Below are 144,179 nucleotides of genomic sequence, written 5' to 3' on the forward strand. Positions count from 1 at the left end.
GATCATTGAAAACTATCACTGCATCTAGTACAACTTTTAATATATTTAGTCGTAAAAAGACATTCTTGCATAATCGTTCCCATATGCAATTGTTGAATCTCTCATTTGTATTCTGAGTGCCCCCATTAAGACATTTACTAAGCAAAACAGGGTCACTCGGGTCTCTATAATCTGGTTTTGTTTCATTAATAATAGGCTCAGGAAGAGAATGCTCATGATGGTATATTTGACCAATTTGTTTTGCTTTTTGGTAACCATACCAAGAATCTGCTCCTTTAGGGCAAAGTCTGTGAATTGGATGGTAATCTGTGGACAACTTATGAAAGTAGGTGGCCCAGACAGCTTTTCTCATTGCTGTAACATCATTCAGAGGTGCAGTTCATCTAATTGTCAGTCCATAATAACTCTGAAGGAGGTCTATTACAGTTTCTGTCAATCTGCATCGGCCACACAGAGATTTTCCGTCAGATAGCAACACTCCTATTATTTCTCTTCATATCTCCCTCAAACTAGCACCCATTGTCTTTTGCACATGTTTTGTTACCAATGTATCACCATAAACATTGAACTCAGTATTTTTATTGAAAGCCTTAGAGTCCCCATCGCCAAGGTATTTAGAATATCTAACATTATAAACAGGCACCGACCTCTGAAATATTTTTAGAGCTCCATCACACTTCATACCTTCACTGTAACCATCATAATTCTTAGAATGCTGATGTTCATTATGTCCTTCAGTGTTACCATGGCAGGTGTGGCAGTACTTAGATAAGCACTCAACATCAACAACTTTTCTATTCTCCAGTGAAGTAGCTCTTACAACACCATCCAAGGAACAATGTCCTCAACATTGCCATGTCCCATCAAGTGCAACAGCAATTTCCCTGGTTCCACTAATATTTATAGTTCCTTCTACTGCATGTTTCATAGATGCTTTACACACAACTGTCAAGGCACCTAAAAGTAATTTTATATACTTGCTGAGCCTACTGGGAGGAGGAGGAAGGTCCATCAAACCACAAAACCTTCGAGCAACCTTATTTCCTTTTCCTATTGCACACAATGCATACACTTTCTTCACATTCACATCATACGAATTATGCACAATGTTCGAAGTAATTTTCGAGGTATATTTATTGGAGGATCTACATAGAATAAATAAATTTGACGCTAAACCGTTCCTGCTACTTTGTTGTTCAGTTTTTTCCAGACAGCCTACACCATCACATTGTTTATGATTAGCCACTCCATTTATCAAAGAAGATAGATGCCCACATCAATAACAAATCCACTACAAACAGCATCATTGTTAAGACAAAAATTTGAGTCACCTAGAGGCATGACATGTGGGAGTTTATTTCCTGAAGAATTGATACATAGGTTACTTTCAACAGTTTGGCTTGCTTTATTTGTGAACTCTATATCACGGGATTTTCTTTTATTGAATTTCTTGATGCATGGGATAGTTCGTGCTTATTGCACACTAAAGGATATGTACTTACACAAATATATGTACCACTTGGGCAACAAACATTCAGTAACACGTGGACAAACTGCTTCAGCGAAACAAAAGTATACACTAGCAAAGATAATCATTTACAGACACTAGAAACCTGCACTGTTAGCAACATATACTATGTATCATATGTATAATCGGTAGAAACTGAAAGTTCACAGTTCTTTTCAAAATAATACTGGTTTCTGTAACAGAAACAAAGGGGGCATGGCGGTGTATGTGGCTGTAACTTTAAAATTTGGTATGTATAGGTCATTTTTATAGTGTGTATATCAATTTAATCAGGAAAGATTATAGAATTTAATAAAGTCATAAAAATGTTTGATTTTTCTACCATTTATAAGTACCCGGTATCCATAACGTATGTTGTTATACTGCAGTTACATTTTTGTATTGCTTATGCTAACGACATAAAAGAGTCGTTCACATATAATTTATAGTATTACTGAACAGAGTAACTATTCTTCTGTAATACAGACATTGATTTACATTGTCTTATTTTTTTATGAAAGCTTATGAAAAATGTGTTTCCATTAAATAGTGCACTGTTTCTAACTATAGCTTTGATTTTCTACTAAGGTGTAAACAATAGTAAAATCGCATCTCACAGAGTCCTGTTGACTCTTTCAGTTTTGCTATTCGTTTGCAGATGTAGTGCAGTAATTCATAGCTCGTATTGCACCAGTCAGCAAAATTGCTTCAATAGTGCAGATGTGAAGCTAGTGCCATCATCTGTTATGACACTCTCTGGTATTCTGAATTTTAACAACTATTGGTTAACCATAGCCTGTGTCACTGTTTCCGCCAGTAATTTGGTGTGGTGATCATGGCTAAGTAATAAATTATGAATTATAGTTAACACACAGTGTTTCCGTGCAGGCAATTTTGTGAAGGTGATGTATATGTCTAGTCCTAGCATTTGGAATGATGTATCCATCTTGGGTAGCTTTTGTAACTCTGATTAGAATTAGTTTGTGAGTGGTGCTTCAGTGAGTTGTGTGGTTGGGGCCAGTCACCATCCAATTGTTAAATCTTTCTTGAACTCTGCGTGCTGACTGTGTTGCCTGTTTTGTTAGATTAGGTTAGATTAGTACTAACTCCATATATCACGAATACAACACTTCATAATGATGTGGAACATGTCAGGTTAATAAAAGGTGTCTATACAAGATATTACATGACACTCAATTTTTTTGTGGGTTTTGGGGAAATTACCCACTTACTAATCCAAAAATTCATCAAATTAGTAGAAGGAGTTGCCATTAAGAAATTCTTTTAATTTCCTTTTAAATGCTATATGGCTATCTGTCAGATTTTTGATGTTATTAGGTAAGTGACCAAAGACTTTTCCGTCAGCTTAATTTTATCCCCTTCTGAGCCAAAGTTAGATTTAACCTTGAGTAGTGAAGATCATTCTTTCTCCTAGTGTTGTAGCCATGTACACTGCTATTACTTCTGAATTCGTTTGGATTGTGAATAACAAATTTCATAAGTGAATATATATATACTGTGAGGCTAACTCTTGACATAAGTGTCTGCAGGATAATCTTGGATGAGCTCCAGCAATTATTCTGAATACACGCTTTTGTGCAATGAATACTGTTTCACTCAATGATAAGTTCCCTCTGAAAATGATGCCATACGAAAGCAGAGAATGAAAGTAGGTGTGGTAAGCTAAATTACTCAGATGTATATCTCCAAAATTTGCAATTACCCTAATAGCGTAAGTAGCTGAACTCAAACGTTTTAGCAGAACCTCAGTGTGGTTTTTTCTAGTTCATCCCCTTATCAATGCATACACCTAGAAATTTTTAATATTCTACCTTAGCTACCGATTTCTGATCGAAGTCTATATTTATTAATGGTTTCATTCCATTTACTGTGTGGAATTGTATATACTTTGTTTTGTCAAAGTTTAATGAGAGCCCATTTGCAGAGAACCACTTAACGATTTTCTGGAAAACATCGTTTACAATTTCACCAGTTAATTCTTGTCTGTTGGGTGTGATAGCTATACCTGTATCATCGGCAAAAAGTACCAGCTTTGCATATTTGTGAATATTGAATGGCAAATCATTGATATATATTAAGAACAGCAGAGGACCCAAGACCAAACCTTGCTGCACCCCATTCTTGATTGTTCCCCAGTTTGAGAAATCACCAGTTTAATGCATATTATGTGAACTGTTTATTTCAACTTTCTGCACTCTTCCAGTTAGGTATGATTTGAACCATTTGAGCACTGTCCCATTCATACCACAGTACTTGAGCTTCCCTAGATGTATTCCATGATTTACACAATCAAAAGCCTTTGATAGATCACAAAAAATCCCAACGGGTGACTTTCGGTTACTCAGAGCATTTAATATTTCATTAGTGAAAGTATATATAGCATTTGCCATTGAAAGACCCTTCTGGAAACCAAACTGATATTTTGTTAAAACTTTTTTATTACAAAAGTGTGAAGCTACTCTAGAATACATTACTTTTTCAAGAATTTTGGATAAGGCAGTCAGAAGAGAGATTGGGCAGTAGTTGTTGACATCAGACGTATTCTCTTTTTATGCAGTGGTTTAACAATGGCACACTTCAGACTATCTGGGAAAATACCCTGCTTCAGAGAGCTATTACATATGTCGCTAAGAATCCCACTTATTTCTTGGGAACAAGCTTTTATTATCCTGCTGGAAATGCTGTCAATTCCATGTGAGCTTTTATTCTTGAGAGAGTTTATTACCTTCCTAATTTCAGAAGGAGAGGTGGGTGGAATTTCAGTTGTATGAAATGGTGTGGGTAAGGCCTCTTCCATTAACTGCCTTGCTTCTTCTAACGAACATTTAGATCCTATTTTCTCTTCAACATTTAAAAAATGATTATTCAAAATGTCTTCGACTTCTGGCTTGTTGTTTATCAAGTTTCCATTCGCTTTGATGGTGATGCCATCATCCTGTACTCTTGGTTGCCCTGTCTCCCTTGTAATAATATTCCAAATTGTTTTGATTTTGTTATCAGAGGTATTAATCTCAGACATGATGCACATGGTTCTGGACTGTTTAATAACCTTTCTTAATGTAGCACAGTAGTTTTTATAATATTTGTAGCTAAATAGTCTACATTGAAATCCGTATGCAACTCATCTTCATCTGACACTTAGATATCAGTGCACCTCTTGATAGCTGGAACTCATGCAAAACAAAATTATTTCCACTGACAAGCACTTAAAAGCTTCCATCAATTTCATTGCACAAAAGACGAACTTAGTCTTGTCAGACATTGTCTGATCTAGTTCATTCCCTGGCAAGGGTTATTCTACACACACTGTATTAATTGGTGGATAAACTCCTGTGTTCATCCAGAGCAGCCTTCCTGTACCTTTTGGCATTGTATTCCTGTGAGTCGACTTTGAGACTACATACAGGTGTTCCTAACGACAGTTCATTTGTTTTAGCAGCAAAACCAAGATGGAGTGATGTCACATCCAGATCCTTTGTGTGATGTCGATAGACTTTTATTCCTATGCTAGGGAGAATTTGACACACACACACACACAGAGAGAGAGAGAGAGAGAGAGATAGAGAGTGAGAGAGAGAGAGAGAGAGAGAGTCATGGTCTCCATTATTATCATTTTCATTATGCACATTCTATGGCTTAGGGTTTAGATAAAAATGTCTGTTCACTTCAGGCAAGAAATTTAGTAGTTTAGTTAAGTTTGTGAGCTTCAAGCTTGATATAGTAGTTTTGTTAAGTCTCTGTGTTTCAAGGTTGACATTTGCCTTCCACCTGCTTACTTGGGCACTAGATTTCACAAGGTATCTACAAACTTTGGTGAAATAATAAATTGTGGTTTCTGTCAAAGCAATTTGAAGAAAATGGTCGCTTCCCATTACTGCAATGAAAAGTGTTACTTTAAATAACATTTCGTGGCAACCATCTGAAAACATCATTCTAAAATTCCTGAAATGTACAATGTTATGACGAACGTAAACTTTTGGTTTGGTAGTGTAAGTAGGCTGTTTAGGTTTTTATATTGGTAACGCCATGTAGCGCTCTGTATGAAAATCACTGACTGTGCTGTGTGAGGGCTGTGGTTGGTTTGCATTGTTGGAGTAATATTCGCCATTGTAGTGTTGGGCAGTTGGCTGTTAACAGCTCAGATGGAAACCCAGTTCTAAGCAAAGAAGGGAAAGCAGAAAGGTGGAAGGAGTATATAGAGGGTCTATACAAGGGCGATGTACTTGAGGACAATATTATGGAAATGGAAGAGGATGTAGATGAAGATGAAATGGGAGATATGATACTGCGTGAAGAGTTTGACAGAGCACTGAAAGACCTGAGTCGAAACAAGGCTCCAGGAGGAGACAACATTCCATTAGAACTACTGACAGCCTTGGGAGAGCCAGTCCTGAAGAAATTCTACCATCTGGTGAGCAAGATGTATGAAACAGGCGAAATACCCTCAGACTTCAAGAAGAATATAATAATTCCAATCCCAAAGAAAGCAGGTGTTGACAAATGTGAAAATTACTAAACTATCATTTTAATAAGTCACGGCTGCAAAATACTAACGCAGATTCTTTATAGACGAATGGAAAAACTAGTAGAAGCCGACCTTAGGGAAGAGCAGTTTGGATTCCGTAGAAATGCAGGGACACGTGAGGCAATACTGACCTTCGACTTATCTTAGAAGCTAGATTAAGGAAAGGCAAACCTACATTTCTAGCATTTGTAGAATTAGAGATAGCTTTTGACAATGGTGACTGGAATACGCTCTTTCAAATTCTGAAGGTGGCAGGGGTAAAATACAGGGAGCGAAAGGCTATTTACAATTTGTACAGAAACCAGATGGCAGTTATAAGAGTGGAGGAGCATGAAAGAGAAGCAGTGGTAGGGAAGGGAGTGAGACAGGGTTGTAGTCTCTCCCCGATGTTATTCAATCTGTATATTGATTAAGCAGTAAAGGAAACAAAAGAAAAATTTGGAGTAGGTATTAAAATCCATTGAGAAGAAGTAAAAACTTTGAGGATCGCTGATGACATTGTAATTCTGTCAGAGACAGCAAAGGACTTGGAAGAGCAGTTGAATGGCATGGATATTGTCTTGAAAGGAGGGTATAAGATGAACATCAACAAAAACAAAACGAGGATAATGGAATGTAGTCGAATTAAGTCGGGTGATGCTGAGGGAATTAGATTAGGAAATGAGACACTTAAAGTAGTAAAGGAATTTTGCTATTTGGGGAGTAAAATAACTGATGATGGTCGAAGTAGAGAGGATATAAAATGTAGACTGGCAATGGCAAGGAAAGCGTTTCTGAAGAAGAGAAATTTGTTAACATCGAGTATAGATTTAAGTGCCAGGAAGTCATTTCTGAAGGTATTTGTATGGAGTGTAGCCATGTATGGAAGTGAAACATGGGCGATAAATAGTTTGGACAAGAAGAGAATAGAAATTTTTGAAATGCGGTGATACAGAAGAATGCTGAAGATTAGATGGGTAGATCACATAACTAATGAGGACTGCTACGATCGCAGGTTCGAATCCTGCCTCGGGCATGGGTGTGTGTGATGTCCTTAGGTTAGTTAGGTTTAAGTAGTTCTAAGTTCTAGGGGACTTACGACCTAAGATGTTGGGTCCCATAGTGCTCAGAGCCATTTGAACCATTTGAACCAGACAGCTGAGCAAAACTGAACGTACTCAGACATTTCGCTCTTTACCTATTCTGGTCAATACTAAACTGACACACAGTATTTTTAGCGCAACGCAATCTGACTTCCAATAATCCCTACAAAAGAATGGCCCTGACTAACATTAACCTATACCTTTCACAAATCACTTACCTCACAAAAATCTTTGAACTACTGCAATACAGCGTGCGCCACTACTGCCAGCTAAATAAAAGATTCTAACTACTGAAGGCACTAACTACTGATAGGCATGGTTAGCAAAAGAAAGATTTTGACAGAGAACAAACAATGTATTTACCTTAATAGTGTTCAAAAGTCATAATATATATATCAGTCCATGATATCCAATATTACAAATTTACTCTTTCTGATGGACACACGTCCAGATTGTCCGCTCTCAAAATTCCGCCATCTCTCTCCCCACATCCACCACTGCTGGCGGCCCACCTCCAACTGCGCAACGCTATGCGCTGTTAACAGCCAACTGCCCAACACTACAAAGGCGAATATTACTCCAACAATGCAAACCAACCACAGCCTTCACACAGCACAGTCAGTGATTTTCATACAGAGCGATACGTGGCGTTCCCAATATAAAAACATAACCAGCCTATTAAAACTACCAAACCAAAAGTTTATGTACGTCATAACATTGTACATTTCAGGAATATTACAATGATGTTTTCAGCAGGTTGCCACGAAATGTTATTTAAAGAAACACTTCTTCATTGCAGTAATGGGAAGCGACCATTTACTTCAAGTTGCTTTGACAGAAACCACAATTTGTTATTTCACCGCAGTTTATAGATACCTTGTGAAATCTAGAGCCCAAATAGTCAGGTGTGTGTCAACCTTGAAACACAGAGACTTAACAAAACTACTATATCTAAACCCTAAGCCCGAGAATGTGCATAATAAAAATGATAATAATGAAGACCATGACTCTCTCTCTCTCTCTCTCTCTCTCTCTCTCTCTCTCTCTATCTCTCTCTCTCTCTCTCTCTCTCTCTCTCTCTCTCTGTGTGTGTGTGTGTGTGTGTGTGTGTGTATGTGTGTGTGTGTGTGAAATTCTCCCTAGCATAGGAATAAAAGTCTATCGACATCACACAAAGGATCTGGATGTGACATCACTCCATCTTGGTTTTGCTGCTGAAACAAATGAACTGTCATTAGGAACACCTGTATGTAGTCTCAGAGTCGACTCACAGGAATACAATACCAAAAGGTACAGGAAGGCTGCTCTGGATGAACACAGGAGTTTATCCACCAATTAATACAGTGTGTGTAGAATAACCCTTGCCAGGGAATGAACTAGATCAGACAATGTCTGACAAGACTAAGTTCGTCTTTTGTGCAATGAAATTGATGGAAGCTTTTAAGTGCTTGTCAGTGGAAATAATTTTGTTTTGCATGAGTTCCAGCTATCAAGAGGTGCACTGATATCTAAGTGTCAGATGAAGATGAGTTGCATACGGATTTCAATGTAGACTATTTAGCTACAAATATTATAAAAACTACTGTGCTACATTAAGAAAGGTTATTAAACAGTCCAGAACCATGTGCATCATGTCTGAGATTAATACCTCTGATAACAAAATCAAAACAATTTGGAATATTATTACAAGGGAGACAGGGCAACCAAGAGTACAGGATGATGGCATCACCATCAAAGCGAATGGAAACTTGATAAACAACAAGCCAGAAGTCGAAGACATTTTGAATAATCATTTTTTAAATGTTGAAGAGAAAATAGGATCTAAATGTTTGTTAGAAGAAGCAAGGCAGTTAATGGAAGAGGCCTTACCCACACCATTTCATACAACTGAAATTCCACCCACCTCTCCTTCTGAAATTAGGAAGGTAATAAACTCTCTCAAGAATAAAAGCTCACATGGAATTGACAGCATTTCCAGCAGGATAATAAAAGCTTGTTCCCAAGAAATAAGTGGGATTCTTAGCGACATATGTAATAGCTCTCTGAAGCAGGGTATTTTCCCAGATAGTCTGAAGTGTGCCATTGTTAAACCACTGCATAAAAAGAGAATACGTCTGATGTCAACAACTACTGCCCAATCTCTCTTCTGACTGCCTTATCCAAAATTCTTGAAAAAGTAATGTATTCTAGAGTAGCTTCACACCTTTGTAATAATAAAGTTTTAACAAAATATCAATTTGGTTTCCAGAATGGCCTTTCAACGGAAAATGCTGTATATACTTTCACTAACGAAATATTAAATGCTCTGAGTAACCGAAAGTCACCCGTTGGGATTTTTTGTGATCTATCAAAGGCTTTTGGATGTGTAAATCATGGAATACTTACAGAGAAGCTCAAGTACTGTGGTATGAATGGGACAGTGCTCAAATGGTTTAAATCATACCTAACTGGAAGTGTGCAGAAAGTTGAAATAAACAGTTCACATAATATGCATTAAACTGGTGATTTCTCAAACTGGGGAACAATCAAGAATAGGGTGCTGCAAGGTTTGGTCTTGGGTCCTCTGCTGTTCTTAATATATATTAATGACTTGCCATTCTATATTCACAAAGATGCAAAGCTGGTACTTTTTGCCGATGATACAGGTATAGCTATCACACCCAACAGACAAGAATTAACTAGTGAAATTGTAAACGATGTTTTCCAGAAAATCATTAAGTGGTTCTCTGCAAATGGGCTCTCATTAAACTTTGACAAAACAAAGTATATACAGTTCCACACAGTAAATGGAATGAAACCTTTAATAAATACAGACTTCGATCAGAAATCGGTAGCTAAGGTAGAATATTAAAAATTTCTAGGTGTATGCATTGATAAGGGGATGAACTGGAAAAAAACACACTGAGGTTCTGCTGAAACGTTTGAGTTCAGCTAATATATATATATATATTCATTTATGAAATTTGTTATTAACAATCCAAACGAATTCAAAAGTATTAGCTGTGTACATGGCTACAACACTAGGAGAGAGAATGATCTTCATTACTCAAGGTTAAATCTAACTTTGGTTCAGAAGGGGGTAAATTATGCTGACAGAAAAGTCTTTCGTCACTTACCTAATAGCATCAAAAGTCTGACAGATAGCCATATAGCATTTAAAAGGAAATTAAAAGAATTTCTTAATGGCAACTCCTTCTACTCATTTGATGAATTTTTGGATATAGTAAGTGGATAATTTCCCCAACACCCACAAAAAAATTGAGTGTCATGTAATATCTTGTATAGACACCTTTTATTAACCTGACATGTTCCACATCATCATGTAGTGCCGTATTCATGATATATGGAACTAGTACTAATCTAACCTAATCTAAAAAAAAAAACAGGCAACACAGTCAGCATGCAGAGTTCAAGAAAGATTTAACGATTGGTTCGTGACTGGTCCCAACCACACAACTCACTGAAGCACCACTCACAAACTAATTCTAATCAGAGTTACAAAAGTTACCCAAGATGGATGCATCATTCCAAATGCCAGGATGAGACATATACATCACCTTCACACAAACGCCTGCACGGAAACACTGTGTGTTAACTATAATTCATAATTTATTACTTAGCCATGATCACCACACCAAATTACTGGCGGAAACAGTGACACAGGCTATGGTTAACCAATAGTTGTTAAAATTCAGAATACCAGAGAGTGTCATAACAGATGATGGCACTAGCTTCACATCTGCACTATTGCAGCAATTTTGCTGACTGGTGCAATACGAGCTATGAATTACTGCACTACATCTGCAAACGAATAGCAAAACTGAAAGAGTCAACAGGACTCTGTGAGATGTGATTTTACTATTGTTTACATCTTAGTAGAAAATCAAAGCTATAGTTAGAAACAGTGCACTATTTAATGGAAACACATTTTTTTATAAGCTTTCATAAAAAATAAGACAAAGTAAATCAATGTCTGTATTACAGAAGAATAGTTCCTCTGTTCAGTAATACTATAAATTATATGTGAACGACTCTTTTATATCGTTAGCATAAGCAATACAAAAATGTAACTGCAGTATAACAACATACATTATGGATACCAGGTACTTATAAATGGTGGAAAAATCAAACATTTTTATGAATTTATCAAATTCTATAGTCTTTCCTGATTAAATTGATGTACACACTATAAAAATGACCTATATATACTAAATTTTAAAGTTACAGTCACGTATGGCGCCATGCCCCCTTTGTTTCTGTTACAGAAACCAGTATTATTTTGAAAAGAACTGTGAACTTTCAGTTTCTACCGATTATACATATGATAGATAGTATATGTTGCTAACAGTGCAGGTTTCTAGTGTCTGTAAATGATTATCTTTGCTAGTATATACTTTTGTTTCGCTGAAGCAGTTTGTCCACGTGTTACTGAATGTTTGTTGCCCAAGTGGTACATATATTTGCGTAAGTACATATCCTTTAGTGTGCAATAAGCACGAACTATCCCATGCATCAAGAAATTCAAGAAAAGAAAATCCCGTGATATAGAGTTCACAAATAAAGCAAGCCAAACTGTTGAAAGTATCCTATGAATCAATTCTTCAGGGAAGAAACTCCCACATGTCATGCCTCTAGGTGACTCAAATTTTTGTGTTAACAATGATGCTGTTTGTAGTGGATTTGTTATTGATGTGGGCATCTATCTTCTTCGATAAATGGAGTGGCTAATCAAAAACAATGTGATGGTGTAGGCTGTCTGGAAATAACTGAACAACAAAGTAGCAGGAACGGTTTAGCGTCAAATTTATTTATTCTATGTAGATCCTTGTGCATAATTCGTATGATGTGAATGTGAAGAAAGTGTATGCATTGTGTGCAATAGGAAAAGGAAAAAAGGTTGCTCAAAGGTTTTGTGGTTTGATGGACCGTCCTCCTCCTCCGAGTAGGCTCAGCAAGTATATAAAAATACTTTTAGGTGCCTTGACAGTTGTGTGTAAAGCATCTATGAAACATGCAGTAGAAGTAACTATAAATATTAGTGGAACCTGGGATATTGCTGTTGCACTTGATGGGACATGGCAATGTCCAAGACATCGTTCCTTGAATGGTGTTGTAAGTGCTACTTCACTAGAGAATGGAAAAGTTGTTGATGTTGAGTGCTTATCTAAGTACTGCCACACCTGCCACGGTAACACTGAATGACATAATGAACATCAGTGTTCTAAGAATTATGATGGTTACAGTGGAGGTATGAAGTGTGATGGAGCTCTAAAAATATTTCAGAGGTCGGTCCCCATTTATAATGTTAGATATACTAAATACCTTGGCGATGGGGACTCTAAAGCTTTCAAAAAATAATGAGTTCAATGTTTATGGTGATACATTGGTAACAAAACATGTGCAAAAGACAATGGGTGCTAGTTTGAGAGAGATATGAAGAGAAATAAAAGGAATGTTGCTATTTGATGGAAATCTCTGTGTGGCCGATGCAGATTGACAGAAACTGTAATAGACCCCCTTCAGAGTTATTATGGACTGACAATTAGATGAACTGCACCTCTGAATGATGTTACAGCAATGAGAAAAGCTGTCTGGGCCACCTACTTTCATAAGTTGTCCACAGATTACCATCAAATTCACAGACTTTGCCCTAAAGAAGCAGATTCTTGGTATGGTTACCAAAAAGCAAAACAGATTGGTCAAATATACCATCATGAGCATTCTCTTCCTGAGCCTATTATTAATGATACAAAACCAGATTATAGCGACCTGAGTGACCCTGTTTTGCTTAGTAAATGTCTTCATGGGGGCACTCAGAATACAAATGAAAGTTTCAACCATTGCGTATGGGAACGATTATGCAAGAATATTTTTGTATGACTAAATATATTAAAAGTTGTTGTACTAGATGCAGTGACAGGTTTCAATTTTCGAGTGATAGGAGAGCTGGAAGTCCTGAGAAATTTAGGCAAAAGGAACAAAATCATATCATAAAACCTGTAATAAATGGACTATCAGATCATGAAATGCAGCTCCTTGTTTTAGATGTAAATTCAAAGCAGATTATCAAGACTGCTAAATGTGAGTATAGGAGAGTAGTCAATCAACCAAAAGATACGAACTGGAAAGATGTTTATAGTGCTCGTGACATGAATGAAACATATAACACATTCATTAACAATGGCAATACCATGTTTGAAAACTGTTTTCCTCTCAAAGTTACTCAAATTAAACAGAATTCTATCACAAAACCATGATTTGCACAAGGAATAAAGATTTCCTGTAAGACCAAAAGGAAAATATATCTGTCGACCAAGAATAGCTCCAGTGCTGATGATTAAATACAAGAAATACTGTGAAATATTAAAAAAATTAATTCAGACATCTAAATAAACACACTACAAGAAGAAGATAGCAATGTCAGGAAACAAAATAACAACAATATGGGATATAGTGAAAAAGGAGACTGGTAGAACCAAAATGGAACAGGAGCAAATAACATTAAGGGTAGATGATACATTAGTAACCGATGGGCATAGTGTGTCAAATCTATTTAACAAGTTCTTTATATCCGTTACTGATAGAATTGGATTGTCAGGATCAGTAACTAATGCGCTTGAATATCAGAAACTAGCCTTTACAAATAGCTTCAGGTACATGAATATGTCACTCACTTCACCAAAAGAAATTACTTCCATAATAAAATCTTTAAAAACAAAGCATTCTAGTGGTTACGATGAAATATCAACAAAGTTAATTAAAGCATGTTCTTCTGAGTTTAGTACAATTCTAAGTTACTTGTGTATCTAGTCAATTATAACTGCGACATTTCCTGACTGGATAAAATATGGAGATGTTAAGCCTCTATTCAAGAAAGGGGATAAAGTGATACCATTAAACTACAGACCGATTTCACTTTTGGCAGCATTCTCGAATATTTTAGAAAGAGCAATATACAGGCAGCTTCCCAACCATCTGACCACAAATAACATATTATCAAGAACACAGTTTGGTTTTTGAAGGTTTCTGATGTCGAGAAGGCTATTTACACCTACAGTGAAAATGTACTTAATTCATTAAATAACACATTACAAGCAGCAGGTATTTTCTATGATTTGTCAAAGGCATTTGATTGTGTGAACCACAACATTCTTTTAATTAAATTAGAATTCCATGGTGTCAGAGACAGTGCTGCAAAATGGTGCAAGTCATACCTCGCTAACAGGAAACAAAGGGTGTCAGTGCAAGGGACTAGTGAATTAAGTCATCAGTCATAATCAGATTGGGAAGAAATAACATTGTGGTGTCCCACAAGGATCCATCTTAGGGACATTGCTTTTTCTCGTGTACATTAATGACCTCTCATCAGTTACACTGCCAGAAACAGAGTTCATTTTATTTGCAGATGACACAAGTATTGCAATAAATAGTACTCGAGAGTAGTTCTAGAAAGATCTGCTAATGATTTCTTCATGGATATTAATACATGGATTAAAGCCAACTCACTGACATTAAATTTCGAAAAGACTCACTACATGCAATTCAGAACCTGTAAGAGGTTTCCACCCAGCATATGCATAAAGTATGAGGAAGAGCAGATAGAAGAGGTTGACAGTCTTAAATTCCTGGGATTACAACTTGATAATATGTTCATTTGGGAGGAGCACACCACAGTACTGCAGAAACGTCCTAACAAATCCGTATTTGCAATTCGAGTGTTAGCTAACATAGGCGACATAAAAATGAAAAAGCTTACATACTTTACCTACTTTCATTCCATAATGTCATATGATATAATATTTTGGGGTAACTCTTCAAGTCAAACAAAAGTTTTCGGAGTCCAAAAGAGTGTAATACGTATTATTTGTGGAGTAAATTCACGGACGTCCTGTAGAAACCTATTCAGAGAACTGGGTATACTAACTACGGCCTCTCAGTATATTTACTCCATAATGAAATTTGTCCTAAATAATATATCTCTTTTTCCAACAAACAGCTCAGTTCATACATACAATACCAGGAACAAAAATGATCTGCACAAGGACTTAAAAGCACTTACTTTAGTTCAAAAAGGTGTCCACTACTCAGGAACACTCGTCTTCAACAATTTCCCAGCAAACATAAAAAAAATTTAGTTACAAATAAAGATCAGTTTAAAAGGAGCCTGAAAGCCTTACTAGTGGCCAACTCCTTCTACTCCGATGACGAATTTTTTAATAGAAACAAATGATGTATTGTATGTATTCATACTATTAGTATTGTTATATCAGCTTAAAAAAATTGACATGTTCCACATCCACGTGGATCTCCTCAGCAACGATCTATGGAATGAAAAACTAATCTAATCTAATCTAATAAAATGTGGCTCTAACATGAAAGATCAACTGCTTGCATGTGACAGACAACAGGTGCATGAAGCTGAAAGATTCGCTCTTCAAGTTAGCAAAGAGGCAAGAAGTGCTGAAAGGAATGCCAAGAGGAAGATTGATGATGAAGAAATGCTGCAGGATGAAGACTATGCTTCAGGAATGTCCTGTGGCACAGTTTAATTAGACTCTTATCTTCATTCGCAATTTCCTGCAAGTTGTATTTTTCAGAATTCAGCTACAAATATTTCCTAAACTTTATAGAGGATCGCTCTAATTGTTTTCTGTAACTTGCAACAGTACATACCTATGTAGTAGACCTAAGCTTTATTGCAAAATCAACTAAATTATAGAAAAAATAACATTTTTATTAGGAAAAAATTTATAAAAATTAAAATGTAAGATGTGCTACTTTTTATCCTTGTAATATACACAATAGGTGGAATTAAGGTAAGACTACCTATAGTCGACAGGTTAAGAAAATTTGTTCCTACTGTTTAATATTACAGCCATGCTATTAAATATTTATAGGTTCTAAAATTATTTTCTGGAACTTCAGAGTCTCAGCTTTCACCTACAATATCATGTCTTGTAAAAATGAAATTCTATGTTTTTCTAAAAAAAAGGAAATGTGAACCCTTGAATTGCACCAAAAATAGATACCCTAAAATGGCCGTGCTCCTAAAGTTAACAATTTTGGCACCTATAGTCGACATAATTTCTACATTGCCAAAGTTAGACAAGGATGGAAAGAAAGCTGCAATGCTAGTCACACCAAACTTTTGTGTTATACCATCTAGAGCTGAACTGAACATGTGTGCAAAGTTTTGTTTATTTAATTGTCCGTTCTCCATGTGCCATTCTTGCATTTTTTGCTTCCAGGACATTTTTAGAGTACAGAACACAGCAACATCTGTAGCTTGCAAAATGTGTGTTTCATTTGGATATAGGGCCACTATTTCAATGCCCTTCTCTGCACAAAACTGACTCAGGGGACTGACATGTGTGATGTATGACCATCCAGAAACAAAAAATTGGGAACTGAAATCCTTTCTTCACCAACCATCGGTAGAAAATGTTGGCAATATACTCATAGAAGTTTTCGTGGTTCATCCAGCCACTTTCATTACACACAATGGCCCATTCCCTTGGTACTGCTGGTATTCTGGTGTACCTGAAAGAAAATGTTCAGAAAGTAAACTAGGCTTGCTAGAGAACACAGATACAAAAATTAATAAACAGGTAAAACTATTTACCTAAATACAATTATTGGTGGAACAAGATCCCCAATTTCATTTCCCATTATGAGTGTTGTCATGTTCTCCTTTTCATCATCTCTAGCTTCTTAATACACTATCTTCGATCCTCGTTCAGCCAGAACCTTCCACGCTTTGGATTGAGGGAGAAGGAAGTTTCGCCACCATTAAAAATTCTACTTGGGTTCTCAAACACTGAAATTAGCCCCCTCGCCTCAAAATAACTATGAACCTCCTTAAAACAAAATTTAATATTAACTTGAGTGACATTTCTTTGGTTTGTAGTTAAATTTTGGCAAATTCTTGAGCTTAAATTGTAATGTATTTGCATAAAGTCATTGTAGCTTTTCTTACTGCGAAAATACCCTTTTACATTAAGCTGTAATTCATCAGCCAACTTTCTGGCAGAATACAATAATGTCTGTTTCGAAACAGGGAACCTTCTTTTCCCCATCATTATTACCCATTCAGCTAGCAAATTTCCCTGATCTGCTGAAAATGCTGTAGAATCTCCCATTTTCATTTGTAATGGGACCTGCCCCTTATGTTTCCCCATCAGATTTACCCTTGAAATCCCTAGTTGTTTTGAAGTAGAAGAATAACTCATACCATGGTTCACTGCATCAATGGCCTCGATCAAAGACCCTTGTGAGTATTGTTGATACTTCTTTGGACCCATGTTTCTGGAAAACACAGTTAAAAATAACAATTATTTAGAATACTGATACTAGGAAATAAACGATTTAAAATTATTAGATAGTATTCCCAAATTTGACACTTGAATACCTAAAGCTGACACCCTATGTCAATTATGGGTTCTAAGTGACATAGCCTAACAAAACTAATATCATTATGAATGGCATTAAAGTTACTTTCAGATACAGTCTAAAACTCAAATTGTAATAGGAAATCTAAAGTTGGCACCCCTGTCATATTTAACATTATGCTAAATTAAAGGAAACAATAGTTGACATACATGTGAATGCTTCAAGTACTAATTTTATCCCACGCTCAACAAAAGAAATGCAATAATAAAGTCTTTTCAGTAACACAAAAGAATTAAAATTAATCTAACACATACAGAAATAAGTTGAAACACACTGAATGAAACTTAAGTGCTTGAGATTTCCTTAAGGTTTGCTTCTTGTTTCTGTCTGCAGTGCAGGTCATAACTGATGAAAAATATTATTTTAAAGGCAAGGAAACTTTTTTAAGTTGATAATTACACCCTGGATACAAAAAAACCACATTTACTAAAAGAAAACACAGAAGCTACACACAAGCAAAGAATAAAGGTATTGACAGCAGAGTCATAGAGCAGCACATAAACATAGACCTCAATGAATTTTTTTCTTTTCTTTTAACACTTCCTCCAAAAGGAAAAAATAATGAAATTATTGCTTTGTCTCTTGCATGCCAATATCTGTACATAGAAAATTAAATCGAACTCGTTCAAGGGGTTTTGTCAAAATATCTACCAACTGGTTGTGTCCATCAATGTGTTCCAAGAAAATCTCACCATTCAGATATCTTTCACAAACATAGAAATGTCAGACCTCTATATGTTTAGAGCGTCGATGATATTCTGAATTTTTTGCTAACTTCAATCCACTAGCATTGTCAATTTAAAGAACTGGAGGCTGCCCCTACATTTATGCTAATTCTGATAGTAGACGATGTAATCAAAGTAACTCTTCCGCTACTTCACTAGCTGCAATTATTTCCGCCTCGGTTGTGGATGTGGCCACTACTTTCTGCAACTGACTTGTCCATGACACTGCACCACCTGACTACTTTGCAAGAATTCCAGTTGTTGAGCGCCTTGTCCGGTTATCACCTGCAAAATCTGCACCGGCGTAAATCTTTAACTCTTCTTTTTTTATTATATACAATTCCGAAATTTAAGGTCCCTTTCAAATACCGGAAAATGTGCTTTACTGTGTTCTAGTCTTCAGTGGCTGGTTTCTCCGTAGCTCCAACAGCTATATTGACTACTAAAGTGATGTCTGGACGAGTTACTGCTGAAAGGTACATGAGACATCCAATTGCTTCATGGTAGGGTACAGATGACGAAACTTCTTCGTTTTGATTATTGTCCATACATCCAATAGGAGTTGAGACTGTATTGCATTCTGCCATTCTAAATCTTTGCAGAAATTCTTCTGTGTATTTCTCTTGACTTATCATTATTGCTCCATCTTCATATTGCTTTATTTTTATGCCAAGAAAATTGTCAAGACTGCCGGTTGTTATTTCGAATTCATGTTGTAAAACATCCGTAAAAACAGCAAATTCTTTCTTGTTACTGCCGACAATCAGGCCATCATCAACGTAGATTGCCACATAAAGGCTATTTCCATTTTGTCTACGATAAAATAGTCATGGATTTGCATCAATGTTTAAAAAACCAGCTTTCTTCCAGAACTCAACAAAACGTTTGTTCCAGCAGCGTGGTGCTTGCTTCTACCCATTTCCGCCTCGGTTGTGGATGTGGCCACTACTTTCTGCAACTGACTTGTCCATGACACTGCACCACCTGACTACTTTGCAAGAATTCCAGTTGTTGAGCGCCTTGTCCGGTTATCACCTGCGAAATCTGCACTGGCGTAAATCTTTAACTCTTCTTTTTTTATTATATACAATTCCAAAATTTAAGGTCCCTTTCAAATACCGGAAAATGCGCTTTACTGTATTCTAGTCTTCAGTGGTTGGCTTCTCCATAGCTCGAACAGCTATATTGACTACTAAAGTGATGTCTGGACGAGTTACTGCTGAAAGGTACATGAGACAATCAATAGCTTCATGGTAGGGTACAGAGTGTGTTTCTTTTTAAGAAACACACTCTTCAAAACCTTCTGGTCGTTCCATATATATTTCATCTTCAAGTATTTCATTCAAAAAAGCTGTCTTTACATCGAATTGTTCTAGCAGCATTTTTTTTGAAGCAGCTACAGCCAACAGAGTTCGTATGGCGTCATAACGTGCCACAGGACTAAAGGCGTCGTTATAATCAATGCCTGCTTTCTGAATACAGCCTTTTGCAACCAATCTGGCTTTAAAGCGAGTACCTCCATTGACTGCGACCTTTCGCTGTAGAACCCAGTGGTTTTGCAATACTTTGGCTTTCTTCAGACGGTCAACCAGCACCCAGGTATTGTTTTTCTTTAGTGATTGAAGTTTTTCACGGATAGCTTGCATCCATTCTTCCTTCTCGTTTGACTGCAATATTTCTGAAAAACGGTTTGGATCTTTGTATTCAAGTGCATCAACTTTTGTTGTCATACAAAATTCACCAGTTTCCATCCAGGTTGGTTTACTTCGTTGTCTTTTATTCTTCTGTTTCTCTTCATTAGAAGATTCAGCAGCTTATGCTTTTAGAAATTCTGTTAATTCCTTATTTTCACCAGATTCACTCGACTCTTGACTTTCTCTAGAATCGAGAGTGTCAATTTTTTCTTGAGTTTGACTTCCACCAGAAGTGTACAGCCTAGGAGATTTACATTGCTCATCTTTAGATTAATTCGGATCATTAAATTCTTCGTGAGGGACTTCAAATTCAGCATGATCACTATGTAAATCACAAACTATTTCTGGCTTAAATAGTGGCTCAACACCACTTTTCTTTTAGATGGAATCCAAACTCTAAACCCATCCTTGTCATTAACATATCCAAGTCGTCCAAAAACTGCCTTATCATCAAACTTGGAACGGAATTGTTTGTTAATGTGAACATAGCAGCCTGTGCAAAAAATTCTGAGATGATCAAGTCGTGCTAGTGGTCGATTAAACCATAGTTCATAAGGGGTTTTATTTTCAACTGAAGATTTTCCAGTATGATTTATTAGGTAGACTGCTGTGTTACATGCCTCTGCCCACAACACTTCAGGCAATTTACTCGGATTTAGCATTGACCGGGCAGCTTCAACAATGGTCCTATTTTCCCATTCAGCCACACCATTTTCTTCAGGAGTGTAAGGAGGAGGAATCAGAAGCTCTATTCCAGTGTCTGCAAGCAGTTCACTGACATTCTTATTGTTAATTTCTTTGCCACCATCACATCTAAATTGTTTGACAACATGTCCATTAGTTCGTGCTTCATTTAACAACTGCTTAAGCACAGTACACACTTCACTTTTGTGTCTTAAAAAGAAAACTCGTCGAAATTTACTAAAATCGTCTTTGAAACATATATGATAATGCTTACCTCCAAAAGATTTCGTGCTCATTGGTCCATTGACATACACGTGGATTAATTCACCAGTACTAGTAGAGCGTATTATTCATGTTTTGAATGGCAGCCTACGAATCTTTCCAATTGCACAGCCGTCACCAAATTCACTCTTGGCATCTTCCACATTAATGTTCATTCTTTTTAAAATATTCTTCTCATGTTGTTTATTTTGATGACCAAACCTTTCATGGTACACTTGATTTGTTTCGGATGAAGTCATCAAGTTCACATGATTCATTTTTGCATTTCTAACAACATGCAAGTTCAACACATAAAGTCGATTTTTCACATAACCTGTCACAACAATATTGCCATTGACTTGTTTTCGAACACAGACATTATTATAACTAAAATTAGTACTGTAGCCTCTGCAGGCAATGACTCTCACAGACAACAGATTAGCACTTGCACCAGGGACGTACAAAACATTGTCCATTCTAGCATTGTACCATTTATTGTTTCGTCGAATTTGGATGTAAACTGTTCCTTGACCGTACGCACACATTTTGACATCTTGTTTTCCCAATGAAATTACTTGAGGAGCATCAAATTCACTGTACGAAACAAAATGCTGTTCGTTGGGAGTGATATGATCTGTTGCGCCACTGTCGCAATACCATTTATTTGGGTCACTGTGATTACTGGTACAGACACCCATAGTGTATGAAGTAAATGCAGCGTGTTCACTTCCTCGCTTCTTCTTTTTTCTTTTATTGCTGTCACGAGTGTTCTGTGGACACTCTGCTGTCCAGTGACCTAATGGTTTCCATATTTTACAGAGAAACTTCTGTTTTAATTGTGACTTCGTCATCTTTACTTGTTGATTACTTGTTTGCCGTTTTCTTGTTTCAGGAACGATGAAAGCTGCACTTCCATTAATGTCTTTTTCACGCAGTTCAGTAGTACAGAGTTTTCAATTAATAAATAAAAGCTTTGCTTTTCTGTCGGTATCGTATCCCAGAGATCCTTAAAATTGTCGTAGTCTTTTCCCAATGTAGACAAAATTCGACCATTTTGGATTCTTTCAGATAGCATATTTTCTTCATGTTTTGCTAATTCATCGTTCAGGTCCACAAATAACGTTTGCACTTTGGCCACATGTGCGCTAATATCTTCCGTTTCATCACGTTTAACACGGAAAAATGTTTCAATCAACATACTCAAACCCTGAGTACTGCTATGTTCAAATCTTCTTTTTGTGCACTTGTCGCATCTTGCGGCAACTCTACACGTTCACGCGTACCGTTAATAATATCTTCTAGTCCATATGAACGCAGCACTGTAGAAATATGCCATTTCCATTTCGTCCAGTCGTCAGGTCCTTCAAGCTTATCAACGCTGACCTTATAATCACCGCTAGCAATCATGTTTCTTTACAGACATAGGCTCATTTCATATATTGTTTCAATTAAACTATATTGTTTGCCTTTACACGTGCACTGGGCCCATAACCTGATGAAAAATATTATTTTAAAGGCAAGAAAACATTTTATTAACTTTATAATTACACCCTGGATACGAAAAAAAAACACATTTGCTGAAAGAAAACACAGATGTTACATACAAGCAAAGAATAAAGATATTGACAGCAGAGTCATGGAGCAGCACATAAACATAGACCTCAATGATTTTTTTCTTTTCTTTTAACAATAACAAATGTGGCTTTTCCCTCGCAAAACCACAATGCTTTTTCTATGACTTTGTAGATACCACAGTTAAACAATGTATAACAACAATGTATGTTAAAAGTACAGCCTTCTATATTGCTTCGTTTCCTTATTTCAAACATTTTAAAATTGTATGTCGACTTTAGGTGACCTGTCAACCATAGGTGCTCTTACCTTAAATAGGTCTAGTACCTTAGTCACCATGTCACGCATATCTGGTAAAAATTTGGTCTCCTTCAAATGTATAACATTGGATTAAATGGTACCTCAATTTGAGGAAGCAATTTGGAAGAAAATGCATTAATTTCTTTGTAATTTTTTTAATAATCCTAAGCAGGTTCAAAAATATTAAAATTACTTCTAATTTGTCTAGAAAGTGTGCTGCATTACCTGATATCAACAAAAAATCTGTAAAACATATACATTACAAACAGTGGCTGCAAGAAATAGGTGTTGATTTTTACATTTATACCCGTATACCCTGTATCCTTAAGACTATTATTTTTGTTTCAACTAGAAACACTTCGAAGACACCCATTATATCAAACATAATTAACTGCATTTATAGCATAGTTAACAGTAAGGATAGGACTTATGTAAAAATCAATTTTAAGAACCAATGTAAACAGTTTTGTAACCACACAATGTAACATTGTACTACATCTTACCAATTATTTACAAATGGATAAATGAAATGAAAAACAAACAGCAATTTCTTTTTTCTCTTGGTACTTGGGGCCGAGTACGCACTCCCGGTGGTTGACAGTTTCTACTATGAACGGGCATCCGAAAAATCTTATCGCTACATTCCCTTTCTTAACGCTAAAGAAGAATCTTTCACAACCTGCAAACGTAGAAACAATGTTTACAACGAAATTGTCGGAAAGTAAGGCAAAACTTGCTTTCTACAATCAGAACACTAGTTTTCGTGACCACTTGGTAGGAGTACCGGCGCGTATCCTTACACTATAAAGTGTTGAGATAACAGACAATTGTATCCATATTTGTTCGCTGAGAGCAACACAGGGCAGTAAAGCAGAATAAATTATCACTCTTATTCACTTACTTCTGGATACATCAGAATGTTTTTGCTTGTGAAAGCTTCTCCTCGCTGAATATGAATACCCAATGCACTTCAGCTGCGCCAAAAGTTCCTCAATTTTTTCTTGGGTACCACAGTAGCCACAAAACTGGCCCTTATTATCGATGCTGAAATTTCTCAGCTTTCTCCTTATTATGATCGCAAATGTTGCAGACATATTATCAGAAAAGATAGCAGAAATAACCCAAATAAGAAGCACGCCAAAGAACGGATGACGCTCTGGCGGCACCTTGGCGAAACGTCTCGAACGACCACAAAAGTCGATATACGACTTCTCTCGACATGATCAAGGCACAGTCTAAACATAATGAAATCGTTGCCTCCAGTTTACCAGTAGTTGTGGTCTGCGTATCTGTCGTGCCTAGATGTATACGTTGTCTCTTCGAGTTTATGATGTTTGACATTGTTTGTAAACTATTCGGGTATCTGGTGTAGTTTATGTTATGGGTTTTTATGAAAGAATGTATGTCAGATTTCTAGGTTAAAAAGAAAAATAGCATTCGTTGCTTGTTCTCTGTGTAAGTTAATTTTAACCTTTTGTGGCTATCGATTTTGTTTTTGTGCTACGCTTTTCTCGCTCAACATTATTTCAGTAAAACTGTACTTCTTTTATTACAGAAAATGGCACAACCCCTTAGCACAGCAATGGAAAGCCTTACGGCTGCGATGAATAGCAGCATTGTTCCTAGTCAAGAGTATCTGTTACAAGGTAGCGTGCTAGATTCAGCTGTAGAAGTGTTGCTACACCGTCTCAGAGGACTTTGTGACAACGTCGACTCTGGCCCCGAACAGTTCCATGATCATGAGATGTGCTTCAGTATTCGTAAGTGAGCGTAAATTACTATTCAGTTTCGTCTCGAGTTTGAAACTCGGGAAGCATTGTGAAATAGTCTTCGATAAGATTTTCATTACAGAAAACTTTACTGCTTCGAGAAACATATTACAAAGTAAATATGCGTACGCGCTTAACCCTTCGCATTTGGGAGAATGGAGAGAACATGTGGTAATAGTTTATTGACTGTTTAGCGAAAGCACACATTTGTTGACGCGTCTGGAAAAAAATAATTATTTTTAGCAACAATCTTGTCACAGAGGTTCTACGTGGCTTCTACAGCAACACGTAACTTCCATGCTCACTACTGTGTATATAAATATTGTTTGCCGAGCTTCTGAAATAATTATTTGTACGCGATGAGATCATTTGAAATTCATTAGTAGCAGGTATATTCATATTACTCCATGCCACAATACATGTTTTATTATACAGGATGGTCAGAAATTCCCGTTACAAACTTCTAGGACATATAGAGGATAATGAGTACAGAACATTTTCAACAGGAACTCGTGTCCGGATTCGTATCATTTCCATTTTACGACAGTTTCAATTCAGATGTGTACCTCGTCAACGTCTGCTTAGGGCAAGAGAAACATCTCAGAGTCCCCTGTACTGGTATGCAACACGGTAGACACAATGATGTGTACTGCATCAAACAATCCCCACATGTTACTTAGTACCCTGTCCTGGTATGCAACAGGGTAGACATGATGACGTGTACTACGTCAAACAATCCCCGGATGTTACTTATTGTCTGCTTTACTGTGAGACCGAGTCAATACCTGTGCATCACCAATAGAAGAAACATGGTGCAGTACACGTTTGCTGAATGCACAGTCGTGCTCCTTGTGTATGGCGATGCTGAGGAAATGGAAGAACTGTCACATTCCATCGCACAAACTGTTTGCCCAAGTTACACAACGACTACGAGAAATGGTTACCTTCACCGTGAGGAGGCAGGACTGTGGTGCTCCACGGCGACGCTGCACTCCCGGAGTTGACACTGGCACATTACCTTGCTCCTGCAAGTCATTATTATGCTTGTAAATCAACCCATGTTGGTAGGGCAAAGGTATTTTCTTACTGTCCAGTGACAAATGATGTGACTGCTTTTGAGAGAGGACAGCCCCATTTCACACCTCTGTGTGTGTGTGTGTGTGTGTGTGTGTGTGTGTGTGTGTGTGTGTGTGTGTGTGTGTGTGTGTCATATTTTTTAATTTTTAGATCTCTGTCTGAGTTTCAGAGTAGACATCACAATGTGTTTAGTAAGTGGATGACTGTGGTAATCACCGAACAATATGATCGATGACATTTTTTATTTACTTTGAATTTACAATATCCACACTAGTCTTCCCTATACAAGCTTCATTATCTGAACATAAGCACTGCAAACTGCATCAGTTTGAGCCTGCTTACTTTAGTCAAGCCTTTGTCTCCCTCATTTTTTTAACAACCACACTTAACTCCATTACCAAATTGACAATTCCTTGCTTCCTCATGATGTGTCAAACCAACTAGTACTTGCTTTTAGTCACGTTATGCCATAAATTACTTTTCTCCTCAATTTTATTCAGTACCACTTTAATAATTCTACCTGTCCAGCTTCAGCATTTTTCAGTTGCACCACATTTTGAGACCTCGTATTCACTTCATATCTGAACTGCTTGTTGCAGTTCACTTCTGTGCAAAGCTACAATGCAACAAATTTTTTTACATCCTCCCTACTTTGGCCATTGTCAGTTAGCTTGCTGCCTAAATAGCAAAACTCACAGACTATTTTTTGTGGCTCATTTACTGCTCTGATTTCATCAGCATCTTCTGTTAATCACATTCATTAACCTGTTTTACTTTTGTTAGTGTTCATCTTATAGCAGCTTTTGAAGAACCCCCCCCCCCCCCCCCCCCCCATTCTTTCCAGTTACTGATCTTCCATATCCTTTACCATTTACACTTGAGTGTCGTCAGACAAACTTAAATTTTTAATTAGTTCTCTTGGAAACTCAATTCCTATTCCAGATTTCTCTTTCATTTGCCTTACTCTTTGCTCAACGTACAAATGGAATAACATGAGTGATAGGCTACAACCATGCCTCACTGTCTTTTCCACTACTGCATTCTTTTCATATCATTTAGCTCCTATAACAGCAGTCTGGTTTCTGTACAAGTTACAGGCTACCTTTCTTTCCCTGTATTTTATCTTTGCACCTTTTCTGTTAAGTGACAATTACAGTAAACTTGGGCTTGCCTTTCTTCTGTCTGTCTTTTCAGGTAAGTCATAGGTTCACTATTGCCTCAACATGTTCCTATATTTCTCTGGAACCCAAATTGATCTTTCTCAAGTTACTTCTACCAGTCTTTCTATTCTTGTGTAAATAATTTGTGTCAGTATTTTGGAACCATTATTAATCTTATTGTTGCTTAGTATTCACATCTGTCAGCATCTTCCTTCTTTGTGTTTGGAATTATTACTTTCTTCTTGGAGCTTTAAGGTACTTTGTGTGTGTCATATATCTTACGTATCAGATGGAATAGTTTTGTCACAGTACGTTCTTCCTAGGATCTCAATAATTTTGTGAGAATATTGTCTATTCCAGGTGCCACATTTTACCTCAGGTCTTTCAGTGGGCTGTCAAATTCATCTTGCAGCATCATATCTCCCGTCTCTTCTTCTACTTTCTCTTCACTTTGCATAATATCATTTTAAAGTTTATTTCAATTATATAGCCCTTCTTGCATTCCTCCCTCACTTCATTTTCCCTTTCATTGCTTAGTACTCATTTACCATCTGAACTCTTGATTTAGTACTAGTCCTCTTTGTCAAAAGTTTTTTTAAATTTTTGCATAGGCAGATGCAAGCTTCTGTTCCCATAGCTTCTACAGCTTTGCATTTCTCCTCTAGCCATTGCTACTTTCCCATTTTGCAAATATCCTCTCAACCTCATTTTTTAGACATCTGTATTCCATTATACCTGCTTCGCCTAAAATTACTTACAACCTTCAGAAAATTCACACATGCATATCTTGAAACACAGTGTGTGTCAACCCATGTGGTTGACAAGGAAGCAGAAACTATTAAAAAGAAAAGAAAGATATTCACAAAGAGTGCGCACATTATTTAGGAGACATTCAGAAGTACAGAAATACTGGGGGGGGGGGGGGGGCTGATATATAGATAGAGGCTTATTCATACAAGATGTAACACCAATATCGAAACAAGATTTTTGGCAAATGATAGTATACGGAGGGGCACATAATTTTTAAGCCTTGTATGAATTGATTTATTGAAGCAATTATGATTTTTTAAATGGAATTATATACAACTTAGTGCCATTCAAAAGCTTTTGACAAGATGAGTACACTGAGACAGTGTTGGAATTGATACTGTCTGTACAAGTGTTCAAAAAAACTACGGTATTTCATTGAAAGGCAAAGCGCTTGAATTGGCCACGGCAGTGTGATCACATGCAAATGAGGCTCTCAGGCCATGCTAAATTGTCGCGTCAAGCTTTTAGACTGTTTGCTTATCTTCACTGCTGAACTGACAGATCATTTCATGTAATTTCTTGCTCACAGACATGAACACCAATGACTAGAAGTTAGACATGCTGAAATATTGAGTGTAAAAAAAAAAAAATGAGTTCAGGAAACTGATATGTGTCCGCATCCTGATCATCGATGTCAAATGTGTGAGGCTCTTGCACAAATTATTAGGACATTAGTGTGAATGGACAGCTGAACATGGAAGAAGACTGCAACTGATGGAACAAACAAAAAAGCTTTTCTGGCTATGATGCTTATCAGTCTAAATGATGCCATCAGATGTATTACCAAGGAACATAGGATTATCCAGATGATTCTCTTTAGCCAGTCACACCTTGTATCATCATACATTCCACACCTTTCATCTCTGATTACATTGAGAAGTCAAAGGATGTGATGCTGAACATTGTCTAGAATTCTGTTTGTTTGCAATGCCTGAGAGATCATGATACATTTTTGAAGCTCTAGTTCTTTGCTGATAAAGCCATGTTGGCTAACTGCAGAAATTTAAATTTGTGAACATGCTCTACTGGGCAGCAGGAAACCCAAGCTAGCTTTGCCAGATACAACAGCAATGAGTGTTGTGGCAGTGTAGAAAATTTGACTGTGGGAACTTATTTCATCTATTTCTAGAAAAAATATCTCTGAACAAGTGCAGTATATGTGGTTCCAACGTGATGGCTGTTTAGCTTACCCTTCCCATTGTAATGCAGTTATTGCATGAAAACTTTCCTGACCATTGGATAGGATGGATTGGTCCAGGAAAAGGGTCTGCAAGGTTCCCCAACTTGACTCCTCATGATTTCTTTCTGTGGCAAGCACTCACTGATGCAGTCTGCAATGGAGTCCCAGTCACGCCTAATGAAATGTTCCAATAAATCACCACAGCATTGGCCGCCATGTGGTCCACTGACATATTATCTGTTCATCTATCTACTGAATGGCAGTTGCAGATGTGCCCTGGAGCTGGTGAGGTACAGTTTGATGAGCACTTGCTTAAGTCAAGTGCAGAGATGTTTTATTGAGAAAAGCAGACTTGTTTGATGTGGCCCAACATAAATTCCTCTCCTGTACCAACCTCTTCATCTCAGAGTAGCATTTGCACCCCACATCCTCAATTATTTGTTGGATACAGACTAATCTCTGCTTTTCTCTATAGTTTTTACCCTGTACGGCTTTATCTTGTGTATTCCATTTAATTACAATTCGATGTAGTATACAGGATGAAAAGTATTTAAACCAACAAACTCTGGGAGGTTGTATGGGACATCAAGACAAATATCTTTCCCTAATGTCATTTTTTCCTATGAGGATTATTTAAACCGGTGGAGGGCGTATTACACTCTACAGTTGTAAGCAACTGCTGTCCACCAGTGTAGTAGTGCATTGTCTCTGTTTACTAATGGAGCAACACACCTGGAGTGAGTACACTGATATGGTTGGTGCGTACTACATTGTGCACCACAAGGGACGAGCTGCACAGCTGGTTTATCACCAACAATGTCCTAATCGCCGTATCCCGCATCATACGACCTTTGCTGCTGTGTACCAACGTCTGCATGAGACCAGGTCATTTAGCAGATTACCTGGACAGGGACGCCGTCGCACGATAAGAATGCTGCAATTTGAGGAAGCTGTCTTGCAGCATGCAGGATCCTTCAATCAGCTCTCGTGCAATTGCATGTAACACGGGGACAAATCAGACGAATGTAAGAACTATCCTTCAAGAGCAATTGTTACGTCCATTTCACTTACAGCATGTCCCCAACCTGGAACCAGTTGATTATCCACTCGGAGCACAGTTTTCGCAGTGGTACCTGGAACAGTGTGAAATGCATCCTACATTTCCATCCTCTGTGTTGTTTACCGATGAAGCAATGTTTGGGCGTGATGGAGTCTTCAACATGCATAATTCACATGTTTGGAGTGAGGATAACCCACATGCCATAGTTACTAGCGCTCATCAAGTGCAGTTCTTCGGTAATGTGTGGCTCGTTGTTGTTGGGGACTGTTTAATTGGGCTGTATCTGCTACCTATGCCATGAAATGGCAGGCGTTATTACAATTTTCTTGCCAGAATTGCTGGAAGACATCCCGCTCCCTACAAGACAACGCATGTGGTTCCAACATGACGGGGCACCGGCACATTTCAGTCGTCATGTGCGTCAATTACTGGAACGACGGTTCCCAGAAACGTGGATTGGCAGAGGTGGTCCTGTACCATGGCCTGCTCGATCCCCAGATATGTCCCCTCTGGACTTTTTCGTGTGGGGAGAAATGTGCAACCTTGTTTACACAACTCCTGTTGCATCAGAAGAGGATCTGGTTGCCCAGATAGTAGCAGCAGCAGGAACAATTCAGGATACTCCTGGGGTTTTTGCTCGTGTCAGACAGAACGTGATCTGATGGTGTAACCTTTTGTTAACATGTCAATGGAGGCATTTTTGAAAATCTACTGTAATTGAAATTGGGTTGTGTTAATGTGTTGTCTCTTGGTCATAAGAAAATGGAAAAGTGTTTGTTGGTTTAATTAATTTGCCGCTAGAGAAATCTTCCTCTACTGGTTTAAATACTCCTCATAGGAAAAAAATGACATTAGGGAAAAATATTTGTTTTGATGTCCCCTACAACCTCCCAGAGTTTGTCAGTTTAAATACTTTTCACCCTGTATTTAGTGACGGTTACCTGAGAATATGTGTTTTTCCTGTAAGAAGCATTCTGGCATCTCCACGCAAAGACAGGTCAGATAATTTTTTAGTGAAGTCAGAATTTAATATAATAGTTTCTTTTTTATTACAATTAATGAATGAGTGACATCACTAATTCAGTGATGACAAATAAGGAGACACAGGATTGACTTAAATGGAAAACTGCTTGATCATAAAGCTGCTGTTTCCACAAAAGCTGCTCACTTAAACATAAGAATAAACAGACATTGGAAGTAATTTTCTTAAGCTGCTTTCGCTAAGCTAGAAGTTAGCTTATATTCCAATTTACAAAAATTATAGCTGACCCTGTAGCCGTCATATATCAAGTAGAGCCAAAAGGAAATACATTTTATCTTACAAGTGTAGTCACATCTTCTTGCTACATACAACAGAGTGCTCTTGAGGGGGGGGGGGGGGGGGGGAAAGGGGGGAGGGGAGGAGGTTGTTTACAGTGTGGTAGACAATTTCGGTCACTTTGCCTTTCACTTTTGTGGAAAGTTTCAGCACCAGCATTGAAGGGAGTGTTTGAATGCTTTCGAAATGTATATTGATATATTTTTAAAAACTATACAAGGGTGAGTCAAATGAAAACCTGAAATTTTTTTTTAAATATTATTTATTGTGCAGAAGTGGTACAAAGCTGTATTACTTTTCAACATAATCTCCCCCACACCCAATGCAAGTCCTCTAGCGCTTACAAAGATCATAAATTCCTTTAGAAAAAAATTCTTTTGGCAGTCCACGCAACTACTCATGCACCGCGTGGTGTAGCTCTTCATCAGAACGGAACTTCTTTCCTCCAATTGCGTCTTTGAGTGGTCCAAACATATGGAAATCACTTGGGGCAAGTACTGGTGAGTATGGTGGATGAGGAAGACACTCAAAATGCAGGTCTGTGATGGTTGCAATTGTTGTACGGGCAGTGAGGGGCCTTGCATTGTCATGTTGCAAAAGGACACATGCTGACAGCAATCCACGTTGCTTTGATTTGATTGCAGGCTGCAGATGATTTTTTTAGGAGAATTGTGTATGATAAACTGGTGACAGTGGTCCCTCTAGGCATGTAATTCTCCAAAATGATGCCTTTTTCATACCAAAAGAGAGTCAACATAAACTCCCCTGCTGATGGTTCTGTTCGAAACTTCTTTGGTTTTGGTGATGAGGAATGGCGCCATTCCTTGCTCGCTCTCTTCATTTCTAGTTGGTGGAAGTGAACCCAGGTTTTGTCCCCAGTAACGATTCTTGCAAGGAAGCCATCACTTTCTCGTTCAAAGCGCCAAAGAAGTTCTTCACAAACATCAACATGTCATTCTCTCATTTCAGGAGTCAGCTGCTGTGGCACCCATCTTGCAGCCACTTTATGAAACTGGAGCACATCATGCACAATGTGGTGTGCTGACCCATGACTAATCTGTAAACATGCTGCAATGTCATCCAGTGTCATCGGCAATTTTCCTTCACTATGGCTTCAACTGCTGCAATACTCTGTGGAGTCGCAACTTGTTGTGCCTGACCTGGACGAGGAGCATCTTCCTCTGAAGTCACACCATTTGCGAACTTCCTACTCTATTCGTAGACTTGTTGCTGTGACAAACATGCGTCACCATACTGAACCCTCATTCGTCGATGAATTTCAATAGGTTTCACACCTTCACTACGCAAAAACCGAGTAACAGAAAGCTGTTCTTCCGTGGTGCAAGTCGCAAGTGGGGCGGCCATCTTTATACTGATACTGCAATGGTATGTGTGCATCTGCACTATGCTGCCACCTACAGGCCATTCTGCACACTGTTTGTTGCACACTTACCAACTTACAGGATAATGGTACAAAATTTCGATTTGTTATTACAAATTTAAGGTTTTCATTTGACTCGCCCTCATACTTACTACAGTGTATCAGTTCATACAAGAGTTGAGAGGGATAATATGCAAGAAAATCGTGTGTCCCATTGCACACAATCATTTTCCAGAAAACTCATTTTGTTAGCAAGAACATTTCACTAGTTAAAACGGGTTGTCCATCTTGACAATCTGTCATGTTTATGGGGAAAAGATTTACTTGCACTCATCACGTACAGTAGGTCATTCTTGAAGTGATGATAAGCACAAGTAGCCTATTCAACTTGGACAAAAAAGGTCAATTAGGGGAAAAATTTGTGTACTTGCAAATTTTTGTAGTGTTAGTAAGGTGTGCCATAAACTACAAAATAAAAATCCTTGCCTGTGGGGCGTGAGCATGAGGGTGGAGGGACATTTATAGGTCACTTCTATATGTTTTCCTTGAATAACTTGGAAACTTCAGCTTCTAGTTAAAATGTTTATCAGTACAAAATTAAACTACATTAAGTATTCTACAGAAAAGGTTCATTTCATTTTTTTTTTTCTCTTGGGCTAATAGTTTCTGTGTTGCAGAGAAAGGGAAAATTGCAGATTATTAAGAGTGTAGTTTTAATGATGCAAAATTAATTATCATTGTTCAATGAGGTGCATGAAGAATAAATATTAAAAGTGTTTACCCGATCTAAGTGCAGTAGAACCTTTTTAAGGGATAATTGGTGTTCTGAGGGTGTGATAGGCTAGAAGGAGTGGTGGAGAATAAGAGAAGTAATAGAAAGCGGGTCGCTGGATGTGGTCATGCGCTCCCCCTTCTCTGTAGGTGTGCAAAATGAAAAGTAAGCAAGTGAATACCTACTCTCTCTACCTCACTATGTCATAAGAACCAACTACAGGGTGTTTCAAAGTGTTATACTGATTCTTCTGCAGCTCACTGGCGGCACAATGCACAGACTTGTGCTGGGTGCGTTTATTTTCCTTAAAGTCTGTTAGTACTACATGGAATGCAGATATGAGTTACTAATAATACTAACACAAGAAATGCATATGGAGAGACTCTACATAAATCTCTTCACACTATTCCATACTGCTTATAGAGAAACATTCCTAGTCATCCTGTATGGCAGTCACAGTGTTCTTCTGTGAAATGTGACTTTCCCCCCCATGAATGCTGCATGCTTTTCAGACTATACGTCCCACAGTTTCCTGTCCCATTCTCATGTGCAAGTAGACAATAGCTTCACTCATCTTGTGTTTATGTAGTGGAGTTATTTTCAGTTCATTAAGTGAGTAATCATATGCAGTTTTTAAGTGGGCTTTTATGAAAAATACATTTCCTGTAAAAATAGTGTAGAAGCATTTAATTAAGTCTTATATTGTTAGTGAGCTATGTAGTGTTGTTGGGAAACGGATTTGATTGGTAAATGTGGCATTTACTTGTGTCTATCATTGACAAATAAACATGTTGCAGCCCCTTGGTGGTGAATTAATGAATGACCGAAAAGGTACACTACACATCTGTCACCAAAGACAACATAAACCTCTTCCATTCAGGAATTGCTGGCACCTGTAGACAGAGGGTGCAATGGGCGGAGCTGCTAACCACAAATTGACAGTATGTCTTTCAAGGTGGTTGTGAATGTATGTGATGGAATGAGGCAGAGCATGAGCATGTTCAAGTCTAGAACAGTCTCTGCCATAATGCATTGCTTGACTTGTGACGAAATATCTGTAGTTCCATATCACCTAGGTGATGTACTTTTGTTATGGAGGGAGCCACTAGGAGCCTGTGGGCCTCTTCAGATGTATGGAAAGCTGAGGCTGGGGTGATGCATTTGATACCTCTTATGCTGTGAAAAGTGTTCCAGACAATTATAGTGGAGACAGTTTGATGATGATGATGTATTGTTTGTGGGGCACTCAACTGTGTGACCTTCAGAGCCCGTACAAAGTTCCAATGTTGACACAGTTCAATTTTTACACAGTCTAATTAGCCACTGTCATGAATGATGATGATGATGGTGATGAAATGATGAGGATAACACAAACACCCAGTCCCCGGGCATAGAATATACCAACTCGGACTGGAATCAAACCCGGGACCTGGTGATCCAGAGGCAGCAATGCTAGCGACTAGACCACAAGCTGCAGACATGGAGATAGTCAAATCAATCTTATCTTATACGTAGGTTGGAACTTAAATAGTGGCAACATTGCTGTGGAGACACTATGCAATGGAACCTACTATTATCGCCGATAGCACATGTTGTTGACATACCTACCTTACCTCTGAGCATATGGACTCACCCGTCCCACGTCACTGGCGTGCGCACAATCAAGGGAAACACAGTCACTAGTGAGTGAGCAGTCTAAATTATGTTTTCAAAACAGGAACAATGGAGTTGGATCAAGATTGAATGTGCCAGAGGTCATACAGCACAACAGTGTCATCAAGGCCTTCAAGAGGTGTGCACAGAATCGGCATTGCTGTACAGAACAGTGGCATGATGGGTAAAAGCCTTCAATGAAGATCGGCAAACTGTGGCAGACATGCATCGGACAGGTCGTCCTAAAGTCTCTGAAGAAGTAGTGCAGGTTGTTACCATGTTAGTTGACAGTGATCGACGCCATACGATTTGTGAGCTCGCCCCTGAAACCGGATTATCATATACAACTGTGTTTCACATCCTGAAGGAATGCCTGGGCATGTAAAAAATTGCGTCACGATGGGTTCCGAATGATTTGACGGAAATGCAGAAATGGGTGCATTACGATGCTGCTCAAACGCATTGGGAGCGCTTTCAGCGCGAAGGAGAGGCTGTCTTACACCATATCGTACCACTGGATGAGACATGGGCCACATTGTATGAGCTAAAAATGAAACACCAATCCAATGAATGGCATCATTATGAGTTGCCGCGAAAGTCGAAAGTGTGTCGGAGCCCAGTATAGTGAACATTATGGTGATTCTCATGTGCGACTGCGATGGTGTTATCCTAACGCATTACGTTCCTCCACGGCAGACCGTCATTACACAGTATTACTGTTCATTTTTGGAGCATCACCCGTGACCAGCTTTACAAAAGAAGCGGTGACACTTTCTGCACAACCCACCCATCATTTTCCACGGCAATGTGCGGGTGCATACAGCGCAAGCTGTGGCTGCTCTGATCAGTCGATGGGACTGGGAAGTACTGTACCATCCACCATACTACCCGGACTTAAGTCCTTGTGACTTTGATATGATTCTGAAGATGAAGGAACCACTTCGTGGCATTCGCTTCAGAACTGTTCCAGAGATTCGACAGGTGCTGGCAACAGGTGCTACACAATGCTGGTGACTACTTTGAAGGACAGCAACAGGTGCAAACATGTAACTCTTTTGTATTGGGTGTGAATAAATAGTTGCCACTATTTAAGTTCCAACCCTCGTACATTTTAACAGCATGTTACACATGGGGCAAGCTCCTCAGGCTTGTAGAGAATTGACAGTGTCCGAGGAATGGTCAATGTTCAGGGATATGACGGGAGCGATCATTTGAAGCTAAATACTTCTATAGGAAGTATGGACATACATCCTATTCTGAATGGCTTCTAAGATAGAACACATTTGATGTACATTATTATTTATTTTCTGTATTATTCAATACATTGTCATATTTGCACATTTACAACAGTTAGTAAACAATACAACATGCATTTTGCAAAGTATCAATTGAAAAATACGTACTTTTATCACATTAACCTCTGACTCATAAATGTGTTCGTGGAACATTGGCACAAGCAGTCAGTCACTGTGGGTTTGTAGTAAGACTACATCGCACCATTTCAACAATGGGATGCTTTTCCTGCACAGGTTGTTAATTACACCTTTCAAAGAAAAATGCGAACTTGGAAGAACACCAGTTCATACAGTGTGTTGAAAACTATGGTAAACACACTACAATCAGGAATTAAATGTGCCAGAAAGTGCTGATGATATTCTTTGGCAGAAGCAGGACCACTAACATCGCGAAGCCATAAGCATACACTATACCTGCATATTATTCATTAGTGTAGATGTGTGGCAGTTTTGCCAGCAAGTGTACAAACACAATTAAACACACCATGGACAGCCACATGCTCAACAGGCTAGATTAATGGCAGAGAGACATCATAAGCAAAGATGAGAAACAATGGTGTAGGCCTGACTTAAGTAAAATGTCAGAGACGTGTGTGCGCCACTAGCCCAAAAACAAATGTACATTAAATTTATTCTATCTTAGAACCATTAGGAATAGAAAATATGCCCATATTAATTTTTTTTTTTTTTTTTTGCTAAAAATGACTGCTCCTACCATAGCCTTGAATATTGACCATTCCTCATGGGACACCCAGTACAAATACGAGATCAGTGAGGTAATTCTGTCTGCTCACAATACTGGTGTAATGTATCATATTATTATTATTACTATTACTATTATTATAACTATTATTATTATTTTCTTTTCTCCCTCGTTCTTTTCTGTACCATAGATAATATTGGCATAGAAACAAAACAAGTAGAGATATGCTCTTCAATTTTTTAATTTCATTATATTCAACTGTTCATCACTATAAGTGGTAGCGGGCTGACATCTGAAGAGTTCCACCGCATTAATATTGTTCAGAAATGTGTATTCTAATCGAACATTAAAGAAGTGTTACAAACATTATTTGGGAGACCAAGTTTATTAAAAAACCATCTGTTCATCATTTTGCCTGTGCCGAGAATCGTGCATCAAGAGGATCGAAGCAAACAAGAGAAATTTGCGTGAGCAGAGGAGGGGCAATCGTCATAACCAACTTTGTGCACAATGGCGATAATGAGAAGTACGTAAATTTAAATGGTGAATGTTGATCTTAAATGTATTGAATATTGAACGTCTGTTGATATTAGTGCCAGTTAATATTCACTCAAGATATGTGTACTTCCCTTATTCTTTCAAAATCTACCTTTTAATCATTTAAGCAGCAATTTTTAATCAGTTACCATTATATATTATGCACGCCCCCTTATTTTATTCCCTCCACCCTCCACCCCCAGTCAGAGCCACTATTCATTGGCGACTGTATGAACAGACCTTTCAATTGTTGAGATAATTTTTTTTTTTTTTTTGAGATAAATGATCCATTTTCTCATTACAAGAAACTAATGAGGCCTATGCTGCATTTGTTACATGTCCGTAAGATTGGAGCTATTAACAACTTGAAGCAGCAAATTAAAATTAAATGCTGCCTACAAACGAGATGCACCGGGAAAGCGGATTTCAGCTGTAAAGATAGGCAGCTGCTACGCTGAATGCATATGGCCACGCATGGCACCGTCTCTCTTGCAGTAAATAATCTCTTTTCCTTTCAATTAATATCCTTTATGGAAAGTGCATTTCTATAGGAAAGATGAAAATTTGTGTAAAGCCAACATTAAAGTGCGAAATAATTCATTCAAATTCTGTAAGACTGTATCAGAGAATATCAGGTTTGTTAATGAATACGCAAATAAATCTGCTTTAATTGAAAGGTGCCAATACAAACAAAATCTTTTTTTTTTCTTTTCAAAATTTTGTTAAACACTGTTCACAATGGAGTCAAAGGAAATGGCCTTTGTTGTAAACTCATTACAAGATGCTATATGCCAAGATATCATAAATCAGAGCTTGGCAACAGTTGAAAGTAACGTGCCAACTCGTGAACTGGCTGATAGCTACCAAAACAACCACGTTGGCGTCACTTTATAAAAAAATGATGACACTGGCAATATAACTAATCATGATGTCTCTTTTATGATGATCGATGGAACACTTTGTCAGTTATCTTCAGGAAACATTTTTTTCAAATAATGGAACTGAAGCTCGCAACAGCAAAAATTCCTTTGATTATTTGCTCAGTTCATAAAAGCAATGTAAATACTGTGGAGCATACAGTTTGATTCAACTCATGCAACTTATAACACAACAGTTTACACAGCAGTTCACAAAACATTAATAAAATATAGGGCAACAGCTTACACAGCAAAATCAGGCATTCAGCGATTTCAAGAATAGTATTAGTCAACAGTTCAGTGCAGTGAGCAAAACTATATGCACTGAGTTATTTGACGTACTATCCGGGAAGTTGTCAGAGCTCGTTAAACAACTAAAACAAGAAGTAATTACCGACAATTTCCGCAGTATAAATATGCAAAAACATACCTACAGAAATACATAAGTTGAGTCTAAGAGTTGAGTCAGAATTTGCCAAAAAATAGAGAGATAAGTTATGTGCAGATGTAAGGGAAATAACTGAAAAAGCTGAAGCTGGAATGCTGGATAAGGGCAGCACCCTTGCTGAAAAGTAGTGTCAGAGTGCAAAATTTTTGTAAATACTGTAGAAGAAGCTCTAAAGGAGAAAGAATATCAATTCCTAGCTAAAATAGACTCGGGTTTAAAGGAAGCAGAGGAAAGGTTATCAGGCAGTGTTGTCAAAACTACCGACATTCCAAAACAACATATGACAGATGGCAAACCTATGCTTTTCGAAAAGTTGGATACCTTCACTGGTTACTCACAATACAGGGTTAGCCTGTTGAAGGAAAATAGTGGAGGTTGCACAATACAACACCACTTGCCGGCAGTTGCACCTGTCGAGCAAGCACAGTTGCCATGCGCTACGTCACAAGCAAACATAAACACGCCTGTCACTGACAGCGCGGCGTGTTTATCAACATTACTTGCAGATGATGGATTACTTAGGCATCGACAATTCCCGATATTTGCTTCTGAAGGGAAAAGAACACACCCTATGGTCTGTATCAGAGCACTTTGAAATGTTTTAACTCTTACCTGGACTGAAGCCCAGAAAATTAGATTTGTTGGTGGATACACACAGGGTGACATTCTGCTATGGGCTACAGACATGGGGGATCGTTGCCACTATTATGAACTGTTAGAGAGAGCATTTCTGGATACGTATTGATCTGAGGCCATACAAGAGATGCTCAGACATGAAGTATTGAACCCAGCTCCATTCAATAGCAAGTATGGAAGCTTAAGGGGCTATTTTGAAAAATATTTGAATAAAAACAGATACTGGATGAACCCGATACCTCAAGTAGATGTGCTGAAAATTTTAAAGAGCCATCTTCCTGCCCACATTAGAGAAAAACTCATTACCATCCCATAACACAACACCGAATACTTTCTATCTGTACTGGACTCAATAGATTTAATATACAAAGAGAGACCAGTACAACCCAAGCCTGTTAATATGCCGATAGCGACACAGGGATTTACGGACCAACAAGTAAATAACAGATTCTTAGTACAAAATGGATGGCAACCCCACACAGACCTATGATGATAATGGTAGCGGTAATCACAAAGGCAATGGAGAAAGCTGTAAATACAAAGATGGATATAAAATAAATGGGCAAAGATTTAGCAAAAACAACTACAACGAGCATATTGGCAGCCTGTACAATATTTACAGACACAAGCTACCGGCAATAATCAGCCGATCACGTTGCAAACACAAAACAATAACAGACAACCGAATAACCCACAGACAGAATTCGGCCAGCAAAGTAACTCGCATATGCCGAACACACAGAGGCAAAGAGAATTTCAGTTGAGAGACTCTCAGGACACTAGCTGGCGTAATCAATCACCAACAGTCCACATAGTGGAAGTTACGCCTAACCCAGAGACTGATGCCACTGTGATGCCAGAAAACTTGAACCAGCCACGGTGGGCCCCCATTCTGTGACCTTGGAGGGGAGTGGTGGCATGAGCTTGATCAACACTTGCTTTATCAGATACGATCAAGGTAGGCATACCCTCTAAGTTGTACATATGCATAATAATATTAGATTTAGGATGCTGTAAAACCCATTCCATAATTTATGTTGTTAGTTGATAAGGAAAATTTTTGTTTATGTTTTTTCTTATATGTTAGATGTGTAAATGATAAGGTAAGTGGATGTAACAAGGAAGAATTTTACTTTTGTGTGTCTAGATACAATGATACTTTGAACACAGCACTTTGCCTTGCGCGTAGCCCAGTTGTAAATGAATAAACAAACTTGTGAAATGCAATGCACTACACAACTAGCTGTGACATTAGTGGTAACAGAGCGACACAGCGCATGTGCATTGGGGAGAAAGCTAGTCAACCAACCGCAAGTGTGTGTGTGCCAGACAGACGCAGCTGTAAGTGTCTGAGCGCACAAAACAAACCAACCCTATGAGCTACAGCCTGCGCCAGCATTTTTAAAGCCTGTTGCATAAATAGGGAAATAGAAAATTAATTGAGAATCTATACTACTGCTATGACTATCTACACTACAAACAGAAATAAGCTAAGGGATTATATACCCGGATAGGGATCCTAAACTACGAAATATTTACTAAAGTTATGCTACTGTGTACATTGTATCTATATAGTTACAAATTTAAGTATTGAAAGTACATGCACTAATCATAATTGAGGGACCAGAAAACTCTTGCTGCAGGTAAGCAAGCGAGTACAATATAAGTGGCAAACTGAACAAGAGGCTGCACCATGCTTATAATACACTTTATCTTTCAGATTTACAAGTAAAGACACACTCATGACATTAAATGAGTTTGTGATAGCACGACTGCACACTGAAGTAAACCCCCCTGCGGGTTCGGGGGTAAGAATAGGCCCGCGGCATTCCTGCCTGTCGTAAGAGGCGACTAAAAGGAGTCTCACATGTTTCGGCCTTATGTGATGGTCCCCTCTCGGGTTTGACCTCCATCTTTCTAAATTTATCCGAAGAGCGAGCCAATTGGGGAAGGGCGCCTTACATGGTGCACTGTATCCGTCGTGCAATTAGACCTTTAGCCGGATTTCTTGTCGTTGCAATGGTGTTCCGCTCGTTTTCGATCTCTTGGGCGAGGATACGTCCCTGGGTGCGATTACCACGCTGCCCTCTGCAGTGTTTCTTTTCACTGCGACGACGACCTTGGACATTTTTGCACCTAAGATCCAGCACGGTAGCCAGCCCGTTGTGGTGGGGCCGCCATGCACCCTCTTGGTTGTAGCCCCCTGACAACACAGGGATCGCTCTACTGATGCCTGCGCCGTTAACTCCCCACGTATGCCAAGGAGTAGATGCCTATCCTCCTGGGGTATCAGGACTCCCGGCAACGGCCATCCTGCCAGGTGGCCTTTGCTGTGGCTGGGTGGCGCCCGTGGGGAGGGCCCTTGGTCGGAGTAGGTGGCATCAGGGCGGATGACCCGCAATGAAGCGTGGTACATCATCTCTCGCTGGCGGCCAGCCGCCAGCAGTCTCTAAGCGTTCTCGGGCTCAATTTAATGCTCAGAAGTACGATCCGAAAACGTTCCCCGCCCTGGCCACGCCGTGGGAAGAGCGTAAGTCTCAGGATGGAGGTAACAGTTATTCGCCCCGATTCTTAGTTTGTACGAGAGCTGATGGGGAGTCTTTTCTCTCCACAAAGCCTCAGTTCTTCGTCGAGCATTTAGAGGACAAGTTTGGGGAGGTGGAGGGCTTGTCTAAAATGCGCTCTGGGTCAGTACTGATACAAACGGCATCCTCCGCCCAGTCACGCAGGTTGCTTGCTTGTGACAAGTTGGGGGATGTTAACGTTACTATTACACCACATAAGAGTTTAAATATGGTCCAGGGTGTTATTTTTCATAGGGACCTCCTCTTGCAGTCTGATGACGAGCTGCGCGCCAACTTAGAACGTAGAGGTGTTCATTTCGTCCGGCGCGTTCATCGGGGTCCGAGGGACAATCAGGTTGCTACCGGTGCCTTCATCTTGGCCTTCGAGGGTGATACGTTACCGGAAAAGGTCAAGGTGATGGTCTACCGATGTGACGTCAAACCCTATATCCCTCCCCTGATGCGGTGCTTCAAGTGCTGGAAGTTCGGCCATATGTCTTCCCGCTGCACTTCCAGCCTCACATGTCGAGATTGCGGACGCCCATCTCATCCCGATACTCCATGTGCCCCGCCTCCCATCTGCGTCAACTGCGGGGAGCACCATTCACCTTGCTCGCCAGACTGCAAAGTCTTTCAGAAAGAGTGCAAAATCATGGAATATAAGACCCTGGACCGGCTGACCTATACTGAGGCCAAGAGGAAATTTGACAGACTCCATCCTGTGAGAATGACATCTTCTTATGCAGCTGCTACAACACCTGTGCTAGCCCCATCAGTTTCGAGACTTCCAGCCAGCTCGATAAGCAGTAAGACTCCTCCTGCCCCCTTGCCAGTGGGGGGCTCTACCCACCGGGTTGCTCCTGCGCCACCTACCTCAGGGGCAACACCATCCCCCCCATCAGGGACGTCCGTCCCTGCTTCTAAGCCGGAGAAGTGTCCAACTTCTTCGGCTTCTCACGCTCGCGAGGGGTCCCTCGGGTCCCTCCCTTCCCAGGTTTCCACCAGTGGGAAGGCTGACGACCGACAGTGGCGTAAGTGCCCGCAATCAGCTGGTCGACGGGCTTCACGATCCTCCTCAGTCCCGGAGACTGAATCGGTGAAGCCCTCCCAGCCAGTTAAACCCAAGGAGCAGCGTGAGAAATCAAAGAAGAAGAGCTCTAAGCCCAAGGAACTCGCGGTGGCGGCCACCCCACCGCCACCTTCCAGATCTGCGTCTGAGGACGAGGTGGAGATCCTGGCGTCCGCTGAGGACCTCGATCTCGCCGGTCCCTCAGACGCCATGGATAGCGCTAGCACGGGTGCTCAATCGGAGGCAGCAGGTGACCCAACGGCGTAATCTGCCTTCCCAGTCCCATCACGCCTTTGTCCGCCAAGGACACCAACATCCTCCAGTGGAACTGCAGCGGTTTCTTCCACCATTTAGCTGAGATCCGCCAACTTCTCAGCCTTCGCCCTTTCTTCTGCATTGCTCTCCAGGAAACTTGGTTTCCAGCGATGCGAACCCCCGCCCTCCGTGGCTATCGGGGTTATTATAAGAACCGAGCAGCTTATGAAAGGGTGTCTGGTGGCGTCTGCATGTATGTTCTTCACACTCTGCACAGCGAGTCTGTCCCTCTCCAGACGCCTTTAGAGGCTGTCGCTGTACGCGTGTGGACGCCACAGGCTGTTACCGTCTGCAGTCTTTACATTCCACTGGATGGTGATGTCTCGCAGCCTGTCCTGGGTGCACTGGTCGCCCAATTGCCGCCACCTTTCTTGCTATTGGGCGACTTCAACGCCCATAACCCTCTGTGGGGTGGGTCAGTGGCCACAGGTCGGGGCGCCATCGTTGAGCATTTATTGTCGCAGCTCGATCTCTCGCTGTTAAATGATGGTGCCTTCACACACTTCAGTGTGGCGCATGGCACCTACTCCGCCATTGACCTTTCCATCTGTAGCCATAGCCTCTTACCATCTGTCCAATGGAGAGTGCATGACGACCTGTGTGGTAGTGACCACTTTCCGCTCTTTTTGTCACTACCACAGCGTCACTCTTCTGGGCGCCCTAGCAGGTGGGCTATTAATAAGGCTGACGGGGATTTGTTCTCCTCCACTGCCGCTTTTGAGCCTCTCTGTACTGATGACATTGATGCGGTGGTTCAGTCGGTCACCACCGGCATCGTTACTGCCGCCGAATCTGCCATTCCCCGTTCTTCTGGGTCTCCTCGGCGGAAGGCTGTGCCTTGGTGGTCGCCTGAGATCGCTGAAGCGATTAAAGATCGCCGGCGGGCGCTCCAGCGTCACAAGCGACATCCCTCCTTAGCGCACCTTATCGCCTGCAAACGGCTGCGTGCGCGGGCCCGCCTCCTTATCCGCCAAGGCAAGAAGGAGTGCTGGGAGCGGTATGTGTCCACCATAGGCCTCCATGTCACTCCCTCGCAGGTCTGGGCCAAGATTCGACGCGTCTACGGCTATCGGACCCCTGCCAGCGTCCCTGCGCTCTCACTGAATGGAGCCGTGTGTACTGACTCCGACGTCATTGCAAATCGCTTAGCAGAGCATTTTGCTATGAGTTCCGCTTCTGTGAATTACCCCCAGGCCTTCCGCTCCATTAAAGAGCGGCTGGAACGTCGGAGCCTTTCGTTTCGCACCAACCACCCGGAATCTTACAATGCTCCATTCAGTGTGGGAACTTCGCAGTGCCCTAGCTGCTTGCCCTGATACCGCTCCTGGGCCAGATGGCATCCACTGTCAGATGCTGAAACACCTTTCAGTGGACTGCCAGCGGCGCCTTCTCGATCTTTACAACCGTCTTTGGGTCGAGGGGGAGTTTCCGTCGCAATGGCGGGAAGGCATTGTCATCCCCGTTTTGAAACCTGGAAAGACCCCTCTGGAGGTGGACAGCTACCGTCCCATTAGCCTCACCAACGTTCTTTGCAAGTTGCTTGAACAGATGGTGAGCCGGCGCTTGCATTGGGTACTGGAGTCTCGGGGCCTTCTGGCTCCGTCTCAGGGTGGGTTCCGTAGAGGCCGCTCCGCCACCGACAATCTGGTGAGCCTGGAGTTGGCCATCCGTACTGCTTTTGCCCACCGTCAGCACCTGGTCGCTGTCTTTTTCGACATGCGGAAGGCGTACGATACGACATGGCGTCATCACATTCTTTCTACGCTTCATGGATGGGGTCTTCGGGGTCCTCTGCCGATTTTTATCCGCAATTTTCTGTCGTGTCGTACCTTCCGCGTGCAAGTCGCGGCCTCGTATAGTTCCTCCCACGTCCAGGAGAACGGTGTGCCACAGGGCTCTGTTTTAAGTGTGTGTCTGTTTTTAATAGCCATTAACGGGCTTGCTGCGGCCGTGGGAAATTCTGTCTCCGCTTCCCTGTATGCTGACGACTTCTGCCTTTACTACAGCTCTACTGGCATTGCAGCTGTTGAACGTCAGCTACAGGGTGCTATCCGTAAGGCGCAGTCTTGGGCTGTAGCGCATGGGTTTCAGTTTTCGGCAGCCAAGACCCGCGTTATGCATTTCTGCCGGCGGCGAACAGTCCATCCTGAGCCGCAGCTTTATCTTGCCGACGAACTCCTTGCTGTGGTGGAGACCCACAGGTTTTTGGGGGTGGTTTTCGATGCCCGGTTGACTTGGCTGCCTCATATCCGGCAGCTTCAACAGACGTGTTGGCGGCATCTAAACGCTCTGAGATGCTTGAGCCACACCCGCTGGGTGAAAGTGAGTAGGGACGGTAATGGGTGTCGAGGTGGGCATGTACTTATGGACAATAATGGGACTATGTGGTTACAGCAAGCACTTTGTTATGAAGGAAAACTTATGTATGTGGGTGTTATGGGAGCTGACATGCCGATATAAATTGGTAACTATAAAGGATAACTCAGATGGCCGAAAAATAAAGAGTATGCCCATACCAGCCAGAGTTATCAACCCATAAAAAGAGAAATAAGCTCGGACACTGTGGACCTCTGTATGATGTCAGTGCATGGTGGGGGGGCAATTGCAATTCTTCTTCTTCTTCTTCTTATTATTATTATTTTCTTTTCTATATTAAATGGTGAATGTTGATCTTAAATGTATTGAATATTGAAGGTCTGTTGATATTAGTGCCAGTTAAGAGTTCACTCAGGATATGTGTGCCTTCCTATTTCTTTCAGTTATTCTTTTACAATTTCCCTTTTAATTATTTAAGCAGCAATTTTTAATCAGTTTCCATTATATATTATATTTTATGCACCACCCCTTATTTTATTCCCTGGACAGGTGTTGCTGGGGAGATATAGTCTGTCTGTGGACTGAAACGTGTGCATCAGTTGAAGGGGGGGCGGGGGGGGGGGTGTCGTCGCCTTTCTCGGAAGAAGATTACAACCGCTGTTCAGGATGATTAAGAATCAATTTCTCCTTCCAGCAGTGTAGAATAATAGTGCGCATATTTTTAGGTAAAATTGTCCATGTGTGTTTCTTATGTTAGTGTTATTAGTGTTCCTTTTTGTGTTCCATGTAGTATTACAGGGTGTACCCGACCCGGGACATCCGGGAATTTTTTCGTCCGGGAGAAAACCGGGAAGAACCCGGGAATTTTTCATTGTTTTAGTTACCAGTTAAATTTTTGTGATTTTGACTGGTAAGAACTCTAACGAAGGATATTACTGTATCCCTATAATACTGCAGCAACAAAACATGAACGAGGGAAAAAATAACGAAAATAAAACATAAATTGCAAAGGAAATGCGCCATATACAACAAAACACAGTGCTCATACAAGCGTCTGCCAACCAAAGTGCGTCAAAGGCTTCAGGAAGAATATGCAGTGCTTCCTAACGACAAATTGCCTCCGATGAGCGTGACGTGACAGCTGTTTACATTACATTCATTTGAGAAGTTGCGGGCGGGCTCGGGCGCATGCGCAGTTGAGTAGTACCTTCTCCCGCTTCTGGCTACAGATGTGGGGTTGGGCGCCACTATCTAAATTGCTCCAGTTCGGCAATGTCGTAGATCCGGGGCTGATGCTCAGAGCAGTCTGAGTTGTGGTGGGGAGGTGGGTAGTCTGCACGTGACCTGTGTTTACGTTTAGTGATTTTGCTGTTTCCTCTTCGTTTTTTGCTCTCACGTTAAATGAAAACAAAACGGATTTCTGTGGTCAGGAGCTACCAAATGAATTAAAATACGTTTCTGAACAGTCAAGCATTAATCGCCTTGCAGAACAATGTAGTTATTTTTCTCGGTTTGCTAAGAGATTTGGCTTTTATTAATCTTTTGCTCTGAGGCAGTCAATTTATTTGAAACGAATTGTTTAATTTCACACTGTTGGCTAGTTTCAACTGTTCGCTGCATTTCAAGTGCACGATTTCCATCTTCTAGCTCGTATGGCATTATCCCACATCAAAGAACCAAACATGAGATAATACAGTACTGGTACTCAGGAAAATTTACATCCGAATCTGGACATACGATTGTACACTTTAAGCCGAATTATGCATTTTAGTATGGTTCACGAAATTCCGATGCTCTTGAAGTATCCTTTGATGTCTTGCTTCTTTTATGACATAATGCAAGATCTTTTAATGTTTTACACGTACGAACATGCGGGCTTCTTGCGTCATCGTTGCTGCGCAGACGCAGTGACGCCTGTTACCTGGCGCTCTCTGGCAACTACTGCAACGAACAAATTTCTAACAGGTCACGGGAAAATATTGAGAATGGTAGTTTGAAAAGTGTTACTTTCAAAGTAACTTTCCTTTTACGCAAGATGAAATATGCGCGAGAATGTACGATGAATTTCTTAAATCGCAGAGCGTTTGACTCTCATTTAAAAGTCAAGTCTTTGAGGACGACCATCTAGAAGAATTTCGAGCCCATAAGATCAGACATTTACGTCGTTATTAAAAATTTTACTGGCACATTTGTGCAATGTCTCCTAAAGTGTAACGCGCGCATTATGTGTGGAAGCTTAGCTTCTCTTACAGCTTATTAATCTTCGAATTATTTGTGAAAGCTTTGTTTTTCTTGTAGCAACACTATGTATATTGATTTAAACCATTAACTTTTCTTTTTTGTGTGTTCGCGCTACTTAAGAGTATTCTGCTATTGGTTGACTACATCACGTGTCCTATGCTGTCATCAGGTGGCGAGATCACGTGACATGAGCTGTGACTGGCTTACAAAAGCGCGTCGAAATCTCGATTTCATTGCTTCGGAACACATGCCGTTTTGGGTGGAATTCGAATTTATACCTCCGTAACACGAAAATATACAGCGTACAAGTTGCTGCACATCAAAGATCTTTACAAAACCTGTTTTTTCCCCCTGGGTTTCGTTTTCTAAAGTGCCGCCAAATTCTACGTCTGTGTAGAAAACCATAAACATTCTAAGGATTGATAAGTTTTACAGTGCCGAGGAAAAAGAAAACTGTCACTCAACACGGAACAATTGTATTTTCACCTGGGAGAAAGTGTATTTTCAACCAGGAAATCCAGGAAAAATCCGGGAATTTTTTTTCCTTGTCCATGTATACACCCTATATTATCAGACTTTGTGTAAAATAAACATGCCCCCGGCATGTCTGTGCATTGCCACCAATGATTCATAAAGTGAGCTGTGGAAAGGTCAGCATAACATGGTGAAAGACCCTGACGTTACATTTGACACTATGTTGAGAGATTGGGGACCTCAGTGGTTGTTCAGTTCGCAGATCTGCAGAGGAGGGAACTGCATGACCGTAATCCGGTGACCTGTCTTTCCTCATGCATGTAGTAGCATCAGTCTTTGAGGAAAAATGAACTATCATGTTTGCTTGTGTTGATAATGGATTTGGACAAAACACATTATTGTTATTTAAGTTGTGGGACATAATCCGTTTATCACAAAGACAAGGACTTCGAAAAATTTAAGAAATAAGTCAAAACCTCCCAACAAACATAGTGTTACTGATTTATTATTTTTCACATCATAATTTTAAGTTTGTGACTTATAATATTTTGTATCATAATGTTAAAGTTAATTTATAATGTATCATTATAATATTTTGTATCATAATGTTAAAGTTAATTTATAATGTATCATCTCTTCTCAGAGAGGAAATGATAAAACAACTTTCACTAATGGGTATTTCGCTTCATGAGCTATGTACAAAGCAGGACTGCACTCCATTGTAAAAGCTACAAGACAGATTCAAAACATATAAAATTGATGTTATCACTGCCATAGCAGGATTTCAAACTCTTTGATTGCTTTCTTAGTGCTTGGATTTAAACATAGTCAGACTTGTCCATTAAATTTCTGGAATGCAGCTGCAGAAACCCTATTTGTTCTAATATTTCAATCGTATATCTGTCGGCCATATACAAAGTGAGCCAACAGACTGAAGCCACAGTACTTTCTCTGTCTTGTTAAACATACAGACTGCACCACTATGCTTGTGGCCACAGATACAAAAGAGCCAGCGGCATTTTTCGATGGCAAAGAACAGTGCATCAATTGAATTATGGCTGTATGTTGATTCAAGCTAGGATATTGATGTATCATGAGCTGCACTGTAGCAATATCTTTGTGAATTTGTTAAAGAAAGCAGCAGATTTAATTAATTGTCCAGGTTGAAATCAATATGTCTGATAATTATATTCTTCTCCAATGAATTTGAACTGCTTTTTTCATTATATAATCCCAAAAAATGAAGCCAATGTGAGAATTTTGAGATTTTTATACTCCATAGAATGGCCGGTGTCAATAAAGTGCTTTGCCACAGCAGATTTATTGGTCTGTAAGAGCTGGGCATACCTACAGTGTTCTGTACATATTTTATGGCATGTACAGGTTGTCTGTCCAATATACAAAGACCGCAAGCACAGGGAATTTGTGGACCCCGACTTTAACAGAACACAAAAATGTTGCTATCTTTGGAGGAATGTGAAAAATCTCTCTAATTTTGTGTTTGATGAGGTTCCAACATAATTTTGTCAAGTCTGCTCACATACCTCAGGAAACCTTTGCATTTAAATCTCTCTGTGTCTTCTTCCTCATTTTTTGTGTCCACCTTAGGCTTCATTCATAGTGCTTTACTTGCCTACTTTGGAGACTGCTCATCCTGCAGACTGCTTTTGTCAGCAATGCTGTGTGCTTTGTGATCCAAAGTTCTCAGAACACTCATTGTCCGGGAAGGGTGGTGGCAGCTATTTATATGTAGATGTTTTAGTCAGCTTCTGGTGAACTGCATGTCTCAAGGTGACATCATTTTTGTGGTAAACTAAAACATCAAAAAATGGAAGCATCCCTCATTTTTGTATAAATTGTAAACTGTATTTCATTGTGGTTTGAATTTGAATGTTTTAAAAGTTCCTGTAATTTATCCTAACTATGAGGCCACATTACAAACATGTCATCAACATATCTCGAAAATGCTGTGGGCTTCAAACAATCAGATTCCAGTCCTTTTTCTCTAAGTCCCCCATAAACGAATTGGCCATCGAGTGGAACAAAGGACTGCTTTTGCTGAAACCATGAACTTGTTCAAAAAATTCATTATTAAATGAAGAGTAAGTTTATGTCATAACAAGTTTGAACAAAGCTGTAACCTATTTATCAAAATGTTGCGAGTAAGAGATAAAGATTTTGTAAGGGAAATCTCACAAAATAAAGGCAACCATATCAAAGCTGACTAATAAGTCAGAACTGTCCTGTCTGTGATTTAATTTTATCAATGAAGTCCGCAGAGCTGCATATGTGATGATCACATCTTCCCACAAAAGGTCTTAATGATCATGCTACCTGAAAGTGCTTGTCTTGGTAGTTGATTGGAGAGCCAGTGTTGCTTACTGTTGATCACATAGGAAATCTATCTTATGATCACACTACTTTGTCTCAGTCTTCACACAGCTCCTGGCAGAAAGGGGGAGGCATTCAGAAATGCAGCAGTCTTCCTTAACTCTTGGTTAATGGGGTCTTTACATATTTTCCAGTGTGTACTATCATTGAGTAAACTAAACATTTTATGATGATAACTATCATGAGACATTAAAACAGAGGCATTACTTTTATCAGCTGTAAACTCCACCATCTGAGTATTCTGGCAAATTTTACATAGTGCAGCTCTCTGGAACACAGATATACAGAGTTTGTCTGTAAAGTAATGAGACTGGGCCTTGTAAGTATAATTTATTGATTTGATCAGTTCATATTGTTAAAATTCTTCAAAATAGTCTCTTTAATTTTGTGTTTGATGACGTTCCAACATAATTTTTTGAGAGTCTTTCCACATACCTCAGGAAACCTTTGCATTTAAATCTCTCTCTTTGGGTATCGATGACTGCTGCCAATGTGATTCCCACAGAGCAAAGGCTCCTTAGAAGTCAGCTATTATAACCCCTTTCAGAGACTCTGACGACCCATTGAATGGCAAGAACTTCATCAAAATGGTAACCTTGCAGGTTCCTCTAGAGATCTGGGAACAGAAAGAAGTCTGGTGGGTTCATATTGGGAGTGCACGGTGGTTTCCGCAAGATTTCAGCACCTATCTGAGCCAGTAGATAAATACAACGAAGGCGGTGTGCTCTGGGATGTTGTCGTAGTAGAACTTCTGATGATCAAATTTGCATATGACAGTTCTGTGCAGGCACACAAGGGCTTCTTTGTAGGAACAGCATTGATAGTTCATTCTGGAGGTACATATTCTTTGTCCCCCCTCCCCCCCCCCCCCCCTCCTCCCCCCACACCACTGTTCAAAAATGAGAGTGAACATTGACTTTAGTTTTGGCATCCTCTCATTTTTAGGGTGCAGGGAGTATGAGGTATGCCCATACTGGAACACCCATCATTCATCATCTGCCATTTTATTGTCCAAAAAAGTCCAGATCACCTTCTAATTGCTCAAATATCTCACAGGATACATCATTCTGTTGCTGTTCTTGTCGATCACTCAACACATTTGGCACCAATTTCACTCAAACCCTCCACATGTTCAAATTTCCGGAAATAATTTTGTGAACCATTGCTTTGCACATGTTGAGGTCTATGGCAATTAATCTTACTCTCAAACAATGGTCGGAGTTCAGGAGATTTTCCACTATGGCCACATTTTCATCCAAATCACTCGTTGGAGGTCATCTAGGTCACTGTGTGCCTTGTTGAAATCGCTCCATGTCTTCGGCGATTCTCCTGTCCATTCTTAAAGTCACTGAACCACCAGAAAACCTGGGTCCTTGACAGGGCATCATCTTTGTAAGCTCCGTTAACCAAGGCAAGCATTTCAGAAGCGGTTTTGCCCGGGTGAAAACAAAATTTAATCGCACAGTGATGCTCCAGCTGACATTCCATTTTTCATGTTTTCTTCCATAACAAAAACTCAGAAACAACTTTTGTGCCACACGTGATCCTCACTGTGTCAGCGCTTGGAAGTGACTGGTGCCTGGTGTATTGCATAGTTTACCCTACAAAAAAAGACAGAAGATCACAAATCGCATGCTGGGGAGCCCACTACTGGAGACTGGAGCACTGTTTGGTGACCAGTCTCATTACTGTACAGAAACCCAGTAGTTCCTGCCATACCAACAACACAGTCCAATGAAATGGATGATAACTCCACAGACATGTTCAGATCCAGGTGATTCAGTTGTTCAGAAACCAAGTCCAGCTTTTGATGGATAAAACAGATCTTCTCCTTGATGGCAACAGAACCAGCCTTTTTAAAAATCTTATTCAAGGAATCTGGTTTTATAAAATGTATAAACCAGGCAAATATTTGTTTTTTTTAAAATCAATCACTGCTTATGACCATCTTCAAAGTGAGCTAACAGACTGAAGCTACAGCCCTCACACTGTCCTTTTAAACCATGGACCACACCACAGCACATGCAGCCACAGATACACAAGCATGAGAGACAATTTTGGCATCAAAAAGCTGTGCATAAATTGAACCTGTGGGTGTGTGATTGATTCATGTTGGGATATTGATGTATCACTTAGAACTGCAGTCTACTGATGTCTTTGTGAGGTTTTAAAGAACATGTCAAATTCAATGATTTGTTGACATTGAAACCAATATCTCTGTTAATTAAAATCTTTGCCAAATTAATTTCAGCTGCTTCTTTCATAACTGAGTCCTAAATAGATGATATAAATGCTAGTATTTAAGCATTCTCATACTGCACAGAGTGACTTTTGTCAATTCAGTGGTCAGTCACAGCTGATTTAGAGGGCTGTAAGAGCTGAGTGAGTGTACCTATGGTGTTCAATGCAGCTTTCATGGACTAAGAATCATTTGCACGATGTACAAAAGGCCACAACTGCTGAGGATCTTATAAATTCCAGCCTTGCACGATGTACAAAAGGCCACATTTGCTGGGGATTTTGCAGAACTTCAAGTGATTATTAATGGAACCCAGAAGTGCAGCTGATGAGGATCTGATCTATTTTTTTTATGACAGGCTTCCCACATATAACAAGAGAGCTGTGCATTTTAATCCCTCCTTACATTCTTCCACATTTCTCGTGTCAACCACAGGTTTTATTCATAGTGCCTTATGCCTCTGTTGTGAGATGGAAATTTGGTTCAAAAACTGCCTTTATGTGTATGAGCTCATCCTGCAGACAGTGTGTTGTGGACTGGCAAGACAGCCAATCCACTATGACAGGAAGCCGAAAGGCATGCGTTTAAGCTCATGCAGACTGGCGTGAGGTCTGGAAAATGACAAGGAATTGAGACTAGCAAAAAAGGTACGTAGCTTCTGGAATACTTAACTTTAATCCATAATTGGTGAACATCGGTCTGACTGTACATGCATCACAAGATAAATAGCAAATGATAATGGCGCCTTGCTAGGTCGTAGCAAATGACGTAGCTGAAGGCTATGCTCACTATCGTCTCGGCAAATGAGAGCGTAATTTGTCAGTGAACCATCGCTAGCAAAGTCGGCTGTACAACTGGGCGAGTGCTAGGAAATATCTCTAGACCTGCCGTGTGGCGGCACTCAGTCTGCAATCACTGATAGTGGCGACACACGGGTCCGACGTACGAGGTGTGGCTAGAAAAAAACCGGACTAGTACTGGTGAAACAATAAAACGAATGCAATAAGGCTGAAAGTCGCGTGGCCTGTCACGTGACTCTCGCTCCGCCTACTGCTCGAGTTTCATCTGCCTCCTGCACTCAGTCTGCCCGTGGCGTCTGTTTTAAGTAGTTGACGTTTTGTCTGTGCGTCGGAAAACGTTGAGTGTACAGAAAGAACAACTTGTTAACATCAAATTTTGTTTTTAAACTAGGAAAATCTGCAAGTGAAACGTTTGTAATGTTACAACAAGTGTACGGCGATGATTGTTTATCGCGAACACAAGTGTTTGAGTGGTTTAAACGATTTAAAGATGGCCGCGAAGACACCAGTGATGACACCCGCACTGGCAGACCATTGTCAGCAAAAACTGATGCAAACATTGAAAAAATCTGTAAACTTGTTCGACAAGATCGCCGTTTAACAATCAGAGCAGTGTCTGAATTAACAGGAGTTGACAAGGAAAGTGTTAGGCAGATTCTTCATGAAAGTTTCAACATGAACAAAGTGTGTTCAAAAATGGTTCCAAAGTGTCTCACAATTGAACAGAAGGAACGCCGAAGAATGATTTGTTCTGACATCCTGGAAAACATTGAAAGTGATCCCACCTTCTTACAAAATGTTATTACTTGCGATGAATCGTGGTTTTTTACTTACGATCCCGAAACTAAATGCCAATCGATGCATTGGAAAACTCCTGGTTCTCCACGACAAAAAAAAGCACGAATGTCAAAATCGAAATTCAAGGCAATGATGATTGTTTTTTTGACATCAAAGGGATTGTGCACATTGATTGGGTACCAGAGGGACAAACAGTGAATCAGCATTACTACATTAGCGTCCTGGCTACCCTACGTGAGCGAGTACGGAGAAAACGGAACGATTTGTGGAGAAAAAAGTCATGGATCCTTCACCAAGACAATGCCGCAGCTCACAGTGCGTTGTCAGTGAAGACGTTTTTGGCAAAACACAACATTCCCATCTTAGATCATCCACCCTACTCACCTGATTTGGCCCCCTGTGACTTTTTTCTTTTCCCTAAAGTCAAGTCAGCTTTGAAAGGAACTAGATTTGAGACTGTTGAAGCAGTAAAAGAAAAAGCGACGGAAGCAATGTATGGAGTTACCGAAAATGATCTGCAGCATTGCTATGAACAGTGGAAAATTCGTATGGAGCGGTGTAGAGACACGAGGAGGAGGGTACATTGAAGGAGATGACATGAAATTGTAAATAATTGTAAATAAATGTTTTTTCCAACATCAGTCCGGTTTTTTTCTAGCCGCACCTCGTATACCAACGGACCGCGACCGATTTAAAGGCTACCACCTACCAAATGTGGTGTCTGGCGGTGACACCACACAGTGCTTATTAGGAATGCTATGCCTGTGAACTTCAGGGTACTGGAATCTGTAACTTTGAATCCCACAATATTTTGGAGATATGTTGATGACACATTTGTTGTGTGGCCCCATGGTGAGGAGTAACCACCGGAATTTCTAAACCATCTAAATTCCATCCACAGTAAAATTCAGTTTACAATTTAAATTGAAAAGCTTCCATTTTTGGATGTTTTATATTATTGTAAAGATGATGGCACCTTGGGACTCACAGTTTATTGGAAGCCAACTTGTACGGATTTGTATTTACATGCAGATAACTGCCACTACCCTTACCAGGTAATGAGTGTTCTCAGAACTTTGGTTCACAAAGCACATATTGATGAGAGCAGTCTGCAGGATGAGTTTCTACTCTTAAAGGGAGTTCCTGAAGCAAATGGTTTTCTCCACAGTAGAGACAAGGCACTATGAAGAAAATCTAAGTTGGAAATAAGGAGTGGAAGAGACAGAGAGACATTTAAATCCAAGGCTTTCATGTCATATGTGGGAAGTCTGTCAGAACCATAGGTGAGATCCCCACCAAGCTCAATGTAAAGTGATTTTTCACTCTTCACTGAAGACAACCATACTTTTGGATTCCATCAAAGATGACTTGAAGTTCTGCAAGGCTAGGGTTTACAAGATCCTCTGCAAGTGTGGCCCCTTTTACATTGGGCAGGTGATTTGTAAAGTCAATGAAATATGCATGGAACACTGTAATACACCCAGCTCTTATGGCCCGATACATCAGTTGTGGGACAGCACGGCATTGACACTGGTCACTATGTGCAGTATGAAAAAACCAACTGAAATTCATTTGGTGAATAATAATAATAGAAGAGATAGCAGTTTCAACCTGGACAAATCATTGAATCTGCTGCTTCCTTTAGTAAACTCACAAAGATATTACTACAGTGCAGCTCACAATGATACACTGATATCCCAGCATGGGTAGACCACCTAGCCACGGGTTCAATGTATGCACTGTTTTTGCTACCTGCAAGCACTGTGGTGTGGTCCATTTTTTAAAAACACAGCACAAATGCTGTAGCTTCAGTATGTCATCTCATTCTGAAGATAGCTGTAACATATATGGCCAAGGAGGTAAAATAGGGTTTCTGCAGTTACATGCCTAAAATTTAATGGGCAAAAACACGTAGCCAAACTCATTTCAGGTATAGTGAAATAACAATTACAAAAAAACATTTTATTTCCATTGTATGATGCAACCAGCATGCAGAAGAAAACATTGGCACAGTATATAAAGTTGAGTGTGCTACACTTTGCAATTGTGTTCCAAAATGTGAAGATGTTATGTTTTAATGGAACATGATATTGATACAATAACAGAACTGTTCATCATTAATATACAGGCCAAAAGTAGGGGCAACAGCAATACAGGCCAAAAGTAGTGGCAAGAGCAATAAGTATTCTTTTTCTTTCCTGAATAAATAGTGTCCAGAATGAGTCTACCACTCAATAGCAGTGAGTGCACCATTATTCAACTTCTTCATAGGTTTATGCTGTGTGTGGGGTTGGGACTTGAATGTGGAACTGTTCCTCTCACAGGCAATGTTGTTATTGACTGATGTATACAGTCAAAACCTGCCTTCACAACTTCAACAGCCTACATTCAATTTGCAGTCCATTACCATTTCAATCTCTTGGGAAGTTTTGAATGCATAGTAGGTTACCATTGTGAAAATTTTATATATAAGTATTGTGGCACTGAACTTGTAGTCATAAATTTTTGCAGGTGGAACAAGTGCTCAGCCATTACTGTTGAGAGTTCGACGGGCGCTGGATTATCCTGATATGCCATTTCAATTACGTTACATTGGTCAACCTGAAATAGGTGAGCATGAGTTACAAATACTCTTGATGTTCTGTTGGAAAGAGTTTTGTTGTTGTATTTAATTTATAATTTACAGATAAATCAAGACCCACAATTGTGAGAAATAGCATAGATATAGGCACAAGCTCGTCTGTGGTTGAATTTCTAACTGAACTGGGCTGTAGAATGGATTTTGAGTACATTGTGAGAGGTTATATGTTCCGGAAAGGTCGCATGAAAATCACTGTATCCAAAATATTTAAGGTTAGTACCGTAAGTTTACTTATTTTATGTAAGCAACTGTTGTATTTGGCAGTGCCACATACTTGTGGAGGGTAATTATCATAGTGTCTGTACCAAACCATTTCGCACAAACATGCGTAAATAGCACACGAACTTACAAGTACACTTTCCCTGATACAGTGCAGCACTAAAACAATTAATGCACACTGATGGAGGGAGGGAGCAAGATAATCTACCTCAGGCAAACCGTAAATAGCAGGTTCTTGACCGTATCGGTCACCATAGAAGTTTCTGAGTATTTGGATTGTGTAATTTAAGTTGTTGCTATCTTGTTTTAATGACTTGGTGTCCTGGTGCATTATTTTTTGTGGTTTTGTTTGGCTGAAATGGACAGAAAATAAAAATAGTGGTTCTAAGAGGATAAATGAAAGAAATCACAGCAACTGAGAAAACTTTAATATCACTGGAATACAAGCTGATCCAAAAGTTAAGAAAAAAGTGACTATTCAAAAGAAAAGAAAGCATTGCTTTAATAATATTTATGGGCAAGGATTGGATTTTTCTTAGTCATCATTTCTATTTTGCTTGTAATGTGTGTTATTTTGACACAAGAGGGTGCAAATCGTGCCCCATTGGTGCATTTTTCTTTCATTGTCAGTTATCCTTGGTGTTCTAATATTGAACTTGGCTCAACTGAATCTCCAAACAGTTACTGTGTGATAGAATGCCACATCAACAGTTAATTTCAACAGCACATGGTCCGTGTCGTATTGCTCTGTAGTATTTTGTATCACCTACGAAAGGCAAAACTTTTAACATATAAAACAGAGCAGCACCAGTGTTATATCTCCCATCACTACAAAACAGGCAAAAGATCCAAATAAATACTGAAATACACTGGAGGAAATACAATAAAGGAAAAAAAAACTGCAACACTCAGAAGGAGTTGTGCGACATAAAATCTCTATCAAGTCTCTTAAGACTTCACACCAGTCACATAAACAACAAAGACACCATTATCAACACCTGACTGAGTTTGAATGTGGTCATATAATAGGGTTACAAGAAGCTGGATGTTCCTTCTATGACCCTGCAGGAAGACTTGGCCGAAATGTAGCCACTGTACATGATTGCTGCCATTGGTGGTTACGAGAATGTCCAATTGCAAGAAGACTGGGCTCCAGATGGGCATGTGGCACTACCTAGAGGGAAGGCAACAATGTTTGACTTACGGGTGTGTCACTGCATCTGCAGCAGTAATTTGAGCAGCAGTTGGCAAAACAGTGACACAATGAACTGTTACAAATCAGTTACTTCAAGGACAGCTCCAAGCCAGACACCCTGTAGTGTGCATTCCACTGACCCCAAAGCACTGCCATTTGTGACTTGTTTTAAGCAAGGACTCATTGGAGGGGAGGGTGAAGGTGTGTTGTGTTTTCTGATGAAAGCTGATTCTGCCTCTGTGCCAGTGATGGCCATGTGTTGGTGAGGAGTAGGCCAGTTGAGGGCCTGCAGCCAACCTGTCTGTGTTGTAGACACACTGGACCTACACCTTTAGTTATGGTCTGGGGTGCGATTTCATATGACAGCAGGATCACACTCGTGGTTATCCCAGATACGTCAGTCTGGTGATTAAATTTGCTGTGCTGCCATTCATAAACAGCATTCCACGGGGTGTTTTCCAATAGGGTAACAGTCACCCACATACCATTGTTGGAACCCAATATGCTCTACAGTGTGTCGGCATGTTGTCTTGGCCTGCTTGATCACCAGATCTGTCTCCAGTCGACAACATATGGGACGTTATTGGACAGTAACTCCAGCATCATCCACAACAAGCATTAACCGTTCCCGTATTGACCAACCACAACAGGCATGGAACTCCATCCCGCAAACTGACATCTGGAACCTGTATAACACAATGTATGTACATTGGTATGCTTACATTCAACATTCCGGCTGTTACACCAGTTATTAATGTACCAGTATTTAACATTTGTAATAGCTTATCTTGTGCTTACATTAACCTGTGATCTTGCACCGTTAATCACCTGTTATGTTACCTAGACAAATGTATTCCCAAAATTTCATTACTCTACATTAAATATTTTTGGGTGTTGCGACTTTTTTTTACATCAGTGTACATGTGCATCTTTGAATGTTTGATAAAGATGAGGAAATAAGAAGTAAAAGGTACTTTTCTTAAAAGAAAAAGAATCATATGGCACTGTTAACTGAGACCTTTAGGATAGGTTCAGCCATCTAATTGGAAAACTTTTCTATCTTTGCGCACATTGGCACCTTTCCCTAGAGTAGATGACTGATAAGTCCCTGTGGAATTTTAGTCTCATGTTGTTGTTGTTGTTGATGATGATGATGATGATGATGATGATGATGATGACGATGATGATGATGATAGAGAGAGGGGGGGGGGGGGGTAATAACTCTATGCCAACACACGTCCAACTCCTCTCAAATAGCATCAAGGGACCTGCCAATCTTGTCATTTTTCATCTGATGAACAGATCACCACGTGCTCTCACTCCAGAAGACATTGCAGAGATGTTTGAAATTTAACATAGAATGCTGGTGCAACTTTGAGCACTGAGCTGCTTGTGAGTGAAACTTGTTTGGTTACAGAGGTGGGTGATGGAAAAGTCATAGGCTAATTAATGCATTACAAATACTTATGATAACATTTTCACACATATAAATTCATATCTGTTTGTACGGTATTTGATGAAGGAGTACAAACTATTCTGTGGGCACTACAGCAGCTGTCAGGTTGCTCTGTTTCAAACCCCACCATCTGAGCTGATTCCTAGTGTGCTTTGCAGTCAATAATGAAAGTGTACCCGTTAAACAAAACTAGTGATGAGGTACAGTGTTTAAGATTCTAGACCTTTATTGGGTAGGAACCAGTAATCCCCAGCCTGATTCTTTAAAGAATCAATTTCCCATGTATAAAACATAATCTCTCACAAAATATGTGCCATACAATATGTAATTTTGCAGGTATGTTCAGTCGTATATATGGATACTGTCTGTAAAATGTGTTTCAAATAGAGTTAATAGTAAAGAAGTAATAAATTGAAATGTCTTGCCTGATGCTGCAGTTTTTCTGCATGAGCAACATAAATATACTAAGTTATAAACTTTTTCCATTTCATTTTTTTGTCAGGCACATCAGGGAGAAAAAGTTTCCTAAAACTCTGAAATTATGTGTAAAGTTTGTTGGAAGTCACAAGTGCTCTCATTCTCAAATACTGGATGAATATAGTCTGGGTAATTTACATGCCTAAAGACATATACACAGTTTTGAACTGTAATACGGAACTTATTGTCCTAAATCTTTAATGTAAGATTATAACTCTTAATGCCTAGATCATGACTGAATTTTAAAAAAATTATAATTCTGTCAGTAACTCCCAGATTAGCGGTTTAGTAATATCAGGGTTGCCACAGGTTCTGGGGATGAGGGAATTCCAAACACATCATGGAGAAAAAAAAAAAAAAAAAAACCACTGGAAAAATCTTGTTTTTGTTTCAGTAAATGAAATGGTTTGTTTACTGAGATGAGATGTCATGCATCGTCATTGGTTGGGTGCAGCTTAGTATGTTTGCCGCTTCGCTACTCCCCTCATTACTATTGCATGTTTGTGTGCACTCGTTTTCTGACTAGAGCTATGGCTGAAAATTTAGTTGTGAGAGTATGATTGTCTTTTTTGAGTGGCTGTCTGCAGCTTGGGAATCATCTTTACAGTGGGTTCCTACCTGTCCTCATTATTATGGATTCTCAGAGTATTTTAACACGTTATCTGTTGCGTGGATTGATCACCATCATCTGATTTCATCAACGTGCTGTCTGTGACATGTGAATAGCTGGCCACACAATTGGATTTCCATGATGGGCCAAAACTGCAGGCCATTTCTGGGGGTATCTGTAATGAATTTGGTCATCCAATCTGAAGCCCTTCATTTTTCCACTCATGTGCAAGCCCTGTCCGTCAGATCTAATCTCTCCGAGCTGCCTGCAGGATGGGTCTGTCTGTGTGTGGCGTAATGCAGTGGATTTTCGTGGTTTATCCATGGACCCAGGACTGTGGTGCTCCTCAGCAGGCCAGAGGCCATGGGCGATGGATTTCAGGAATTGTGACTGTCTCACCACAACTGCATTGTACAGTGTGGTGCTTTATAGACATTTTATTTGTTCAAGTACATTTTGACACTTCAAAAGTAGTTTATATGTTAGAAAGTAAGGGCAATAAGAAGAATAAAATTGTGTCAGTTGCTGGTGGTTTGTATGCTGTGTACTCATATATTTCTCGAAAGAAAGATCACACAATACCTGTACAATAACAGATACAACACAATGGGTAATAACTGACAATAGAACCAACATTTTATTGGTGGTCACCTACACGGTTGGTTTACACAGTTCTTCCGCTTTATACACTTCTTTCGAGAGGCTTACTTTTTTTTTGAGCTTATTTCTGAAATCAGTGAAGGTATTTTAAATCTGTCTTGCTATACCAAGGAAATGCATATTTTTGTCACCAAATGTGTTTTATTTTATTGAAATAAAATAACATCAGTGATCTTAATGAAACACACATGCCATTTGGCTTGCTTTCTCCATCTAAAAACAGTTCATTACTAAAGATGTTGATGTAGTACCTAAGATTTTTGCTCACATCAGTAAATGCCACCTGCTTGCAAGTTTTTTAAATGTATTTCCCAGTTTGCATTATTGTTTCTTATACTGTAGCTGCAAAGACAGATTGTGAGCTTATGTCTTAACTTACCCTTGAGATCTCAAAATTTGCCAGGGAAAAATGCTAAAACTTGTCTGGAAATCAGGGAATTTCACTTGGGTAAACTTGTGGCAACCCTGAATATATGAGGGCGGTTTGAAAAGTAACCTCTGTTTGGCTGGAAATAAAGGACTTGTCTTAAAAGATAAGAAGTGTTACATACATATTGAAACTACGCCTTTTTGCTATTTTTCAGGAAAAGCCACCATTTAAATTTAAGCATCTGTCATAGCATTTCACTAATTTACAAATTCCTTTTTCATAAAATTCTAATGCTTTTGTGTGTAGCCAGTGTTCCAAAAGCACGACACTGAAAATCAACATACTGTGATGTTTGTATTGAATGGCTCGCTTAAGTTTCTTCGAAATTTCACAGTAGACTTCTGAAGTGATAGTTGTTCCATGCTCCATAAATTCAACCAGGAAAGCTCCCTTAGCATCCCAAGAAACTGTAGCCATAATCTTCCTCCATGATAAAGTTTGATGAACTTTGTTCAGCTTGCATGGAGAATTGGCATGGCCCCCAGCTATCGACAGTGGCTTCGTTTCTGTGTTTACTTGTGCTATCCTAGTTTCGTCACCAATCTCAATCGTCTTCAAAAATCCTTCTCCTTCCCTGTTTTGTTTCGGTGTTTACATTTGCCGCCCAAGTTTCATCACCAATTTCAATCCTCTTCAAACATCCTTCCCCTTCCCCATCATAGTGTAATGTAATGCAGAGCCCATTTGTTTGGTTTTGTGGGCCTCTTGAGCAATTTAGGTAATCACTGAACACTGAAACTTCAGTATCCTAAATTATTGGTGATGGCCTCGTACACAACTGTACAAAAATTTCAGGGAATTGTTCATCAATCAGATATGATGAATCTTCAATTTTCATAAACTGTTCATCAATTCTGCAGGCAAGATCATTAATCAGAACAAAAAGCTTACCACTCCTCTCTTCATCTTGTATGTTTATTAACCACTACCCATTGCAGCACAACTTCACTCCTAAGGTTTGAACCATGTACAGTACACAGTTAGTGATGAATGTCTGCTGGTGAAATGTTTGGCCCTGAAAGAAATCTTATTACTACTCTACTCAAACTACACATTTTGAGAGACTTTTTATTACAGTGTTCATGTTTTGAGGTTGTAACAAAAATGTGCCAAAGAATGAGGTTCATACTTTCACAGCTGGATGCTTGCTGAATAAGAGAACTTGCAGATGTGACAATGGTGCCACTCTGTGCCAAATAGTGGTACCAGGCCAGAATGGCAGCTACTTTCCAAACCACCATCGTAGATGGGGTTCAGATCCCTGCTAGGCCCTGCAGATTGAGGCCTCCTGTGGTGTTCCTAACTCACCTAATGTGAATATTGGAATAGTTTTTTTTTTTTTTTAAGAAAAGAGCAAAAACCAATTTCCTTCCCCATCCTTGTGCTACACCAGTAATTATCTCACCAACTATGGTATCTTGAACCTTAACCTTTGTTCCTTTCAAGCATACAGAATTGTACAGAATACAGTACTTACAGATTCAAAGAAAGCTCTGGATAACAAATAACAGCACCAATTGCAAGTATATTTTCTGACATGAGACTGGTTTCAGCCACCAAGCCCATTTTTAAATGGTTATGAGCCTAATGTCATTGAGGTACATAGGCAGACTTATCAGCAACCACTTGAAAATGGTCTTAGTGGATAAGTCTGGTTTTGGTGTGAGAAAATAAACTTGCCGCTAATGCTGTTAGTTGTTTCCAAGTAATTACTACAGTTTTGGGCCCCAAACCATTATGCCCAACATATGGGGGGGGGGGGGGGGGAATCAAAGAAAGCACTTGTCATTCTACTGGGAGTCAGCACATGCTGGAATGAAAGAAAATGATTGGTAGCTTCATCATCAGAGAAGTCAGACATGTGCATGCCATGAAAATTGATGTTTCTCTGTCTCCAGTTGTCTGGCCATTGTTGTGTGATGTGAGATAAGAGGTGTGAGAAAGAATATGAAATTTTTTACAAGCTATGATTTGTTCTATTATTTCAGTTCCTATGAATGTGGCTGATAATGGTGGTCTGTGATATGTTCCATTCACCATCATTATGAAACAGGGAAAAATTGTTTAGTGATTTTAAAACTGGATTAAATGAACGTAGAAGCTTCAAGTATTTTTTTCTCTTTACTGTGGGTTTTGGGATTATTACAGGTGCAGGGAGTTCATTGACTGGTGATGAACTTCCAGTTGCAGTGATCCAGGAAAAATAGTTGTGAAGAAAATTATTTTAATGGTGATATCACTCAAGGACATCAAAGTGATGCTATGTACTGAATACTCAATGTCTGTCTTCAAGCCAGGACAGTTTCATCGTCAATGGTGCCTCACTCTTTGACAGTCAGATAATACAGTATGTCTGGAGAATGGTGTGAATAAATGCTGGGCAGGTTCCGTAAAGATACTGCTGCACATGTTTGTAAGATTGTCACTGGTGATAAAACAAAATCTCTCGATTGAATAGAGAATTTACAGGGCAGTGGACAATGTGGATCTTTCCTGATGAAAAGCTTCACAACTTTGCACCTGTACACACTGCTTTTGTGACTCACTCTGTTGTGGCACCAGTTATTTATTACATGTTCATAAGCACACAACATCGTGAAACAACTGAGTACAGGCCACTTTGCAGCGTTGTAACAGGAGTGTGGCGATATTCTACACAGTGGTGGAAACTAGTTCGTTCACCTGACCGAAGAAGAGTACTAGTCGATAGGCACTGAAAAGTAACTTTGCTCTAGCAATCTCACACACAGGCGAAGTCGACGTGCACAACAATAAGAAAAGTCTGCTTTGCCATCTGACAGAATCTGTAAATATAGCATTGCCATCTAGGGAAGCATTGGTTGGATCAGAACGTGGCTTCAGCCGACTTGCACAGAATGAGAGCGAGCTCACAGCCACTTGTGCTTAAATCTGCTTCCTAGCTGGTCTCACATGACTGGTCAGCCAGAGATGCTGTGTTGCTTTGCTGGCAGCATCCTCACAAGATGTAGACATCTTCCATCAATTCATCCAACAGGATTATAAAAACTGTCAACTCATAGTTCATTTGCTGGATTCCTCAGGAGAGTTATGTGACATCTTGTTTACAGTCTGGATCTTTCATCCATGTGAATACCAGTATTTTCTGTTATCTATACTGGTCCTCATTAAGCTTTTAATGCCAACATAATTCAACCTATACCTTTTGAAGAAAATTACTGGAAAACTATGCTAAAAACTTTAACATGAATTAAAAAAGTGTTTTGAATCTTTTGGCAAGTACTTTTTTATGTTTGCTATTTGCATAGATCTACAATGATCATTTTAATAAATCCAGATACCTGACTATAGAAAATGTCATTTCAGCATCCTGATAGTATTAATTAGGCTTTGCATAGGACATAAATTTTGGCATCTTTTGTTGGTGGAGAACCCATTTGCATGTGATGCTTAAATGACAGTATCAAGTGTACCACGATTTAACAGGATGTGAGTGCAGTAGAGCAGCTGCAGAGTTAGTTAGAGACGTGCCCTCTTTTTTAGTTGCTTATGAAATGATGTGTAAAGGGTTTTAAAGTTCTCTGTGTAATCCACAACACTGTTCAAATTGTCTGCAAGTAGATTGTAATGTGAGTCAGAGTGTCTTTCTCAATTTTTTTTGTTTCATTGACTATGCATGTATGTTATTATGTTACCCATTTGGTTATGTGATGATTATTTCTTTTAATATACACTCCTTTAAAAGCACTGGTTAATATCTTCATTTATCACGCCATTTTTTGGCTTTCATTTTTGTTTATTTTTACTACAGTAGTTCCTAGACTCCAAAGATTCAAATCTTGTGCACCCTTTCCCAAATCATCACCAGCATAATTATTTATTGTATGAAGAATATTTGTGGTTTTTTAATCCATGGATTTTTTGTGCTATTAACTGATGAACATTTACATGTCCATAATAAATATCTTTAAAGAATTCCATTATTAAAACACCTAGTTTCAGCTTAAGCCAATGTTGCTCTTGTTTTAATTCTGCAATCCAGTCGTCACAGTGGCATCACCCGAATTCCCCTTCTGCCAAAAAATTCACCCTTCTGCCAAAACATTCAAAGCCACAATTTTGGGCAAAAAAAGGATCCTCATTGTTTTGGGACTGAAAAGGCATCATTTTGGTTGAATTTATGGCTCAGGGGGAGACCGTTAATGCACAACGATATTGTGAGATCCAAAAAAAATCTCAAAAGAAGTGTTCAAAACAAAAGGAGATTTATGCTGATGAGAAGAGAGAGTGCTTTTTGCATGAAAATGTGTGTCCCCACACAGCCTTAACCACCAAGGTACTCTTAGACTCATTTGATAGGAATGTTGTGAATGACCTATACATTCCCCTGATATGGCACCTTTGTGCAGGCACACATGAGTGGAATTAAATTTTCAACCAATGAGCAGATGCAGAAAGAGAGCCAGAAGTGGGGGAAGGAGCTGGCTGCAGAGTTCTTCAAGGAGGGCCTAAAGAAGCTTGCGTCATGCTGCACCACATGCACTATAGTCAAAAAGTGTATCAACAATATCCTGTAATGTTTTCAGATATGCTTTTTCTAAATTCTGAACATGCCTTGTATTCTTAAGTATTCAAGATTCATTACTTCAGTGAGTGATGGCTATCTCATATTTCAAGGAGGATATTTTTGTGTATGTGAAATGGATGTTTTGATGATATGATCTTTGGATATTACATTATCAGTGTCTGGTGGCATCTTTTTTGTTGAGAGTTATAGAATAAGAAATATATATCACGAATGACAAAATTTCTGATAAATTGTGATACTGAGTGTAACCACCTACCCCTGTGTATCTGAAAGACGTATTACTTATATTTATTACATTTTGTCTCATTTACTTGTCACTTTCAGAAATCTTTGGAACATAAATGTAACAGTATGTTTTTCCTTCTTTACTTTAGGTTGGCCAAGGGAAGACGTTAGAAAGTGTAGAACCTATGTCGCAATCATATCTTGTAGAGCTTAGTGTTTTGGCTCCTGCTGGACAAGAAGCCATTGCAGAAGATATGCGGAGTTTTGCTGAACAGTTACGGCCCCTTGTTCAGCTTGAGAAACTGGATTACAAAAGACTACAGCATTTACCATGAAGTGGTTTACTTTTGGTTACCAGGTTATCACAGTAAGATATGTTGATAAAATGATGTTAATTGACTGTCTAATTTGTCTCCTGAAAAATGGTGTGCCATAATATTTGTGATGATAATGTATCACTATACTTTTTTTTTAACTTAGTAGTCTTCAAGCTTGTGTGGAAGGTTTTTAACGTGTGTGATGTCCTGCAAGTTCTCTTCTATCTTCCAAAATTCACTGAAGTTCTCTTGCGTATCTTGCAGGATTAGCACCACTGGAAGAAAGGATACTCTGAAATGATGACTTAGCATCAGCTTAGGGGATTATTTCCAAAATGACTTTTTTCACTCCCCAGCAAAATGTGTGCGACCTTTATGTCCACATGCTTGCACGGTGCTTAATTTCCAAACACTAAATTCATAGTTTTTTCAGGTCTGTAACCAGCCCTTGTTTTCCATGGTTCATTTTACTGTAATGCTTTGTTGTGTTTATCACAATTGGGTAATTTTTAAACTGATGATTCAGTTGAATTGTACTGCTTTTGAAAGTTTATCTTACTGCGTGTGTAGTGATAGGTTTCATCTGTATGTCCGGCTGGAAATTTCCATACATTTCTTTGGTAAAATGTAACTGCAGGTGATATTGTCATGTAGAAGAAGGAGTGATTGGATGAAAGATGAACACTTAACTTCACCGAATGAAGGTTTATTCAGCATTGCACATACAACAGTGCGGAGCGAACTGCCTCCGATCAGAACACACAGTATATATACAGCTACAGAACATTCCAGTACAATGATTCTTGACATTTGTGAACACTTCTAAAATGCACTCAGACTGAATATAGAAATTAAAATTGTACAGTCTAGGTGAGTTTTGAACTCGCGTCCCTCCATACGACAGTTTAGTATCATAACTACTAAACCACGGTGCTACTCAGCTTCTTCTGCGACATTGCTCCCTCCTTAAGTGAACAGCATCTCGGTGTTAGGTCCTCCTAGTCCGGGAACGAGTCATCGGTCCTGCATACTCCAACTCCTGATGACTGATTCTCGCCCTGGCGGTGATCTTCTTAGAACTTTTTTCACCGCTACACTCTTTGTCACCTTTCCACTTGTTGCCTGTCACTGGAACTTCAAATTTAACCTGGGTTGCAGGATCCTTATAGGGCTTCATTTGAAGGACATGGACCGTATCTCTGATCTTTCGTTATCTTGTGTCGGGCTTGAAATCTTCAACTTCATAAGTAACATCAGTCAACTGTCTTACAACCTTATAAGGTCCAAAGTAGTGCCTGAGGAGCTTCTCAGAGAAACCAACCTTCCGAACAGGAGTTAAGATCCAGACGAGGTCACCACGCTGGTAGATAACAGGATGGTGGCTCACATCATACCTTCAGTGATCATTTTCTTGAGCCTGCAGTGTGCGGAGTCGAGCTAACTGCCGAGCTTCCTCAGCTCTGGTTAACACATGGCCAAAGTAGTTGTCGTCCACGTCATCAGGATGTAACGGAAACACAGTGTCCATCATTGTAGTCACCTCACGCCCATGCACCAGGAAAAATGGCGTAAATCCTGTGGTGTCTTGTTTGGCAGAGTTGTAGGCAAACGTCACGAAAGGTAGCACCTCATCCCAGTTGCTCTGCTCAACATTGACGAACATTGATAGCATGTTGGCCGAGGTCTTATTAAGGCATTCATTAAGCCCATTAGTTTGTGGCTGGTAGGCAGTCATCATGTGATGAGTAATGTTGCAACGACAGTTTCTCTGTCACAAGATTTGATTGAAAAACTTTCCCTCGATCCATAATTAATGACCTTGGGGCACCGTGTTTTAATACAATGTCGTCCATGATGAATTTGGCTACCTCAGATGCTTCGGCTGTTCTCATGGCTTTTTTAATGGCATAGCGTGGCAGATAATCAGTGCAAACAATAATCTATCTATTGCCTTTAGCAGACATTGGAAATCATCTGAGGAGGTCAATTCCAACACACTGGAAAGGCGTTTCGGCTGGTGAAATTGGTATGAGTCGGCCAGGTGGTTTCTGAGGAACTGCCTTTCTCCTCGGGCACTCTCAACATAGTGATGGACACGTCTAAATAAACCTGGCCAAAAAAAAAAAATCACTTGTGGATTCTATCATATGTCTTAATAAATCCTAAATGTCCGGCCTCAGGTGTGTCATGTAATTTCTGTAGAACTTCTAATTGCATGTGTTTAGGAATCACTGATAGCCACCCCTTTCCAAACAGATCAAAGTTTTTTGTACAAAGTAATCCATTAACTACCTGTCCTTTCACATCTTCTGACCAATTTAAGGCATGCATAATTTGAGATATCTTGGTGTCCTACTTCTGCTCAGCAGAGAGATCCTGGAGTGCAGTGAGACAGTTACTATCTTCACCAAAGTCTTGATGGTCTTGCACAGGGTTTCTTGAGAGAGAATCAGCATCTTGTTGTTTTCTTCCACTTTTGTACACTGTGGTAATAAGACATAGTGCCCACCTGGCGAGTCATCCTGGTGGATCCTAAAGACCTGTCAAACAGCAAAGTGAGTGATGGTCTGTAACAACTGTGAATGGCCTTCCATAGACATACTGTCGAAATTTGCACATGGCCCAGATTACAGCAAGACATTCTCTTTCTGAAGTTGAGTAGTGTCTCTTGGCTTTTGTAAGTGTCCTAGAGGCATAGGCTATAACCTTCTCTTTTCCATCTGAAATTTGCACCAAAACAGCACCGACCCTATACCCGATGGCATCTGTGTGTGGTTTAGGTACTCTCTCATCATACAGACCAAGTACATGGTCAGTCATCAGAACTTTTCGCGGCCCATCGAGAGAATCTTGTTGAGCACCACCCCAGATAAATTTAGCATCAGCTTTTAACAACTCGTGGAGTGGCCTGTCTTTTATACAAAAATCTTTGATAAAACGGCGGTAATAAGAACACAATCTGAGGAAGCTTCTCACATCTCTAATACTTTTAGGAATAGGAAATTCTTTTATAGATCTCACCTTTTCTGGGTCTGGACACACACCTTCATTTGACACAAGGTGTCCAAGTATTTTGATTTCTTTTGCTCCAAAGGCACACTTTCTTGTATTAAGTTTCAGTCTGCCTTGTTGGAGACGCTTAAGAACGGCCCTCAGTCTTTTTATATGTTCATCAAATGTCTCCGAGATCACTATAATGTCATCTAAATAACAAAGACACGTCATCCATTTCAGCTGCCTTAGCAGATTATCCATCATCCGTTCAAAAGTTGCTGGTGCATTACACAAACCAAACGGCATCACCTTAAACTCATACAGGCCCTCAGGGGTGATGAATGGAGCTTTCTCACGATGAGCCTCATCTACTTCGATTTGCCAGTATCCCGTGTACATGTCCATGGCTGAGAAAAACTTAGCCTCCTTCAGACAGTCTAGTGTATCGTCAATTCGTGGAAGAGGGTAAACTCCCTTTTTAGTTATCTTATTAAGCTTCCTGTAATCAACACAAAAGTACCAACTGCAATCCTTCCTGATGAGGACCACTGGTGATGACCGTAGGCCCTGCAAAGGCTGAATGATGTCATTGTTCATCTTTTTCTCCACCTTGTCGCAAATTATTCGACGTTCCATTGCTGACACGCGGTATGCTCTCTGGCTTATTGGTTGATGGTCTCCAGTGCTAATATGATGCTTCACCATCAATTTGTCTAATTTGCTCTTCACCTGTGGATTGAAGTATTCAGAGTACTCTTGAAGAATGGTAAGTAGCTTTTCATAGTGAAATCTGGTGATAGTCGAGCTAGACGATCTCGTCTCGTAGTGGTAGCGCTAATTTCGCCCACAGACTCTGCATGGGCGGTTTCTTTGACACTCAGCTGTTCTTCAGTTAATGGCTCAGCATTTGCTACGCACATGTGTCTTGGAAAGATCTGCAGTTCTTGGCGACAGTTATCTATCCACAATTCACCGAATCCATTCTTAAACGAGACGACAGAGGCTGGGATGACCAAGTTATTCTTCAGTGGTATGCTTCTCTTACATTCCACCACAAGATCCATGGGTTGATGCATGACATGACATGTGACAGTTACCTTTCTAGTGCTGACTGCAGAAATAATCACTTCATCCAGCACACAGTCTCCACACACTCGGATGCGTATCTTCCTGTCCACAGTATCTCATCTCGCCTAGCATAATCTTCAAATGACCACAATCTATAATTGCCTGAGAAGCTTTCAAAAAGTCCTATCTGAGAATGACGTCATGACTACACTCTTGTAAGATGATGAATTCTAAGGGCTGTGTATGGCCACTTATACCTACACGAATGGTTATTGTTATTTGTTATTTATCCTGTGGATCACATATTGTACAAAGTACACATGATATAGGACAAGTCATTTTTCTTAACAAATATGTAGTTTGGAGAAAAAAAATAGGCAATGGACTGCCATTTAAAAAAAGTACACAAAATTGTTCGTTGATGAATATAGTAACTTCACATACAGAGAATACAAACAATTTACATGGGGAACTAAGAAACATGTAGGCAATGTAGTGCTACTTTAAATTTACACAAATAATCACTGAGATTACAGAATAGTGAAAATGTGAACTGGAAACACAACAGAAATACAATGTCATTTAAAAACTACATTAAACATGAAATTAACATTGAGATTTCACAGACAATTAAGTTTTAATACTAATAGAATGTGTACTTGTACATTCAATAGCGAGTTGAAAAATTTTGGGAAGTGAAACTGAAACATAGTTGTGTATAGTAGAAATTAGACATCTTCCTGTAGGTTTTACATATTTCCCATTAGCTACATTCAGCAGAGATATTTTGCTGTCGACGAATACGGTTTTCTGCAACTGGTGACGGTACTTCTCTGGAATGACTGAATATGATGCTCCAGAGTCCACAAGAGCTTGGGCTGGTCGGCCACAGCCCATCATGAGGATATCGACTTAAATTTCCTATCATTTTTGTAGTGGTCGAAGGTGGAGGATTTTTATCTTCAGCGGACTCACCTCCAAGGAAGGTCACTCCGTTTAGTTTTCAAGGTTGCAGTGGCAGGTGATTGGCTGGAGCTTCTAAACGGCGATGGAGACCTTGGTCAGCGTGTTGGGGAGCGTCCTCTCCAGCGGCTAGCTTATGGCAATGGCGACCTATGTTGTCCTGCACCCACATCTTCTTGTTCATCTTCGTCGTCCTGGAGTTGGTGTCGGCTAAGATCGGTCTGCTGTCTTCTGGCGTGGGTGTCATCAAATATCTGCCACCTTTCTCAACAATAGTGCAGCACATGTCCCGGTTGTCCACAGTGGAAACATACTGGTTGGTTATCTTACGTCCTCCAGACGTCAGTCTTCGTTGGTGCCCAAACAGGTTCCTCATGTGGCATTGTAGGATTGTAACTCTACCTGGGTCTCAACTTTTTCACCGTTTTAAGGGGAAGTGAAGCACGAGGGATTGGGTTCAATGTCTGTTCCACTTCCTTCCTTATGACCTCTTGAAGCATCTCAGTTTTTTGCTCGCCGTGCAATCCAAGTGCCTTCTGAACTTCGTCTCTCACTGTCTGACGAAGAACACTTGCGAAATAAGTTGCTTCCTCCATCACAGACATCGATGTGATGTTTGGAAGCCATTCAAACTTCTTGCGTGTAATTCTTTTTTGATGTATTGTCTCAATATACTGGCACCATTTTATGAAGTTGTCTGCTGTCGAAACATCCTTCAGGAGTAGGGCTTGATACATGTCCTCAGCAACACCCTTCATGAGATGTGCAGCCTTATATTCCTCCTTCATTCTAGGTTCCACTATTTTACACAGCTCCAAGACATCTTGAATGTAGGATGCTGTAGTTTCTCCTGGACACTGTGCCCTGCACTTTAATTTAGCTCCAGCCTTGCACTTCTGTCATTGTGTGTCACCAAAATACTTGCGCAGTTCTGCCTGTAATGCTTCCCAGCTTGTGCACTTCTCCTCGTTGTTCTCATACCATTGCTTGGCAGTGCCCTCCAAGTAGAAAAATACTTTAGCCAAACACACGGTGTCATCCCATTTGTTAAATCTGGCTATACGCTCATATAACTTCATCCATTTGTTTGGTTCTTGGCCATCATCACCAGAGAACCCGGAAGGATGTCTCATGTGGTGGCATACAGTTGCTGTCATCGTAATGTCCTCTTCTTCTTCTTCTTCTTCTTCTGTCTCCGATAGATTGCGATCTGTGGATAGATTGCGATCTGTGGAATATGGCTCGAACTTGGGTTTCTCACCTCTGGGTTGGCTCAACTTCCAGTCTCACAGGCTAGTGCATTGCACATTACGATTCAAGAGTAGATCCAATAGAAATGAAATATTGTCACAGAAGAAGCTGGGTAGCACTGTGGTGTAGTGGTTATGATACTAAACTGTTGCATGGAGGATCGTGAGTTCAAAACTCACCTAGACTGTACAATTTTAATTCCTATATTTGCCGTTTGGCAGCTCTGTCATGGCCTGATGGGAGCTATTATGTCATCGATAATGTGCGCTGTCACAACTTCCAATACCCAGCATCTCCATCAGAATAATGTCATGTAGAAGAAGGTGTAATTAGATGAATGATGAACACTAACTTCACTTAGTGAAGGTTTATTCAGCACTTGCACATACTAGAGCGCTGAGCGAACTGCCTCCAGCTAGAACACATACAGTATATATACAGCTACAGAACATTCCACCACAATGATTCTTGACATTTGTGGATACTTCTAGAATGTACTTGAACCAAATATAGAAATTGAAATTGTACAGTCTAGGTGAGTTTTGAACTCACGATGCTCCATGCAACAGTTTAGTATCATAACCACTACACCACAGTGCTACTCAGCTTCTTCTGTGACAATATTTCATTTCTATTGGACCTACTCTTGAATCGTAATGTGCAGTGCACTAGCCTGTGAGACTGGAAGTTGAGCCAACCCAGATCAAAACCATGTCATGGACCATTGCTCTGGTACACCAGACAATCTGAGTGTGGTGTTTAGATGGTTTGTCATACTTTTTTTAGGTGAAAGCTGGCCTGATCCCCAATCTCTGCATTGGAAAATACAATACACAAACAGTTGAAATACAATAATGCATAGAGCTATGTTTACACATAACATTAACACATAGAGTAAAGATTACACTGTTGCCAGACAGATCGTACACATGGCTTTCCTGGCATGGTAAAGCATCTCTGTGGCAACAGAAAGGGTATCATACAGCCACAATGTTAAATAAAAATTATTTTAACAAATCATTAAGCAAGCAAACTTAGTTGTTACAAAGCTTCTGTGGATACTAGGAAAGAGAGAGAGAGAGAGAGAGAGAGAGAGAGAGAGATTGATTGATTTTGATTTCTACTTCCTTTTTATTGGATTCAAAAGAATGAAAATGCCCCAAAGTGAGTAGACACGTGGCTCAAAAAATTCAGAACTATTTAGAACCAAACAATTGACACAATTAGAAACACAAATTAGCATCTCTTTTGTTTTTTAGTACTTCTTAAACTCCTGTTTGTCACTTAATTAGTAAAATTTACAATAAATTATATTTTTGTTTCAAAATGTGGTTTAGAACTCAGATTATTCAATTGAATTTCAAAAGTACATGACAATCATATTTCACGAGGCCAGAGAAAATTCCATCAAGAATGGAAATGAAAGGAGTATTTCCATAATTATGACTGATTACCTTTTTTCCCTTTCAGCTAGCTTTATCATTCATGTATTAACTCACAAATCATTGAACCACACAAAAAAAGAGATCACTCAGTTTCACTTTCACACTGAAGAGCCAAAGAAACTGGTACACCTGCCTAATATCATGTAGGGCCCCTGTGAGCACACAAAAGTGCCGCAATGTGACGTGGCATGGACTCGACTAATGTCTGAAGTAGTGCTGGTGGGAACTGACACCATAAATCCTGCACAAATGTCCATAAATCCCTAAGAGTACAATGGGGTGGAACTGTCTTCTGAACAGCAAGTTGCAAGGTACCCCAGATATTCACAATAATTTTTATGTCTGGGAAGTTTGGTGGCCAATGGAAGTATTTAAACTTAGAATAGCGTTCCTGGAGCCACTCTATAGCAAATCTGGATGTGTGGGGTGTCACATTGTCCTCCTAGAATTGCCCCAGTCTGTCAGATTGCACAATGGACATAATGGAAGCAAGTGATCATACAGGATGCTTAAATACGTGTCACTTCTGCCGACATGTGGGGTCCATGGATTCATGATGTTGTCTCCATATTCATACACAACCAGGCATCATGTTTCCAGTTATCAACAGTGCAATATTAGTGTTGATGGGCCCGGGCAAGGAGTAGGGCTTTGAGTTGTGCAGTCATCAAAAGTACAAGAGTGGGCCTTCAGCTCCGAAAGCCAATAATGATGATATTTCATTGAATGGTTCAGACGGTAACACTTGCTGATGGCCCAGCATTGAAATCTGTAGCAAATTGCAGAAGGGTTGCTCTTCTATCACGTTTAACGATTCTCTTCAGTCATCATTGATCCTGTTCTTGCAGGATCTTTTTCCGGCCACAGCGATGTCAGAGATTTGATGTTTTACTGGATTCCTGATATTCACAGTACACTAGTGAAATGGTAATGCAGGAAAATCCCCAGTTCATCGCTACCTCGGAGTTGCTGTGTTCCGTTGCTTGTGCACCAACTATAACACCATGTTCAAACTCACTTAAATCTTGATAACCTGCCGTGTAGCAGCAGTAACCAATCTAGCAACTGCGCCAGACACTAGTCATCTTACACAAGTGTTGCCGACTGTTGCACCGTATTCTGCCTGTTTACATATTTCTATATTTGAATAGGCATGCGTATACTGGTTTCTTTGGTGCTTTAGTGTATATTCTCTTCAGAAATGTCTCACCACTGTGCAAGTCACAATATATTTAATTCATTACAACTTCTGTTTTTTATATTAACTTACTTTTTTCATTTTTAATAGGAGAGGATACCTTGACAAAACAGCTGCCATCTTCTCGTGGTTGCTGGCTGTTGAATTCAAGATTGTGGCATGTGGCACACGGTAGCTCTGCTTAAAATGCAGAAGACAATTTTGCAGTTTCATGACACCCATCAAATCTTGTGTCAAGCAAAGGAAAGTACATTGAAATAAATAAACATTGTAAATATTTTAAAATGTGGCAGTTCATTTGTTGTTGCTCAGGTAGAAAAGATACCAGTGTTAACAGCTCTAATTTGTTACGGTACTTTTTGCAGAAATAAATTCTGTACCTTAACTCATTCCACATCTGTCTCTTCGTTATCATCACAGTGTCGTCATGCAATATTTTCTTCTCTTTCATTTCAACCCCTATATCTTTTAGAAACAGGTTAAACAGCTATGGCCTTATTACCACCCCTGTGACACATTATTTGATGGCTTTTACTTCTGACTGGTATATATTCCCTATTGACACATAGTGTTTCTTATTACTAAAATTTGATTTACCCATTCTCCTGTCTGCCCTTGAAAGTCAAGTACTGGAAGAGTACTGCATGCTAGAATACTTTGGAAAGATGCGTAAACATTCAACACACAAATTGTCTTTTACCTAATGTCTGTGTAACATACTCTGTCAGGCTGATTCTGTAGATTCGCCCTTTCTGGAAATGCATTGTGACAGTAAGAGAATGTTGTGATCTTTTAGGTAGATAATAATGCATTCCAGGATTTTTGAAAAGTGTGATAACAATGAGACTCATCTGTAGTCATTGGGATTATTTTTGTTCCCTTTCTTCTACGGTGGCATGGCCTTGCGCGTCTTCAGTATTGAGAAAATGCTCCATCCCTGAAGGAGCAGTTCGTTATGCCCAACAATCATATGATTATTCGTTCATTGACCACCCACATTGTGTGTTTTAGTATTTCACCACCACTAGGTAATTTCTGGGCGTTTAGTTTCCATAAAGTTTTTCTCAGCTCCTTTTATGTGACTGATTTCAGGAACATTGTGCTGAATGACTTTGCTGCCCAGCCATCTCAGCTTGTGTAGCTTTCTATGATGATTTATCATTTCACAGTAATCCACTGCATGACCTCCATTTTTCAAAGCATCATACAACGTGTTTACATTATGAGCCAGATTTTCCTATTTCAAATCTTTTTAAAGATATTCCAGGTTTCGCAAGCTGCTGATCCTGGCTTCTTTGGTTGTTTGCTTCAGTTCTGCTTACAGAAGTAACTACCTAAGCTATAGTTCTTTGTCATGTTACTTATTGTAGTGGTACAGTCATGGGTAGTGAGGTTATCAGATCTATAGAGTATTGACACATGAATAGAGTGACTTTAACAATTATGGTGACAAATTGGTGATGACTTATGTAAAAATACTTCCCTTTCTACTGCTTTTCATAGAGGGTTGTTAGAGGCAGTTTTTGGGTTTTCTGCAATGGTGAAGCCATGGCAAAGCTGTTCTGTAGGAAATGTTGAACATCTTCCACTGGCACCTCTGTGAAGTACATTGGCAGATAAGGTCCTTGGGGGGGGGGGGGGGGGGTTTAAACGAATCTATCTATGGTGTACTGTCTTCTTTTCTTCATCAATTCTAATGTACCTGTCTCATTGTTTCCTTTTTCTTACTTTTCCCTCAGGAGTATTAAATCTATCCTCCCCCTGTCCATATGCAAAATTCCTGTTACACGGCCCCTTCTCTTTGCAGTCCAGGTTGTAACTGAAGTTACAACCTACAACTATAGGATTGCACTGGAGAGTATTTCACATATGATGATGATAATAGCCTACTGAAAGAATTATATGGAGTGTCAATTAGAGGACATGTTGTAGGGGAGGAGCATCCATGGAGGATGTAGAAGGCTAGAAAAATTGATGGTGTGTTAACATGCAAAACAGAACTCGAGATAGTATGCTAAAGATTTAACAAGCTAATGAGATGGAGATAGTGTGCTAACGTATCTTCAACAACAGGTACGTTATTCAGGATAGGCGCTAGAATGGTAATTTATTTTCACAATGAAGAATTTTATAGAACAGGAAAAGAGATGCCAATTTTCTCCTAGAATATTAAAAAGAAGTACACTGAATATAATCAAATAGTAAAATGTTGTCTAAAGCTAGTAGATGTAAGAGAGTGAAAGATAAGAAAATACGTGTCAATAAGCAGAAGCAGAATACATAGGGGTGAAAACTGTCCCTGTGTGGTGATGTTATATGTGTTATAAACAAGAATAACAAGTAAAAAAAGAAGTTAAAGAAGAGGAGTTAAAATGCAGAGGTAGAGAGTAATCAATAAAGTCAGCATAAAATGATTATGGAGAAAATTTTCATTTAAAGTGAATAAAGACACTAGAAAATGGCTAGTAGCTTTGTTTACTGATGAAGTTAAATCACAAATTAGGTGTAGGAGAAGGAAAGGATGGGTCAGTCCATAGGAGGAATGGTCCTTGCCTTGGTCAGGTGAATCCATGGGAGGAATGATGACCTGTACAGATTTGTGTAGGTGGAAGAGGTGTAAGGATAGGTGAACCTAAGGAAGCGATGGTCTATACCTGGGTCAGGTGAATCCATTGGGGGAATGATATGTACCACATTTTTTGTGTGTGAAAGGAAAAAGTGGGACACCCACATCTAGAAATGTATAGAGTTTGACACAGTCTGCCCTTAAAATGAGTGTAAGTGCAGTTAATACAGAAGTATGAAGTCATATAATGACTGATGGTCGGGATATGGAAGTTTTCTCCAAATTAGTTACAAAACTGAATAGACTTACCTGACAGCCAAGACAAAGGATGGTTTGGAGCAGAGGTGTGCCGCATGAGTTGACAAGAGTGGGTACTGAGAATGGACTCTAGAGATTCTATGGTAGACATTCACCTAACAGGTGACTCCTCAGGTGACAACAATGTAAGACAGTTTTATTGGAAAGTATGCTCAAACTCACATAAGCATATACATACACATACGTATTTCAAATGAAATAAGGGTATCATTCTCAAGTAATAGATAAACAAAAAGAAATCTAAATGCTGTACTAGATTAAAGACAGTACAGTAGCTAATAGCATAAATACAGAAAACACAAGAAAGGGTGTTAACCTTTTTTTTTTTTTTTTTTTTTTTTTTTTTTTTTTTTTTTTTTTTTTTAAAAAAATCTTCTCAAGAAGATCCGTATACATATTAAAATGATTTATCTACCTCTGTAGAAAGACTGGTTATCATGTAACAGTTTACTGTATTAGATAAAGAGAATACATAGGAACTACAACTATGAACAACTTAAATTGGAAAACACAAATAGAAGAATGTTGTGGAGAAGGCAAACCAAATATTGTGTTTCATTGGCCGAACAGTTAGGTGCAACAGGTCTGCTAAAGGGACTGCCTGCACTACACTTGCCTGTCCTTTTTTGGAGTAGTGCTGCACGATGTGGGATCCGTAGCAGATCAGATTAACAGAGTACATCTAGAAAGTCCAAAGAAGAGCAGCATGTTTTGTAGTATCAAGAAATAGGGGAGAGAGAGTATGTCACTGACATGATGCAGGATTTGGGGTGGACATAGTTAAAACCAAGGCATATTTTGCTGCGGCAAAAATCTTCTCACGAAGTTTCAGTCACCAACTTTCTCCTCTGAATGCAAAAGTATTTCATTGATGCCAACCTACATAGGGAGAAACGTTATCGTAATTAAATAAGGGAAATCACAGCTCGCACAGATGGGTATAGATGTTCATTTTTTCCGCATGCTGTTTGAGACCAAAATAATAGAGAATTATTGTGAAAGTGGTTTGATGAAACCTTTGCCAGGCACTTAAGTGTGATTTGCAGAGTATTTGTGTTGACATAGATGTAGATGAATGTGAAGTGTATGAGAAAAATACTCTTAAGGTAACACTGGATTGCACAATCTGCCTGACTTATGCTTTGTTAGTAAAGATGGAGTATTTTCTCCTTAATAAAAAATTATTTAGTGTTAAGTAATTATGTATTTTATATTATGATAATTAACCTGTAACTAGTAGAGTAAAGAATTATCCTGACATTTTTCCTTTAAGTGGGGGAATCTGTAGTGTTAAATGCCATTTAGGCAAACATTTCCCACACTCTATTTATGACAAGGAAGGATGATTGTGACAAAATAGTAAAGTAGTATTAGGTAGGGAATATGTCACGAAACACGTACTGTCGTTTCATGTTTATGCAGAGCTGAAAGGAGGGGTGTGTGATTTGAGTAATCAGCAAGGTGCGCCGGTGAGTGAACGTCTTCACCTGCTGTGGATCGGGTCTTTTAAGCTTTGATGATGTCATGGCCTGGTAGTTTCTTGACTGTCAGGGAGCAGACACCCTCTCTGAGAATACAAACAGCAATAAACAAAGAAAGCTTTAAAATGAAATGTCATTTACTGGCAAGCTGCTTCTCGTCGAGCCTTCAAAGTGGGTATTATATCTGAATTAAATTGTATCTGCTCCAAGTTATGAAGTAATTGTGATCTGTATATCCATTGAGACAAATACATATCAGTCAGTTGATGTTGACATCATTTCATAATTAGAGTAGGTATTGTTTTCCTTCCACCATTGACAGACAATAACGGCTGCAAAGGAGAAGATTTCAAGTGTTTCCAGGGCTAACACAAAGTTCTGCAAACATACCACTTTACAGGACGCTCACATATAAGATAATTAATGGTGACCGAGTTACATTAAATTGTCAAAAACACTTCAATAACACACTTTCAGTTAGGGCTTGTGCTCAATTTACAATAGAAGAAATGTGACCAGAAGGGCATGCAACAGTAAGAAACTGACATTCGTAAAATTGACTCATTTAATATACTTGTTGTACTAACTACATAATTAAATAATTACAAAAACCAATGACAAGTTGCACATGTGTGCTCCTCTAGTTGTATGTGGTGATTTCAGTATTGATTTCATCTCGCACAGTACTTGGCAGCTAGAGTTAGTGACCTCCAAATTTGGTTTCTTCTCCACAATCGTACTGCCAACAAGAATGGAACATAATGCAGAGTGATTGATAATATATTTATAAATCAAAGTGACTTTCATTTAAAAAAAAATAAAATAAAAAAAAATAATAAAAAAAATGAAGTAGGAATGAAATTAAAACAGGAGTGGGGGATAACAAAAATTGATTCATTTGCGAAAATTATTAATACAAAGCTGGGCTGATGTGACTGGATGCAGACACAACCCTGTAATTAGGCAGGTAGGGGGAATTATTTATTTTCACCATGTGTTGATTGATAGAAAACAACTAGGGATCTGACAGTTGTCATTCCTCCCATTAACACAGAATGTTAACATCCCTGGGAGATAAATGTGACTCTGCCTGGATCCCATGGATCTGATATTAACTTCATTTGAGCAAGCGCAAACAAGTACTTCTCGTTAAATTTTGTATGAAAGTCTCCCCACAACAAAACAATCACCACTTTACTCAGTAACACAACATTATTTTCTACTCTATTTTCTACTCTATCCTGGAGAAATTTGAATTGTAACGACAAGTCATCTATAACCTTAGTGGTATTATCAAGTTTGGAAAAAGCAACTGTCAAAATGTTTCAGAAGGTTATACTCTCAGTAACTTCTCGATCTTTTGTTTCCTCTACCTATTCCTCCAAATTACTTATACTTATTAAGTCTGAAGTGACTAGTTTCTCTTTAAAATTCCTTTCCACATTATTATCTCAAGTGTTAACGCCTGCAATTTGCGACTGGACTATAGGAATTAGCTTATCATGTTTCTCAACACTTTCCTTTAAAGTGTGTAGGCTCTGCTTTGAAATGATCCTAATTTTTCGACACATTCCGTTTCTACATTATTACATTTATCTTCAACGTCAAATTCTAATATTTTAGTTAAATCTTGAAGTTGCTCATCCTGTCTCTGGTTAAATTCAGTAAATAGTTGATTAATGTGAGTATTCAAAGAACTACTTAGTTCACTCTTTAAATCTAACTTCAGATTTTCTACCTTATTGTTTAAAGAGTCAAATTCAGTGTTTAATAAAACTATATTTGCTGCTTGACTGTTCAAGGTTTCACTTTGATTACTTAAAATTTTCACTCTGAGCATCTAATTTTTCACTTAGAGTGGCCGAATGAGCCCTCTGGTCATCTAACTTAGCATCTAATCTAGAATGTATTGAGCCTATCTCTTTTCTTAAAGCAACAATTCGAGCGTTTACAGCTGCTGAATCTGCTCACTGGGCTTTAATTAAATTCACTAATTCAAACAAGTCTGGCATTTTCCTAGTAATTTTAATAGCTGTGACTGGGTATGCTAGTTGCTGTTCTTGATCCATATTCTTTTTACTCTTAGCTCTGGTGATCATTAAAAGAAATTCACCTCTGAGTATAATAACTGTAGTAACAGTTTATCATTCAACAGTTCCCTCAACTTTACCAAATAATTATCGTTTCTCGCTCACCCAGCGTAAAGTTCTAGCTGCATTGGTGAGCGAATGTGTAATCAGCACCGGTGGACAGCATTGGCGCCGGCGCCGGCGTGTGTTGGTTTCAGCGTCGTCGTCGCCGAGCAGTCGCGGAGTCAGCAGCGGTGAGCAGCAGCTGGTGCAGTCAGCATCGGTGGCTGGTTACGGTGTCAGTGTGATGTATCTGTGTGAAGACGGCTTATTCTCCACACCCAATCTTCTTAGTTGAAAGGTTGACGTCTTCTCTCCGGTTTTTTGCCACTATTACTTTCTCATGTCTTTGCTCAATTGGTTTATTGGTCTCAATACAGTTACTGGAAGCAGATCTCGTATCTTATTAGGTCTGGTTTCTATGGCAATTAATAATATCTTCTTCCTGTTTTTGTCTTAAAATTCCTGTTTTCGTTGGGTCCTGTCACTTGGGTCAATGTTTTTCGGACAAGAGACAGGGTGGTATAGGGTTGCAAGGCTCACATGTCTCTCAAGTCAGTTAATTTGCACATTGTGTGTAGCCGATTCTCTTTTCTGGATAATTAGCTATGTTGATCTCCCAAAAGCTTCTTCTCCGAAGACTATGCCTGGTTAAAGGTATTTATTATCCTTGAAATAATTTGGGCACACGTAGAATACTTTTCAGTTCAATCGCTTTATATTTTCAACTTCCACAGACAACAACTTCTGCAAGCTAACATAGTCCTTAAACATTAGACTCATTTACACATATTCAAATATCATTGGTTTGAGAATCAAATAATTTATGAACATCATACATGGGTCATGCTTCGTTCACAGCCAAGACATGAAGTAAGCTGAAAGTCTCTAGTGTCAAGTGAGTCCAATACGTGAATGTCCATAGAAATCTATATTCAATTGTTCATTAGTCCTTTTACAATCAACACAAGACACTAAAGAGCACAGAATACTACATAAACTTTTCTTGTTCTTCTCTATCCGTACACAAAAACTCTGTGGACCATACAGCAGGTACTTGTCTGCCGCCGGGTCCATCTTTTTCTTGAATCTGTTTTTTGACCTGCACATACAAATAAATGATGCGTAGTAGGGCGTATTTGTTTCTCCCACTCACCTCTAAAATATCTGGTGTTCAAAACGGTGGCAGGCCAAGTGGTTGTAGAATTTACTCCAAAATTCTCGAAGCTCTACAAACTCTTACAGAATTACATGAACAAGTCATGCAGGCATGGCATAACATATCACAGGACATTATTTGCCATCTGACTGACTAGATGCCAGAGTCAGCTCCTGCACTGCCCCCCCCCCCCAACCTCCATGGAAGCTATACTGCATACTAATATGAGTGTTTGAGAGTGGGTCAATACCTGGTACATCAGAACTGCTTTCGCTATTGATCTGTAAATGTAATCATTTCATGTAGTCTATGTGAATTGGAAACCTAAAAGGATATACTTTTTTTGGCAGTTAATGTCCAATAAAACTGACACTGTACAGATAGTTTTCAGGCAAGTTTAGAAACTCGACAACAAAACAATTGCAGAAACCATACTAATATGACACACAGAATTACAAAATTTATGTTACTTGCTGAACACAACTCATATGAACAGGGAGGGCTTGGTGCAGCAATCAGTATTAACATTCGAAGCAATAAACAAGAATCCTCCTAATTGTCTTTAAGTCTTTGAGGAATGTGGGGTTTTTTTCCCCACACAATCACAATATGTAATCAAAGCAAGCTACTCCTGTCTGTCATACACAGATCACTATCTTGCTGAGACTACGCTTTCTATATCATCATACAATCTCAAACTCTGAGACCATTTGTATTACTTCTTCATATGTATAGGCCTTATCCATTGCGATGATATTTGTGGCTAAGTAAAGTTGTAGTTTAACTCTGCCTCATGTTAGTTTGATGCTGAAATGTTTTATTTTGCCATTGACATCTGGTTAAATATGCTAATATTCTGTGTGAAAGAAGTTAGACTATTTTCTACAAATGTGGTTTCTGAAAGTTGCTGTTTGTTCAGTTCTGTACTCCAAGAAACTTAAATTATGCAATAAATATTTTGTAAAAAGAGAGATTACTAAGCATGTGAAATGAAATATTATTTAGGGGGCAGTCACTAAAAACTTGAAAAGTGGACAAGGCTACTGTGGATCTCCTAAATGATTATGTTAGCATATTTTTGCAGTCTGACTGAGCTGGCCTTGTAACACTAACCAAAACGGCCTAGCTGTGCTGGTACTGCGAATGGCTGAAAGCAAGGGGAAACTACAGCCGTAATTTTTCCCGAGGGCATGCAGCTTTACTGTACGGTTAAATGATGATGGCGTCCTCTTGGGTAAAATATTCCGGAAGTAAAATAGTCCCCGAGTCGGATCTCCGTGTGGGGACTACTCAAAAGGACATCGTTATCAGGAGAAAGAAAACTGGAGTTCTACGGATCGGAGTGTGGAACGTCAGATCCCTTAATCGGGCAGGTAGGTTAGAAAATTTAAAAAGGGAAATGGATAGGTTAAAGTTAGATATAGTGGGAATTAGCGAAGTTCAGTGGCAGGAGAAACAAGACTTTTGGTCAGGCGAATACAGGGTTATAAATACAAAATCAAATAGGGGTAATGCAGGAGTAGGTGTAATAATGAATAAAAAAATAGGAGTGCGGGTAAGCTACTACAAACAGCATAGTGAACGCATTATTGTGGCCAAGATAGACACAAAGCCCACGCCTACTACAGTAGTACAAGTTTATATGCCAACTAGCTCTGCAGATGACGAAGAAATTGAAGAACTGTATGATGAAATAAAAGAAATTATTCAGATAGTGAAGGGAGATGAAAATTTAATAGTCATGGGTGACTGGAATTCGGTAGTAGGAAAAGAACCTTGGAGATACTAAAAGGTTTCAGATAGAAATTGAAGAACTGTATGATGAAATAAAAGAAATTATTCAGATAGTGAAGGGAGATGAAAATTTAATAGTCATGGGTGACTGGAATTCGGTAGTAGGAAAAGAACCTTGGAGATACTAAAAGGTTTCAGATAGATTATATAATGGTAAGACAGAGATTTAGGAACCAGGTTTTAAATTGTAAGACATTTCCAGGGGCAGATGTGGACTCTGACCACAGTCTATTGGTTATGAACTGTAGATTAAAACTGAAGAAACTGAAAAAAGGTGGGAATTTAAGGAGATGGGACATGGGTAAACTGACTAAACCAGCGGTTGTACAGACTTTCAGGGAGAGCATGAGGGAACAACTGACACAAATGGGGGAAAGAAATACAGTAGAAAAAAAGGGGTAGCTTTGAGGGATGAAATAGTGAAGGCAGCAGATAATGAAGTAGGTAAAAAGACGAGGGCTACTAGAAATCCTTGGGTAACAGAAGAAATATTGAACTTAATTGATGAAAGGAGAAAATATAAAAATGCAGTAAATGAAGCAGGCAAAAAGGAATAATGAGATGAAAAATGAAATCGACAGGAAGTGCAAAATGGCTAAGCAGGGATGGGTAGAGGAGAAATGTAAGGATGTAGAGGCTTATCTCACGAGGGGTAAGATAGATACTGCCTACAGGAAAATTAAAGAGACCTTTGGAGAAATGAGAACCACTTGTATGAATATCAAGAGCTCAGATGGAAACCCAGTTCTAAGCAAAGAAGGGAAAGCAGAAAGGTGGAAGGAGTATATAGAGGGTCTATACAAGGGCGATGTTCTTGAGGACAATATTATGGAAATGGAAGAGGATGAAATGGAAGATATGATACTGCGTGAAGAGTTTGATAGAGCACTGAAAGACACGAGTCGAAACAAGGCCCCGGGAGAAGACAACATTCCATTAGAACTACTGACAGCCTTGGGAGAGCCATTCCTGACAAAACTCTACCATCTGGTGAGCAAAATATATGAGACAGGCGAAATACCCTCAGACTTCAAGAAGAATATAATAATTCCAATCCCAAACAAAGCAGGTGTTGACAGATGCGAAAATTACCGAACTATCAGTTTAATAAGTCAGGGCTGCAAAATACTAACGCGAATTCTTTACAGACGAATGGAAAAACTAGTAGAAGCTGATCTCGGGGAAGATCAGTTTGGATTTTGTAGAAATATTGGAACACGTGAGGCAATACTGACCCTACGACTTATCTTAGAAGCTAGATTAAGGAAAGGCAAACCTACACTTCTAGCATTTGTAGACTTAGAGAAAGCGTTTGACAGTGTTGACTGGTATACTCTCTTTCAAATTCTGAAGGTGGCAGGGGTAAAATACAGGGAGCGAAAGGCTATTTACAATTTGTACAGACACCAGACGGCAGTTATAAGAGTCGAGGGATACGAAAGGGAAGCAGTGGTTGGGAAGGGAGTGAGACAGGGTTGTAGCCTCTCCCCGATGTTATTCAATCTGTATATTGAGCAAGCAGTGAAGGAAACAAAAGAAAAATTTGGAGTAGGTTTTATAATCCATGGAGAAGAAATAAAAACGTTGAGGTTCACCGATGACATTGTAACTCTGTCAGAGACAGTAAAGGACTTGGAAGAGCAGTTGAATGGAATGGATAGTGTCTTGAAAGGAGGATATAAGATGAACATCAACAAAAGCAAAACAAGGATAATGGAATGTAGTCGAATTAAGTCGGGTGATGCTGAGGGAATTAGATTAGGAAATGAGACACTTAAAGTAGTAAAGGAGTTTTGCTATTCGGGGAGCAAAATAACTGATGATGGTCGAAGTAGAGAGGATATAAAATGTAGACTGGCAATGGCAAGGAAAGCACTTCTGAAGAAGAGAAATTTGTTAACATCAAGTATAGATTTAAAGGTGAGGAAGTTGTTTCTAAAAGTATTTGTATGGAGTGTAGCCATGTCTTGGAAGTGAAACATGGACGATAAATAGTTTGGACAAGAAGAGAATAGAAGCTTTCGAAATGTAGTGCTACAGAAGAATGCTGAGGATAAGGTGGGTAGATCACGTAACTAATGAGGAGGTATTGAATAGGATTGGGGAGAAGAGAATTTTGTGGCACAACTTGACTAGAAGAAGGGATCGGTTGGTAGGACATGTTCTGAGGCATCAAGGGATCACCAATTTAGTATTGGAGGGCAGCGTGGAGGGCAAAAATCGTAGAGGGACACCAAGAGATGAATACACTAAACAGTTTCAGAAGGATGTAGGTTGCATTAGTTACTGGGAGATGAAGCAGCTTGCACAGGATAGAGTAGCATGGAGAGCTGCATCAAACCAGTTCAGGACTGAAGACCACAACAACAACATTTTTGCAATAAGATTATCTATCAACTTGGAAGATGTAGGAATTGGCATGGAAACATGTCTTAAACACTTTAATTTACTAGTTTTAGGCAAGAATTACACACTGTTCAAAAAAAAAGTTGCAAGACTTACTTCTTACTTACTCATCAAGGAATCATCTGATGATTGGATGTAGAATATGTCTTGCAGTACAGTAAAGAAAAATAGCTCAAATATTTGACAACAGAATAAATACGCATGTTCTTATTCGGATAGGACAGATGGCATAGAGTAAATGGTTCAGAATAACACATCCTGAAGAAATGAAGAATACCAACATCAGTGTCAGATTTATTCTTTATTGTCAATATGCCATTTCAGGTTTGAGAGTAACAGTGACATTCTGAAGTACAGTCTTCATAGGGAAAATTACCATCTCTACTCTATGCATGTCAGTCTCCAGTTCTTACAAGATAAACCATTTTTTGTTTTATCTTGGACAATAGAATGTCCATCAGTTGTTATTAGTATGTTTGAAACAGGTAACAGTTTATTAAATATTTTCATCACATGTTACAATTGTATGTTACTGACAGTCCTTCAATGGCAAAACTTTCAGACACACATGACTCATAAATAACCAGCACACCCATATCTAATTTTTAACCTATTGTGTTTCATTATTGCATAAATAAAACAGTCCATTTTGTAATGAATTGTCTTTGATCTATAGAACAGGAAATTAACTTCGAGGAGGACAACAGTCCCATAAACAAATATGTGGAAAACTATACCTTTCATATGTTGCTCACTTTTTCCTACATATTGGCTTCTGCCACCTATGCGTACCAGTGGAGTGTATAAATAAGTCTTTGATGTCAGAGACGCTGTCTGTGTTGTAAAAATTAGAGATAGGGGAGGTACAATCACATAAAAAGTAACATAGAAATATTATAATTACACGTAGTACAAAATGCTTACGAAAATTTAAAAACTGTCCTTCATACTGAGTTTGGTGTTGATACATATCAACTCTTATCACTCGCAGCTTTTTTTTTTTTTTTTTTGATAGAAGCCTGGAAACTTTTATCACATGGACACTGATTTTTAAAGCTGTTTTTACCATAGCTGAAAAAGAATCTTTTTACACGGTCAGCTGTACGTGGCACAGTTACAATCAGTAGTGGAAAGTCAGGACTTTGGGTAAAGCTGTACCTAAATTTGTACCTGCTAATTAACACTAGCTGATAATGGGTTTCTTCTAGTGAATTTTTCCAAAGGATACAGTATTGTGAACTTTACTTTAGCCAGGCAAAATAGAAGGAACAAATCCAAATTTCTGTCAGCTTTTCTAGTGGTGGGCAGATAAGTCGGCTCCGTATACTTTGTAATTGGAAAAGTTTAGGCGAAGGTAAAAATCACTGGATCAAGATCTTTCAGTGTAGATTTTGTAAAGTGTTCTTTATGTTCATAGTGTGAGTTGCAATTAGACCTAGGCTGCACTTAGAATTGTTTTGCTATTTGAACTGTTGCAAATGACTTACCTTGTAAATAAGACATGAAATTAATAATCTATATCTTAAATGTGGTTTCTTTGTACTTTTTTAAGTGTCAGAACCTTCTGCCCATTTTCGGCAGCCATGACTTTTGTATCTTCTCTTCTCCTTTTGTACCTTAATTCTTTTTGTGACAGATTTCATGTACCCTATTTTTTGAAATTCAGAGCTGAAGAAAATATTAGATCTAACTGCAAAAAATTGATTCAACCTCCTTGACAATATCCAGGTCAAACTGTTATCAGGAACCAATGAGGTGAATGTAGCAACAATAAATAACAAACTATAACTAAAACAAATAGAAAGATTTACTTGTTCATTAGACTAGATAAAAGAGCCATTAGTGTAATTTCTCCCTGAGGAACCTGAATCATTTAGTTTTGCGCAGGAGCATATTGACAGCATGTGGCTGAACTTTAAGAGAATAGTTGTAAAAGCACTGGTTATATACATTGAGCAGCCAGAACATTAAGACCACCTACCTAATTAATAGTTGGTACGTCCACCCCTGACACAGATAACAGCAGTGACGCATCATGGCAAGGAAGCAATGAGGCCTTGGTAGCTCGCAGGAGAGAGTTGGCACCACACCTGCACATACAAGTCACCTAATTCCTGTAAAGTCTGGGGAGGGGGTGATGAGCTCTGATGCCACATTCAGTCACACCTAAAATGTGTTTGATCAGGTTCAGATCTGGCAAGTTGGGGGGGAGGGGGGGTGCCAGCTCATCAATGGGAAATCACCACTGTGTTTCCCAAACCACTCCATCACACTCCTGGCCTTGTGACATGGGGCTTTATGTTGTTCAAAACTGCCACCACCATCGGGAAACATGGTTGCCATGAAGGGGCGTACATGGTCTGCAACCAGTGTATGATACTACTTGACCGTGATGAAGCCTTGCACAAGCTACTGCACCAATGGATACCCATGTGAATGATCCCCAGAGGATAATGGAGCTGCCGCCAGCTTGTCTCCATCCTGTAGTGTAGGTGTCAACAAGCTGTTCCCCTGGAAGATGAAGAATTCGTGCCCTCCCATCACCATGGTGAAGAAGTTATCAGAATTCATCAGATGATACAAAGCTCTGCCATGGTGCCAATGTCCACTGCTGATAGCCACGTGCCCATTTCAGTTATAGTTGACAATGTCATGGTGTTCATACTGAGACATGCGTGGGTCATCAGCTGCGGAGGCCCATCATTAGCAGTGTTTGGTGCACTGTGTTCACACACACACTTGTACTCTGCCCAGGATTAAAGTCTGATGGTACTGCGACCACAAATTGCCACCTGTCCTGTTTTACCATTCTGCCTAGCCTACAACATATGACATCTGTAATGAGGGGTGGCCACCTAACAAGACAACTTCTGGACGGGGTTTCACCTTGGTTTTGCCACGAGTTGAAGACACTCACCACAGCACTCTTCGAACACCCACCAAGTCGTCTAGTTTCCGAAATGCTCATGCTGAGTCTCTGGGCTATCACAATCTGCCCTTGCTCAAACCAGACTGATTGCATGCCTTCTCCATTCTAAACACAGACAGCATGCACACTGATACTAGATGCACCATGTGCATTTCAGACTGGCAGTAATTCCTCGCCAGGTGACGCTGCTATCACCTGGACAGGTTTATATTCAAAAGTAGGTCAGTGGTCATAATGCTCTGGCTGATCAGTGTATTTACATAGAAGAGCAAATTTTGCTCTGTAAGTTATCTCTGTGAAGAAACTTCAAGAAAAATGGAACCACAATATGCATAAAACAAATCATAAAAGTATAGATTGAGAGATGCTAAATGAAATGTGTTTGGCAGTCAAAAGGGCAATAAGTGAAGCCTTTGTTGAAGGCTTTAGTAGATTCTTATCAAATGTCCTGTAACAAAATCCAAAGAAATTCTGATCATACTTAAAAGTTCTCTCAATGGCATCAAAGATAGTGTCGAGACACACAGGGATGATGGGAATTTGAAGTAATGGCAGCCAAAGCAAGGTAAAGGCAGAAATACCGAACTTGGCTTTTCAGTGAGATTACATCATGATATGACAGAGATTCCGAAATCAGATACTGGATTGTAAGGCATATACAGGAGAAGATGTAGATTCAGATCACAATGTAGTAGTGATGAAGAGTAGGCTGAAGTTTAAGACATCAGTCAGGAAGAATCAATACGCAAAGAAGTGGGACATGGAAGTACGAAGGAATGATGAGGTATGCTTGAAGCTCTCCGTGGTTATAGACATAGCAATAAGGAATAGCTCAGTAGGCAGTACAGTTGGAGATAAATGGACATCTCTAAAATGGAAAGAAAAACATAGGTACAAATAAGGTAACTTTGAAGAAACCATGGGTAACAGAAGAAATACTTCAGCTGATCGATGAAAGGAAGTAAGTGCAAAGATGTTCAGGGAACTTCAGGAATACAGAAATACAAGTTGCTGAGGAATGAAACAAGTAGGAAGTGCAGGGAAGCTAAGATGAAATGGCTGCATGAAAAATGTGAAGAAATAAAAAAAGAAATTATTGTCGGAAGCACTGACTCAGCATATAGGAAAGTCAAGCTAGGGTGGTATCATGAAGAGTGCAACAGGAATTCTGCTATTAAATGCAGAGGAGAGAGCAGATAGATGGAAAGAATACATCAAAGACCTCTGTGAGGGGGAAGACTTGTGTGATGTGATAGAAGAAGACACAGGAGTCGATTTAGAAGAGATAGGGGATACAATATTAGAATCAAAATTTAAGAGAGCTTTGGAGGACTTTGGGTCAAATAGGCAGAAGGGGTTCATAACATTCCATCATAATTTCTAAAGTCATTGGAGAAAGTGGCAACAAGCCGACTACTCAAGTTGGTGTGTAGAATGTTTGAGTCTGGCAATATGCCACCTGACTTTCAAAAAAATATTACCTGCACAATTCCGAAGATTGCAAGAGCCGACAAATGCGAGACTTATTGTACCGACAGCTTAACAGCTCAAGCATCCAAATTGCTGACAAAAATAATATACAGAAGAATGGAAAAGAAAATTGAGGAGGTATTGGATGACAGTAAGTTTGACTTTAGGAAAGGTAAAGGCACCAGAGAGGCAATTTGGACATTGCGGTTGATAATGGAAGCAAGACTAAAGAAAAATCAAGACACATTCATGGGTACTGTCGACCTCGGAAAGGCATTTGACAATGTAAAATGGTGCAAGATGTTCGAAATTCTCAGAAAAATAGGGATAAGCTGTAGAGGGAGATGGGTAATATGTGCAAGGGCCAAGAGGCAATAAAATGGATAACCAAGAACAAAGTTCTCAGACTGAAAGGCTGTTAGACAGTTATGTGGTATTTCATCCCTACTGTCCAATCTGGACTTCAAAGAAGCAATTATGGAAATGAAAGAAACATTCAAAAGTGGAATTAAAATTCACGGCAAAAGGATAGCAATGATAAGATTTGCTCATACCATTCTGCCGAAGGGAATGAACAGTCCAATGAGTACAGACTATGGATTGAGATTAAACCAAAGAAAGAAGAAAGTAATGAGAAGTAGCAGAAATGAAAACAATGAGAAACTTAACATCAGGATTCACGGACACGAAGTAGATGAAGTTAAGGAATTCTACTACCTAGGCAGCAGAATAACCAATGTCAGACAGAGCAAGGAGGACATCAAAAGCAGACTAGCACTGGCAAAAAGGGTATCCATGACCAAGATATGTCTACTAGTATCAAACATAGGTCTTAATTTGAGGAAGACATTTCTGAGAATGTACATTTGGAGCACAGCACTGTATGGCAGTGAAACATGGACTGTGAGAAAACCAATTGAAGCATTTGATATGTGGTGTTACAGACGAATGTTGAAAATTAAGTGGACTGATAAGATAAGGAATGCAGTATAGGCTGCCCTGCATGACTGGCATGTTGTATGGGAATAGTATCGACGTGCCTCATCAGACCAGCTTTACAGGGCAGTCTACACATCAGGGCAGAAACGGTCTCCCCCACCCCTGCCAATGTGTAGGTTACCTTGCACAACAGGCACATTAAGTTGCTATGGTATTGGCTTGCTGTATCGACCTGCTTTGCAAGGCAGCGTATATGTTGGGAAAGAACATTTCTCACGCCCCTGACATGAAGTTTGCACTGCACAATAGGCATATTGTGGGAGTAGTATTGGACTGCTTTATTGACCTGTTTTTGCAAGGTCTACACATGTGGATGAGCACAGCTGGGGGAAGACTGAGATGGATAGTGGAGGAGGGGATGGACAGAGAGGAACAAGGAGATTTTTGGAGAGGGGACCAAGGAGGAGATAGGCAGGGGTGGTAAAGGGTATGGACAGAGATAAGGAATGGATGAGATGGACCAAGGAGTGGAGGGAGATTTGTGCAATCAATGTGAGTGTGTAGCGCACACCCAAATTTGGCACACAAACAACAAACTTCATGAGAATCAGAACTGTGGGGTTTATAGTCTGCTAGCTCCAGTAGGAGTGGAGACAGGGGCAAAATGTGTTTTTAAGCCCTGCCATGTAGGGTGCCCTGCACAACAGGTGCGTTGTGTGTGAGTAGTATCAGTTTGCTAACAGAATCTTGTGTCGTTTCTTGGTAAAACAACATTATAATAAATGAAAAGCACCAGTTTGCTTTTGTTCTACAATTTTACTTTTATTGTGTTAGCCGGTTCTCAGCTTACAAGGCCATCTTCAGACATTTACTGAGTATTGTCACCAAAGAAGTTACAATGTTTGCAAACAACATTGGAAGAGAAGTAACATGTCTAGACTGAAGCAGAAACATACAGTAACACCTTTGACAGTGTGGTGATAATGCAATGAAGTAGTAAAAATTGAACAGTAAATAAATAAAAAAGGAGTAGACAGGAAAAACTTTAACACAAAATAGGAACAGCACACCTATGTAACAGTTTCTATTAATAAACAAAACCAATAAAATAAAATAAAATTAGTACTCGACAAGGCTATTTCAGGAAGTATAAAACATGGAGAGTGATACACATGCCAATTAAAGGAAGAAAAAATTGTCAACGTAACTACAGAATATATAATAAACTTAAGCAATATCAATAAGATAAACAGAAATAAATAGATGCAGGAAAACGGAGGCATTTGAGGAACATACAGTAAATGCAATCTTTGAGTGTGTGGTGGTAATGCACTTTAACATTAACATCATATTGAAAACTGTGGCTATGTAACAGTTTGCATTAAATAAATGTGTCAATTAAAACACAAACAATATTTGATGAAACAACTGCAAGAGGTGTTAAACATGGACAGTAATACTAGTTAAAAGGATGCTTAACAAATGAAACTACAGTCTATGTGGAATACATAGACAACTTCAATAAAGCAAAAAAACTTAATTAATACAGGAAAATGGGAATATGTAGGAACAGACAGTGTGGGAAGTAATGAACAACAGAGAATTCCTAGTTAATACTTTCATTACAGGGCGAAATCAGTAATTGTTTTGTAACTTAAATTCAGTTGTTGACCTATAAATAAATATAAATTCTATAATAATTTTGAGGAATAACTAATAATATTCTTAAAGGATCTATTTGGCTCTGTTCAAAAACATGTTAGCTAAGCCAGCCCTTAATTAATTCCAAAGTAATTAACAGTTGTGTAAAAAGCATTGTTTGTGTAACTTGTTAATTTCATGATTTAAACAAATAATTTGGCCTAACTCTTGTAGTAGAAGAAACTGTTAAAAAGAACCAATTTTTCAATGCATGCAGTTTATTGAATGAAATACGTTTTAATTGTAATTTCTGTAAATTGTGCAACTTATTAATGAGGCTTATCGATAGTTAAACAATAGTTAACTGGTCACATTAAATGTGTATATTGAGGGGGGAGAGAGTTGTGAACAGTGAAAGTAAAGAACTGTGGAACGCAAGTTTGCACCTGTTGGCTACATCATTTAAAGTAGTCATTGTTGAACTTCCAAACCCCATTTTTCAGCCAGTGTAGTAACGCAGTACATCGACACTGAGGACAATCAACGAGGAAATAAAGCTGGCAAATGTCACATATGGTTCCCTTGCGGGTGAGGACTATTTTATATGGGCACAATAAACTAGGATTCACAAACTTTGACAGTGAACTCGAGTAGTTTACTGTGATTTAAATGGAGGAGGTGCAACAGCCAATCAGCGCATGGGTTTCAAGGCCACAGCATAACAGTAGCCAATCAGCGAGTGGGTTCTATGGAAGCAGCCACTGATTACAGGAGCAGCCAATCAGCATGCAGGTTGAAACAGCTGACCAAAATAAACAAGACACTTTGCCGAGAGAATTAAAACTTGCAGCAGATGACAAATCAAGATTATAAATGCAGCAGCAGTGAAGAGTGATTAAGAAAAAGGTAATTTCATAGGAAAAACCATTTTAAATTGAGTGATACATAATGAGTTGCCTTAACAAACAAGAGAGTGTGACTCAGAACAAAGCTGTAGAGGCTAAGTTGTTAACCCTCTAACTGCTCTGCATGTGTTAACACACGTGCCTTTGTACCTGTTCCTGTGTGCTCTGAAGCTGTTTGCGCGTGCCACCAGTCCTTCTACCTGATACGCATAGACACGTTCAGAGTACCATATAGAAGGACTGGTGGCACGCATAAACATGTTCTGAGCACACAGGAACAGGTACAAGGCACGCGCGTTAACACATCCAGAGCAATTGAAGGGTTAGATGAGCAGAAAGACTTTCTACCTGGTACGCGTAGACACGTTCAGAGTACCAGATAGAAGGACTGGTGGCGTGCATAAACACGTTCAGAGCACACAGGAACAGGTACAAAGGCGCGCACGTTAACATATCCAGAGCAGTTAAAGGGTTAGATGAACAGAAAGACTTAATGGGGACAGGTTCAGTATATGACAGTGGTTATAAATCAGACATGAATGTAACTGTGTATGATGGTGACGAAAGTCCTATTAGATGAAATGATAAAAGCGTCATCAACATTGTGTGATGATGTGAGTGAAATGGACGAAAACAATACTGACGTGGATGAAATCATTAAGGTTAAGGAAGAGGAACCTAGTAGCAAAAATCAGCAAGGGCAAAAGTTTATGACACACGAAAAAGTGGAAGCGATTTTAATGCAAATTATGAGTCGTTTCAGTAGCATGTGTACGAAAGAAGACAGTAGTAGGGTGGAAAGTGGTATGAAAGAAGACATTAGTAGGGTGGAAAGTAGTATGAAAAAAAGGAATTAGCATGGTGGAAAAGAAAACTGATAGCATTAGATGTGAAATGGTTAACTTAAAGATGAAGTAAAGAAAGAAACTACAGAGTAGGTTAAGGTAGTCAACTCTAATCTCTCGTAATTAAATAAGGGTGGTTGGCTGGTTTAAAAGAGGGGGGAAGGGAACAAACTGCTTGGTCATTGGTCCCTTGTTCCAAATAAAACAATGTCACAAGGGGGAGAATAAAACAAACGAGATGTACAACACAAAATGGAAAGAAAGGAAAAATTACAAGAATGAAGGAAAGGTAACAAACACTAAAAGGAACAAAAGAAGACAAGAAAACAACAGAGAGACTCAAGAAACAGTTAGAAGAGAGTAAAACAAGAAAGCAAAGAAGAAGCCAGCCACTCTGCAACACATTAAAACCTCCACCCTAAAAGCGCTAGGGTGGAGGACACAGAGGGACAAAGGACATGTGCAAAATCTTAGATCAAATGATAAAACCCACCCTCTGAATAAAATGTAAAACTAAAGCTGCTGTTGAGGAATTGTCATACTTCACGAAAGGTAGGGTGCTGGGAAAGATAAAAGTTCACCACAGACCGGCTAAAAGAGGGCAGTCCAGCAAGAGATGGATGACCTTCATTTGTGAGCCACAGCAACACCGAGGTGGGTCCTCACGACTGAGGCAGTAAGCATGCATTAGCCACATATGGCCAATGCAGAGCCGGCAGAGGACAACTGATTCCCTGCAGGGGTCCCGCATGGAAGACTTCTACACATTCATAGTCTCCTTAACGACATGCAGTTTGTTGTGTGTACTGTTATGCCATTCCTTCTCCCAAAGCCAGAAGACGTTGTGGCGTAAGACAGAACACAGGTCTGGTTCAGAGAAGCCGATCTCCATAAGTGGTTTCCTTGTAGCCTGTCGGCAAGTTCATTGCTTGGAATTCCGATGTGACCTGGGGTCCACACAAACACCAGTCAATGAATGGACCATTCCAGGGCATAGATGGGCTCCTGGATGGTCGCTACCAAAGGATGACGAGGGTAGCACTGGTCAATAGCTTGTAGGATACTCAAGGAGTCAGTACACAGAAAAAACGACTTTCCAGGGCATGAACAGATGTGCTGAAGAGCACAAGATACAGCCTCAAGCTCTGCAGTGAAAACACTACAGCCATCGAGCAAGGAATGCTGTTCGATATGTCTTCTATGGACATACGCAAAGCCGATGTGACCATCGGCCATCGGTGTAAACCACTTCATGGCCTCGGTACATGTCGAGAATCGACAGGAAGTGACACCGGACAGCCACAGGGTTAACTGGGTCCTTAGGGCCATGTGAAAGGTCAAGGCAAAGCTGCAGCATGGGTATACACCATGGAGTTGTACGTGAATGAACCTCAAGTATAGGTGGTAAAGGCAAGGACTCCAATTTGGATAGAAGGGGTCAGACACGAGCTGCAATTTTAAGCCCTGACATGGGCTGCTGATGCGGGAGATGAATCGGTGTGGGTGGGAAAAGGAGACGGTAATTTGGATAAGCAGGAAAACTATGAACGTGTGCAACATAACTGGCAAGCAGTTGTGCACACCTAACCTTCAATGGGGGTACCCCAGGCTCTACCAGGATGCTGGTCACTGGACTTGTCCTAAAAGTTCCCATCGCTAGTCAAACGCCCTAGTGGTGTGCTTGGTTGAGTAAACGCAATGCTGAGAGTGCTGCCGAACCGTAAGCCACAGTCCCATAGTCAAGGCGGAATTGAACAAGGGCTCCTTGAAGGTGTAGCAGTGTAGAGCGATTTGCACCTCAGTTGGTGTTGCTCAAGCAGCAGAGGGCATTGAGGTGCTACCAGCACTTCCACTTAAGCTGGTGAAGGTGAGGAAGCCAAGTCAATCGGGTGTTGAAAACCAGTCTTAAGAATCGATATGTCTCCACTATACTGTGTGGATCATAATTAAGGTAAAGTTCTGGTTCCAGATGAACGATATGACACCGACAGAAGTGCATAACGCACGACTTTGTGGCCGAAAAATGGAAACCGTGGGCTGGAGCCCATGACTGCGCCTTGTGGGTGGCTCCCTGCAGGTGCCGCTCAGCAACACCAGTACTGGTGGAGCTATACAAAATACAAATGTCGTCTGCATACAGAGAAGGTGCAACGGACGGCTCTACAGCTGCTGCTAGACCATTGATGGCCATTAAAAATAGAGATACTGTCAATGTAGAGCCCAGCGGGACCCCATTCTCCTGGATATGGGAGGCACCAACTTGGACAGAGAAAGTACGAAGCAACAGGAAGTTTTGGGTAAAAATTGGGATTGGGCCTTAGAGACCCCACTCGTATAATGTCGCAAGGACATGATGTCAGCAGGTGGTTTCATACGCTTTTTCATAAATAAAAAAATGGCAACCAGGTGTTGGCATCTGGAAAAGCCTGTTCGGATGGCAGACTCGAGGGATGGTAGAGTGACCCTGGCGGAAGCCGCCTTGACATGGAACCAGTAGGCCACGTGACTCCAGGACCCAATCCAACCGCTGACACACCATTCATACCAGCAGCATACAAAGGACGTTGGTGAGGCTGATGGGCCGATATCTATCAACATCGAGCAGGTTTTCGTGAGGTTTGAGCACTGGTATGATGGTGCTCTCCCGCCACTGCGATGGAAAGGCACCATCACACCAGACCCGGTTGAAGATGATGACAAGTTTAAGCATCTGAGTATGGATCTGATCTGGCCCAGGAGCTGTGTCGGGGCAATGTGCAAGGGCACTGAGGAGCTCTCATTCTGAAAATGGGGTGTTACAGGGTTCACTGTGTAGTGAACGAGAGGACTTTCCCCTCCATCCACTGTATGAGAATGCGAAAGGCTGGGGGGAGGGGGGGGGGGGTAATTCTCTGATGCAGAGACTCTAGCATAGTGCTCAGCAATTGTATTTACATTGGTAGATAACACGCCATAGATGGTAATGCCAGGACACCTGTTGGGGTCCGGTACCCAAAAACATGTCTGATCTTTGTCCAGACTTCGGAAGGTGATGTATGGCACCTAGTGGTCAAGAAATACCTCCTCCTGCCTTTTGATAAGCTGGTGAACACAGGGGCAGAGCCACATCAAGGCTATTAGGTGCTCTAGGGAAGGGTGTCGCTGTAGAGCTCACCGACGCTCGTGAATTGCCTCAGTGACTTCCGATGACCACCAACAAGGTACCAACTTTTGCCAAGGGCACCCCAAAGAATGAGGGATCACATTTTCTGCTGCAGAAACAATTGTTGTATTTACCTGCTAAACCACATCAATGGCACCATGTGGGGGAGAATCAATGGTGACAGCAAAAGTGAAGGCTTTCCAGTCTGCCTTGCTGAAAGCCTTTCTGGGTAGGCATCCATGGGCATGATGCTGGGGGAGTCACAGGAAGATGGGGAAGTGGTCACTACCACACAGGTCATCATGTGTTCTTCAGTGGATAGATGGGAGACGTCCTGGGCTGAAAAAGTGATAAATCAATGGACCACCATGAGCCACACTGAAATGTGTGGCAGCCCCAGTATTTAAGAGGCAGAGTTCAAACTGAGACAGTAAAGTTCCGACATCTCTGCCTTGGCCAGTGAGCACGGTGCCACCCCATAAGGGGTTATAAGCGTTAAAACCTCCCAAAAGTAGGAAAGGTTTAGGGAGTTGAGCAATCAGTGCAGACAATGCATTCAGGGGTACTGCACCATCTGGAACAAGATATACATTGCAGACAATTCTTTCCTGCGTTGTCTGCATCCTAACAACCACAGCTTCAAGAGGGCTTTGAAGGGGCACAGGCTCACTACATAACAAGTTCAGGACATAGATGCAAACTCCACCTGACACACTATTATATTCCCTACAGTTCTTGTAATACCCCTGTAGCCGCGAAAGGCAGGGGTCCACATTGCTGGGAACCGGGTTTCCTGAAGGGCAATGCAGAAAGCAAGTGTAGAGCTTAACAATTGCCGTAGCTCAGCCAGGTGGTGGAAAAAACTGCCGCAGTTCCACTGGAGGATAATGTCATCGTGAGGCTGGGAAGGCATGGAACATTCAATGAGGCAGTTTACGCCTCAGGGTCACCTGCCACCACCAATTTATTTCCTGCGCAGTCCATATCCTTTGTGTCTGTGGGGCTGGCGAGAACTAGGTCCTCAGCGAACGACAGAATCTCCACCCCATCCTCAGATACAGAGCTTGTAGTTAGGGGTGGTGTGCGTGCAACTGCAATTCCCTTGGTCTCGGGTACCTTCTCTTTCGGGGTTTCTCTCGCTGCTCCTTGGGTTTCTCTGGCTGGAAGGGCTTCACTGATTCAGTCTCAGGGACTGAGAATGATCATGAAGACCTATGACCTTTTGGGCACTTCAGCCACTGGCGGGTGTTGAGCACTTAGCCACTGGCGGGTGTTGGGCACTTCAGCCACTGGCGGATGTCATCTTTCCTACTAGCAGAAAACTGGAAAGAGAGTGACCAGAGGGACCCCTTCCTAGCAAGAGGATCTGAAGAAGACTTACGCTTCTTTGGCTGAGAAGTGGAGAAGTGGGGACTGGTGTCCCCGATGGTTGGGGGGGGGGGGGGGCGGGCGGCAGTGCTCCCGAGGTAGGTGGTGTGGTAGCAACAGGGAAGAAAGTGCTCCCCACCATCAAGGGGGCAGGTGTAGCCTTCTGGCTCTGAGAGCCGACTGGAATTCATGTAGCTGAGGGGGCTGCAACTGTTCCCGTAGCAGTGGTGTAAGAGGAGGTCATAGTCATAGGATGGAGGCGCTCAGATTTCCTCTTAGCCTCAGTGTAGGTCAGTTGGTCCAGGGTCTTACATTCAATGATTTTCCTTTCTTGCTGTAAAATCCTGCAGTCTAGCAAGCAAGGGGAATGATGCTCTCCGCAGTTGACACAGATGGGAGGCAGGGCACAAGGAGTATAGGGATGTGATGGATGTCCACAATCTCGACATGTGATGCTGAAGGTACAGTGGGATGACATATGGCCGAACTTCCAGCACTTGAAGCACCTCATGGGGGGAGGGATATGTGGCTTGACATCACAGTGGTAGACCTTCACCTTGACCTTCTCGGGCAATGTGTCACCCTCAAAGGCCAAGATGAAGGCACCGGTGGCAACCTGATTATCTCTCAGACCCCTACGGACGCGTCAGACAAAATGAACACCAAAGCGCTCTAAGTTGGAGCGCAGCTTGTCATCAGACTGCCAAAGAAGGTCCCTGTAGAATATAATACCCTGGACCATATTTAAGCTATTATGCGGCATGATGGTAACGGAAACATCACCCAGCATGTCACAAGCTGCCCGTGATTGGGCAGAGAATGCTGTTTTTATCATGAAACCAATGAGTCCTCATCAGCTCTCATACATACGAGGTTACGGGGCGAATAAGGTTCGCTGCCATCTTTAGCCTGGCGTTCCTCCCATGGTGTGGCCAAGGACAGGAATGATTTAGGGCTGTACTTCCTTGCGTTGTACTGAGACTCAGAATGCTTAGAGACTGCTGGTGCGTGATCACCAGCAAGTGATGACATGTGATGTCTCATCGCGCGTCGTCTGCCCTGATGCCACCCACTCCACTACCAGGGGCCCTCCCCATGGGTGCTACTCAGCCGCAGCAAAGGCCACCTGGCAGGATGACCATTGCCGGGAGTCCCGATGCCCCAGGGTGACGGGTATCTACTCCTTGGCATACGTGGGGAGTTAACAGTGCAGGCATCAGAAGAGTGATCCCTGTGTGGTCAGGGGGCAACAACTAATGGGGTACTTGGTGGCCCCATCACAACAGACTGGCTACCTTGCTGGATATCAGGTGCAACCAAGCGAACAAGTCCATTATCATCGTCAGTGCAGAAACGATACTGCACAGTAGATGGAGGAAAATGCACCCAGGAGAGTGACCTCGCCCAACAGCTGGAGAATAAGTGGAAGTGCAGATCCACAGCGACAAAGAATGCGAGAGGTCTCAGTGCATGATGGACATGAAGCACCTTGTAAGGCGCCCTTCCCCAATTGGCTTGCTCTTCGGGAAAATTTGGAAAAATGGAGGTAAAACCCGACGGGGGACCATCATATAAAGGCCGAAGTGTGTGAGACTCCTCTTAGTCACCTGTTATGACAGGCAGGAATACCTCAGGCCTATTCTAAGCCCTGGACCTGCAAGGGGAATATTAAATAAGAAGGTCAAAGCAGTAGTTAAAGGCTGTGATGAAAAGATAAAGAAAGTAGAGCAGAATACTAATGAGAAATCAACATTAATACGCAGTAAATGTGTAAAAGAGGGAAAGATGGAATATGATGACTATAGTAGGAGGGTGGAGGTTTCTGAAAAACAGTGTAAAGATGAAGTCAAAGCTGCCAGGAAATTTTGTGCTGAAAACAGTGTTAAGCTTGAGAAACAAATAGATCAGATTAAAAATGATTCTGAAATGGAGGTAGAAACCAAGTGTTCAGTAGTTGTGGAAGAAAAACTGATAAACGTAAATACAAATGTAGGTAGATTCAAAATTGGCTGAGACAGTGAAAAAGATGGAAGATGTACAAAATCTAAAGAATAGAGTATGAGAGTATGTAGTGTCCCAAACAGTCCTTCATTTGTTAGTTGTAAGAAATTTAATAATTTTGAACCATATGGGGAAGTGCATCCATTGGATTTCATTAGAGAATTTAATGATTTGCCTGGAACATAGAATGACCAAGAGAAAATGTCATTTGTGAGAGGTTTTTTGAAAGGGGATGCTTATGGATGGGCAGCTCAGGTAGCTGATAGCTGTAGTTCATGGCAAAGCTTTGAGAAAACATTTGTAGGTGACTATTGGTCCAAAGAGAAGCAGCAGAGAATTTTGAGTGAATTTTGGGGAGGGAGACAGTTGACTCTAGGAAGGTGACTCTGAAAGGTTTCTGTCAGCTTTGGATAAACAAAATGAAATATTTGGACAAAGAGCCAGGTAGTGAATAAATAATTATTGGTTTAGAAACTAATTTGCCTTATAAAGTTAGAAAATTGCTTGTACCTGCCCCAAGGGGTAATATTAGTGATTTCTTGAATTATGTTGATAAAGTGGAGAGAGTGAAGCCATCAGTGGATGATCGTAGGAGGAATTTTGATGACAATAATCAATCAGGGAGAGAATTTCAGATAAATAGGACAAACAGGACCAATTATAGTAGAAATTCAAGGAAGGGTGGGGTGGAAGGTAGCCAGAATGGGCACGGAAATGGAAGGTGAAATTCAAGAGATTATTTTAATTCTGGATCAAACCATTTAAACTAGATAATGCTTCAATTTTGACTTGCACAATGACAGGTAGTGATGAAGAGCCATGTGTATATAAATGTGCTGTAATCACAGGTAAGGGTAATGTAATCACAGGTAAGGGCAATGTAAACGATAGTAGCAAGACGAGTGTAATTTCTAATTCTAGTGAGATATTGGATGGTGGTGTGTGTTGCAGTGTTTATCCTGTAAAAAGAGAGGAGGAAGTTACTATAATAAAATTAAGTGATGAAACAAGAGTGTGTTGCTGTTTCCCAGGATGTCCAAAGTGTCAAAATGGATGGTAATTTTTTAAGAGAACATAAGGAATTCAGATGTTTTGCTTTGTGGTCTAATGCTGGAAACAAAGATCAACTAATGAGCTAAGTATTTGAGGACACTGAAAGTGACAGTGTGTCTGATTCTGACAGTAGTTGTAATGATGATAGCAGTGACAAGTCCACTGGTGATGAGGATGAGGTATTTGAATTTATAATTGATAATGATGGCAATATGTTACGTAAACTAAAGATAAAGGAGAATAATTTAGGCCTAATGAAGAGTTAGAGTGTGATACATCTGACATTTGACTGTGTCTGATAATTATTTTGTTAAGCAGAATGATAGTTTTTTTTTCCAGGGAAAGGATCAATGAGGATTTGTTGTATAAAGATCACATGGTAAGTAAAAAGGAAGTGTGGCACCCTAAAAACAGCAAGTGTACAAGGTATACATGTTAAGTGTTTACTGGACAGTGGTAGTGATTTGAATGGTATTTCACAGGCATTTTTTGAATCTATTAAGAACACTGAGGGCATAGTAGTGATGCATATTTCTGGAATAAAAATTATTGGTGCTACTGGTAAGCTATCAAAGAGTGGAAAACAAGAGGTACTATTAACTGTGGAATGGGTAGGACAGCTGTTGGAGTGCAATTTTTTGGTGATACAAAATCTCATCATTGATGTGACTAATTTCTTGGAAAGTTCAGCATTCTTTGTTGGATTCATTATGTGGTGATAATGGTTACCCCATCTGTCTGTCTCAGTTTTCATGTTTCCCGATGCAGTCAAACCATTCTCCTAGCCTATATGTAGTTTATAAGTGAATCAGAGACATTATACTTTGACTTTCATGTGATTTTGTATGTAGGATACTTTAGTATAGGAATATTTTTAAAAAAGTTCTCTTCAGTGTTGTCTATAAATATACATATTATATTATGTTGTGTTAGTTATAAGTAATGGAGTCATAAGGGGATGGAAGAAAGTAAATTGGTACCTTGGCTAAGGAATTTCTGTCAAATAAAGAGTTAAGGTAAACTGAAAATGAAAGGTGTCAGCATATGCGGAGGAGAAGGTGCAGGTTATTTAAAAACTATAATTAACATCTGAAGTAATCAGCTCATGAGTGCAGCAGCAGAGGCAATATGCAGTAAAAATGATCTTAAATACTAAAGCTTAATATTAATTATGGTATAATAGAAGTTTTTGTGTTCAGTATATGGAAATAACTATCTACCCATAGAAGTGTGTCATGGTACAGCCTTTTCTAACATTAAGGAATTACAACATTAAACATAGTTTCCTGGATTTGTGTGTGGAAAGAGTAAGCAAGATTTGTATGTATATCGCCCTTCAGGCTAGAATCTTAAGCAGTTTGATGGAATTCAGTGGAATAAGAGTTTTTCTGAGTGATAATTATTCAGATACTGAAGGGAGATGAAAATTTAATAGTCATGGGTGACTGGAATTCGAGTGTAGGAAAAGGGAGAGAAGGAAACGTAGTAGGTGAATATGGATTGGGGCTGAGAAATGAAAGAGGAAGCCGCCTGGTAGAATTTTGCACAGAGCACAACTTAATCATAGCTAACACTTGGTTTAAGAAGGTTGTATACATGGAAGAATCCTGGAGATACTAAAAGGTATCAGATAGATTATATAATGGTAAGACAGAGATTTAGAAACCAGGTTTTAAATTGTAAGACATTTCCAGGGGCAGATGTGGACTCTGACCACAATCTATTGGGTATGACCTATAGATTAAAACTGAAGAAACTGCAAAAAGGTGGGAATTTAAGGAGATGGGACCTGGATAAACTGAAAGAACCAGAGGTTGTACAGAGTTTCAGGGAGAGCATAAGGGAACAATTGACAGGAATGGGGGAAAGAAATACAGCAGAAGAAGAATGGGTAGCTTTGAGGGATGAAGTAGTGAAGGCAGCAGAGGATCAAGTAGGTAAAAAGACAAGGGCTAGTAGAAATCCTTGGGTAACAGAAGAAATATTGAATTTAATTGATGAAAGGAGAAAATATAAAAATGCAATAAATGAAGCAGGCAAAAAGGAATACAAACGTCTCAAAAATGAGATCGACAGGAAGTGCAAAATGGCTATGCAGGGATGGCTATAGGACAAATGTAAGGATGTAGAGGCTTATCTCACTAGGGGTAAGATAGATACTGCCTACAGGAGAATTAGAGAGACCTTTGGAGACAAGAGAACCACTTGTATGAACATCAAGAGCTCAGATGGAAACCCAGTTCTAAGCAAAGAAGGGAAAACGAAAAGGTGGAAGGAGTATACAGAGGATCTATACAAGGGCGATGTACTTGAGGACAATATTATGGAAATGGAAGAGGATGTAGATGAAGATGAAATGGGACAGAGCACTGAAAGACCCGAGTCGAAACAAGGCCCCCGGAGTAGACAACATTCCATTGGAACTACTGATGGCCTTGGGAGAGCCAGTCCTGACAAAACTCTACCATCTGGTGAGCAAGATGTATGAAACAGGCGAAATACCCTCAGACTTCAAGAAGAATATAATAATTCCAATCCCAAAGAAAGCAGGTGTTGACAGATGTGAAAATTACCGAACAATCAGTTCAATAAGCCACAGCTGCAAAATACTAACATGAATTCTTTACAGACAAATGGAAAAACTAGTAGAAGCCAACCTCGGGGAAGATCAGTTTGGATTTCGTAGAAATACTGGAACACGTGAGGCAATACTGACCTTACGACTTATCTTAGAAGAAAGATTAAGGAAAGGCAAACCTACGTTTCTAGCATTTGTAGACTTAGAGAAAGCTTTTGACAATGTTGACTGGAATACTCTCTTTCAAATTCTAAAGGTGGCAGGGGTAAAATACAGGGAGCGAAAGGCTATTTACAATTTGTACAGAAACCAGATAGCAGTTATAAGAGTCGAGGGGCATGAAAGGGAACAAGTGGTTGGGAAGGGAGTAAGACAGGGTTGTAGCCTCTCCCCGATGTTATTCAATCTGTATATTGAGCAAGCAGTAAAGGAAACAAAAGAAAAATTTGGAGTAGGTATTAAAATCCATGGAGAAGAAATAAAAACTTTGAGGTTCGCCGATGACATTGTAATTCTGTCAGAGACAGCAAAGGACTTGGAAGAGCAGTTGAATGGAATGGACAGTGTCTTGAGAGGAGTATATAAGATGAACATCAACAAAAGCAAAACGAGGATAATGGAATGTAGTAGAATTAAGTCGGGTGATGCTGAGGGAATTAGATTAGGAAATGAGACACTTAAAGCAGTAAAGGAGTTTTGCTATTTGGGGAGCAAAATAACTGATGATGATCGAAGTAGAGAGGATATAAAATGTAGACTGGCAATAGCAAGGAAAGCGTTTCTGAAGAAGAGAAATTTGTTAACATCAAGTATAGATTTAAGTGTCAGGAAGTATTTTCTGAAAGTATTTGTATGGAGTGTAGCCATGTATGGAAGTGAAACATGGACGATAAATAGTTTGGCCAAGAAGAGAATAGAAGCTTTCGAAATGTGGTGCTACAGAAGAATGCTGAAGATTAGATGGGTAGATCACATAACTAATGAGGACGTATTGAATAGGATGGGGGAGAAGAGAAGTTTGTGGCACAACTTGACTAGAAGAAGGGATTGGTTGGTAGGACATGTTCTGAGGCATCAAGGGATCACCAATTTAGTATTGGAGGGCAGCGTGGAGGGTAAAAATCATAGAGGGAGGCCAAGAGATGAATACACTAAGCAGATTCAGAAGGATGTAGGTTGCAGCAGGTACTGGGAGATGAAGAACCTTGCACAGGATAGAGTAGCATGGAGAGCTGCATCAAACCAGTCTCAGGACTGAAGACCACAACAACAACAACAAAAATTTTGTCTGATCAGAAATGGAGTTAAGTTTGCCTTAGCATAAGGATCTGTTTCTGTGGAGTGTTTTTCAGTAGAATCAATTTTGCATTGGATAAGCAGAATAGGTGTTTATTTATTAGATAATGAAATAATAAAATAAAATTAGGGTCTTAATGGTTAGGGAGGCTGTCTCTGCAGTAGGGATATTTTTTGAGAATGCACTCCACTGTCTAACAAGGTAAGAAATGTAAGTAAAATAATGGAGCTGACAAACATGATTGAGTCTTAAGAAAGATAACTGTATAAAAACAAATGTGGTGTAACAGTATTGATGCTCTAAATTTTGAACTAGGCAACCTTGGGTACTGTGTAGATTGTGCAATTCATGATACTGCAGCTGGGAATGAGAGCTTAACAGAAAAAGCAATATTTTAGTGAGGTACAAGTCATATAATGCTGCATCATTGGATCTATAGGTTATCTAAAAACATCTAATTGCGGTTTGAGGAATTATGAGCTGAGAGTGGTAATAATGGAATGAATGAATGTAATTTTGCTGATTAACTGGTAACTATGGTACTAGAGTGATGTGAATATTCAGACAGGTCAACTATTTGGTCACATTTTGTGACTTTGTGAGGATTTAAATTTCTGGTTTAATGGGAGTAGTGCTCTGAGGTGAGTGGAGAAGTAGGGCAATGGTTTGGTAAAACTTCCATCCCCTTAATTTTGATTTGAGTAGTAATTAAGTTACGTGATGGTGACTCTGTTCTTTTTTCATAACATAATGATTAGTAAATATGTGCTACTGCACATCTTAAGTTTTTGCTATTTTGCAAATGGGAAAGAACCAAAAGTCTTTCAGGTTTAACCAGTTTCAGACAGTTTAGGCTTCGAGTAATATTTTGTAGTGTAATGCGCACTTAATTTTAAATTTTTACTAGTCCACACCTTTCGTACTATAATCACTTTTAGTGCTAATTATTGTGATGTTCTGAGAACTGTGTAATGTATCTATTTATGAAGTAATAACCATTAATTAATTTTTATTTCTCTCCTTTCCGCTACTTACCCCCCCCCCCCTTCTGCACCTTCTCTCCTGCCCTCCGTCTAAACTGCAGCACTTCACTGTCCGTCACTCCCACCATACTATCCCTCCCCCCTCCCCACTCCAGCCTCTTCCTTACCCCCACCCAGTCGCCACTCCCATCACACACTGGTGCTACTGTTCGCAGTGTGGTTTCAGCTCTCTGAGAATGCAGACTTGTGTGCAAGTTGTGTTTACGTGTGTGTGTGTGTGTGTGTGTGTGTGTGTGTGTGTGTGTGTGTGTGTGTGTGTGTGTGTGTGCGCGCGCGCGCTTGTGTGTCTACTGCTGACAAAGGCCTTAATGGCCGAAAGCTTTAATTGTGTGAATCTTTTTGTTGTGCCTGTCGCGACTAAGCATCTCCGCTATATTGTGAGTAGCAACTTTCCTTCTCTGGTATTGTTGCATTCCATTCTGGATTTTCCATTGTTCTAATTTTATGCTTAGTTCTATGTATGTCATTGATTTTCTAATTTATTTTGACTATTCGTTGTTAATAATTTCATTATAGGGCAAAATCAGTAGTTGTTTCTTAACTTAAATTCAATTGTTGACCTATAAACAAATATAAATTCTATAATAATTATATACATTTGGAGGAACAACTAATAAGGTTCCTTAAGGATCTGTTTGGCTCCGTTCAAAGCCAGCCCTTAATTACTTCTAAAGTAATTAACAGTTTCACCAAAAGTATTGTTTGTGTAACAGTATTTGTTAATTTCATGATTTAAACAAATAATTCAGCCTAACTCTTGTAGTGAAACTGTTAAAAAGAACCATTTTTTCAATGTATGCAGTTAATTGAATGATGTAAGTTTTAATTGTCATTTCTGTAAATTAAACATAAAAAAATGTGCAATTTCAGCACCTTTTATTGTGAGGATATATAATGCCCTGATTTTTGGTCCTGAGACAGTCAGTCCACAGCCGAGTTTCAGACAAGAAACCTGTGTTTGTTAGAACAACAACAATGCTTCAACATGGCTGTGAAATAAGGGTAACGCAATTAGGCCGTGTGTTAAAAGAATGACAGTGTCTGTTCTGTACGTACCTTTCTATTCTTCAAGAACTGTGAACTTTGTGGTTAGGCTTTTACTACTCGTAGATGCTCAACAGTAAACTATTGTAGCTATATGTCGAACATGTTGATGTTTGCCTGCAACCTATTAATGAGGATAATCAAAAGTTAAACAATAGTTAACTGGCCATATTAAATGTGTGTATTGGAGGGCGGGGGTTGTGAACAGTGAAAGTAAAGAACTATGGAATGCAAGTTGCACCTGTTGACTACCTCATTTAAAGTCGTCAGTGTTGAACTTCCAAACCCCATTTTTCAGCCAGTGTAGCAATGCAGTACATCAACACCGAGAACAATCAACGAGGAAATAAAGCTGGCAAATGTCACATGATTCCTCAGTGTCCTTTCTCTTCTTCTAATATCCTCATATATTGCCATGTTCCAGCTAAATTTCTCTTGTGTGTTCCTCTATGATCACACACACATACTGCTACCATATACCAAGCACATCATACAACAACCAGCTGCCACAGACTGTAACTGTACTGAAAGCTGCCGGCCGGAGTGGCCGAGCGGTTCTAGTCGCTACAGTCTGGAACCGCGACCGCTATGGTCACAGGTTCGAATGCTGCCTCGGGCATGGATGTGTGTGATGTCCTTAGGTTCGTTAGGTTTAAGTAGTTCTAAGTTCTAGGGGACTGATGAAGTTAAGTCCCATAGTGCTCAGAGCCATTTAAACCATTTTTTTGTACTGAAAGCTCTTAAAAATAAGAGTTACCACAGTGAGTGCAAGTCCTGTATAGCTACGTTAATTTGTTATACATTCTGCATTTGCTTTCACTGCATATTTAATGGTTTCTGCATTATTAATCTTCCGAAAGAATTAATCGAACTAATGACATTACGTGTTACATTCATGGAATAGTGGCACCTACTTTCCAATATTTTAAAGTCTGCTATGAACTGAAATTTAAAGGTATATGAATAAAATGTGTGCTGGTCTTCATGTCCTAAAAGTGAAGTATATGTTACTGTCTTTATTTCATTGTGTCATTACATATTGTGATGAAGAGTGGGCCTTGCTCATACTCATTGCTCAATCAAGACTACAGCAGGTATTCATATGTTGGCCAGGAGGCTACACAAACATACCACACCTTCTCAGAGTGGAGATGGCAGCTTGCAGATAATCAGCAATGACCAGTAATGTAGGAAGGCTGGTTGTACACCAGTCTTCTCATTCGCAATAACCCAGTGGGGAGCAATGGGGGAGCAGTGGCAGACCATGGCTGTGATATGCATTAGTTTGGTTGCATGTCAGTCAGTCAGTACGCAGGTAGCAGCTGATTAACTTGCGGTTTCACCGAAACTCATAGACTGTCATTCTACCTGCTTCCAACTACATGAACAGAATGGCAACATGGTAGAAAATTTAAACATGTTCAATAAAATTATTCTGCTGCACAACACTCTTCCCTTGTTTCAGAAAATTTATCTCAAACTTTGCCTTTGATTATCATCTGCACTTATCTCACAGATCTACTTATATAATTGTATATTGTGCCCACTGCACAAACTTTGTTAGTCATTGGAGCTAACTTACATGGACTGGCTGCATCTCGGTGCTGAAATCAGCAAGGAGTTAACAGGCTGGCCATCATTGAGCTTGTCGTGGTTTCACTGAAACTCAGTAGACTGTCATTCTCTGTGGTTCTGGCAACAACAGACAGTCGCACTCAAGCCTAGGACACAGTGGCGCTCTGTATATGAGTACATCTGCCATCAAATATTGGACCCATCAGCCCTCACTGCATCGCTGTGATAATTCAATAATTTTCTGGGTTGCTGAGCTCCGTTTTCTCTGCCTAAATTTTATTTGCACACAGGGCGAAGAAAAATTCACATATGCTGACTTCGCAGAATGATTCCTCACATACTAGCAACACAAAAATGTCTCTCACAAAATTTCGTACTGAACGTTTTTCTGGGAGTTAATGAATGTTAAAGATTGGCAATCTGGCAACAGGGCAATCACATGTACACTAATTACAGCTGCAGTTGATAGCATTTTGGGTTAGCATACAGAAGGTTGAGGGTTCGATTCTGGGTCAAGGCGTATTTGTTGTTGTTGTTTTGCCAATTTCATTCTTCCATATAATGCTGTAGTATAAACCATTTCTTAACGTACATGTATCTGACATTTATGTAGTACATGTTTGGAAATTATTTGCAAAGCTGGCGATGTAAGGCAATAACAATATGAAATGGACCTGAACATTGCAAGAATAATAGTTGGTACTAATCAATGGGACCCCTGTGGGAGAATACACAGAAAACAGGTTTGAAAGCTAGCAGATGCAATGGTTGAAACAATTCGTGTCTACAGTGTGCAAAAGCTGACCAATGAAAACGATTGTACTTCCGTTTCTGTGTTCATATTATGTAAGTACAAATTTTTGCTGAAGACCCACTGTAATCACTGTATGATGATTAAGACGTCAGAAGCCATACCACACAGACTACATATAGCAAATAAAAACAAATATGCCTTGACGTAGAATCAAACCCTTGACCTCCTGCACACTAACCCAAAATGGAATCCACTGCACCAACTACACAGCACTACTCATAGGTGCTGACACAGGTAGTTACCACACTTGCTACAACAGTGTTGCCAGATCGGCAAACTCTAACATACATTTACTGCCGGAAACATTCGCAGGATAAAATTTTGTGAGAGACATTTTTGTACTTCTAGTATGTGAAGAATTGCACTGCGAAGTTTGAGTGTGTGAATTTTTCTCTATGGGGACACAAACAGCAAACTTTATGTGTATTGGCACTGTGGGTTTTATAACCTCCTAGTTCCAACAGCAGCAGAGATGGGCAAAAACTTGTTTTTTCAGTTGCTGCCACATAGGCTGGAGTGTATGAAAGGTGTGTTGTGTTCAGTAGTACCACCCTGCTTTATCACCCTTTCTTGCATGGGGAACACATGCAGATGGACATAGCTGGGGAAAGTAGTTATGGACAGAGGAAGGGATGGATGGAGAGGGTGGGGAAGAAGGGTGTGGCTAGGGAGAGTGGGCAAGGGGAGATGGACAGAGACAGACGAGGAGGAGAGAAGGGGGAGGTGTGGATAGAGAGAGGAGTGAGCAGGATATGTGCAAAGAGGAGGAGGAGGATGAGCCAGGCACAGAGATGGGTAAGAGATGATGGGAAGAGAGGTGGGAGAACATGGAGATTCATAAGACAGGTGGATGATGTAGCTGGTAGTGGATACATGGAAAAGGAAGAGGGTGGACGAGGATATGGATAGAAGGAGTGGGAATGGGCGTGGCTCAGCAAAGAGAGGGAGAATAAGTAATCTGAGAGAGGGGGAGCAAGATACGATTGATAAAGTGAGAGGTGGAGGAAGGGGGAGAATGAGATGACAAACAGAGAATGGTGGAAGACATGGATAGAGAGAGAGGATAGGAAGAAATGGACAGAGACAGAGTGGAGGGGGAGGGGGATAGGAAGAGGTGGACTGTGAGAGAAAGGAGGAGGGGAAGGTTTAGGAGGCATCTGGAGGATGGGGAGTGGTATTCGGCAGGTGAAAAAGGAAGCAGGTACCTGTACGAGTCGGACGTTATCAGATCGCCTTCCACCCCTTTTCATTATATTCACACACCTGCAATGCCTTCTTGGGGCCATTCAACTTCCAGGTCTTCTTTGGGGATGTCCACCAGATCTCTGCTGGTCACAACACCTTTACTGTTGTTTAATGTGGTGTGGAGCTCAGTCTCAATGGCATATTCCCCAAAGGTTTTGGCCTTCTGCAGGTTTGTGGCTTGTTGGGAACTTGATGTTCCCACCGACAGTGTCCCATTTCATAGCTGCTTAACTGATTTTAAAGTACCTGCAATCCCCTCTAAAGCATTTTGTATGTAAACCGGTGACACTTGAAAAACTCCCCTCTGGCCAGCAGCATGCACTCTGTAATCAAACCCTCCAGAATTCCTAACTATCCCTGAGTCTGGAGGACTAGCTACATGAGCCCTCTTATTTGATTGGGTGGTGTTATCCATTAGCGGCTCACCCCTTCCACTGGGAGGTGGAAGAGAAAACTTCGAAGGATCCATCTATGCCCACGAGTGGCTGGGGAAATAAAAGTCCACTTAGACAGAGCCCCGTGTACCTAGGTAACCCTTATACAACTGACGTATGGCAGGTTCCCCAGAGGTTGCCCACTAACAAATGTTCCACCTCAACAGCCAAGCTTCTCATCAGCAAGCAGCACACCTTGAGACTGAGGTATTTTTTATAGAGGTTTTACCATCCTTGCGATCCGAGCAGCCAAGCCAAGATCACTGTTCCCTGCTACACACAACATTCACTGCTGTGCCATACAGTGGTCGCAATGCACGCCCAAAGTTTACAGTGACAGGGTGCAGGTGGTACTTACCAGTTCCCAGCTCATGAACCCTGTGGTCACCAAGCCAAACAAATGCTGCCCTGAGGGCAGTATTTGAGAATGAGGGCATATAGTGACTTTCAATACCTCTTACTCATAATTTTAAACCTTTTCGAAACTGTTTCTAGCTGACACCCCCACAAAATGATTAAATGAAAAAAGTTTTTTGCTTACTACATTTCAAGCAGTAAAATGTAGCGTCAGGTGTGATGTTTTAATTTATTAATTCTTTACCACTAAGTCTACTCACAACAAACTTTGGACACAGTATCTATGTGTATCACTGATTGTATGACATGTACTTCAGGAGATATGATCTCATAAACATTGAGATGCCTGAAAAACTAGCTTTTCCTTAAAATGGAGCACATACTACCCTGTTTATATTCATTCAGTGTTTCATAATGAGAGCACTTAGTGAGACTTCCAACAAACTTTAAGCTTGATTTCAAATCTTTTCTGAAAATTTTCTCAGTTACATGCTTAATAGCAAACATTTAACACATTAAATTATTTTTAAAATAGACGGACTTCAGAGGTTTAAATTGTAGCAAAAACATGCAACTTAAGAATAAAGTAAATTTATTTAGCGAAGATCACATTTTCCAGATGGCAACAGTTTTGCACAAACATTCCTGCAGTTATTCTATATATGCAACAGAACAGACACCGCTTTTTTTTTACAGCTGCCTTACATATTCATATTTCAAGGGAGGTACCGAAGTCGACCACAACTGGGCACTGAAAGTTGAAAACATCTACCAGACTCGACTCAAACCCTAATTTCCCATTTTATGTGAGCGGTCACCTCAACTGCTTCAGCTATCCGAGCACGCTTTCCTTCCAATCCAAATTCTCAACATACATAAGTATTATACCCGTAAGCTTGACTGCTATGATATCCTCAATGCAAATGCATAATAGCCCCTGAACTGCTTGTAGAAATGAAGTAAATGTTGTGAACAAATGGACAGTTAAGCAGAGTGTATACTCGGATAAGGAAAAAAAATTCCCGGATTTTCCCCGTGTTTCCCGGTTAAAAATACATTTTTCCCAGGTGAAAATACAATTTCTCATTGTTAACAGACAGTATACTTCCCTCAGAACAGTAAAACTGATTAGTCCTTTGAATACTACAGATTTTATACACTGGTGTAGAATTTCCCGGCTTTTTAGGAAAAACGAAACTTGGAAACAAAATAAAAATAAAAAATAACGCATTTTGTAAAGACCTTTGATGTGCACCAACATGTACATTGCATATTTTTATATTAAAACAGTATAACTACAGATTCCACCAAACACACACATTTGTTTCCAAAGCACTGAAATCAAGATTGTGATGTGCTTTCATCAGTCAAGCATAGCTCATGTCACATTATCTCTTCATAAAATGGCAGCAGATATAGCACATATTCAGAGCTTAGGACACTCGATGTAGTCAGCCAACAGCACCATCACTGTTAAATAGTGCAAACACAAAAATAGGAAAAGTCCATGGTTCATATTAATATACAGACTGGAATTAGGTAGTAGGAAAAGAGAGAAGGAAATGTAGTAGGTGAATATGGACTGGGGGAAAGGAATGAAACAGGAAGCCAACTGGTAGAATTTGGTGCAGAGCATAATTTAATCATAGCTAACACTTGGTTTAAGAATCATGAAAAAAGGTTGTATACGTGAAAGAGACCAGGAGATGCAGGAAGGTTTTGGACTGATTACACAATGGTAAGACAGAGATTTCAAAACCAGGTTTTGAATTGTAAGATATTTCCAGGGGCAGATGTGGACTCTGAGCATAATTTACTGGTTATGAACTGCAGATTAAAACCAAAAAAATTGCAAAAAGGCATTATTTTACAGAGATGGAACATGGATGAAATGAATGAACCCAAGGTTGTAGAGTTTCAGAAGCTGCATTATGGAATGACTGACAAGAACAGGGGAAAGGAATACAGTAGAAGGAGAATAATGGTATCTTTCAGAAATGAAATTGTGAAGGCAGCAGAGGATCAAGTACGTAAAAAGATGACGGCAGTAGAAATCCTTGGATAACACAAGAGATATTGAATTTAATCAATGAAAGAGGAAAATATAAAAATGCAATAAATGAAGCAGGTGAAAGTGAATCCGGACATCTAAAAAATGAGATCAACAGGAAGCACAAAATGGCTAAGCAGGATTGGCTAGATGACAAATGTTAGGATTATGATGATGATTGGTTTGTCAGGCACTCAACTGCACGGTTATCAGTGCCCATAAAAATACCCAACCTTTGCTCAGTCCAATCTCACCACTTTCATGAATTATAATGAAATGATGAGGACAGCACAAACACCCAGTCATCTCGAGGCAGGTGAAAATTCCTAACCCTGCCAGGAATCAAACCCGGGACCCCGTGCTCGGGAAGCAAGAATGAGCAGTGGATACAAATGTAAGGATGTAGAAGTATATATCACTAGGGTTAAAATAGATGCTGCCTACAGGAGTATTAAAGAGAAATTTGGAGGAAAGATATATCAAGAGCTGAGATGGAAAACCAATCTTAAGCAAAGAAGGGAAAGCAGAAAGGTTGAAGGAATATACAGAGCGTATATATAAGGGAGATGTACTTGAGGCCAATATTATGGAAATGGAAGAGGATGTAGATGAAGATGAGAAGGAAGATATGATACTGCATGAAGCATTTGGTAGAGCACTGAAACCCTAAGTCGAAACACGGCCCCGGGAGTAGACAACATTCCGTTAGAACTACTGACAGCCTTGGAAGAGCCAGCCATGACAAAACTATTCCATCTAGTTAGCAAGATGTATGAGACAGGCGAAATACCCTCAGACTTCAAGAAGAATATAATAATCCCAATTCCAAATAAAGCACCAGATGTGAAAATTACCGAACTATCGGTTTAATAAGTCATGGTTGCAAAGTACTAACTCAAATCTTTTACAGAAGAATAGAAAAACTTGTAGAAGCTGACCTTGGGAAGATGAGTTTGAATTCAGGACAAATGTAGGAACATACGAGGCAATACTGACCCTACGGCTTCTCATAAAAGATAGGTTAAGGAGAAGCAAACCTATGTTTACAGCATTTGTAGACTTAGAGGAAGTTTTTGACAATGTTGACTGGAAAGCTCTCTTTCAAGTTCTAAATGTGGCTGGGGTAAAATACAGAGAGCAAAAGGCTATTTACAATTTGTACAGAAACCAGATGACAGTCATAAGGATCGAATGGCACGAAAGGGAAGCAGTGGTTGAGAAGGAAGTGAAGCAGGGTTGTACCCTATCCCTAATGTTATTCAATCTGTATATTGAGCAAGCACTACAGGAAACAAAAGAAAAATTTGGGGTAGGAATTAAAGTCCAGGGAGAAGAAATACTTTGAGGTTAGCTGATGACATTGTAATTCTGTCACACACAGCAAAGGACTTGAAAGAGCAGTTGAACAGAATGGACAGTGTCTTGAAAAGAGGATATAAGATAAACATCAACAAAAGCAAAATGAGGATAATGGAATGTAGTCGAATTAAATCAGGTGATGCTGAGGGAATTAGATTAGGAAATGAGACACTTAAAGTAGTAGATGAGTTTTGCTACCTGGGAAGCAAAATAACTGTTGATGGTCAAAGTAGGGAGGATATAAAATGTAGACTGGCAATTGCAAGAAAAGCATTTCTGCAGAAGAGACATTTGCCAACATCAAGTATAGATTAAAGTGTCAGGAAGTCCTATCTGAAAGTATTTGTATGGAGTGTAGCCATGTATGGAAGTGAAACATGGACAATAAACAGTTTAGACAAGAAGAGAGTAGAAGCCTTTGAAATGTGGTGCAACAGAAGAATGCTCAATATTAGATGGGTAGATCATGGAACTAATGACGAGGTAACAGTATTAGGGAGAAGATAAATTTGTGGCACAACCTAACTAGAAGAAGGTATCGGTTGGCATGACACATTCTGAGGCATCAAGGGATCACCAATTTTGGGGGGGGGGGGGCTAAAACTATAGAGGGAGGCCAAGAGATGAATACAGCCAGCAGATTCAGAAGGATGTAGGTTGCAGTAGTTACACAGAGATGAAGGGGCTTCTACAGGATAAGGTAGCATGGAGAGCTGCATCAGACCAGTCTTTGGACTGAAGACCACAAAAGCAAACACAACATATAGTATAGCTACAAAAGAAGCTAACCTTTCACTGACAATATTAGTCTTTTGTTTTGCGTTTGTTACCCTTTAAGTTATATCAAACGCAAATGGGCCAGTAAAATTTTAAATGACAACATAAATGTCTGGTCTTCTGGTATCGAAATTATTCCACGTGACTGGTCCCCAGAGTATTTTGAATGAGAGTCAAACGTTCTGTGATTGAGGAAAGTCAACGCACATTTTCAAGTTAACATACATCATCTTGCATAAAAGGGAATCTACTTTGAAAGCAACGCTTCTCAGACCACCATTCGTAATATTTTCCCACGACCTGTTTGGGAGCGCCAGAAGGCAAGCGTTACTGCGCATGCGTTGCAAGACAGCGCATGGTGTTTGCTCTGTTCATACACCTTTCATTGCATTTGTGTTTGGAATTTCGTGTATAGCGGGGCATCACATGACCAAGTGCAGCAGTGTGGCATTTTGTTTGGAGGGGGCATACGGAGCTGTTGTACTTAGGGCTGATAAGGAATGCAAAATTAGAAAGCAGTCCTTGGCACAATATTTGTTTCGAGACTAGACTATGCAACTCACCGTACCCTAATATTTTGCTATGTGGTGACTAACATAACTGTTTTTAAAAAAATTCGTACTCTGCAATAATGTTATTCTGCATATCCAATCAATTTTACATTCATACAGCGCAGGGGGGAGAGAGAGAGAGAGAGAGAGAGATGGCATAAAGCTAGTAAGAAAGAACACGAATTTATTGCAAAAATAAAAAGAAACAGTTGTTTGAACACACCAGAATAATTTACCGAAAAATGGCGTTCTGTAAATCAAGAATTAAACCACACACATTAAGAAATAACGTCAGTCCAATAGGAGGAACCATTCAAGTATTGAAACACGCCTTGCAGTCGAAATAGGTTATGTTTAAAGGAAGGTAGATACGTAAAATTCTGCTAAAGCCTTTCTGTGTGGTTTTCAGGACGCCAGTTTTCTTGGAATACTATACTGAATTATTTCGTGTTCCGTTCTTTATTACAGCATAGTGCCATACGTGCCAGAAGATGAAAACGTGTACTTGAAATTCAGCGCATAGTTGGAACTAGCTTATAGTGTGAAACGAAACACTTCGTTTCAAATACATTGAAGGGAAGCCTAACGTACATTTACACATCATTGTGGTCCCAGAACCACTCGGAAGTGACGTCAAAATGACGTATACGCAAACGCGAAGCACTCTTGTCGACTGATCGAGATCCGTGGTCGAATGATGTTAGGTGAAATTTTTCGGATCACACTGGAATATTTATCAACACGTCGGTGCATCTCTGCTGAATGGTCTTGAAACAAGTGTGATACTCTGATATGAGACCGTAATGTAAAGAGATGTAGCTGTTATCGCATGTACACCTTAGCGAAAAATGGAAATGTATTTATAAATTACGTTCAAGTAAATAAATCGTACGGATTCTCACCTCATCGGATTTTACCTGTTCCTTGACCATGCTGTGACTGATCTGTTTATTCGGTCGAGGACCAAATAGGTAGCATAAAAGGTGTGCGTCACGTATACCCTTAAACAATAAATGCAGTATTTCCGTAATACTATCCGTAAACCATGATGTATGACCGTTGAGAGAAGCTAAACATTGCCATTGCGTACAAGAAATAGCATTTGTTGTCGATTACACAGCTCATACTAGGGGAAAAAAAGAAACTGTTAAGAATAATGTCGTGCTAAGGCCATTAATTTTTATTTCCTGAGATACGTACGATGCCAGTGCAGTTATAATAAAATACTGGTTTACCAAGAGCTGTTACTTGTGTTAAAAGTATATGTGTTTTCTAGATTATGCCTCACAGGAAGTTAATGCCTTTTGCAGTCTTCTCAGTTAATTATTAAACAACTTTTCAAAAGAAGCAGCCTTTGTTATACATTTAAGTGGTGGTTGTTTGGCTACACACAGGACAGCTTCTAATCTTGTAACTTAATAATGGTTTCTATGATTAGATTAGATTAGTTTTTCGTTCCATAGATCCGTGTTGAGGAGATCCTCGTGGATGTGGAACATGTCACTTTTTATTTTAGGCTGAAATAACAATACTAATAGTATGAATATATACAATACATCATTTGTTTCTATTAAAAAATTCGTCAATGGAGTAGAAGGAGTTGGCCACTAGTAAGTCTCTCAGGCTCCTTTTAAACTGATCTTTATTTGTAACTAAATTTTTTATGTTTGCTGGCAAATTATTGAAGATGAGTGTTCCTGAGTAGTGGACCCCTTTTTGAAATAAAGTAAGTCCTTTTAAGTCCTTGTGCAGATCATTTTTGTTCCTGGTATTGTATGTATGAACTGAGCTGTTTGTTGAAAAAAGAGATATATTATTTAGGACAAATTTCATTAAGGAGTAAATATAATGAGAGGCAGCAGCTAGTATACCCAGTTCTTTGAAGAGGTTTCTACAAGACGTCCGTGAGTTTACTCCACAAATAATACGTATTACACACTTTTGGACTCTGAAAACTTTTGTTTGACTTAAAGTGTTACCCCAAAATATTATACCATATGACATTATGGAATGAAAGTAGGCAACATATGTAAGCTTTTTCACTTTTATGTCGCCTATGTCTTCTAACACACGATTTGCAAATACAGATTTGTTAAGGCGTTTCTGCAGTTCTGTGGTATGTTGCTCCCTACTGAATTTATTATCAAGTTGTAATCCCAGGAATTTAAGACTGTCAATCTCTTCTATCTGCTCTTCTTCACACTTTATGCATATGCTGGGTGGAAACCTCTTACGTGTTCTGAATTGCATATAGTGAGTCTTTTCGAAGTTTAATGTCAGTGAGTTGGCTTTAAACCATTTATTAATATCCATGAAAATATCATTAGCAGATCTTTCTAGAACTACACTTGACATACTATTTATTGCAATACTTGTGTCATCTGCAAACAAAACGAACTCTGCTTCTGACAGTGTAACTGATGGGAGATCATTAATGTACACAAGAAAAAGCAATAGCCCTAAGATGGATCCTTGTGGGACACCACATGTTATTTCTTCCCATTCTGATGATGACAGATGACTTAATTCACTAGTCCCTTGCACTGACACCCTTTGTTTCCTGTTAGCTAGGTATGACTTGAACCATTTTGCAGCACTGCCCGTGACACCATAGAATTCTAATTTATTTAAAAGGATGTTGTGGTTTACACAATCGAATGCCTTTGACAAATCACAGAAAATACCTGCTGCTTGTAACGTGTTATTTAATGAATTAAGTACATTTTCACTGTAGGTGTAAATAGCCTTCTCGATATCAGAACCCTTCAGAAATCCAAACTGTGTTCTTGATAATATGTTATTTGCGGTCAGATGGTTAAGAAGCTGTACATTACTCTTTCTAAAATTTTTGAGAATGCTGGCAAAAGAGAAATCGGTCTGTAGTTTGATGGCATTTCTTTCTCCTCTTTCTTGAATAGAGGCTTAACATCTGCGTATTTCAGCCAGTCAGGAAATGTCCCAGTTATAATTGACTGGTTACAAAAGTAACTTAGAATTGTACTAAACTCACAAGAACATGCCTTAATTAACTTTGTTGATATTTCTTTGTAACCACTAGAATGCTTTGTTTTTAAAGATTTTATTATGGAAGTGAGTGAGTGAGTGACATATTCATGTACCCGAAGCTATTTGTAAAGGCTAGTTTCATATATTCAAGGGCATTATTTACTGATCCTGATAATCCCATTCTATCAGTAACGGATATAAAGTACTTGTTAAATAGATTTGCCACACTATGCCCAACAGTTGCTAATGTGTCATCTACCTTTAGTGCTACTTGCTCCTGTTCCTTTCTGGTTCTACCAGTCTCCTCTTTCATTATATCCCATATCGTTGTTATTTTGTTCCCTGACATTGCTATCTTCTTCTCGTAGTGCATTTGTTTAGATGTCTGAATTACTTTTTTTAATATTTCACAGTATTCCTTGTATGTAGCTAAATCATCAGCATTTCCCTTTTTGTCTTACAGGAAATCTTTATTCCTTGTGTGATCCATGGTTTTATTATAGACTTCTGTTTAATTTGAGTAACTTTTAGAGGAAAACAGTTTTCGAACATGGTACTGACATTGTTCATGAATGTGTTATATTTTTCATTCATGTCTTGAGCACTATAAACATCTTTCCAGTTCACATCTTTGAGCAGTTTTCTAAAACATTCAATTTTTGGTTGATTGAATACTCTCCTGTACTCAGATTTAGCAGTCTTCATAATCTGCTTAGAATTTACATCTAAAGCAAGGAGCTGCATGTCATGATCTGAGTCCATTTATTACAGGTTTTATGACATGATTTTGTTCCTTTTATTTGTCTATAAAATGTTATCAATGGCTGTCCTTCAGGATTTAGTGATCCCAGTTGAAAAGTTTACAGTGTGAGTTAGATTGAAAGACAACATTACTAACTGCAGTAAATGTTTACTGGAAGATTGAATTAGAAAATCTGTATTAAAGTCACCAGCAATCAAAAAGTCTTTGTTTCTTCCTGTTAAATAACCCAAAAGAGCTTCTAGATGATTTATGTATAGATCATAATTTCCTGCAGGTGCTTGGTAAATAGTTACTATTATGTAGGATCTGTTATGGAACTCTACTTCTGTTGCACATGCTTCTAGATGCTGCTCTAAACAGAATTTATTAATGTCAATGTTCTTGAATTTATGGCAGTTTTTAATAAATGTGGCAACTCCTCCTCCATCCATATCTACTCTGCAGAAGTAGGAAGCTAGCTTAAATCCAGAAATATCTAACATATCTATACCAGTGGTCACTTGATGTTCAGAGAGGCAGATTATGTCAATTTGGTTAGATGAATTCATTTCATCGATACAAATGAGTAGTTCATCAACTTTATTTCTGAGTCCCGGAATGTTCTGGTGTAATAAAGATAACTGATACTGCATACTAATGGGATTATAACTGCTTTGCTGAAGATGAACTGACAGTTTCTGTTTACTTTCTGTTAAACATTGTTTAAATGGAATCTGTATGCTAAAATCTGACTCCTGTTCATCTGTTTTCTCAAACTGAGTGTGTCTGTCAGTCTCTCTTAAAACTCGTTTTCTATCTCCCTTCCCTATCCTAAAAAAGGCATCCCTCTGACACCTGTGACCACCGGTATTTTACCACTTGTGACAGTGTCCCCCCTTAAGTTTTCTGCAATCAACCCAGACAGTTTTCCCTTCCCTTTGCTACTGAGGTGAAGGCCATGCCTAGTGTAGTCCCACCTATCAATAGCATCCACAGGAATCAAACCAATATGGGACCCTATATCTGTCCTAAGCAGCCACTCCAACTCCAAGTTGACCCTCCCTACAGAAGAGTTCAAATGAGGCCGATCATGGCGTCTCAACACAGACACAAATCCCACACTCGTATGCTTCGTTGCTGTTGCTATCTTCACCAGGTCACTCTCTATCGAATATTCAGAGTCTCTGTCAATGCTGTTTCCCGGACCACCCACTATAACCACGGCATCCTCCTTCGTGAAATCCTTGCATAAAGAACCTATACTATATCCTCTGTTACTTGACCCAGATCTGCACTAAGCTTGAAAAAGTTTGTGACCTGGTACTCTGGACCTAGATTTTCCTGCAGTAGTTGGCCAACACCTCTACCTTGGCAACTACCTAACAACAGAACTTTCTTTCTCTTTACAAATTTCCCTTCCTTTTTCAAGTCCTCAAAAGCTTGTTGTGCCCATTCTGCAGCTTCAGCTACATGAGGCTCATCCAAATCTGACTGAGGCAATAGGTCAAATCTATTTTCAAGATTTATCACAAAGCTGTCTGATGCTCTCCTTTGCCTGTACCCCCTATTACCTGTTGTCACTTCTCTCTCCCTTCTCTCTCTTTAACCTGTCCATATCCTCCCTTGCCTTGTCTAGGTCAGCTTGAAGAGCTGCAATTTTTCCTTCCTGTTCCAGTATTTTCCTATCTCTAATGCAGATCCTACAATACCACTGGTGAGCCTCATTTATGTCCCCATTTCCCACGCCACTACATTCGCCCCAATGAAAGAAACTACAACACCCATCACAACATACCCCGGAACTAACGATCCTACGGCATGTCACACACTTCTCACTCATGGCATAAACAGAAATCGTATAAACTTATTTAAGTACTGACTAATACGTAAACAAAGGACCCTAGAAACTATTCAGGCAGACATAAATAAATTGAAAGAGTAACGAATAAAAAAACTGGTGATTACATATAAGTTTAAGTCACTGTTTACTTACGATACGCGCGCGTGAAATTAAGCTTAAAATCTGTGCTATAGGCGCGAGAAGGAAAATAAATTTCTTACCCCGTTTAATCTTATTTAACACTTCACTAACACACTAATGTAACAACACTTATAATATATTTATACCAACTGGAAACGTTTGCCTGTAAGTTTAATTCACTGCTTACTTACGATTCGCGCGCGTGAAATTAGGCCTAGGATTCGTGCTACAGGCGCGAGAAGAAAAATACGCTTCTTTTCACCGTTTAATCTTATTTTATATTTCACTAATACTTCCACTAATGTAACAACACTTATATTATATTTATAACACTTGTAGACGTTTAAAAATAGCTTAATAAAAACGCTTTTTATAATTATTTAGTGCAGCAAATACTCGAAGAGTCCGCGTCGGCGCAGTGTTGCCAACTTCATCGTACAAATGAATTTTGATCATGCAAAAACGGCTTTAAAGGATCATGATAGGTGTATGAAACCATCTTCCGCGACACTCTGAAAGATTTCAGAGGATGGCCTGATTTCAGGCTATTGTAATTCGTTGGAGGAGGTAATAATAATTTTATGTTAGAATTGGCTGGCAAAAGTATGCGCCTGTAGAAACGTTACGAACTCTAGAAAATAACTTTTTTCTGCTGCCAGTGCAGATTTCATTGACTGCCTGTGCGGAAAAGATTAATAAAAGCCAAATTTCCTTAGCAAACCGACAAAAATAAATTCATTGATTTGCAAAGTGGTTAATGCATGATTGTCAATATCCTGTAAATGAAATGAAGCTAACAACATATTTTAGTATTCCATAAGTACGAGAATGTATTTTAATCCACATGATAGCTCCTAGCCACAGAAATTCGTTTTGTTTTCATCTTACATTAGAGACGTTAACGAAAAGAGAACAGCAAAAACACGAAACGTAAATGCGGGTCACGTGAAGCCCCGTATCTACGATATTTCCGAATCGGGGCAAAAACTTGGTAGTGGCGCCCCCCAGCCCCCTCGTGCATTTGAGGTGGGACATCAAAATTTTTGTAAAAATCGATTTTTCAAAAATTTGATCACTTTGCAGCACCCATCTTTCTGAAGAGGTTGATATATAAAACATTTATGTTCGAAGAAATGTAAGGCATGTTATTGGATATGGTTATTTGATACTGATTTAGTGTGCCAATGTCCAGTGCCACGCCTCTACTCATAACATTCTTCTATCGCACGTCACTGTATTTCGCACTGTGAAACGTGTATATTCTGAAATGAAAGCAGGCATACCGGTATTCAGCGGAAATTAAAATACCCTGTGGTTCTCCTCCTGCTCCCATTCGGCTGGTTTGATATCCTACACTCCCTTAAAAAAATTAAATTAAGATAAAATACTGGGAGGGATTATTTGTGACTGGGAGAATAGCTCTACAGAAAATTTGCACTCTTTATTCCCTATTGGCTAATAACTTTCTCTTTTATGCAACGTAAATATGGGAAATATAAAACTAGTAAAGGCAAAAGACAGTACACATTTCTCCAATACTTAGATCCCAGCAGCTTTTTCTCTCTAATCTTGCTACAGGTCTACATGGCGTGCTTCGTTTCTACGAAAGAATAAAAATGTCGTTGTCTTAATAGTGAAAGAGCTTTTAATACGAATAGTACCTAAGACTGGTGTGGTTGATTGTGTATATTTTGTCCGTCTGCTAGATAAAACGAAACAGGCCTTTCTAATATTGTAGCAATTGTAAGACACGCGGAATGAGTTTGACTGTTTTGGCACAAATGGTCATTTTTATCTACCACATTTACATTGATAACACAACAGACTATAGATCATGAAGTACCAATATCAAAAACCAGTTAGGCCTACTAAAAAGCAAAAGGTTTTATGTTAGGAAATAGTCCCACATTTCATTCATATGCTCCATTTCTCAAGTAAGAGATCGAAAAATAGTAGTAGTAATCGTACGAAATTTTTATATAAATCTGGAATCGTCATATTCTTCCATATAATTTGTGTGATGTCTCTGTTTCTTCTCTTTCCTCATTCTAAAGGTACCTTCACCCTGAAAACCAACTCCAAAAACTCAGTTGACAATTTTTTCAACACAAAGTTTTACTTAGTTTTCAACTGTTGTGAACAGTTGTTTGAAGTCACGAGCCTGAACAACTAGTTGAGAGAAGTTTTGTCTCGAATTTGTAGTTTTTGGTCAGTGAACAAAAGCATGACAAAGTTGTGTGACTTGCATTTACTGTGTCATCTGCTGTGTTTCTTTCGACAATGGCAATCCACGAGTCGTCAACAGATCCAACAATTCAGTTTTTGTTAGAAATTGAAAATGAGGTTACCTCTGTAGGATTATTCAGATTCTGCATATAAAGACAGATATAAAAGGAAAGATTTGTTGAATGCAGTTTCGGATAAGACTGGTGCACCGCTTGTGGAGTGTAAAAGAAATGGACAAATATAAAACACAGTGCAATCATGGGGGTTTAAAATGGTCCAAACTAAAAGTGGGTCTGAGACAACTGAGATCTACGTTCCGAGCAATTAAGTATTTGGGACATGAGAACAAGCCAGGAAGAAAAATATTTACAATCGTAATTATGGAAACTGTAAGATTGTTGGTAGGAAACTACTACTAATTACAAATTTTCACGGAAATTTATCTATTTCTGTTGTCATATCATTTTGTCAAAACATGACAAAGTAATTTGCAAGTTAATGGCTTAAATTGTTAATAAGTAAAGCTATAAGGGTTTTGTTTGGATGTTTTTCATTACATTTGCCTTTTCACTCGATATTTATTTATTCATATTCCTAATGTCGTTTCACTTTACGAACATCCGATACAAAGTAGGCTGCAAATTTATCCCTTGTATTCTTTGCGGTTCTTTTGCGTTGCTGGAAGGCATTTATTTTTCTGAGATATCCTGCAACTGCCATCCGAAACTCTGCCTGTTTCTGGATCTTTCACATCAGAACTGCCATCTGGGGAGTAAATTGTGGTACTTTCTTTATTTCTTCTAAGAAAACTGTGCAAAGACACAGATGCAGAAGTCACTAATGTTGCTTTTTCAGGATTTAAGTGCATAGTTGTTGTAAGTCATCGAAAAACTGTTTACAATATTCCAAAAAACATCCTCCATACTTCTTCTAGCGCACAGTATTCGGTAATTAAACGTTCTTTCCCGGCTGCCTTTCTCTTGCCATCCTGCATATGGTTCCATCATGTACTCAAAGAGCAAAAGTATCGTCTCCCACCATAACAAATGGGAAATCTTCGGTCAGATTTCATTTCCATGCTTTTCTGTAACAAAAAATAAAAACGCCGAACTTGTGTTTACAAATGTTTGAAACCGTTGCTAACCCTTTTCAACAGTTGTAAGTTTGCCAAATTTTTTTGTATGGCTTTGTTTGTGGGAGTTGGTTTCCGGTGGGAAGGTATCTTAATAAGCAATCTTGTCATCACTAGTTCTGTAACTATTCCTCCTATTGTCCAAACATATTCCCTGGTTAACTTCACTAAACCTGTCAGAATCGCCAGTTTAATTAACCCACGTTTATTCGTCAGTTACGAGTGAGTATGTCTCCATATAATGCATGTTGTTGTTGTTGTCGTGGTCTTCAGTCCTGAGACTGGTTTGATGCAGCTCTCCATGCTACTCTATCCTGTGCAAGCTTCTTCATCTCCCAGTACCTACTGCAACCTACATCCTTCTGAATCTGCTTAGTGTATTCATCTCTTGGTCTCCCTCTACGACTTTTACCCTGCACGCTGCCCTCCAATACTAAATTGGTGATCCCTTGATGCCTCAGAACATGTCCTACCAACCGATCCCTTCTTCTAGTCAAGTTGTGCCACAAACTTCTCTTCTCCCCAATCCTATTCAATACCTCCTCATTAGTTATGTGATCTACCCATCTAATCTTCAGGATTCTTCTATAGCACCACATTTCAAAAGCTTCTATTCTCTTCTTGTCCAAACTATTTATCGTCCATGTTTCACTTCCATCACGCACTATTCCGGGAATAGAAATTAAATGGCAGCTAACCAGGGACTTTAAACTGCCCCTTAGTGCACCAATCTGACAAAAATTTTCTGTCAAAATTTAATTATCTTGGATACACAGAGAAGATAACATGTAATCTTTCTTAGCTGCTATTCCTGTCAGTCGTTTATTTCCCCACTGTTCGTCTCTATAGATTTCGCTAATAACTGTAACAACGCTTATCATTCCCACATCCAGCCAATCACAGAAACAAACAGCAATTGGTATTCACCTGTTCGGGTTTATTTGGCTGAGCTCAAATAGCCCCATCCCCTTTTGTCTGCAGGGAAAATTTTTTACTTCTCGATGCATCAGGGATTCCCCCTGGCAGAGACTTCACATACACTATGAACACATTCGAAACATCAACTTATGATTCGTTCAGAAATCAACTTAGACTGTGTTAAATAGCAAATAGGAATGCGTTTCAAAATCATATAAATAATCGATAGACCTACAAGAGCTGGATGCTAGGCTCTTTGTGTAACAATCATAATTTACACAATTGTGACTCCACACTCGTCGAAAGCAGTTTGTTGTAACAAAATCTTGCACAGTCTACGTACATTTTGCTTTTGGCGGACGCTTGTGTGTGCACTGTGTTTTTTTGTTGCAAATGGCGCACTTTCTTTGAAGTTTTATACTGGTGTATCTCTGTCTCTTACGTTTTATTGCTACAATGTTATTCTGTAGCAGCAGGATACAATAAAATTCTGTTAAGAGTATCAGTTCTTACCAGTCAAAATTACAAAAATTTAACTGAAAACACAAACAATGAAAAATTCCTGGACTTCTAAAACGTTCTCAGGTTTCCCTTGGCTGAAACAATTCCCACGTTTTTCCCGGGACGTATATACCCTGATACGGCGACTGCTCACATAACATGGGCAATCCAGTTTTGAGTCTCGGTCCAGAAAAGAATTTTGAACTTTCGTCATTGAATTATTTGATTGCCTAATATGGCTGCCATTGTTACCTTCCCTGAAATATTCCTGCAGTGTCTTAGATAAATAGTGCGTGGTTCCAAGTAACATTCCAACAGGAATTTTTGCAATTACTGCTCAGATCTTAGCTTTCAATTCTACTGTTGAAGACTATAAACTGCAATACATTTTGCATTTAAAAAAGAAAATGCATGCTTACGAATCAGGGGATCTAGGAGATCAGTGGAATGTCTCCGTTTCTTGAAATTGTTCAGCTGCTTAACAATTGGGGAACAGCAGCCAGTGTTATGCTTTGTGTGACGTCTGTGTTGCCGAAACTGAGCCATTATAGAAGTAGTAGTAGTAGTAGTAGTAGTAGTAGTAGTATTCATCCAGTGACAATGGACCTTGTGTGGATTTCGTTAAAGAACATAGTATAACAAAAATATGTTAATGGTGTACAGTTTCCTACATAACACAATGGTTCATTGTACTCATTACAATATTTTTTTGCACTACACCTTTGATTACTGTAATAACATAAAAGTATGAGAAGGATCTTTTACATTAAATACAAGTAAATAATCGATTTAACACTTTTGTTCAGAAAAATTAACATTGAGGCTACGGCAATCATTTGATTTATGGTACTATTAACGTTGAATGAACGTAATTACTTGATACAAGGTTACTGCACATATTCATTTATACTATAATAGCAGTTCGTCATTAAGAATTTAAATATTGCTTCCTTGAATGTAGACAATATTTTTACTTCTTTTAGCTGAGCTGGGAGTTTGTTGTACTAAATAGTAACCTGAATGTTGGTTTGTTTTTGTGTTAAAGCCTTGTTTACCCTTTTTATGTGAATGTCATTGCACATTCTTGTATTGTATGAGTGAAGATCTGAGTTGGTTTTATAATTATCAATGTGCATATTTATATTAACAACACTTTATTTAATAGAGGCGTGGTAAGCGTAGAATATTTAGGTGTCGAAATAGCTGTTTGCAACTGTTAGCCTTTTACTGTTTGAAATTATTCTACCAGCTCGTTTTTGTATGGTGAAGTTGGCTTTCATGTTTGACTTATTGTGAACCCAGAAGGGTAGGCCATAGGTGATAACATACCGAGCGAGGTGGCGCAGTGGTTAGCACACTGGACTCGCATTCGGGAGGACGACGGTTCAATCCCGTCTCCGGCCATCCTGATTTAGGTTTTCCGTGATTTCCCTAAATCGCTTCAGGCAAATGCGGGGATGGTTCCTTTGAAAGGGCACGGCCGATTTCCTTCCCCATCCTTCCCTCACCCGAGCTTGCGCTCCGTCTCTAATGACCTCGTTGTCGACGGGACGTTAAACACTAATCTCCTCCTCCTCCATAGGTGATAACAGAATGGATGTAAGCATAGTAGACAGATCAGCTACACATAGTACTAATTATGCATAATGCAAAGCAAGCGGAGCTTAACTTGAGCGTGAGATAGAGAATGTGGGCTTTCTAGTCTAAATTTTCGTCAATTTGCACACCTAAGCATTTTTTGGCAGCTACCCTTTCAATTTGTTTATTCTGAATATCATGATGAGACTTTGTTTTCTTGTAATGTATATCATTAGTTTTTTTAAGTATTTAAGGTTAGCCTGTCCTGTTCAAATCAGTTTTGTATGTATTCTAAAACTCTGGTTGCAGTTGTTGGCAATACCCTATTTATGTCTTGTTACAACAATATTTGTGTAATCAGCAAACAAACTTATGTGCATACCACTCATTGGGATCTTGATATCGAGGTGCTAGAACTGCCCTGAGGTACTCTGACTGGCACAATCTGCATGTTCGATCTGCATACAATGATTGGTTTTTATTGTTTACTGAGGTAATTTCTACTACCTGTTTTCTATTGTGGAGATATGTAATGTAACTCCTTGGATACCTATAGCTTCTAGTTTGTCAAGCAATATATCATGATCAATAGTATCGAATGCCTTTGATGAGTCTAAATTTATTCATACTGTACTGTTATTTCTGTCAAGTCCTATTAGAAATTTTTCTATTATTTGGGTATTTGCCGTTTCTGTACTCACGCCTTTGCGAAAACCATGTTGGTTTACAGACAAGGGTTTGAATTCTTCGAGGTAGTTTGTAATTATATATTTCATGACAGTATTATTTTTGAAAATACAGATAGTAAACTATAGGTCTATAGTTTCCCACTTCATATGTATTACTCTTTTTTACAATGGTTTTATTTTTTAAGTTTTTAATCTTTGGGGGAACGCCCCTTCTGTTAATATGTTTACGATACGTGAGGGTTGTTCTGCTAAGACAAGCACATTTAGTTGTGACTGAACCTGGCGCCTTGATAATTCCATAGGACATCTTGTTCTTCATAGTTTTTATTATCTTAAGAACTAATTTATTTGTGGGACATAGCAATACTGAATTACCACTTTGCTCTCTTTGAACTGTGGTACTGCTATTACCAGCAAAAGTTTTACTCAGATTGACTGGAGTATTTATGAAATACTCATTTATGTAATTTGCAAGAGTACCATTTCTGAGTAGCACACAACAATCATCTATTAATACAGTTTAATCTTGCTTTTCAATACTTTTCTTTGTCTCCTTTCTTACTATATTCCATATTGCCTTCGACTTGTTTGCTGTCCCTATGATTACTTTGTAATTTTGCATTGTCTTGGCTGTTTTAATTACTTTCTTATAAGTTTTAACACATTCTGCGATGTGTTCATCTTAGTTGTCTTGTCTCGGGTGATTGAGAAGTGTTAGCGTTTGACTGGATACAGGTGTTATCCACTGGCTGCTGTTTCTTGGCATGACATTAATTCTTGTCAGTTTTTTTGGAACACACATCTCAAATATGGATATGAAAGTATTATAAAATGCAGTTGATGATTTTGAGTATACATTCTTCGCAGATTTCTTTTGCTAACAACTAAATAAAAATATTAACATTTTCTGGGTAGAAGTGTCTTTTATATTCCCACTTGTATTTAACCATCTCAGGTACAGAAGGATTTAAGCATGTTACTAGTGTGTGGTGGTCTGAAACTCCCAAGTTTACGTTTTGTGCCTCAGTAACATCATTTTCGATATTTGTAAAGATATTATCTAATAGGGGCAAAGATGACTCTTATGCTAGTGGGGTCTGTGAAGAGTTGATTCATGTGAAAGCTGTTTGGGATACTCAAAACGTGTATTTGTTTTTGAGACACTGAACGTTTTGACTCATTATATTGAAAGTTTTGCAAGTATTTGTTATTTTGTCAATACCTGGTGAAGTGCTGCTTTGTTTCTGATTTTTGACACTCATCTGCCATTTTTCAGGCTGATTTGTCATAGTCTCTTCCTTTTCTTCGTTTGGTGCCATAAAAAGTCATCACTAAGTGAAGCAGCTGTACCTAGCCTTTGGCTCTTCAGGCAGTGTTGACCAGCTGCTACTGTTGTTGGAAGTTCGGCAGTTGCTGCTGTTGGTGACATGGTTTCTCGTACAATTACTGTGTTTGCTTTTTTTACTGACGGTGTTTCTGCTGGAGGTGGGGCTGCTGCTGTAACTTATGTTGATGTAGGTTGTTGTTACTGCTGTTTCTTGTGTTGTTGTGGTGGTGGGGGTGGTACTGTTGCTGCAGTCATGTGTGTTGTACTTGCTACAGCTAGTTTTGGTGATTTTACTGATCCTGCTGTTTGTGTTGCAGATATTTGCAGGTGCTTCTTGATTTTTTCCAGTAATTTCTGGATCACAGTTTATTCCCTTGGCTGTTCAAGTGAAGGCCATGTGATGTATGAAACCTGCGCCCAAAGTTGGTAATATCACCAATATCAACGTTTTTCAATTGCTAGCATGTATCAGAAAGAGGGTCGTTGGCAGCTCTGATCTCCTTGTTTACACAACACCAATGTGGCAAATCGTGGCGTTGGGGAATGGTCACAAAGAGAACATTTGTGTGCGACATGTGAATTGTTTTCTTAATTCTGAGCAAGCTGCGGATGTTTCGTTTCTGTATATATCGTTTGAGCCGCCAAACAGAGCTGTAAAGTCCCCTGAAGATAACTCCATAATTTCTTAATAATGAATAACATTCATTATTTCTGTGAGGGGCGCTCCTGGCTTGACAAAGCTCGTGGCCTTCACAACTGCTGTCTCATTAACACGTCTCATTCCGCGTCCATGGCTTTCAGCTTGAGAATATAAAGTTTCATCAATCTATCACGAATTTTTTGCTGCGACATAAATTCAAATGGCTCTGAGCACTATGGGACTTAACATCTGTGGTCATCAGTCCCCTAGAACTTAGAACTACTTAAACCTAACTAACCTAAGGACATCACACACATCCATGCCCAAGGCAGGATTCGAACCTGCGACCGTAGCAGTCTCGCGGTTCCGGACTGAGCGCCTAGAACCGCTAGACCACCACGACATAAGTACATGTTGTCTTAGTTTGCGAGTCTTCAGGGTGCAGAAAAGTCTGGTTTGGGTATCTGAATGTTTGCAGTAGCATTTTATGATGCAGAGTCGTCACTTACTGTAATTTGGACGTTGTATCGGTTTTTTAAAGGAACTGGTGAATTTGGTAACACACTGCTGTTTCCGGTATTGTGTTTTCGGCTGTTTTTTGCGACGGACTGAGTTTTTCGTACCGTAAATTGAGCTCTCTTTCGCATACAATGCATATGACGCCATTTTTGCCACCTCTCGTAGTTTTTACACACACTGTAGCTTGTTTTAGTGTTGATACAAGTTCTTCTATCTGAGTGAAATTTATCATACGATTTACTTGCGTTCTGTTGTCTCTCTTTGTCACAGTCGTGTTTTAAAGCCTCTCTCTCCTCCAATAACACAGAGATAATTTGGTTTGAACACTGAACAGTCTTCTCCGTTAAAGTTTCTGAACTAAATCGTGTGTGAGACATTTTGAGCAGAACCATATCTTACGTTTTGGATCTGTATTTACACATTTCTAATGGAGCACAGTTTTACATACCGTGCATATTACACCTTTTGCTGCACATTTCTCGCAGATGCAGGGGTCCAAACGTATTATTTAACTTGATTCATCGTACGACGATGTGGACGCTCCATGTGTGAAGTTTTCTTCATATATTCTTCTGGCTTCATTGTTCTCTTCCGGTACTTTTCTGATGATGTACCACAAAAAACACAATTACTCGTGATATACATCGATACTATTACACATTGTACACTTTTCCTCGTTTGTTCGGACTTAGTATTCTGCAAATCTACACTCCGCGCCATGTTGCAATGCCTGTCAACAATTTCTGAAAATGTTTGTAGTTTTCGCGTAACAAATATTTTGAGCATGGCGATGTACCGATCCGATGCAATTATAATTACAATGTCATTTTCGTCCTCAAACAAAACGGGGCAGCTGAAGGTATTAATATCATTCTAATTTCATACTGTGACTTTGTGTCGCCGTGCAGTGGGTTTCCTTGTGCCAAATAAATAAAGTTGTTTATTAACAAACCAATAAAGAAGGAAATGTGGTTCGTCCGATATCCACTGATTGTTAACAAACTCACTGTTGTCTGCCTTTTCCATCATTCGTTCACATAATTGTTGTTGTATTAGGTGATCATTGGGTTTCAGTTTCTGGACAATCTACAACTTTTATGGGCGGTAATGCAAATCCTGTACTAATATTCTTTGAACACTTGAACTATTCAACTGTAAAGAAGATGCATGATGATGGACTGAACGATGTGGGCTTCTTATGACAGAAGCTTGAACTTCCCATTTCTCTGAATCACTCTGCATAATGGTAAAGACCCTTTGTTATATGCTTTATATTGGTTGCAGAGGTTGGAATTAGGCCATTTGGGTGTTGACCTCATGAGTTGCTCAAAAGGCATGTATTCAGAAATTTCCCCAGTACTTCGATGTATGAAAAAGAGTAAGTCTGAAACATTATGCCCCAATGTACATAATGCGGCCTGATGATTAGCTGATCAAATGTAAATATTTTTAATTACTGCTAATGAACTACAAACACCTGTGTGGTTTCAATGACTGACTTCCATGCATTATTTACAGCTTCTAGGTAAAATATTGTAAACCATCCACTTATCCCTCCCACCCTAGTTGCATTTCAGTTAACTATCTTTGTTCTTCATTACATTATTCAAGCACGTGACACAATGCCTCCTGGTACTCTGAATATCTAATCAGGTGTAATTAACTACTTCATCTGAAATGCTTATAAACTCTACCAAGGATCTCCAGCATCATTGTATGCTCAATTTGGCACTTTTAAGCCCAAAATGAAAAATTTCGGGAATATTCTTGTCTTTCTAGTGACTTTTTTCCATTATAAAACTACCTGCTCACACATCAATAGTTGATCTGTCAGAGGTAGAAAAGCCGATTATAATTTCTATAGAAATATTTTGACACTAGACAAAGAGCAAAGAGAGAAACATAATTTGGAAATGCGGGATACTATTGTCATACCATCATGAATAACAAACTAAAAGAGGAATGAGAGAGAAAACTGATTAGACACTAATAGAAACTGACATTAATCAGCTGAAATAATGAAGTCTGCCCATCTCTGTTTACATGTTGAAGTAAGAAAGATTCAGACGGGTGTAAGCTATACACCTTTTTAAAAAGTGTTCCGGTTTTCTGTTAGAAGTTACTGCTAGATTTGTGTGTGTGTGTGTTTGGAGCTTGTGGGCAAACAACGGCGAGGTCATCAGCATCCTTACACTTATTAAAACAAATGAATGTGGCTAAAAGCCGTGAAAATTTTTCCGCACTGATACACTCGAATTGAGCATGCAATAACTAACTTACATAGTCTACAACAATGGAGAAAGTGTAAAAGAAGCTACACATAAGATTAAAGCAAAAGTAAAATGACAAAGGAGTTAAAAGAAAGGAACAGGAAAATGTCACCGGCTGACCACTTACAATAAACTTGAATGAGCCAGTCACCCTGTTAACGCATTAAAAACATCTCCCTAAACTGTTGTTAAAAATGGAAAATTCACAAAACTTTAAAACTTGAATCACATTCATTTGACCATCACTTAAAATAGAGGGCAGATCCATCGGCAAATCCACCACGGCCCACTGGTCAGACAATAAAACACAGTCCAATAATATGTGACACACAGTTATCTGTACTCCATATGCACCACACGTTGGAGGGTCCTCTTGCCAAGGCAAGAAGCCATGCATCATATGGCTGTGGCCTATGTGAGACAAGGAGAACTGCGTACATTCTACGTGGCTGGAAGTATGTCACAGTCAAGTTGTGGGCTTTACTACACACCTATTATTGTCAGTCATTTCAAGGCACTCGTCTTCCCACCGACGCTTAAGTTTGTACCTCAACAGCAAGGTCCTAACATGCAGGGGTATGGCACACTGAAAAAAACTGAGGATCACGAAACACCTCCTTGGCTGCTAGATCTGTCCTTTTGTTCCCTGCAATACTCACATGCTGGTACCAAGCAGAAAGACACCTCCTTCCCCAGTCGTCGTAGTTGGAGGAGGGCATCCTGGACATCCCAGATGAGTTTATCTGCTAGGTACAAACGTTGGAGAGAGCAAAGAGCGTTTAGAGAATCTGAACAACCAAGAAATTTAGCACTGGAAGAATGTCTCATCTGTTGCAGTGCCCACAAGATCACATGTAACTCTGCATCAAAGACGGTAAATTCTTGAGGGAGTTGCACCTTGAGGAGACGATCTGGGGAAACGACAGAGCAACCATCGGAGTCCCCATGCTTGGAGTAAGGGCGTTCCAGAGTCAGACGTGTAGCAGTATGGTACGCAGGCGAAGTCACAGCTACGAGGAACTTACAAGCCTGACACACCATGAGGAGCTGCCACTGAATGGTGAGTGACGGTTCCCCAGCCTCAGCACACAGACAGGGTATGGGACTGGTCCTATAATCAGCTCTGGTCAGCCAAATCTCCTCATGGTGGACAGTGTCAATGATATTCAAATAAGAAGGCATCACCAATCCATACACCAAGCACTCATACTCCAGCCATGAATGCATGAAGGCCCTATAAAACTAAAGCAGATATGATCTGTATGCTCCCCAACACCTTCGGCTAAGGCACTTTATGATGTTCAGTGCCTTTGGGCTTCTGGCTTTCAGGTCTCTCAGGTGAGCTAACCACGACAAACTGCAAACAAAAATGAGGCCTAGAAACTTCACTGAATGTCTAAAATTTAGGATGATGTCCCTCATATGCACAACAGATAAATTAAAAATACAATGATAATGATTAAAATTGGCAGAAAACTGAAACACTGTCTTTGCAGCCCACTCCTCCAGCCTATGCAATTTAAGTTGCAACTGACAGCTCTCTGTTACAACGCAGGAGCAGGAACAGAAAACAGCAAAACCGTCCACAAATAAGGAGCATTATACAGGACTCCTTACCACAGATGTGATATTGTCTATGGCTATGACATATTGGATCACACTTAAAACACTGACCTTAGGGGCACCATTCTCCTGCTCAAAATGACCTGACAGCAAATTACCAAATTGCGCCCTAAAAAACCGCCAAGATAGGAAAGACCATATGACGATGGGGAGCTGGTCACGAAAGCCCTATTGATGCAGTTGAACGAGAATGTAGTGACTCAAAGTAGTACTGCATGCCTCACTGGTATTGAAGAACAGGCCAATAATGTGATGTTGACATAGGAAAAAATAGACCATAATCTCCATAATGAGAGTGGCTAAGTAGTTGCCTGGTCTCTAATAACCAGAGCAGATGATGGATAACCGTTCACTCCAGGGTCTGTCTTACACAGCTCACTAAGGCAGTACTCCCGCAACTACTGGGACGGGTGTGGTCCTTCCCTGGTTTGAGGGGAATTATCAATAGTGCCTCCCTCCCTAAGTTGGGGAAGCAACCTGTCTGCCATATAAGATTAAAATATTCAAGGAGGATATCTTTTGACGATGCTGGCAAATATCAAAGCGGATTTGATCATGACCCGGTGTAGTATCCTGAGTATCAGACATGGCTAATTCCAGCTCCTGTTTGGAGGAAGAGTAGTGTTAAGTTTTACAACTGTTGGATCTGAGGTCCAATTTTCCCCTCTACAGTTGCACAGTGACGACAAAGTGCTGAATCCTGGCTAGCACTGACAGTAGTTTGTGCACAATTTTCTGCCGGGGTCTGAGCAATTTCTCCAGGTGCTGTTTGGCGACATCCCTGTTTCAGCACAGCTGCTATTGGTAAATGGCTACATTTACCGGAAATCCTCTTAATGTCTTCCAAGACTTTTGTAGAACAAATGGAACAATGGATGGAGTCCAGGAGCACTTGCCATGACCTTTTATTGCGCTCCTGGATTACATATCGAGCCTTGGCCCTTGTGACACAAAATGCTGTGACGTTCTCTGTTGTCAGGCAGTACTTGAACTGTCAAAGTTCAGCACGCCTGACCCAGATTGCTGAGTGGCACTCATCTGTCTACCAACACACAATTCACCACTTAAAATGACTTCAGAACTTTGGGAAGGATAAGTCAATGATATGATGGATCATCGTGTGATGTGGTCCATCCATCCCTGGACAGTCACAGTGTTCAAATACAGCCAGCTGGCTAACAGCATCCAGGTAGCCCTGCTGACCATCTATGTTGGTGGCTTCTCTTCAGGTAGTGCTCAATCCAGCAGGTGAATGCGGAATGGGAAGTGGTCACTGAAATGAAAGTTGTCAATTACCTGCCACTGAACAGAGTTTGCGAGTGCTGGAAGTGGATAAAAAGAGATTGATGGCTGAGAATAACCCAGTAACAGAGGAGAAATGAGTGAGAATACCTGTGTTGAGTAGGCATAGCTCATGAAATGGCACCAGGCTCTCCAAAACCCAACCCAGAGAGCAAGTGGAGTTCGAGCCCCACTACACATGACGGGCATTGAAGTCTCCCTGTAAAAGAAATGGTCATGGTAGTTGTTCCACAAGATGTATGAGAGCCTGAGTCTATTGCATCTGGCAGAGGTAGACACAGCAAGCAAACAGTCATCCTCCAACACCCATGAATTTTGGCAGCAACTGCTTGCAGGTCAGTAGCCATGGGGAGAAAAGGAGATATGCATTACTGGCATTACTGACAAACACAGGAACCTCTCCCCTGACTCTGTCCCCAATCAGGTCATCCTTTCACTGAAGGGTATAGCCCCTTAGCACAGGATTGTCAGCTGCTTTAAAATGGGTTCCTTCTAAACACAGGCACAGGGGGTGTTCTCGCACTAGTAGTTTCAGATCCTCCACATGTGTCCTAAACCCATTAATGTTCCACTGTAATTTGGAAGCCATCTATCATGGGAGTTGTGCTTTCACCCTGTCTTTCCGCCTGGAGAGGGGAGGCCATAGTGGGTGGGGGCTGTCTTGGGGCGAGATGACTGCCCCAGTCTGCCCTCAAACTCGCCCCAGTCTGCCCTCAAACTCCCCCCAGTCTGCCATCAAACTCCATTAGCTCTGCCTGAACAACACATCAGGTAGTATGATGTCAACGTCATCAAACTGTTCACTTCCCAACTCCATCAGGGGGGATGCTTGGCCTTTGATTTTTGCTCTGGGCAGACTTTGGAGCCACAACCACACTGGAGATAGTTGGAGCACTGAATGGTGTACCAGACTGAACCATAGGGGAGAACAGGGAGCTCTGCAACATTAGTGACCACAGACTTTTTCCACATTTTGGGAGGAAGTGTAGGCTGCAAATTAGCTGCAGCAGCAGAAGTACATTAACAATCGCAGATACTAGTGCTAACACTAGCTGCCTTTGTCTGTGTAGCAGCATCACTTTTCTGTTCTGGGTGCTTAATAACTGACACAAAGGAGGTAGCGAATGTTGGGGTCTGCATGACGTTATAAATTTTCTGCTGGGCCCCACTATAGGGGATCTATGGTTTTAGTCTCCTGTCTTCACAGAGCATCTTCCGTTCTTCACGAAGACACAGAAGTCCTTACTCCAGATAGGGTGAGCCCCAGAGCAGTTCACACACTTTGGAGGAAATGAACATCTGACTTCTTCATGGGCATCCTTACAACATTTGCCACTAGTGGCTTCTCCCATACATCCAGGTGTGGTGTGGTCAACTAACTTGCATTTAAAACAACAGCACATTGGATTGGGGACATAGGGCCGCACAGTTAAGCAAAGAAAACCTGCCTTTGTTCTGGGAGTTTTGTGTTACTAAAAGTGAGGATGAACAAGTCAGATTTAATAAGGTCACCTTCCACTCTTTTCATAATATTCTGCATATCTACAACATCTTCTTGGGACCATTCAACTTTCAGGTCGTCTTTGAGGATATCCACTACGTCTCAACGCCTTTACTGTAGTTTAATTGAGTGATCTGCCACTCATTTTGAATCAAATTGTCAATGACATGCTATGTAATGATACTGTCCTGTCAGCTCTTCAACCTCCGAACGCAGGTCCCTACAAGGTTTGCATCCATTTGGTAAACATATTAAACATTCTTCCAAAGGGGATGGCCGATGACAACATGAACTTATATGTGGCTCCATATTTTTCTAGTGACACACCTTCCAGTACACCAGTTTAGATTGGCCCTATGTGTGATACACTTAACCCACAAGACGATTTGCAACTGCGTGAGTGCCTTACAACCACTTCCCCCTACACTGCTATGACCTACACAGTTGACATAACAGATTTTTGTCCTGAGCACATCTGGCTGTAGCTAAGTGATGGCATACACCTGGTGCTTTGCTGACTCTCCTACTGCAATGGAGGATGTATTATCTCATTGCAACTGCCTGCTGCACTCTCACCAGCTTCCTACCAACATGGAAAAAGATAGCAACGCAGCTCACATCACTAATAATCGCCACCTTCATGTTACTGTCCCATCACGGGCAACTTCACGGACATGAGGTACTTTGACGGACCTCCCAAGCTCTCACATGGGCCTATGTTTACGCCCACCTCATTTGGAGACAGGATTTCATCTGGGCAGATATACATGCCCCAGACAACCTCCAGTCCCCAACAAAAGGTCCAGTCATGCCTCACTCTCAGCTTCAACATGAATGATCACGCATGCCTGCACCTCGACACATCAGCCTTTGGGCTGGCATGGCTGGTCAGGCAAACTTGCTCACCACCTCATTGACACCGTCCTATCAGCACTTCCTCCTAAGCGACCTCACTCCAGTCCTGGTGGTGCATCCTTTCCCATGTGCTCTGCACTACCACGGAGGGGGGACACACTGTGGCGGTGATCAAAAGTGGATCAACTATGGACTTCACCAACTCGAGTGATCTCTCCGAGGCTGACGGTCTCTGGACAATTGTTTCTTGACTTGCTTTGTATACACACACTCTTCACTCTGTTCTGTAAACTATCATCAATAAAATGTGTTTATCCGAAATTGCTGTATTTCTATTGTACATCAGTCGTGTGTAGTTCGGAACATCCAAAAATATATATAATACTATAAATGTGCTTGTGAACATGTGCCATTTTGATTTCTTCCTCATAGTGGATTTTAACTACAATATCAGATCATTTACAATATTAGACAAATTTTCTTGCATGGCCAACGGTATGTTAACTTTGGACTGATTGTTCAGAAAGCCAGATCATATTGTTACCACACAGTGTCCAAAACAGGAAAAATGTATATTCTGAAGTTTTGTAATTGTACCATGCAAAAAAATTAAACCTTATAAACAATAAAAAAGAAAACAAAGGAGTCTTTAAGATTCGTGTTCTTTATGCTGTTTTTGAATTCCATAATCTTCAAAGATGACAAAGAGGTTACGAGGAGCTACAATTTGTGTCCTGTCACAATTCCCACGGATCTACAGATTAGAAGGTGTATCCAATTTCCACACTTACTTAGCAATTGCAAAGCACTGATGGGTTCATTAGTCTGTAATCATTTTCAAACTTTGTGCAGATTTTCTAATGTGTTGCCATGGTTCTTTCGCTGTAAGAATGCCTATAGAACTATCAAGTTAATTAGGCATGCAACATGAACTTTGTTGTGTACAACTCTCTTCCCTGGCAGCAGCCATGAGAAAACTGATGAAGTATTAGGTTACTGCATAACTCAGTAACATTTTTCTGAAAGTTTAATAAACACAACAAATACACCTAACAAAAGGCTTTAGTCACCAATAATATATTCTTCTTCACTATTCAAAATAGCCTGCCAATACCGGGGCAACTTCTCAATTCCCTGATTGTAGAAATGATGTGGTTTTGAGGCAAAGAACTCATCGAGCCATGTTTGGAGCACATTTTCATCTGAAAAGGAAGTTTCTTGAAGGTTGTTTGATGGTGGGCAGAAAAGGTAAAAATCTGAGGGTGCAGGGTCAGGTGAATAAGGTGGACGCAGAGTGACTTCCGAACTCAACTCCTGCATAGTGTTTTTGTCAGTCTAACAGGATGCAGGTGGGCATTATCATGAAGTAAGATCACTTCAACAGTTTTCCTTCTTGTTGTTTTTGGATTGCATGTGCCAGATGTCAGCAGTGATGGTTACACTTCAGGGAAGCAATCTGTAGTACACCACATCATCACTGTTCCACCAGATGCATAACATCTTTTGTGGATGCGCGCAGGTCTTTGTTTGGGCTCAATCATTCCTTTGTTTTCCTCGTATCAGCATAAAGACACCATTTCTCGTCAGCAGTAACGATACTGTATGGGAATGGTCGGCACTGTTCATGAGCCACCCAATGA

The 144,179-nt window shown here is 39.8% G+C and overlaps 1 protein-coding gene across 2 annotated transcripts; it reads left to right on the plus strand.

Annotated features, from left to right (window-relative positions):
- Positions 1-24,047: 24,047 nt before the first annotated feature.
- LOC124616064 (mediator of RNA polymerase II transcription subunit 18) lies at positions 24,048-76,853 on the plus strand. 2 transcript variants are annotated; one of them, XM_047144299.1, is made up of 6 exons: positions 24,048-24,275; positions 24,376-24,580; positions 57,255-57,353; positions 57,430-57,596; positions 67,373-67,590; positions 76,550-76,853. In XM_047144299.1, exons 2-5 carry the CDS (start codon positions 24,379-24,381, stop codon positions 67,556-67,558), a joined length of 654 nt encoding a protein of 217 aa, XP_047000255.1. In that variant the 5' UTR covers positions 24,048-24,275; positions 24,376-24,378; the 3' UTR covers positions 67,559-67,590; positions 76,550-76,853. The 2 variants fall into 2 exon arrangements, with proteins under 2 accessions (XP_047000255.1, XP_047000256.1); XM_047144300.1 differs by having other exon boundaries at positions 67,373-67,581.
- The last annotated feature ends 67,326 nt before the right edge of the window (positions 76,854-144,179 follow it).

Source organism: Schistocerca americana, chromosome 5 (assembly GCF_021461395.2).
Source record: "Schistocerca americana isolate TAMUIC-IGC-003095 chromosome 5, iqSchAmer2.1, whole genome shotgun sequence".
Taxonomy (NCBI): Eukaryota; Metazoa; Arthropoda; class Insecta; order Orthoptera; family Acrididae; genus Schistocerca; species Schistocerca americana.

Bases quoted from the DNA above. Each gene is read 5' to 3' on its own strand.
- LOC124616064 (XM_047144299.1), top strand. From the start codon at position 24,379: ATGGCACAACCCCTTAGCACAGCAATGGAAAGCCTTACGGCTGCGATG. The intron at 57,354-57,429 runs GTGAGCATGAGT...TATAATTTACAG, and splicing joins CATTGGTCAACCTGAAATAG to ATAAATCAAGACCCACAATT. The intron at 57,597-67,372 runs GTTAGTACCGTA...TCTTTACTTTAG, and splicing joins CTGTATCCAAAATATTTAAG to GTTGGCCAAGGGAAGACGTT.